The sequence below is a fragment of the Miniopterus natalensis genome, chromosome 3 (genome assembly GCF_054644295.1).
Source record: "Miniopterus natalensis isolate mMinNat1 chromosome 3, mMinNat1.hap1, whole genome shotgun sequence".
Classification (NCBI taxonomy): domain Eukaryota; kingdom Metazoa; phylum Chordata; class Mammalia; order Chiroptera; family Miniopteridae; genus Miniopterus; species Miniopterus natalensis.
The window spans coordinates 54,612,800-54,756,978 of record NC_142083.1 but is presented as its reverse complement, the minus strand read 5'-3'; the positions used below and the strand labels follow the sequence as shown (position 1 = coordinate 54,756,978).

The window sequence follows — 144,179 nt, the reverse complement described above, 5'->3', positions numbered from 1 at the left end:
ATACACACACACACACACACACACACACACTCTCACTTCTCACTCGTCCACTTCACTTCTGTGCCCTAACACTGATGCATACACACACACACACACACACACACACACACACCCTCTCTCTCTCTCTCTCTCTCTCTCTCTCTCTCTCTCTCTGAATAGATCTACTCATACAAAATTATTTGCTGCTCCCCAAGGCCACTACATTCTACCAAACCTTTGCTGACCAAAAGCACCCTTTCTTACTTTACTTGGTAAACTCTTAATCATCTAAAGATACTCAGCTCAAACACTAGTTCTGTGAGCCTTTTCTTAACTTTCTCATGTGGACAACAGTGCTTTTTCTCTATGCTCAGAGAACCTCATAAATATACTCTCATATAACAGTTACTCTGCTAAAATTTTTCCAGGGGCATTTTCATTACACTATGTTTTTCAAGAATAGTAACTGTGTTCTTTTCTAAAATCTTTTTTACTGTTTTGGGGTGTTTTAATAAGCACCCCATTAAGTGCTTATTAAATGCTTGTGAAAGGCATGAATGATAGATGGTAGAATTCAAGCTCCAATATCCAATCTCCTCCACTATTTAATAAAAGTCCGACTAATTCCAACTTCTCCATAGCTACCTAGGTAGGTATGGCCATACAATTAAGTCCTTATGATTAAGATGTGACTGGACAATTTTTGATATTACATAGTGCACACCCTAAAATGTATTCAAGGGTAGAAAAATGTCATCAAGATTATAGATTGTAACCAACTGATTAAATACATTTTTGTGAAAGAGGTGTCAAGTATTCTAATCTAGTTTAACTTCTTATCTGCAGAACATCTCTGAGTCAGTACTTAATATTGTTTGTAACAAAGCCTTCCCTGGTGTCATTAGAACTCTGTTTCCCCTCGGGAAATGATTGGCCAAAGGGACTTTCAGCTAATGAGGTTAACTTTTGTGGTTCATTGTTTGTGTATTACTAAACCACTTTTAGATATGTTGAATTTAAAAATATATTATTAAAATTACTTTTTACTTATTTCTTTCAGACTTTAAAAATGGATATTAAAATATTAAATTTAAGTTTGTGGCTCACTTTATATTAAACAATGCTGACCCAGAAATTATAGAAAAACTTAGGATGACTGAAGATTAAAATAAACTGATAATTTTAAAAGTGCATATTTTAAATATTTTATTTTGCAGGATAGGCAAAATCTTCTAGAGAACAGAAAATAATGCATATGAATTATGAATATGCACATACTGTTGAACAAATATATAATTGCATTCTTGTTGACAAAATGTGAGTTCTTTAAACAATCATTGCTTATGTAGGGTTAATTATTAGGTACTAATAGCTTCTTATTCTCCATACTTAATTTTTTATAAATCTAAGCAAGGAGCTGAGAGGAGCATACAGAGAGTTGGTTAGATTCTTTTTTTAAACTTATTATGTTCTTTACTCAAGTAAGTCTAAAAATATACAAATGTATGAACATTTTAGATATAATTGAAATAAAATTTTTATTTTATCTATTTCTAAAGGCTTTATGCTGTGAAATTTCTTATGGTGAGAATATATATTAAAAAAATTCTTCCTATTTATTTGGTATATCTTCACACCAAAGTTTATATCTGCAAACTCAGGATGGTGGTTGAAATGAAAGCTGCTCAAGGGTTCCAACCAAGTGCCATTCTTCTCGATGTGATTGTTTAATTTATGTCAATTTTTATTTTTAACTTAAATGTACTGATACTTGCCTAAAATGAATAGTAATGCGTTTGCATGTTTTCTTCTAAGTGAAAGCAAAAGTCTGGAGAATATAATGAGTTTAGTACACATTTTATCTTTCTAGTCACAGCTCAATAAATTTAGCCTATGTGTTGTCAGCATGGCATTTTTGAAAAAGAAAGGTAACTGTTAGGATATGAAAGCATGGGCTCAAACTCCAAAATAACTCAGCTTACTAAGTAAGTCTGAAAACAGTATACTTAGATGATTATTGAACCTTCGTTGTAAAAGTATTCACCTATTACAGATAAACAGAAATCTAACAACCATTAGACAACTTTTAAATCAATTCTCTGCACCATGACCTTTGGTGAATAGGTAACATATGAATCATGTGGTGTATTTTATTTAAGAATTTAACAATAGACTAGTAACACAGTCTATATACCCGAGATATTAACAGCTCCTGGCTTACTGTCAAATGCTTTGTTTTGTATTTGTTATTTTAAATGAAAAGCATGTGTATTTTGCAAGATTTTTTACTATATTTCAGTTTTTATAACTAAAGTTTTATATTTTTAGTCAATGATCACAGAGACTGTATTAAGAAAAATTTAATAATAAATTATTTAGATTTGTTTTACATCATAAAATATATGTCTAGACACTGATAAAAAATTACAAGAATAGCTTTTGCAAAGTTGTAATTACATTGCAAACAAATTACTTTTAGAATTTTAGGTGTTTTCACTGTGGGAAATTGAATAAAAAAGTAATACAGGAATCCTGCATTATTTTTTTAAATTGCATGTAAGCTTAAAATGATCTCAAAATAAAAAATTTAATTAAACTTAACAGTAATGAGAGAGCCCAGTAAGATAAAATACAAACTGAACAAAGAAAAACCAATAACTTATCCATCCCAGAAATAACCAATTAGAAAATAAAAGAGAGAAATATCTTTTATAATAGCATCGGCAACAGTAAAATGCTATGAAAGAAACATAATAAATAATGTTTAATATTAAGAACTTAAGGAGAATATAAAACTTTGCTGAAAGAATTAAAAGAAGACACAGATAGATAGATGTATGATAATCATGAAGACTGGAAGACTATTGTAAATAAATCAATTCTTTCCAAATTAAGTTATGAATTCAATATGATTACAATAAAAAAAATTCCAAAATGATAAACTGTTAGAAAAAAATTACAAGCTTCCTAAATACCAAAAGGTATACTGAGAGAAAGTAGAATAAAATGAGCTACATTCTGAAAAATATTTGTTATAAAAGACAAATGTACATATAAGTGAATATGTGAATCTATAAAATAATATGACAGAAGTAAGGTCAAAACATTGGTCATATCAATAAATATAAATTATGAAATTATCTCCAGGAAGAGGAGGTAACTATGAAACAGTTTGAGAACTGAGATTTTTGGCATGAGAGAAAGTATATCTAGATTCGAGGTCAATAAATCTAGAATTTAAACTGGAAGTATTGGTATGACCTACTGAGATTTATTTTTGTCGAAAAGATATTTTTAGCTCTTTCCACTGCAACCTTATAGAAATAATGACCCCAGCCCAGTAACAATAAATTTTTTGTGTGCACAGATTATGGTTTCTAAATACAGTTTTCCACCAGAATGAAACAGAATTCCTGGGAGAAATGGTAGATTCCAGGATGGTAGATTCTTGATTCCTGAGACAGGAAATATACAAATTGATTTTAATCTTCCTATTACTAGAAACCAAAAATGATATGAAAGAGTAAGCTGATCAAGTCTAAAGAACTAAAGAGATGATCTGAATAGGTTTCCACTGGTCAAAGAAGGCAGAGTAAAGAACTGAAACACATTAAATATATATTTATATATTATTGATTAATATGTTATTAGCTAATTAATATATTACTCAGCCATTCACCTACAGTGACAATTTTCTAGCCAGTTAGGAAATACCATTCAGTTTATCCCTCGTTTCTGTATCTTTTACAACACTTAAATTGTCCTTCTAATTTTAATTGAAGGTTACCATATCCATTTTAGTGAGAAGAGAAATATTTAATAATTGATTTCAGTAATCTGTAACCTGCAATTGTAATTCAGCCAGAATTAAACTGTTTCTCAAATAGGATCTTGTTATCTTTGTTTATCTTTCTCTCTTCAGTACACTCGAATTGTTTTTCCATGTAATTTTGTCGAATTCTGCAAGACAGGTACACAGAACTAGATGTCTTTGTGCATGAATATAATATTGAATATAAAATATAAAATAATGTGAATAATATAATACCCAAACAAGCACCCTCCAGGTGGTGCTAGAGCATTTTGCATGAGTATCAGCCTATTTAGGGACTATCACAGTAAAATGCCTGATAGATAGCTATTTACCTAAATTTTTTAACAATGAAGAGCGAATTAACTCAAGGGTATACCATTATTTAAAAGCTAATTTCAGCCTTTAATAACCATAAATAGATTGCCATAAGTCCGGCTAAATTCCCTAAAATTTCAGAACTCATAGAGTTTTCATTATTTTAGAAAAGTAACCTAGGTACATAAACTGAAATGTGATCAAGATTTCCCTAACTTGTGAAATAAACATAAGCATGTTGAGTGCCACAGAATTTCTGACATATCTGGGATATATCTATCCTTTGAAAATCCTAGCATCTTAAAAGTGAAGAGCTACCAAAACAGGGTAACTAACAACATTGTGCTATATTTTACAGGCTGATGTTGACCAAATGCAGACTTTTAACACAAATGCAATTTTTTGACTATGCATATAAAAACTTCTTTGGTGATCAAAGGCAAAAGGCTACATCTGAGGCCCTTTTGGACCGTGAAGCCCAGTGGTAGTTCTTAGCTTGTACTTCACCAGGAAGCTCAGGACCCAGGTTTCCTCTCTGTTTCTGCTGCTTACTTACAATATGCCAACGGGCAAGAGGCTCAGTCTCTTGCACTCAGGTGCTGTAGCAGTGAACTTAGAATAAAATACTTGACTTGCTTGAAAGGAGCTGAATCCTATCACCCCTTTCACTCAAAAAATGTATTATGTACAGTCCTTCTTCTACAAAGAGCCTTGGTTCGGGTCCGCTGGAGAGCTGGGTAACTGGCTGGACTCAGCTTAGTTTGTCCCCCGTCCTTCATTCTCACCGAGTGCCGCAGTCAGCCCTCGGCCTCTCCACCCTGTGGAAAGAGGACTGTGTTTTACACTCAGTGCCTCCTGAAAATCTTCAGGAAAATCTGACTCTTCAGTATGCTGTGTCTGAAGAAAGGGCCCTACACACTTACTATTTCCCCTCTGGTTTCCATCCAAATGTCTATGTGTGAGAAAAAGAGGTAGGTCATTCCAATGAGCAAATAATATATTTTAAAACCTGTTTTCTTAGAATAATTATTTTATGATTTAAAATAATAATCATCATAGCATAATACTATTTTAACAATATTATTTCATTGAAGTTTCAAGAAGAAAAGGCTAAAGTTACTTTATCACAGGGTATTGAGGCTTTCAAATGGGTTTTTTTGTTCGGTTGGTTTTTGGCTTTTTTTGCCTGTTAAGCCATTTATGAGCAACATAGTTAGGGAAGCAAAGTAACTGTCATATTTAAAGAGTTAATATTAAAACATGGCATCTAGAATAAAAGTAACTATATATCTAGAAATTAGTTAGAATAACTGATATTTTATAAAGAATTTTCAGCAACCATGACTTCATTAGCTGGAAGTCCCTTTGGCCAATCATTTCCTGAGGGGAAGCAGAGTTTCTAAGGACACCAGGAAAGCCTTTGTTACAAAAAATATTAAGTGCTGATTTAGAGGTGTTCTGCAGATAAGAAGTTAAACTAGATTAGAATATTTGATACCTCTTTTACATCAATATATTTAATCTGTTGGATACAATCTATGATCTTGATGACATTTTTCTACCCTAGAATACATTTTAGGGTGTGCACTGTATAATATCAAAACTTCGAAAAATACTTGTTTTGGCTACTTTCCATTTGCCAGAATATTAAGACACAGAGGAAAGTGTAGCAATTCTTGTTTCAAGTAACCCTAGAATGTCTATAACATGACAAAAATCAAGTTCTATCCCCAATGAAGGAGATATGACTTAAATATAGTGTTCTACCTCATAAAAATAGTTTAGATATTTTTAGTTGTTTTTTTATTCTTAATTCGTTTTTTAATGACTAGGAGAATTATATGCAATAAAATGTAATTGCCACAATGAATAAAGTTAAGGCTAAGTCTTTGGGCATATTCATAATAATTTCCTTAGAATAAATTTTAGAAGCAGAATTATGGATATTTTAATCAGTTAATACAAGTGGATGAAGCATGCATCTGAAAATTTAGTCATTTTATGTTTTCTCTCTGTTATATGAGATAACCATTTCCCTAGACAAAGGGTGGGCACTTTTTGGACATATTTATTTGTATCTGGATAATATATAAAAGAAAAACAATAGATTTTTTGTTATTAATAATATATTGCATATTGCAGGAAAGAGATGTCTTAAAAGTATGCAATGCATTCAGAGGATGTGATTTATGACTGTAAGGAATTTATATGAAGCTGAATGGGAGAAAAAAAATCACACATTTTAATAGATTTGCATTATATTACATCCATAGGCAGAGATAGTAGTACCCCTTGCTTTGTTTTATGTTGGTACACAAGTACCTTTTAATGGGTGAAATAAACTCTACTAAATATTGGAAGCATAAAATATTTAAAAATAGAGATTCTTGCTGCTTGCTTCAGAGCTATGAAAATGAAGAAACTTTTTCAGGGGTTGGTATCTGGTTCTATATGAGGGAAATAAACTGGATATGAGACTATAAATACTGGATTGTGTTAATGTGAGAGAATAGCAAAATTGGTATATTTAATTCTCAGCTATGAAGCTCTGTTGTAGACCGTGTTTTAGTTTTAGTTTTAGTTTGGTTTACTTTCCTAGACTATACTTAACTTTAATTATTCAGAGCTTAATGTTGATAAGCTAGAAAATCTTTCTTATTATCTTAATTTAATGTAAATCAGTACTTACCCCATTTTCCAATTCTTATTTCATTGAAATAAGCATGGGTATTGTGTGATGGGAGGCAGCAAAAAGAACATGGGGTTTGGAATGAGAAAGACTGAGGTTTAAATTTTGAACCTGGCATTTATTAACTGTGAATTTGGTCAATTTCATATGTAAAATAGCTCATTAATACCTATTATCTTGCCAAGATTTGTTTATAAATGAAAACAGGTAAAGATTATTAATTTTTGCAAAACTGACTATATTATTCAAGGTAGGCTAACTGATATAAATAGAAAATCCTAAAATTTCAGTGACTTAATTCAACTAAAACTTATTTCTCGCTTGTGTCACAGACTTAAATCACTGGGTTGGGGGACATCTTTTGGCTCTGCCATCCCCTAGTTCATCAGAGTTCTCTGCTGGCTGGGAGACAGAAACAGAGAACCAAGAGGGAGGATTCAGTGGGCCAGGTCTGGACTTTGCATAAATCACATCCATCCATATTTCATCAGCCAAATTTCAGTCATATGGTTACATAGACAAATAGGGTAGCTGTGTGCTCAATAAAAAGAAGAGCCAATTTTGGTGGCTCTCTAGCCATTCTTTGCTCACTTACCTAAGTAACCTAAGCCAAATGAACTGACCTAAGTAATCTATACCAAATAACTTAAACCAGTCTAGATTTTCACAAATATTGGTTTTTTTAACTAGATATTAGTAGCCTGTAAATCATAGTGATAGATGATACTACAGGTTGCCATCCCTGTTATTCTTACCTTTGTTTCCCTATATTGAATGTCATTTATCTAGCTATTTTAAAGATTTTTGTTACATAACTGGTTTTCAATAGTTTTATTATGATGTGCCCTGGTATTATTTTACTTGTTTTATTTTATTAAGGGTATGTTCAGCTTCTTGCATATATAGATTTATAGTTTTCATTAAATCTGTACATTTTGGGTCATCCCTGCTTCCTCTATTTTTAGGACTACAATTATATTTACATAGATTGTTTGCTATTACCCCATAGGTCACTGATACTCTGCTTTTTTCCAGAATTTTTTCCCTACGTTTTGGATAGTTTCTATTGCTATGTATTCTAGTTCACTTATCTTACTTCTGAAGTGTTTGAACTGCTATTAATCCTTTCCAGTTAAATTTTCATTTTAGGTATTAAACTTTTTATCTGCAGAACTCTATTTGGTTCTTTAAAATATTTTCTATTTATCTCCTCATTATGTTGATGTTTTTCTTTGAACACTTAAAGATAGTTATAATAGCTTTTTTAACATCTTTGCCTTCAAATTTCATCATTTGGTGTAACCTTCTGTTAACTAATTTTTCTCCTAGATTGGATTTACATTTTCCTGCTTCTTTGCATATCTAGTCATTTTTTGTTAGATGCAAGGCATTTTAAATTTTACATTGCTGAATGTCTAGATTTTGTTGTCTTCCTTTAAAGAAAGTTGAAGTTTGTTTTGCTAGATAGTCAATTTCATTACAGTTTAGTTTGATCTATTTGTGGCTTGGTTTTAAGCTTTCTTTGGATGGGTCTGGGGTGCCTTTGTCCTGGAATAATTTAGTCCCATCACCAAGAAACTGACCAACTAAATCTCTACTGAGTGTCCCAAAGACCTTATGTTCTAGGTAATTGAAGCTCAAACATCTCCCAATACTAAGTGAGCTTTGGAATAAGTCAACTCATAAATAGTCAGGTGCTCTTCTCCAGTCTTTGCAGCTCCTAGGTTTTCTGTGTAGCTCTTTCCTCTCTGGATTTCCACACTCACAGCTGTCTCAGTTGCTGAACTCTGGTGTCTGCTTCTTGAATAAGCAAGCGCCGTACTTTGAGCCTTCTTTCTGCTCCAGTGTTCAGGATGCTCCCCTGAGATGAAAGCTGGCCAGCTGTATGACTAACCTCACTTGTTCTCCATTTCTCAGAGGGCACATCTCTGTGTTGCCTGTAGTCCAGTGTCTGAAAAATCCTTTAATATATATTTATCTCATTTTCTAGTTGTTTGTGGTGGAAAGGTAATTAAGTTTCTGTTACTTCATCATGGCCAGAAGAATACATTTTAATTCAGTATTTTTGTGCCATTATCTGAAATAAATTACTTTTCTTTTTCTTTTTTTATTAAATGAATTGGTGTGACATTGGTTAATAAAATTATACAGGTTTCAAGTATACAATTCTGTGATATATCATCTGCCTATTGCATAGTGTGCCAACCACCCAAAGTCAAACCTTCCTCCATCACCATAAAGTTGACCCCCAACCCCCTTCCCTCTGGCAACAACCATACTGTTTCTGTGTCTATGAGTTTTTGTTTGATTTTTTTGTTTGTTCATTTGCTGCTTTCAGTTTTATATCCCATATATGAATGAAATCATGTTTCTTGACTTTTTCTGTGATTTATTTCACTTAGCATGATATTCTCAAGATCCACCCATGCTGTTGCAAATGGTGGTATTTCATCTTTTCTTATGGCTGAGTAGTATTTCATTGTATATATGTACCACATCTTTATTCAGTCATCTATCGCAGTTGTGTCCATGTTTTGGCCATTGTGAATAATGCTGTAATAAACATAAGGATGCGTATATCTTTGCAAATACATGTTTTCAAAATTTTCAGGCAGATACCCAGAAGAGGAGTTACTGGGTCATATGGTAACTCTATTCTTAATTTTTTGAGGACCCGCCATAGTGTTTCCATAGTGGTTATACCAGTTTATGATCTCACTAGCAGTGAATGAGGGTTCTTTTTCTCCACAACCTCTCCAGTACTGGTTATTACTTGCCACCCTAACAGGTGTGAGGTGGTATCTCATTATAGTTTTGATTTGCATTTCCCTAATAGCTAGTGAAGTTGAACTTCTTTACATACACCTGTTGGCCATTTGTATGTCTTCTTGGGAGAAGTGTCTGTTCAGGTCCTCTGCCCATTTTTTAATTGCATTGTTTGTTTGTTGGATGTTGAGTTCTTTATATATTTTGGATATTAACCTCTTATCAGAGCTTTGTTTGCAAATACCTTATCTCATTCGACTGGTTGCCTTTTTGTTTTGTTGGCAGTTTGTTTTGATATGCAGAAGCTTTTTACATTGATAGAGTCCCATTCATTTATTTTTGCCTTCATTTCCCTTACCTTAGGATTCATAAAATCCTAAGACCAAGGTCCATAAGTTTAGTACCTATATTTTCTTCTGTGTAATTTACTGTTTTAGGTCTTATATGTTAGGTCTTTGATCCATTTAGAGTTAATTTTTATATATGGGACAAACAGTAGCCTAGTTTTATTCTTTTGCATGAGGCTTTTCCATTTTCCCAGCACCATTTATTGAAGAGGCTGAATATAGATTTCTAAGGCTTACATTTTTTACATTTGTCTCTACAAGCAGTCAACATATTATGCTTCAGCTAATGGTCTCGTACATACTAAATGAAAATGCTGTATATGAGAGATCTGTCTGTTTACACCATTCTTTCTTATAACCCCCCTTCCCAGTATATTCTTAGTGTTCTTATTTTTTCCTAGTTAGTCTCTCATTCTTTTCCTCCTGCTTATTTTCTAAGAAATAAAGTCATGAATAATGAAGGCCTTTCCTTAAAAATACAATAACTATCAATTTGAGACAGACTTCTCATGGGTACTATGGTTACAAGTAATGATAAATACACTTTCAGCTTCTAGAATAGCAGTTTGCTCAATTCACACACTTACCCCAATAGCAATCATTGTGGCCAGTTGGTATTGATGCAATTCTAATCAATCATTAAAGGGATTGATAAAACCAAATCTATGTGCAGATGATTTTACTGCCTCCCTAATGCTTTTAGATACTCCTTCAGTTCCTAGATCATAATATATATTCTTTTAGAATATTATACAAATGACCAAGATTATTGGTGCTTTTTAGTTAGCTTGTATGTTAAAATGTTTAGCTTTATTTCTTTTTTTTATTGCTATGTGTGCATATGCAATGGAGCAGATAATTCCCCCCCCCCAAAATATATAAGTGAATTATTAAATGTTTTCCTTTAACGGCATTAATTCTTTAAAAGTATGCATTTCTATATCTTCTGGTTATGATATTTTGGTGGGCCTGAGGCAGATAAAGATTTCCTGGAATATGTTTATTTCTTTATGTTCCATCTACATCCCAAAGGATTTGAGGTATAAGAGTATGTTAAATACTGCTTTTTAAAAGCACCGAGCTTGTCATTGGTTTATTTTTTCTTTCTCATGAAAGGATACACGAACAAAACGCATTAATTCTACTAGTATTTACAGGTGTTTGCTGTGTGTTGGGACTGCTTCTACACTGGGAAGCTAGCAATGAATAAGAGAAGATTGTTATTCTCATGGTGCTCACATTCTATTGGGAGGAAATGGGAAAGGAGAAACACTCAAGCAAGCACAGGAACAAGTATGGCATTAAGGTAGCAATGAGGGCCTAATACAAAATCAAACAGGGTGACGTGTCACCGTAACTTCTTTAGGAGGTAAACACTGGTTGAGGGAGTGAAAATTAAGCTCGAATGACGATGACAAGAAGTCAGGTCTGTGGGGTTAGATGATGAAACAGCTCGTGCAAAGCCTCCAAGGCAGGTGTGTTCTGGGAACAATCCCCTCCCTTCCCCCAGGCAAAAAGAAGGAGAGACAGAAACATGGTTGGTGTGGCTGGGTGGAGCTCGAGACCCAGACCGCTGGGGAAGGCAGGCGCCGGGTCATGTGAGGCTTTGAAATCTATCTTCAAATGCCCTTCTGAACAATTGTACAATCGAGAAAACACTATTGTTAGGATATGTTAGTGCGAAGCTTTGTTCCATAAATGATTTATGGATACCATTTTCTCCTTACGGAGCATTTTTTTAGGTTGTTAATCTACATCCAATTTTGAATGTCTGGAAACTCGGTGGCCCAATGAACATCCTTACATATCCGTTTCTCAGTCACTTCTCGGCTCGTTTGCACCTGCCAACGACGGCGCGTGTCAGACAGCTGTGCACCTTTCTGACACTTGCTGCCTAATCGCCTTTCCCACAGGGGTGAAAGGTGTGTGATGAGTGACACCAGTTCTTTAACCTATATTCAGAGTTTGGCTCTTGTACTTTAAGTGCATAACTGGCTAGTTTCTATGCATATTACATATGCTCATTTGCAGTTTTAAGCTTCTAAGAACTAAAAAGTTTAGCCCTAATAACCCTTAATATTGCTGCCATAATGTTGAGAATAAAGATGCTTATTAATTGCAGCTGATGATGAAAAGCAGCGATGGTCAAAATTCCAACACATGTTACACCAGCTGTAAATTATTCTATATTAAGAAAGTGGGTTTTTTTCCCCAGAACAACTATGAATGGAGGAAATCGAACATATTTTTGTGCCCATCTCTTTGTGGCACAGCTTAGAAAAATATTTTTCTAGGTCGCTTCCATACTGTTTGATATATGTATTTCATAATTTGCAGCCATTTAGAACACTTTGAATGTAATTGGCTTAAATAGCTAATTTATGTTCATCCTAGACTATTCAAATATCATTCCAAAGGGTGACATTCTATTCCTGCATACATATTTCATAACCCCTGTTGTTATTACAAAAATAAGAAACTGTCACACACAGGCAGACCCATCTGAGCTATTTGCATCCACCATGTTATGAAGTCTGTGATAGTTTTTCTTCCTCTCAGCTGGCAACACAGATAAATTTGTACAGATAATAGAATAAATAAATAGATAAGTGATATTAGAATATTTGAAAGGAATATCACCTTCTAGATAAAACAATTAATGAGGCTTTCATAAAGTCCCCAGTACATCACTATTCAAGAATGGACAGTAATCCTAAAAATTGAATCTCTCATTCTCAGTTGCCAAAAGGTAAATATTGGCTCAAGAAAATGTAGTTAAAGTTTTACAAGAGCAATGTTTCTGAGAGGAAGTCAGTCTCCTCTTAAGTATTTCAACAAAAATGTAAAAGCTCACAGCCTGGCTCTGTCAAGATGCCTCATTTGTAAAACTTCTCTTCCTTCTCTTCACAGAAGGAAAAGTGCTTTCAAAATGATTACCTGTGAAGGATCCAAAAATGTCTCTGTGAAGATTTTTATTTAGCTTTTGAGATCACCACTCATAGCTGTGATTTGGCAAGTGTTTCTCTTTTCCAAATACTTCATCACGTTTCTAAGAACTTTGTTAACTTTCTCTAGTGTTAAGAGCAACTCTATGTGAGAACAATTGGCTGAGACTCTAGACATAGGTTTATCCAAGGAAGATAAAAGCAGTCAAAAATATTTGTTGATTTCCTATTGTTAGGCATGATCAGCAAGATAACATTCCTGCCCTCAAGTAGTTTATTATGTATTAATTCCAATCCCTCAATTGGAGAATTATGTATTTAAGAGAAAAATCCACCCCGCCGGGCATGGCTCAGCGGTTGAGCGTCGACGTAGGATCCAGGCGATCAGAGTTCAATTCCCAGTCAGGGCACATGCCCGGGTTGCGGGCTCGATCCTTAGTCGGGGCATGCAGAAGGCAGCCGATCAGTGACTCTCTCATCATTGATGTTTCTTTCTCTCTCCCTCTCTTTTCCTCTCTCTGAAATCAATAAAGATACATTTAAAAAAAAGAGAGAGAGAGAGAAGCATCCAATGCAGTCAATCTTGTAGGTGAGGAAAGGCTTCCAGAAGGAAAAGAATATTTAAGCTGAGATCTGAATGATGCATAGGGATTGACCAGAAAAGGACTGGGGAAGTTGAAGGGACCAGTGTCTCAGATTAGGAGACCAGCCTATGCAAAGGCCTGGAGTTGAGAGAACCTGGTCCATTCTGAGAAGTGAGAGTAGTTCAAAATGACTATATCATCAATTGCATTTTGTTAAGGATGTTGTCTTAGTCAGCTCAGGCTGCTATAACAAAATATAATAGGCTGGGTGGCTTAAATAGATATTTGTTTCCCACAGTTCTGGAAGATAGGAAATCTAAGATTAAGGTGCCAGCAAATTTGGCTTCTAGTGAGGACCTTCTTCCTGACTTTCGAATAGTCTCATTGTATCCTCTATGGCAGATAAAGGAAACTCTGATATCTGTTCCTTTTCTTCTAAGGGCATGAATTCCATCATAGGGGATTAACCTAAACCTATTAACCTCTCAAAGGCACCACCTCCAGAAATCATCGCATTGGGGGGTAGAATTGCAATAAGTGAATTTGGGGGGAAAACAAACATTCAGTCCACACCAAATGGGATTTTCCGTAGTGACATCAAAACATATTAATGTATTCGTTATTGTTACTTTATTTATTAATTGTTCTTAACAATAGTGTCAAATTCAAATACTTTGTTATTTTTAACTCAAAGACTATTGTTCAACAATAGTATATAAATGAGAAAAATTAGAGCTAGGTTTTAGCTTCTATACTTGGAAGAAACCATAGAAAATCCTAACAGAGGTACCTTCAAGAAAATATTAGAAAATTATCTATGGTTTGCCATTAAACTGATTTAGGCTTTATAAACTGATTGAAATCACAAATTCATTTTCTAAAGGCCTCAAACTTTCATGAGAAGATAACAATTAATAATTGGTATTCTATTTACATAGATGTTTGAAAGTTGTAATTATAGGGTTGATGGATCAATCAATCAATGTTATTTTTAATAAGGTCTCTCCCTTCTTCTGAGTAATTTTATCTTTCATTCCATATGTATGCCTAGATAAACACAAACACACACACACACTTATTTATTCCAGTTAGAAAATATGTGTTGAAATGTAAATGAAGTTATTTTCCTTCCAAATTCCAGCACCAGTCATATTCTTTGTTCTTTTACACCTTATAGTTCTTGGTGCTTCCCAGTCATGTACTACCTGTTGTCATCAAATCATGCCATTTCTTCTACCTAAATGCCTTTGAAAGCTAATGCATCCCCAAAGGCTTCCCTGGTGGAGCCCGCAGGAAGTGGTGTCTCAGTCTTTGACCTGTCCCTTACCTTCAGAATGTAATCTGCACACTTCTTTCATGGTGTTTTTTTCTCATGCTGTAAGTTTGTATATATTTGCTCTTAGATGAGAAGATTAGTTTCTCCTTTGTGTAATAAACAATGTATTACAGTATAAAATAGTACCCAATTAACATTTTATTATTATAATAATAGTAATAGCTATAAGGCAAATAATATTGAACTGATAATATTAGCTATATTTTAAATTTTAATTTCTCAATAGCTAATACATTCAGAGGGTTCAAAATTTATTAGCAGAAAGAGCTATATGAAGAAGACCCTTCCCCCTCATCCTTCCACTCAATTCCTGTCTAGATAGGTTTAAAATGTTATTAATTTTTAAGCTATTTTTGTAGAGAAATTTTCTGTATACAGGAGTTGGCAAAAGTTGTGAGTATGTGAAACACAGGGTTTATTCTTGTATTATTATTAATTATTTATTTGTACTACAACTGTAAGCCTACTTTTGCCCACCCCTTATATAAGTTAAAACATGTATAATTCCCCTATTTTCTCAGCACTTTGCTTTTCATTTTAACAACACATTTAGGAAAATTTTCCACATAACATCTAAATAATTATAACTAATGCTTATTTAGTGTTTACTATGTACCAGATTTTGTTCTCAGTGTTTTATATGTATTAACTTATTTAATTGTCACAATAACCCTAAAGAGTAAGTACTATTGTTATCCCCCCTTTACTAAAGAAAATAACTGAGGCACCAAGAATTTAAGTAAACTTCTCCAGATCACATGGCCGTGAAGCAGCACAACTGAGTATTAGAATCCGGACTGTCCGGCTCTGTGGTTCACGTTTCTATCCATTGTGCTGCACCGACACTTACAGAGCTTCCACATTCTTCACAGCAGAGGACTGAATTAAATGCTGAATATTTCCTACTTGCCTTTCAAATGCTCGTTAGATGCTAGGCACAGGGCTAGGCACACCAAATGACTGCAGGATGCACAATTCATGTGGGATTCCCCGAATGGATCACCCCTGGAGTTGTGTGATGCGGTTACCCTTGGGAGCACCTTTCAATAACTCACAATGAAATGAGGTTTGGATTGTAATTTCCCCAAGATTACATACAGTACTAGGAAATAGTAAACTTGGGAGTGAAACACTGATCTACCTGAAATCAAAACCTCATGCTCTTGTGTATCTGCTAGTTTATTAAAAAACAAACCAGTTTTTAAAAAAACAAATGGCTTTATTTAAAAAAGAAAAAGAAAACCTCATGCTCTTAACAACTACGCTAAACTGCCTCAATTGCTTTCAGACTTCAAATCCTTAGCAAAGAAAAATGGTGTCTTTTAGGCTGTAAGTGATACTGTAGAAGAAAATGCGGTGCCATCGCTGTGGGGTGTTCTTTAGAATGATCACATAGATTCTCCGCAAATACCTCTTTTCCTGTCCACCGCTCCCTCCCAAACTTGCTTTTTCTATTCCATTTCCATATTTCAGTCCTAAGAAGAGATATAGGAAGAGCTCACTTGGGTAAGTTCAGCTTAAGATAGGGATTCTGGTTGATTCAGTCAATTTGTTTTTCAGACCACACCCCACACTCAGAAAGGAAGAGCAAGAGCTATGATGACAAATTTCATTTATAATTTAAAAAAAAAATTTTTTTCCAGTCTGGTTCAGCTCTAATGGCCCTTGCAATTTTTGAGGTTAACTTTTCTTTGGGTTACATTTGAATGACTCACAATTCTGGAAATGGATGGAATTTTGGGAAGTGGCTGAGCAACCTTTTTAACTTCCCCTTCAACCTTTGAAAGCGAGTACTCTGGGGGGGAAATGAGCAGATGGTGCCTAGAGCAGTTGGCCAAATTTCTGTAACAATGCTATTACGTGACTCTGTGTCATCTGCTGGAGCATCTGTCAGGACATAGAGTTACGCTTCTGTGGGTCTCTCCTATGACAATTAATCACACCTCACCTCCATTTCTCACTGTTCATCATGTTGTCTTTTGCGAAACCTGGTGCCAGAAGATTTCAGTGACTGACATAATTCAAGAAAAATACTACAACAGTAGCATTATTGTAAGTGCCATGAGACAGAGACTTCACTAGAAGAGCGGCTGACATTTGTTCATTTCTGAAAGAAGACTATGTGGAGTTAATCACTTAAGCCCAAGGGAATTGTGATCTATGGTGACATCTGAGAAGAGAAAAAAACTAATATGCTATGAAAACTCCACACCATTCTCCTCCATCATTCTGATTTATTTCCAGTCAGCCTATATTCAAATTCAAATGTGCGTATATGGTGAAGAAATCCATCATTTATTCTTGTCATGTGTCATTATTACCACATGAAATGCCTGTGTCAGAGATCAAGTGTTTTTTTACAATAGTTTTTTTATATTGTAAATATAATAGTTTTTTAAATATTGGCTGGATCAATTGAGACAGTGATTTTAAATGCCTATGACTATGGTTTGGCCAAAATTATGGGAGAAAGGACAGGGACATGCACTAAGTTAGAGCCCTCATAGTCAACAATAAAACCAGTGATCATGATGTAGACATAGTCTGTTCAAGTAGCATATCGGAGGACTCTTCGAGGATAGAATGAATAATTCCACTCCATAAGTAAAAACCAGGTTATGTTTGTATCCTAGGGTTCTAACAATTCCTATGGTATTCCAGATACAGTCTCAATGACTCCAAGCTTTTTGGCCAAAGTCATGACATTTTAAATGTTTCTACTCAGCACTGGTCCACTCCAACGACAGCTGTATATGGATTAAGCTAAACCAATGAGCTCTCCCTCCTACATCAGAATTAGAAACTCATGTGCTGTCCCAGGGATGGGGCAAGGCAGAGGATTCAGTTTTATTTTTCTTCTTCTCTGTGCCAAATCGTGTGTGTGTTTTTAAATTGTTCTGTTTGCTTGAGAGGAATTTGGTTTTCTTGAGCTGATTTTGAAACAGGGAGGATATTTATGGGAAAAGAAAACAAGAACATAGACAGCCCATGGGAAATCTATGAACGTTCAGTAAGAAAGGTGAGACTCTGATATTTGATCCCAGACTGGTAGCTCCTTTTCTCCCTCCCAGCTCAACAAGTTGGAGAGTCCACTTCAGACTGCTGCAGCCAGAAACATAGGACCCCTTCTTGCCCCGGCACCTAGGCAGGGGTTTTTTCCCTGCTCAAGAAGGACATGAGTGCTTCCCATCCTGCCCCTAGCTACCTGCTGCTAACGCTAAGCTTCCGGAGATTGCTAAGGAGGGGTGGGACCCCCTTCTTCCACTCAGCCCCCACTCATGGAATGGAGGCTCTGCTTTGGGTGTAGCACTGAGAATACCGGGATCCTGACTGTATTTGCCTCTGCTCACGAGGGCGTGGTTTCCCACTAGGAGAGACAAGCTGAGAGGCATGTGGCTGCTGACCTCCTCTACTGAGTGTTCAGCTTCTAGAGTGGGGTGGTCATGCAGAGAGAAACCTGTCATTGTCACCACCACCAGCTCCAGAGCCCTGACTAACGGAGTTTGTCTGGGGGGAGAATCAGGCCATAAGAGAGCTTCTAATCTCTCCCCGAAGGAAGTGACTTTATTTGCAACAGCATGAAGTTCAAGTCTAAGCAATCTAAAGAATAGTAGAGTCTGTGGTGAAAGGTAATTGGGAGGAGATTCTTGGACTTAATGAAGATATAACTTAGATTCTTGGTTGACCAGTTTGCATGAGAGAACTAGAGAACTAGATAGCTGGGGAAGTCTTCCCTGCGTTAGAAGAATTATCAAACACTGACCACAGAATCTGTTTCTTCAAAGGAGCCACCATTTGATTGGACCAGTTTGTAGAACACTATAGGCATACCTTATTTTATCATGCGTTGCTTTATTGGGCTTTACAGATATTGTACTTTTTATAAATTGAAGACAAGATCTTCCACCAGCAAAAAGATTATGACTCTTTTTTATTGTAATACTCAGCTTTATTATGGTGGTCTGAAACCTAACCTGCAATGCCTCAAAGATATTGCCCTTATATGCTCAGAGAATTGTTGAAAATAATAGAGCAACCAGCTGGCAATTATGGAGTTTAACAACTGCATATGGTCAGTGAAAGAGAAAGACAGCGTTACCAATGCTATTGTCATCCCAGGGTGACTGTGGGCATTCCTCAAACTGTGACTTCTTGAAGAGCAACAGCAAAGGCTTAACTTTATGTTTGGAGGTGTGTGCATGGTGAACAGACTACACTAAAATAATTCAACCAGTCACTAAACAAATAAAAAAACAAATGGCAATAACAAGCCCTGGAAGGGGAGTAACCAGTACCCAGAGTTTCTGCACTATATTATCTAAAATTTTCAGTTTCTGAAAAATTTTACAAGGATGTAAAGAAACCAGAAAAAGGGAAAAACACAAACAAACAGAAACCATAGGAGTGTCCAGATATCAGATTTCACATATACTTTTCAGTCCCACAATTCCCATTTGGTGTTTTTTAAAATCATTTTTATCTCCTTCTTGATAATCTCTGTTTGAGAGAACCGTGTCATCATGCCTTCCTTTACTTCTGTAATCATGCTTTTCTCTAGTTCTGTGAACGTATTTGTAATGGCTGCTTTGAAGTCTTTCATGTGAATCGGATGTCTTTGGTGCTGTAGGCATTCTTCTCAAATATAGAGCCAAGAGGAAGACAGAGTACCCTAATTAGAACATGACCAGAAGGACTCATAGACATGCTAGTATCCTGTTACTTTATAGCTATGGGCCTACTTCATAATCCAGTTTTATTTCTCTATGGAGTTGAAGACTACAGGTCTATTATAATTCCCTATGCCAAATTCACTCAAAAATATTTTCATGTTCTGTACATTATTGAAGCTTTTCTGCCAACCCCTCTTCTTGGCTACTTCATAGTCTACAAATTCAGAATTTTCTCACTACATGAATTAAATATGAGATTTCACTGACTATATTTTAAAAAGTGCCAACAAGCATGATTTTTTTTTCAGATATACTGGATGTTATTCCTCTAGGAAACTTAAGTCTGGTTACTTCAAATGAAATACAGATGGAGATTTCTATAAAATATATCTAAAGATGAAATTTATTTTATTTATAAATATTAGGCTAAAATACTAAAGTTAGAACTAAATATATTTATTATGTAACTCCCAAGTAGATGATATTTTTATCTGACTTAAAAGAAATATATATTTTATATATGTATGTATATGTCTCAGAATGCTCTTCTGTCTCATAAAAAATACTAATTTAATTTCTCATATTTAACACTAAAATAATTTTCACAGCATACAATTATGAAAGAATAGTATGTGGTGATACATGATTTGTAAAGATCACCAGGTTGTCCTATTATGTTGTTTCCCAGTTTGCATGTGGACTGCTCATTATAAAACAAACATCATCCCTATCAAATTAGTATGTTTGAGCCTCTAAAATAAATACACTTTTATTAGGGTGCATCAATGCACATCTTTAAAATATGGTAGTGAAGAGAAACAAAAGATTTGCATATTGACAGACTTTTAGAAAATCTGCCAAAGTTCTTCAAGTATTTATAATCATAATTGCTTTCTCATAGGCAATATATATATTTTTAATTAAAGTTTCTGGGTTTTTTTTCACTAAACAAGCAACTGAAATACATGGTACAAAAATAAGTGGTAAGATTATTGTAAAATGAAGTGAACAGAATAAATATCTAATTTAATTTTCCATCTATGAGAATTTCACAATAAAATCGTAGTTTACTTCGTAGTATACATGCGCTTGCTGGATCTATTATCCTCACACAAGGCAGCTGAACTCGTTACCAAATAGTTGTTTGGGTGAAGATTTTTTTTTTTAATGCTTCAAAATTTGTTTTTGCTTTACAGTACGGTATAAAGGGGGAAAGAATTCAGAAAGTATTTTCTAAAGTAGATAAATGATAAAAATGTTAGCGCTGTGCCGTGCACTTCAGTTTTGTACAGCAAGTTGTTCAAACGGCCATCTTATTTTGGTGAGTTAGCAAAAAACATTACATGAATTTATTTGAAGATGTAAGCATATTTACACACTTAGGTTTGAAAATTCTAGTGTTCTTTCCCCCATGACAGTCAAGACTAGGACTTACCTATAAGCAAGAGGTTTTGACATGCTCCGTTGTTTGCTTTTATGCATATGCCAATTAAATGCAGCCTTGAAAAAAAGATTCCTATTTCTTTTCAAGTACATAGATTTCAAGCTACTATGGGCTTTAATAATCTGTTCACTTAATAAAGGGAAATTATCACTTATCATACTGGAAATGTAAGTGGCTGCCAGAAGAGTAAAGTTAAACCTAAGCAGTGTAGTTTCTGGGAAATCCTAGAATGATCGCTATTCTGGTCTGAGCTGTAACTTCCTATTGTTTGACCTTGAATTGCAATTTCCTTTAGTATATACAACATGTTGCCATCGCAGCCTATTTATACATCAACCCTTCTTTATGTTCCCATTTAAGCTTCAAAACAGCCCTGTGTTGACATTGTATCTGATTTGCAGATGAGCTTAGCGGTGGGGCTGCAGCAAGAAGCCAGGTCTTCAAACTGGCGGTTCAGCTCAGTACTGCGGCTTCCCTGTGGACTTAAATTCTACTAATTTAAAGGGACTACTAGGAAATTTTACCACAGGTAAATGGGATTTCATAACCACACTTATACCCCTGCAGGCCACTGTTGTCCTTAAGGTCAACATGGACCACTGTGCACTGGCCAGCCAGGCTACTTGAATGTAGCCCAGTCATGTTTACTCATGTAAATGCCGCTGGCTTCTTCCTAGGCTGGAACAATTTCAGTTTCAGTATTAAGGGAGGTCTTCAACTTTTTATAGCACTGCTGAAGATGTGATTAGCAGCTGTGATGATATTCTTCAGTGGCAAGTTAATTGAATATTAAAATATTCAATATTAAGAAATAAAACCCAATAATAATTAAACAAAGGATTTGAATAGTAAAGTCAGCATTTGTAAGTGTATATTCAATGAATTTTTACAAATGCTGATAATCTTATAATCACTACTACAAATAAGATATGGAATGCTTAATTTTCTGCAAAAGATTTACCATCACTGCTTTGCAGTGAATCCCTTCTCCGGATTCCCAGTCCTTGGCAACTACTGATTCCTTTTCAAGAATATCATATGAATGGAATCAGAGTATGTAGCTTTGTTGTGTCTGAATTCTCTCACTCAGCTTCTCATACTTAAAAGAGTCATATATAGTGTTACATGTTATCAGTAGTTCATTAGTTTTATTGCTAAGTACTGTTTCATTGGGTGAGTGTACCATAGTTTATTCATCCATTCACCAGTTGATAGGTTGTTTTCAGTTTTGGTGAATATAAATGAAGCTGCTATGAACATTTATATGCTTACTTTTGTGATGACACGTGTTTTCATTTATCTTGAATAAACGGAAGGGTGTGAGGTTGCTGGGTGGTACTATAAAGAACTCTCACAACTCCACATTAAGAAAACAATCCAGTAAACATTGGGCAAAAGATGTGAGTAAGCATTTTAGTAAAGAAGATACACAAAAACGAGCACATAAAATAAGCACATGTAAAGATGTTCAACTTCACGCTCCACCTGGGAGGATCAGTTGGTTGGAGGGCTGTCCTCTACACCAAAAAAGGTTGCGGTAGCGGGTTCGATTTCTGGTCAGGGCAGATGCCTAGTTTGAGGTTTCAGTCCCTAGACAAGGCATGTACAGGAGGCAACCAGTCGATGTTTCTCTCTCACATTAATGTTTCTTCCTCTCTCTCTCAAATCAATAAATATACCCTTGGGTGAGTATAAAAAAAAGGTGTTCAACCTCATTGGTCATTAAGGAAATGCAAATTGAAACTATGATGAGATAGATACCACTGTAGAGCCGCTAGAGTGACTGAAATAAGAGTGGCTGAGTACAGAACAACTGAAACTTTCATATGTTGCTGGAGGGAATGCCAAATGGTATAGATACTTCGAAAAGTAGTTTGACCGTTTCTTATAAAATTAAACATACACTCTCCCAATTTTCCTACAATTAGTTTAAGCAAACGGCTCCACCTAGTGTATATATGGAAAAAATGCCTATAAAATCTAGATTTATATTTGATTTATAAGAATTGCAGCATGTCCATTTTCATCCTATTTTTATTTAGACATTCATATTTTATTTTGAATTTTATTTCTGTGTGGTAGTTTATGAGCTTAAGGTAAAAGAAAAATGCCAAAGAATAATCAAATGTATAAAATAAAATCTTTCCACATACTATTTTCTTCTTTTAAAAAAATATTACGGAAGTATATTTTTTATTGTGGTAAAATATACATAACAGAAAATTTACCATTTTGGCCATTTTTAAGTATATAGTTCAGCATCATTAAGTACATTCACATTGTTGTACAACCATCACCACCATCCATCTCCAGAACTTGTCACTGTAACATTAAACATTAACTCCCCAGTCCCTGGTTACCTCTATTCTACTTTCTCTTTCTATGAATCTGAAGAATGATATTTTTTCCAGATTTATTGAGATATAATTGACATATAATACTATGTAATTTAAGGTATACAATGTATTGATTTATACACTTACAGATTGCAAAATAATTACCACCATAGCATTAGCTAACACCTTCATCACATCACATAACCATTTCTTTCTTGTGCCACACATTATTTTTTTAATAGAAGAAAGAATTAGGGAGGAAAATGTTATACAATTTTGGGTCCCAGACATAGAATTAAAAAATACACCCCCGCCCAAAAAAAAACTTGTTTTCTAAAGGAAAACTGTTAAGTTGAAATAAAATACTAAGAAAACAAGAAACTCCTATGCTTCTAAACAAAAACAATTCATTTTTTACGTGAGTAGCAATATTAGTACATAAAACAAATATATGGGGAGATGATTATGAAGTTCTCTGATTTTACTGATCATACATTCATTTTTTTTCATTTATCCTTCAAATTTTAGTTCAGAATTTAATATGTGCCAGACACAACACTAGGCCCAGCAGATGCAAAGATAAACATAAGGCATAGTGTTTACTTCTAGAAGTTCATGTTTTCTAGAACTGTTAGTAAAATAAAAACAACAAAAATAAAAACAACAAATTTAAATAAAAATAAAAACAACAAAAATAAAAACAACAAATTTAAAATCATGAAAGATAAAATCACATTGTACAAACAGTGGTGTAATTGTAGATACACTGATTCTCAAAAATACTGACTATAAAAGCTAAATGCAAATCAAGTATTAAAAATGTATTTTTTTAAAAAAATATTTTAAAAGGCTTCAAAATTTTCTAAACTAGCAATGTTAAGAACTAGAAATAAATTATTTCAAGTGCTTTTTAAAATTCATCTAATAAAAACCTCTTCAATTCAATGAACAGAGAATGTTTTCCTAAATGGCCAGATACATTCAATTACACATATAAGACAGAAATATTTGGGTAGTAGAAAACATCAGGGAGTTTGTTCATTTGGAATGCTTTTTTAAATGTTTGTGCTATGAAAAGTACATTTTAGACTGTATTTTCTTTAAAAAAAACCCCAATACATTTATTATTCTATATTCTATATCAGAAGATTTAAAAAATATTTAATAGGTTTTATAATTTGGATTAAATACTTTCCAGGAGAAACTGGACACAAAATTCCCCCATATAAATACTGGACTTCAGAGAGAAAATCATTAATATAAGTCTTTGGAATGCCATTCTAGGGTTTGGACATGCTCTCATCAGTGGCCAGCTGTTCTATTGTTTTTCTAAGACTTGCTGCAACCAGGAACTGTTTATATTCTCAATTTAGAATGGTTATCCCACATGGTTGGAAAGCTTCATGTTTCTCATGTGTCCGAGCAGCATGGGTGCCAAGATCATGATGTCATTCCCACTGTGGCTATGAGAATTCAAGGGCTAAATTGTTTCTCATCTTATTTAAAAATGTGTTGTTTAAATTATTGAATATATTGCCTATGCTTAATTTTACAGACTATACCAAGTACCTAGAACATATTAAAATTTTTAACTTTATTAATTTATTGAATATTTCTTTTCTATAGTATGTCTCTTTACAAACTGCTCAGTGCAGTTTGATTCAACTTTTAGAAATAGCTAAATAAAAGAATGCAATTCTAAGCTTTTAAGAGAATAATTTCTATAATAATAGAAGAAGGTTTCCATGTATACTAAGCATGGTTAGCTGTAAGTTACAGAATATTTTAACCATAAACCTTTACCCTATTGTATATCATAATTTGTGTCTATTTTGTGGTGAAAATTCTGTATGAAAACAATAAATGGCTTCTAGTAGGCTGTAGATGCATGCATCCTATGTGGCTACATTGGTTATCTCTGTTCTTAAGAACTGTTGCTTACACAGGGCTATATCCTGTTTCAACTCTTCTAGTAGAAAGGAGTTTGTACCCTAATGAATTTATGTTTTACAAATTTCCTCCCCCAAAGGAAGTTGATGTATGTTTCATTACAATACCCTTACAACATTCTGGTAATGTAAGAGGTAAAACTTGCTTTCTGCAACTTAAAATGAGGAAACTCATGTCTGTTGAAGGTAAGTGGTTTAACAGAAGTCATTCAAAGGGCCAGGTCTGACTCTCTTAACCTCCAGTCCGTTCCACTCACTCAGACTGCATTTGTCACACAACACAGATCCATAGCAATCTCTGTTTTGCTTCCTTAAGCTCAGAGTTTCTAATTATTTAAATTCTACAAGTCAATGTGGAATAAAGATGATGCTGTTCAAGAGACTGAGTTTTCTGCACCTGTTTTATAGTGTAGCGTTTTGGAGGTAATCAGCATTCTCCTAAAGCTTTATGTTTAAATTTATCTTGACACATACAATTTTTCCTTTTATCTATGTCTGCTTGGTCATCAAAATTATCATCTGCGTTTTCCTGCCAGTGACAGAAGAAGGGCATCATCCTAAATGGGGCAATTCTAGACTTAATACATATGCAGTCATTTTATGGGGGTTCTTGGTCTAGTTACTAAAAGGGCCTTTTAATAATTTCTCTCCCATTTTTAAAATATGATTATAATGAATAACTGAATGAACACTACTTCAGAACTATTTAAATATTATATATACAATATTGTGATTAAACTTGGTCTACTGTATTGCAGAATTTAAAATACAGGCATACCTTGGATATAGTATCGTATGTTCAGTTTCAGACTACTACAGTAAAGCAAATATCGCAGTAAAGTGAGTTGCGTGAAATTTTTGGTTTCCCAGTACATATAAAATTTATGTTTGCACTTTAGTCTATTAAGTATACAATAACATAATGTCTAAAATTGTACTTACCTTAATTTAAAAATACTTCATTGCTAAAAAAATGCTAGCCATCATCTGAGACTTCAGTGAGCAGTAATCTTTTTGTTGGTAGGTTTTGCCGACATAACATCGGAGACCACTGATCACAGATCACCATAACAAATATAATAATGAAAATGTTTGAAATATTGCGAGAACTACCAAAATGTGACACAGAGACACGAAGTGAACAAGTACTGTTGAAAAACGATGCCTATAGACTTTCTCGACATAAGGTTACCACTAATCTTCAATTTGTAAAAAACACAATATCCACAAAACGCAATAAAACAAAGCACAGTAATAAGGAATTATGTCTGTAACTTTGGACTTTTTCCCTCACTGTTATTTGGCGTGGATATTGGTACTGACCAAATAGTGTTTCATGAAACATAAAGTCTTTGTGCCAAAATTCAACAAGTGTTTATGGGGCACCGATGCATTTAAGCTATTAATCCTAAGAGTGTGGGTGAAGCGCTAAGATTATTAAGCAATTTGAATTACTTTATCCAGATACATGTAGTTCTGATTTGATTATTTTTAAGCAAAATTGTCAATCAGTTGAAACAACAACCAATTAGTTCAAACCTACAATCAGGAAATCTCTGTCTCTTTTAAAAATGAATTAATGATTTGGCTGACAATTGGCAGGTTATTTTCAAGAAAGTAGCTAAGTTGGGTCTTGTGTGTAAGCGCAGCCTCAATGGTCAGAACACAAATTCTCATATATTCAGTTAAATCAGATTTGTAGAGGCACAAAGTTTTCTTCTCCTTTATGTTATCTCTTTCTATCAGCCACTGTTTATCTTTCCTACATGGATTGTGGATTTTAGTTTTTCAGCAACCTAGCAACAATTGCCTGAATTTATAGACCATGCATCTGTGCAAAGAATTCAGGTTCTAGGTGGTGTGTGCTATCCTAAAAATACAGAGACAAGTGGAAGATATGGAAGTCATATCATATTGTAATTTCAGAAATATCTGGTTAAATTTTCCAAGGGGTATCTTAATTTAAGGGATATTAAAAATATACATTTGTTGTGGTTTTATTTTTGCTTTCTCCTGTGATATTCTGGGAAGTTTTTTCTTCTGTTCCTCCCTAACTCATGATACCTATTTCAGCTTTATCTCTTCTTTTTATGCCAGTAAGTCAGGCCAAATTAAATATGTCATTGAATTCAAAAGGTTTAGTCTGTGTATCTCACTGCAATTTCTTACATGTTCTTTTGCACTTCATACAGACTTATGTTTTGCTTTTTGCAGGGGGAAAAAAGCTACCTCAAAATTTATTCCCTTGAGGCACAATTTGCAGTATAATGAAAATTATAAAATGCAAGAGGACTTGGTAAAATCTCATATAATTCTCTTCTCAGTCCTAGTGAAGAACAGTAACCATTCCTTAAATTCACTTTGCTCCTCTCAGCATACCTGTGACAGGTTAAAGAGGAAATATGCTAATCTTTAAGTTCCACAGTTTGCCCAAATAATTCACTATAAGGTACAATATATTTTAGTTTAAGACATATATACTATCTAATATAACTCATAGTGGCAGCTCAGTAAACATTCTTTTTTTTTCTTCTAAATTTATCTTTATTGTTGAAAGTCTTACAAATGTCCCCCTTTTCCCTTGATGATCCCCTCCCCCTGCACCCCTCCCCCCAGGCCTTCACCCCATTATTGTCTGTGTCCATGGGTTATGCATATATGCATATAAATTCTTATGTTAATCTCTCCCCATCCACGCACCCCTGCCTTCCCTCTGAGATTTGTCAGTCTGTTCCATGCTTCTGTGTCTCTGGATCTACTTTGTTCATCAGTTTGTTTTGTTTATTATATTCTACATATGAGTAAGATCATGTGACACTTGTCTTTCTCTGACTGGCTTATTTTACTTAGCATAATACTCTCCAGGCCCCGCTATGCAGTCTCAAAGGGTAAGGGATCCTTCATTTTTACAATTGCATAGTATTATATTGTGTAAATGTCCAAGAAGATGCTTGATAAGATTTCAGTGTTCTTGAAGTTGTAGAGACTTATTTTGTGTCCTAATATGTGGTCTATCTTTGAGAATGCCCCATGTGCACTTGAGGAGAATGCCTATTCTGCGGCTTTGGAGTGGAATGTTCTGTAAATGTCAATTAAATCTATCTGAACTAGTGTGTCATTTAGAGTCACTATTTCCTTGTGGAGTTTTTGTCTGGAAGATCTATTCAGTAAAGTCAGTGGGGTGTTAAAATCCCCTACTATTACTGTATTGCTGTCTCTCCTTTAAAGTCCTCCAGAAATTTTGTGTGTTTTTTTCCAGGCCTTGTGAGTCTTTTGTTCTGAGGTGGGTCTCTTGTAGACAGCATATATTTGGGTCTTATTTTCTTATCCATTCAGCTACTCTATGTCTTTTGATTGGGACAGTTAGTCCATTTATATTTAAGGACATTATTGATAGGTACTTATCTATTGCCATTTTGTTTCTTTATGCGTATGTTTCTCATTCTCTCTACTTCAAGTTCTTATTATAGCAGTCCCTTTAACATTTTTTGCAATGCTGGTTTGATGGCTGTAAATTCCTTTAACTTTTTTTTTTGTCTGGAAAGCTCTTTATTTCACCATCTATTTTGCTGAATGGAGTGGTCTTGGTTTCAGATCCTTGTTTTGCATTACCTTGAATACTTCATGCCATTCCCTTCTGGCCTGTAGAGTTTATGATGAGAAGTCAGCTGACAGCCTTCCTTTGTAGGTAACAGCTTGCTTTTCTTTTGCTGCCTTTAAGATTCTCTCTTTGTCTTGAATTTTTGGCATTTTAATTATGATGTGTCTGGGCGTGGGCTTCTTTGGGTTCTTGCTTGGGACTCTCTGTGCCTCCTGAACGTGTGTTACTTTTTCCTTGACCAGGTTAGGGAAGTTTTCTGGCATTATTTCTTCAAACAGGTTCTCTAAACCTTGCTTAGTTTCAACCTCTTCTGGCATTCCTATGATGTGAATATTGTTACGTTTCATGTTGTCCCACAGCTCCCGTAAACTGTCCTCCTGTTTTTTTATTTTATTTTATTTTTGAGTCTCTGATTGAGTGATTTTTTTTTTCTACCCCGTCTTCTAATGTGCTGATTTGATTCTCAGTTTCTGCTAATCTGTTCATTCCTCCAATGATTTTTAAAATTTTACTGTGTCATTCCTAATTTCCTTCATAGTTTCTATATCTTTTTTCATGCTGTGGAGCATCTTTACAATCAGTATTATGAACTCTATATCTGATAGATTGCTTATCTCCATTTCATTTAGCTCTTCTTCTGAGGGATTCTTTTTTCCTTTCATTTGGGGCTTTTTTGTCTTTCCACTTTGACTGCCTGTTTGGATTTGTTTCTGTGTATTAGGTAGATCTGCTAGGACTCCCAGTCTTTTGGATGGTCTCTGGTGCAGGTCAGTGTTAGACCTTTGTGACTGGCCTTGAGTACAGTACCCTGTTTGAAGTTTTTCACACTCCACAGCTTCTGGTTCCCTCTGCTGGGGCTGGGTGTGTTTGGACAGGACCAAGATGTGCACCAAGGTCTGCTTTTCCAAGCCCTGGGTCCAGAAGCAAATCAGGCAAAGACTCAAAGCATCCAGAGGCTGTTATTCAGTCTTTTAATGAGCCTCAGGCTGTAGAAACTCCACAGGGTGGGGTGGCTGATTGTTATTGGTCTCCCAAGGAGCCTCAGGCTGTAGAAACTCCACAGGGTGGGGAGAGTGGGTTTATAGCAGGGTGTGGCAACTGCTTCCCCCTCCAAGGCACAAGCTGCTTCGAAGGTAAATGTCTGCCAAAGAAAGATGTCCTACTTGAAAGGAGCTAAGCAGCAGAAGAAGTACTCAAGAATTAAGTTTTTAAGCAAAACAGAACAAAAAACCTTCATAGACAGACAACAGTATGATCATAACCAGAGGGAAATGAGGGTTGAGGGAGGCAGGAGAGGGTAAAGGGGGGATAAATAGTGATAGAAAGAGACATGACTTAGTGTAGTGAACACACAATACAATATGATGTATTACAGAATTGTACACCTGAAACCTATATAATTTTATTAACTAATGTAACCCTAATAAATTCAGTTTAAAAAAAAGAAAAAAAAGGATTTAGTTTTTGTCTCACATCACAAAGGTTTGGGTAAGAGAAAGGTGGATAAAATGTAATGATAAAGAATGTAGCAGAGGATTCAGTACAACAACAAAAACTAAGGTAGCAACTGGTTACTTTAAACAGAACAAAATAGGGCACACTAAGGACAAAATTGAGAACAATGGGAAACTAGTTAAACATCAAGGATAATATACATACTTTATAATTAACAAAAGTAAAAACATAAACTATGTTCCTAAAACTTTTCCAAGATAGCTATGCCACAATATTAGAAGCATGTGAATTCTATAAATACTAAAAAGAGTTAAAAAAAAAAAAAAAGGGATTTACTGATGAAGCTAAAATATAATTGATGACTTTGCTGGAGAATTTGGTATCTATACCACATTTAAGGAAACAAATTGTATTAGGAATCACTAATCACTATGTTCTAAGGGATAAAAGCACAAGTCAAACGAGCTAAAGAAAATAAATACACAAGGATTCACTGGCACCCATTGCTGGAATTGAAGAGATATGTCTCAGGTATAAGAGATTTAAAGAATCTAATCAGAATTCCTTCTGTCTGCATTCCTGCATCTACTTTTGTGTTGGTTTCATTGTAGAGACAGGTTCTTTTCCTAAGGGAAGAAGATTGCTGTTAGTTCAGATTTACATCCAGCTAGGTAGAACCTGCCTGGGAAAAGTTTTAATATCTCTAGATCAGTTTCAATGAAGATTCTTCCTACTTGAGTCCTGTGATCAGCCCTGGGCCAGCTGGGTCATGTGGCCACTCTGAAGAGGGGAAGGAGTGCTAGGTGGAATAGCCCAAAGCAGAACACATGAGAGAAAACTTTGTAGTTACCACAGAAAAAAATACTAGACAGACAAATCAACAAAGATTCCCTACTGTAGTGATATTTTAAATTGGGAATAGTGAAATGGATCATTTATGAGCATTGATTTTTTTTTTTTTTTTTTAAATCAAGTGAGGTCACTTTATTGGCAAAACACCATAGAAGTGTATTTTATAATTATAGGTAAAATAGATAGTACAGCCTATTTATTAATGCTTCTCATGTTCATGTTTAATCTTTACATTTTATGTAGTTAAAAAAATAAAATCTATCTCAATGTAACTGATTACGTTTACAAATCTTATAGGCAAATGGCGCTGAAGGGAGATTATGATAATTTCAATTAATTGACTTGAGTGGCAGAAGCGTATAAATAAAGTTTATACATAACAGAAGTTTAATAATTCTGATTGTAGGTGCAATATACTCGTGTTCACTGTAGAAAACAAAATGCTGACATGAAACTGATGATAGTCGTCAGGGTGCACAAAATGAAGGTAATTCCTCAGAGCAGCAAGTCTCTTAAAATTTATATGTTGCTAACTTAAATCAATAATTATTAAATAAAATTATTTTTTTAAAATGGATTCCTAAAGCCTATAGTTTTATCTGTTCATAGATAGATTTGACATGTCTTATGAAAAACACTGAGTATACCTTTTCACAGAAGATTTGATATCTCAGTCATATACAACATATGGAATTATCAGTTCATGTTCTTGACATTCCCAGTAGCAACTACCAATCCTCCACTATTGCAAAGAGTGTTTTCTAGCAGTGTTACCTAGAAGTCAATAATTATAAAATATTCAGGGCCATCTTTGTATAAAGTTTGCTGATGTTAATTTAAAATATATTTACATTACTGAACTGGAAGGAAATACTCACATTTACTAGAACTTTAAAAATAGCATTCCAAAATATAACTTATTCTAAAAGTCTAGGAAGAGCATTCTCCCCCGCTCTGCCATGTGAATAACTAATTTTAATTTAAAATTAATTTGTGAGCTAAGAGAAAGTGATAGAAAGGAAAGTTCTTTTTCTTTTTATTCTCCTCAGTCCATGAAAAAAAAAAAAAAGAAACTTGAAAATGAAAGTGAACACTGACAGCAGCATAATCCCATATTTTAAGCTTCTCATTTAACATACATAAAACAAAAACTATGTAGAATTTCACATTTATAATTTAAAAATATATATATATTTCCTAACAGAGAAACTCCTCAAAGTGTTAAATAATAAAATAAAATTATCTTGTTTTGGTAATGCTGCTAGATCCATCTAACTTAATATTGTAAATATATTTCTTAAATATTCACGATTAAGCTATTCGACTATCAGTTATTTTTCCCCAATAACTTCATGAGATTGTACCAAATTATTGTTCTTGTTCCTTTGGAGCTACAAAAAGAGGAAAATTAAAATGAAAATGCTACATTATATTTTCAATCATGAAATTGGTAATGTAGATGAGTTCTAAAAACTTTTAAGATTATATAAAACATAATTAGATTATTTATCAACTCACTGTGATGTATTCCTAATCAATATGTTAAATCAAGTTATATCATGAGAATATTTTTTTATTGTGTGAATATTTTATTTTATTCATTCAACAAATATTTATTGGACACCTATTGTGTGGTAGATACTATCCAGACCCTGGGACTACAGTCACGAGAGTCTATTCTTTTGGATCTTACTTTTCAAGATGACAGATAAATCAATAAATAAGAGACTTTCAAATGCTATGCAGACAATAAGATTGAGTGAGAGACAATGTGCATTCATGTTTGAACCTCATGCCCTAGGCTTAGGAAATGAGGTTACTTTAGATAGGATGGGTAGAGAAGGCCTTTCTGCAGCATTAACATGGTCAGGTATCACTTAATTTTCATTAATATTTTGGCAAGTACTTAGTTTACAAACTATGACTAATCCTGCTTAGACCATCCTATTTCTGACTCATGGTTCTCAAGCCCTATAAGATTTTTTCCCCTAACTCCCTACTTTTGATGTGCAGTCTTCCTTCTGCAAGTGATAAACCTTCCTGTGCTGAGCACAGGTGATCCTTGGCTAATAGGAACTGACAAAAGGTAATTCATATATTATTTAAACAATTCCAGATCCTGTATCATCTTTCTTCTGAAAGTGGAAATAAAATAGGTTGAAAGAGATTAGAATATGCAAAAGAACTTCCTTCTGTTATCCGGCCCCCTGAAGGACAGCAAAGATATACTTTTTCATTTCAGTTTTCTGAAACAATAGCCAAGTACACATGGTAGCAAAACTACTGAATTACCAGCATGCATTTGTGATGTTCCAAGATTTCACAGGACTTACATTTAAACTAGAATAATTATACCATTAATATCTCATATCACAGGCCCTCTATTTTCCAAATTAAGAACTCTTAGAATCAGTTAATATGCATTAGATTATTATAGAGATGTAGGAATTTCATCTTTTAGAATATATTCTATTGCTTTGAGAAACCCCAATGTTTGAAACTAAGTATCTTCCCTTTATCATGACCTTTTGTATTTAGGAGACTTATTCCCTAGTATCCAATTTCTTCTGAGGAATACAAACTGACTGCATTAGGTGGCATTCTACATAGGTAGAATGCTTGTTGGTGAGCAACGCAGAGTTGCAAGCAGTTCTAGCTCATGCAGTGAAGCCATGTGCATCTCTGTGACGCCCCTCTGGGACAAGGCTGAGTTACTAGCAGGTGTGTTACACGGAGCAGCAAAGAGGGCTACAGCTCTGTGGAGTGTATAGCTCCTCAAATCCACTTTGAGAGTAAGGCTGAGTCACCCAGAATATTATTTTTCATAGAGAAACAATATAAAGCTATGTGAAATGTTTATTTGGGGTAAGAAGCTTTAGGATAGTGCTTATCAACCCTGGCTGCATGTTAGAAATTTCTGAGGAGCTTTAAAAATTCCTGATGCCCAGATCACACCCTACACTGATGAAATCAGTATCTCTAAGCAGGAGACCCAGGTGTCAGTAGTTTTTTAAAGCTGCCTAAATGATTATAGTGTGTGGCCATAATTGAGTAGTAGTATGTCACTTTTTAAATTTATTTTTTATTTTTTTAATCCTCACACAAGGATATTTTTCCCATTGCTTTTCAGAGACAGTGGAAGGGGGAGAGAGGGGGGGGGAGGGAGGGAGAGAGAGAGAGAGATAAACATTGATGTGAGAGAGACACATTGATTGGTTGCCTCAGGTGTGTGTCCAACCAGAGCCCAGGATCCAGCCTGCAACTAAGGTATGTGCCCTTGGCTGGAATCGAACACAGGACCCTTCAGTTTGTGGGCCGATGCTCTAACCACTGAGCAAAACCAGTCAGGGCCAGTAGTATGTCACTTAGAAAAATAATATAATATTCCAGAATGGGCAAAACAAACAAAAAGAAACCCAAAGAAACAGATAAGCAGCATCTCTCAGAATGTTTTGTTAGCAAGGCTATTTCTGAGCCTTGGTGCTAAATTACACTAACACATTGGAAACCATCCTGGTAGTCAAGATTGTATTTCATGCCCTGCCAGCTCTACATTTGCCTTTGTTTTTCAACGCCAGAAATACTTGGTTAATTTGGAGCTTGAAATTTTGTAACATTTCTAATATATGAAATATCTGCATTGATTAAGCATATTGAATAGTCAGTACTTAATAAAGAACAGAATTTCTGATTAATTTGACAGAATTTTCAGCTTGGATTATTAGAATGCTCTTCTAGTGGTTATCACTAGGATATCTTTCATTAGAACTTGTGTTGTCTTTAACCAACTAATAATTTAGTGATATTTATAATTATCATTTGGCTAATAACTAGGGATTTGTGTGTGTGTGTGTGTGTGTGTGTGTGTGTTTTAGACTTGTTGAATTCTGGCTAGCTGTGTGTCCTTAGTAAATTAGGCACTTCTCTTGCCTCTTATCCTTTGTATCTGTGAAATTGGGTTGACAATGTGTGGCTAATTCATGGAGTATAGGATTAAACAACAAAGCACATGGAAAGTGCTCTGCACAGTGCCTGACAAATAAGTACTCGATAATAGCTAATATTATTTAATTTTAGTAATATGCATATTGATATAATCAGGAGTAACTAAATGCTCTAGTATCAATATATCAAGGAAAGGGATGAATATTTATTACATATTTTGAATAACTAGAATATATCAGGCCTTGGACAGGAGGCTTGTATAGATTTCTCATTTCATCGTGTTTGTGTGAAATAGAGCTTGTCATCCAGTGTTATAAATGGTAACACCGATAGGACAGCAGGGGAGATTAACAATGCACGCTAACTTCATTCCGGTGAGCACCGTTATTGATATTTAGCAATGACCTTGAGAATGAATCCCCACAAGCCCTTGCTCTTATGTTCATTTAAACAGTGTAAAATAGTCAGTATTGTTTTGCGTGGAATATTTCTTATGGCTCTCTTGGTAATTGTTTAACCTTGGAGCATGGGACAAAAGTCCAGCAAGTGTGGGAATATCCCCATGAGTAGCATTAAGGTTTGTTGTTGTTATTGTCTTCCTGTGGAAAATAGAATAGGAAGTGACGTGGAGATGTTCATGGCAATGGCAATCGTAGTAGACATTGCTGGACCCTTTTTCTTATTTTCCCAGAGAGCAAGATGGTGAAGATGAATTATAGAGACTTTGTTTTTATTTATCATCATTAAAGGGACGAAAAACAAGTTTTATTATTTATAATGGATCCTAAGTTGCTTTCAGTGATCAATAAAAGTCAGCTACTTAATTTTAAATTAAAATGTTATAACATAAACTCTTTGAAACATATATAATACTATATATAAAACATACCTAATGATATGTGTGCTCACCCCTTCCTTTCCTGGCTCACTTTCACTGTTCCTTTATGTTTACTTTTTTTCCAGCCATAGAAAAATATTGGAAAATTTCCAGATGTGCTCTCCTTCTATACTGTGGTATATTTCTGTATGGGCTGCTCGTTCTTCCTGCAATGTCAATATTGTCTGCCACATACACTCTTGGTTCTAAGAAAATCTACCCAGTCCACAGCCCCACAGCCTTGCACTGATCTAACTTCTATTCTTATTCTGTCCCCTACTGCTCCTGAAATAGCTTTTTAGACTAGGAAGGATGCATGTCTCAATTAATACAGCAACCTCATAGCACTGTTATCTTTAAACTACATTTGAGGAAACCCACTGAAACATGGTATAGAACTGATAAGCGATGGGGTGAAGATACAAATTCGGGTAGATTAATGTCTAAATCTATGTTTTTAATCACTATAGTATATTACCTCTAATTCAAAGATTTTTATTAAATGAATGGCCTAATGATTACTGAGAACCAACCCTAATACTATGCCGTGAGTGACTGAAAAAAAAGTTTAAATTACAAAGAACCCCAAATAGATATTAGTTCACTTAAAAAGGAGACAGAGAAGCCAAATCTTTCATATTTTATGGATGTAATGCTAATTAGTCAAAACCTTTAGAATAATGTGAAGGTATTTTTGTAGAGCAAGATACATGTTTCTGGGAGAAATTTTTGATCTACTAAAACCATAGCATTTGATTTAGACACACACCCCCCCACACACACCTACACACACCTCTCTAGTATGTGCTGTCAATTCAATATATACATTTAATATTTAATTTTTTTCTTGAGGCAAGAGTCAAATGTATGGTAACCTACATACATTTATCTTGCCTTTCACTAAATGTCACTTACTGTTTGTCCCTGGACATTTCAGGAACAATGCTGCCTGACAGTGCTATTGAAACAGTGTCTGCTTTGGTTGGAAATGCAGCTGTTTTTAGTGAGGTGTGACACATAGCTCTCTGAAATCTGGTGAGATGTGGCTACTTCTGCCTGAATAACACTGACTTTCAAAACAAACACTTGAAATGGATTGGATAATAATAGATTCTAGAGAATGGAAGTAAAGAGGGATGATGGGTTAATGCAAACAACAAAACAAAAACCCCTAAAACTCTTAAAATAAATCATAGTCTGCAGAAGCAGAATTTCTGTTTAAAAGGTAATGAGCTTTGGACTCCAAATAGCAGAATAGTCACCATATTCCATATCCAGGAAAACCTTTCTCTATGTTCATTTAAAAACTATCTTTATGAAATTCCAACTTACTCTCATTTAAAAGATCATTATTCGTCCTCACTTGTTGGCTGCTCCCTAGATAAAGCTAGAGGCTCCTCTTTTATCTGAGCTCTACAATTGCCTGGTGCCTCTTCCACTGCCACTTAAACACATATTCACTATCAAGACCTTCATGGCCTTCCCTTCATTCTTTAAATGAATCGCTCTCTGTTTTTGACTCCTCATAATATTATGTACTTTGAGATAAATTGCAAATAAGTAGTTGCAAAACAATAATTTTATTCTCCCTTAAAATTAGGTCTTTTTCCATTATCTTCTTAATATCCAGTCTTAATATCAGGATTTTAGAATCATACTTATAAGCCCTTAACTTACTAAAACATCTCAATATTTAAGGTCTCTTCAATCTGTTCACTTCACATAGATAGATATGTAGAAATGAGAGGGATGCATAGTGAATTGTCTTCCAACATTCAGGGCTCTTTTTCCACTAAGTTATCCAATGAATCCCTCATTATTTTGGCTAATTCACTCCACTGCAAAGATATCCTAGCATGGGCTTTCTGCATTGTGCTCACACACGTATTCCTGCGTCAGTGCACTTGCACGCCTTTTGCCATAATATCATGGATTTTCCCAGAGGATCTTAACAACAGGTGATCCCAAGGATCCTGTTAAGGACAGGATCTTGTTGCCTCCTCCCCATTCATGTATTGAAGTCCTAAAGCCCTGGCACCTCAGAATATGCCCTTATTTGGAAATAGAGTTGCTGCAGATGTAATTAGTTAAGATGAAGTCAGACTGCAGTAGGTTGGGCCTCTAATCCAATGTGACTGGGGCCTTTATAAATATGGAAAATTTGGACACAGACATGCACAAAGGGAACAGCATGTGAAAATGAAGGCAGAGATCGGGCTGAGGCTTCAACAGCCAAAGAATGCCAAAGGTTGCCATCACACCAGCAGAAGTTAGGGGAGTGCCACAGGATAGATCCTCTCTCATAACCTTCAGAAGGAACTAACTGCTGACACCTTGATCTTGAACTTCTAGTCTCCAGAATTGTGAGCCACTCAGTTTGTGGCAGAAAACTAATATAGACTCACACAGACTTTTGGAAACCTGATCCTAATGTGCAGTGACATTTGATGGGAATCTTAAAGCCATTCTCCAACCTGAGCTAATATCAACCCCCACGATTTAGGTGCCACCATGGGTGAATCTTCAAACTCAGTAAAGATTATACCTAGAACTCAACAGCAAGAAAGAATATCACTAATCTCAAATGCCATTTTTAATGCTAGGATTTTACTGCTGAAGCAACTCTTCACACTCGAACTATTAATATTACTGATATGCCTCTCTTGAACTCTAGACCAAGTTTCCTTTGCTCTCAGCAATTGTAAAACTCTGTCACAATTTTGCCTACACCTTCCTTTGGTCTATAGCACAGTTCTTAAACCTTGCCTTGTCCTAGCATCATCCCTATCTCAATAGTGAGAGATACAGCCTGGGTTCTAGTGATCTGCACATGAAAACAAATGCACATAGTAGAGAACTGACAAGGTGAGAGACTAGAGCTAACCTTTTCCTTCACAAAAGAACAAAGATTACTAATGCATGCGTTCATGTATGATGTACCCTGTGTGTCCAAGTTAAATAACTTGAACAAGAAGTTCCCTGCTTCTAGAATAGTAACAGCACCTTACATATACTGAGTTCCAATTTTTTGTATTATGTACTCCACTAGATACTTTGCTATGATTTCTAGTTGACTCTAATAATGACCACCATTCTCATCATTTACTGAGCACCTACAGTGTGTTTGCACTGTAGTAGGTTTTAATATACTTAATTTTAATTCATACCCAGTACAAAGTCAGGCATTATTCCCTACAATTTATAGATAAGGAAACTGAGTTTCAGAGACATTAAATGTTTATATTGGCAGAGTAGAATTTTTTTTTAGTCATCCTCCAAGTATATGTTTTTATTTATTTTTTATTTTTTTAGACAGAATGGGGGGGAGAGAGAGAGAAGGAGAGAGGGAGAGAGAAACAACAATGTGAGAGAGAAATATTGATCAGTGGTATCCCGTAAACACCCCTACTGGGGATGGAACAAAAATCTAGGTATGTGCTCTGACTGGGAATCAAATCCACAACCTTTTGGTGTACTGGAGGACATTCTAACCAACTGAGCCACAGCCAGAGCCAGAGTAGAAATTTTGACTGAAGAGATTAATGCTCTGACAAAATTATAAACGTAAAAAGACCAAAAGGAAAAAAAGAAGAAATTCAATAAATAATAGAAGTCTCTATTTGCAAAGTCTCTGTAGTCAAAGAGATTTGTTACCCTATGGAACACACTACTGACCAATAGTATCTCAAATCTGAAAGTAACAAATAGGACAGAGTCTCTCTATATACAACATACTAAACTTTTAACAACACTGTTTTCCCACTTAAGGCTCAATATGTCATATTTTGTTCTCTCCCTTCATATATATATGGCCCCTCACTCTCCAAACATGAGCGTGTCCTGGGAAGGTAGTACCCGTGACACCTTCTGTTCTGTGGCTCACACCATTACTGTACACCTACCCCCATTATTTCAGACAAGTAGGTCTTAGGTCTTCGCTGAAACTCTGAGAACTGATTTCTAGCCCCCAAATTGCAAAAGCCTGTTGAATTAATATAGAAATGCAATAGTGTGGCTAAATCTACTATCCTTGAGACTGTGGAAAATGGAGTTTCCTGAAGCTGGTAAGATTACTATTACTTACAGTAAGATGATTTCCCCAGAGACGCTGTTTTGCTATGGAATACCCTAGATTTTTAGCACAATTCCAAGCAAGATTCTGGATTCTTTCTACCAACAGCCTCTTATAAATTCATGAATCAAAACACAGATTCAGAAATTAACGGAGGCATGAATCTGAAGATCACAATTTCAAAGCCAGCTTATTTTTTATTGTCATGCAGGAAAAACAATTACTCTCAATGGGAACTTAGTTTAATTTACTACTCAATATTCAATTCTAAAGATTATTGAAACTTTGAAGGTATTATTTCTGAAGTAGTTTATTAAAATATTTGTTGGGAGATTGTTAAGAAAAATCAATAAGAGCTAATACTAATGTAAGTAAAATGGTCATTCCTTATTTGAGAGAAACACATGGTAAGAAGCTGATGCATCCCTTGCTGAAGAGTGCTTCGATTAGTCAATGGATTCTATCAAAGCAGGGGGATTGGGGGAGGTGCAGTTTCTTCCAAGCACTCAAACCAAGACATCTATAAGTCAAACCTTTCTCTTACCAAGATGGTCTTCTTAAAGCTTAATTATACCACATTATGATCCCAATGGAGTCTTTGTTGCTTTCCTCAGTCTCACGGAAGATGCTTTTCTAAGAAGGAGTTGGAGATGAAGTCAAAATCAGAAGCAAGCTATACATATACATGTATTTATACATGTGTATTGTATATATCGCCAGGGTCCTGACAGGAAAACAGAAACCAGAGACCACTCTACAAGTCTGTTGTTTATTTTAAAGAAGTGAATGCCAGGAACTGGTTAAATAGGTGATGGGAAGGCTGAGAAACAACAGGACAATGAGACACCCCAGAGATTAGCAAGGGCAGGAAGCTGCTCCACTCCTATGGCTGGAGGGAAAGGAGAGGGCAGTGTTTCTGAAGCTCATGGGCTGGTATTAAAAGGCAGATCCTGTAATCATGGGGAAGATGCAGCTTTTGACAGAGAAACTGCCTAGGTAGATGGAGAAGAAAAGAAATAGCCTGGTTTCTCCCTTCTTCTCTCCTCCCGCTGAGCAAATCTATCCGGGAACAGACGATTAAAAAGCCAGGAAACCGCAGCCTGCAGGGCCAGCCCCGTGGAGAGGAGAGCAGAAGAGCAGAAGGGGGGGGAAGGAGGGAGAAAGGAAACGGGCCAGTACTGGTACATTATTTAGTGGGACACATAATAGGTCAAAAAGGTTAATTTTCTGTTTCTTCAAATTTTCAATTTCATTGGCCTTTAGATTCTTTATCTTGCTCCTAGGAGATGTAAAGAAGTGTTTTTATTATTTGTTCCAGGACTTTGAATCAGGTCAGAAACTTTCTAAGAATACAAAGGGCTGTTCTGTGTTTCTTGAGATTACCTGTATTTGAAGATAGTTAACCTAGTCAAGCTAAATAAATGGTCACTCTCTCAACTCCTGAATTTTACTGTAATACTTTTTTCAGTATTTCTCTTTTGCTTGGCCTCCCAAAGATATTCTTTTCTGTTTATGACTCATTTCTAAACCCCTCAGAGAAAGAAACCTTTTACTATTGATGCCACTCCCTCTAATTCAGTTGCTGTTCTGTTTCCCACATGCACATGGAAAATACTGGGTTTTGTGGTAATACTAATTACATTCCCTTTTTGCCTTTTAGCTCTGCACACATTTAAAAAGTAGATACAGAAGTGAGGTAAGGAGCAAGTATCAGTTGTACTGCCCACAAAGCTAGATTGGAAAGCACAACAGAAACTTGGAGGTGAAATTTGCTCTTTACTTCCCACTGAATTGAACTTACGTGCTGTCATAGGTAGAGTGAACAGATAACTGCAGGCCAGGGTCCTATATGCTAAGTGTCCTTTCCCACTTTCACAGTTTGATAAATCAGTCTGTCTTCTTGGAGGACATTCAAATAATGGGGTGGAGGGAGTGACCAGAAGTATTCCCCAATATTCTTTTCTGGGGAATATAGGAGAAGACCTCTTTGTAAAAATGAGAGAGGAAAGATAATAGGTATTCCCACCAATCAAATTACTTCCTACATAAAATGTCAATCAATGTGCTAAAATTTAATTGTAGGCTAGGTTAGCCCAGTTAGTTATCAATTTGTATACAATCAATCCCTGCCTTAAAATTTTGCAAATCTGGTATTCCTTATTAAAACAAATTTAAAATCCTGATTAAAAGAGTTAAATTTTTTTTTAAATTTTCTTTAAAGCTTTACAAATATATTATGCACTGTTATAAAAGTTAGCACAATATAAGAAAAATATACTGTTGCACACTGAATATAATCAGCAACTCCAATTCAACTCTCACAGAATACCGGAAGCATGATTAGGACCATTAAAGCATTTTGTGGTTGAAAATCTTGAAAATATTTTCCTGAAAGGAAAGGTATGTAGCATTATAACAGCATATGAAGTCTATTTTATGTCTAAATCCATTTCTTTTAAATTTAATATTTAAAAAAAATGAAAGTATATGCCCACTAGATGGCAGCAAAACAACTATTTTAACACAGTACCTCTGATAAAGGGGTGAGGAAAGGAAATCCCTGAGGGCAGTTGTCAGGGGGAGCTAGGAATATAGACAGAGACCACCTGCAAAATGCAATGGCAAATCAGATAAACCTTACCAACCAAATTATGATTACAGACAATCTATATTGGTCTCCTAAAGTAAAATTCTTTTAACACCAATTCCTTTGGACCTATATGTTCTGAGATAATACCACAAATTGATCCCACAGTAACTGTCCAGTCTTATGAGTTCCAAAAATACAATAATTGACTGTGACAGAGACCAGGCTAAGTTACAAATTCTTATCAATGTTTGCCAAGACCACCCCATGATTAACTCTAGCACACCAACTCTTTTCAGTACCCTCTCCTAAATCCCTTCTTTGGTATTTATCCTCTCTTTGCAGTTACACTTGTAGAGTTGTTCCTGGTGGTATCTGCTAATGAGTTTTAATACATCAATGAGACATGCTATTTTCAAACTTATTGAGAAATTATTTTCACAATTGCTTATAACATTGAAATAGATTTATTTCAGGTAATGTAAGTCAAATATTATCAACAGTGTATCAGATATACATACTTACAAAAACTCTAACCTTGACCAAACTTTAGATAAGCTCCTCTGAGCCCTCTTTTCAACTAGTCTAAGCCAGTCTTAGCAAAGAACCCTAGTAGGTCTTCATCATCCCCTGCCCTTGATATTTGATCACTCTCAGTATCTGGTCAAGTTCTTCATCCCCACCTTTGATGTATAAGTCCTTGGCCTGTCTTTAGCAAGAATCCTGTTAGCAAGAATTACTCTACTCTTGATGTCTCCTCTTAGTAATTTCCCATCCACTAACACCCTCAACCTGCTCTTTGGCTATAAACCCCATTTATCTTTGTTGTATTTGGAATGAAGTACAATTTCTGGCTCCTATTGCAATAGTTTTGAATAAAGTCTTCTTTAGCATTTGAACAATAGTGAGAAAAATTTCTTTTTCATAATACATGCTTGTTTTTTAATTTTTTACTTGTTTTTAAAACTTTACCATGTAATCTAACAATTATTCTGAATGACTTTAAGCCCAAATTTATTTTTAAAGTGTGCATTATCTCTAACAAGAATACATTTCTAAAGTTTTTCTTCACCATCTTTCTTTTCATTCATCTGCATATTGCTTCATTTATAGACCACCTGAATGATCTTCCAGTATCTCCAACTCCAATACACTCAATCATCTTGCACACTGAATTCCTAAGCTTCCCTACCTAACTAGTAAATATAACTCTGTGTTTATTTCAACATCACACATTATTATTCAAAATACCTCATTTAGGTGCCCCCTATTTCTGCAAAGATGTCAATTAGGAAGTCATTCCTGGGCATCTACACATTGTTTATCTTTTATTCCAGCTCCTTCTCTTTCAGAGTAGTTTGTTATCTGTAAAACTACTTCAAGAAGCCTTAAAACTCATTGTGACAGCTTTTGGCTTTCTTTCTAAGTGTCTTAAACTTTATCTCTATTGTACCTTAGAGCAAACATTGACTTAGGCTGTTATGCTTCTTGCAAACATTATTACTTATTCACAATCTACCAGTTCTTTAAGGATAATCTTACGTTGCCCTCTTTCCATAGCCTTTGTGAGAACATCTGCTAATATATTTTCCCCCTCAATTTATTCAACTTCTACCCATCAGTTGAGGGCCTAACTTGTAGAGGGCTATACATAGTAGGTACTTTTTAATATGAAGGTTTATGATTCTAGTAAGTTGATAAATAATAATCTTTTCTGAGTATATACCATGTGCCAGTAACTGTGCTAGACACTTTTATTATATTAGTTCTAATCTTCACATTAATCTTTCAAATAGTTTATTATTATCCTCATTTTACAAATAAAGAATGTGTAAAAGAGTTATCCAAGATCACATAATAAATAAGCAGAAGAGCTGGACCCAAAGTCTATGTTTTATTCACTATACATGATGCTTCTTTCATGTTCTCCCAGTTTTTTTCTTCTCTGGGTTTTAAAATTATTTAGCATTTCATTTATCCAGTGGTTAGACTTCTAATCTCAATAAAATTAAGAGACTCGTGGGAAGCCAAAAGGTAAAGTTAAATAGAAAGCCTGTAATCATTGAAAAAGTAGTACTTATAGCACCCACACTTTAAATATTTTTAGCAGTAGATTGCAGTCATTTTAGCCTAGAACCTGCAGGTATTATTTTTTGTGTGGAATATGTAATGCTTGACTACGTAATTACAGGAGGCAGCGTATTAGAAACTGTAGCAAAAGTAACTACTCTCAATCAGTGAGGAAGCAAGAAAAGTTTACCAGGGCAGGTAAGCAAACAAGGGCCGTTTGCTAAAGGCACAGGGTTCTATATCCCTTAATTATTGAGGTCATCCCCATATTAAACTACGTTAATTTGTACGATCATGCTGTTTATCTGCTTTATTGACTCATTTGTTAAAGAGAGTTACATGAATTACTCTCCATAAGTTACTTTAGTTCTTCCTACATACATGTTTAGCTGAAATTGATATTATGTGGAGAGTATTTAACAGCACCTCTTGCACATTTATTGTTTAATTCAAGCTGGTCTCTCAATATTTATAAAGCTCTTTGAATTTATAAAAGTATCGATATTAAAGTCATTTTGCATGTTTTCTAGAAGTTTATAAGTGACTATTACATAAAGTTTGAATGTAGGCATTGAAATATAGCTACCGACTAAATCACTTCCTGATAAATTTGATCTGTCTTTCAGGAAAATACATATTAAGATGCTCAGTTCAGTATTATAAGGGCAAAAATTGAAAACAAGTGGATATACCAATATGGAAGTGGTTAAATAAATTACAGTTAATTCATACAATGGAATTCAATACAGACATTGTTTCTTCATATAAAGAGAGCCAACATGGATTACTGAGTGTGATGTTAACTAAAGTTAAATGTGCAAGGCAAACAAAGATCCACTATTCCTTCTTAAATATTTAGACTACAACTATTGTAGCTGGATGGCAACACCCTGTATTATATAATAAAAACCCTGTGGTTAGACATTTCTCCACTTGAATAAATGCTAATATTTAAAAAGACACAACTAAGTCATTGAGCTTGGCTTTAAAAAAGCAAATTTATTATAAAATGAAAAAAAAACATAATTTATAGTAAAATATAAAAGATATAGAACACCAGGGATTCAGTTATGTAATTAATAGCTGTTATTAATTCCGTGATTTAACAAATTTTGGCCCCCAAATACCTTATACATTTAACTTTTTAGAACTGAAAGAGACATCTATAATTAACTGCATTCTCCTTTAAGGCAGCCACCAACCACATGTGGTTATTGAGCACTTGAAATGCAAACAGTCCAAATTGAAATGTGTTGTAAATGTAAAATACACTCTAAATGCTGAAGATTACATAATAATAAAAAATGCTAAATATTTCATTGAAAAGGAATGATTTAAAAAGCATTGATTACATGTTGAAATGATAATATTTTAGACATATTGGGTTAAATAAAATATATTATCAAGTTCATTTTACCTGTTTCCTTTTATTTTTTATGGTTGGTACTATAAAATTTTAAATTACATATATGCTAACATTTTATTTCTACAGGACAACCCTGCTCTATAACTTTTGTTCCTTAGAGACTTTAAAACTTCAAAGGTCTCTGTTCTGGCTCAAACTAAAAGAAGTTAGTAAGGGACCACTTATTACTTTTTTTTGACTCTCCTTTGGACTTAAGAAAAATTTTGTGATCAGAACAACAACCATCATAAAGCCATATTTACATGGGCAGAACTTCCCCTAGGAGAATGAGCATTTTCCCCCTGGGGATGCAGTTATGTTAATAAACAACACTGCATGTGTGGCTGCCCTGACCTTCCAGCTCATGCTCTCTCCCCGACTGTAAAGGACTTAGTTTATGACTGTCATCTGCTGCTTCCAGTAGTGATTCCCAAACTTTCTTTTTTAAGGGGATAATTTTTTCTCCATGTATGTTTTAAACATCATTGGATATTTAAAATATGACTACATGGCCATGTAGTTGTCTCCTTGCATAAAGAATTACTCAAATAATCTTGGAAGCAAGACAAAGGTCAGTAGGGAACAAATCAGAATCAAAAGAGGGAAGATCATCGCTCAGTTTCCTTGGTAAGGCACTAGTGCTACCCAAGAAAGCCATGCAGTTCAGAATCTAGAAACGTGCAGATATTAAGAGGGTAAAATGTTATTATAACTTTGAAGTATAATATTTATGGCTAAAAATAGTTCTTATAAACTCTTTTGTTCATAGAATGTTCTTTTTTTCTCTGCATAGTTTTCCCAGGGTAAACTAATCCAAGGACAATATTTCTCTGGTTTTAGTTTCACCTCAGTAATGTGCTCAGATATGCTTCTTTAAAAATTTCCCAAACTATTACTAGTACTTTCCATGGGTTGTTGTCTTTGGTTTCTCAGACATCATGTAGCATCTACCTTTTAATTGAATGATTGATTAAAGTTAGTTGATAATCAGTATTAATTGAATTCTTAAAAATGCTAAGCACTATGCCCTCAGTTTGGTGAAGTTTGGTACGTATGCACATATATATATATGTATATACACACACACACAAGCAATTTCCTTTGCTTTAAAGGAAATTAGTATGGTCAAAGAGAAATGGTAGCATGAAGTCATAGGAGAGTCACAATGAATTAAATATAGCTGGAACATGAAGACCAGGGACTTTACCACGATAAACTCAGCCAAAGGCAGCAGTCAGACTGTGAAGAGCCTTGCAGATTTAATTCTAAAAATCACAGGCTTCCAAACAGTTATTGAACTATGAGATCCTTTATTCAAATAAAATATTACATAGTGTCTTAGTGAGTAGAACAGGTAAATAGACTGCAATACTGGAAATTCTCTATCACTGAATCAGAGAATGCCCAGGGAGTTGAGAAGATGAAGAAATTAAGGATGACTACTACCATGACTTCTAACCAACACTGAGTGGATGTTGGTGCCATTCACAGAGTCAAGTCATACAAAAAGATTGTCCTTTTATTCTTCTCTAGCTCTAGAGTTATTGTTGACTGCCAACGTGCCATAAAAGTATTTTGAAGCTACAAATCCTCTAACACTATTAAGTGACATATGGTCTGCTTCCAAATATGAAGTCCTATCTGGCTCAAACTTAGGTTGGGGTATAACACTGCTCTTATTCTTGTATCCACATCATGCTCCAAGAAGCAACACCAAATGGGAATAGTATTTTCCTCTCTTTGATATTATACTGTTATAGAGCTATTATAGAGCTTCCCAGGGCCTTAAAGAAGAGTTTCATGAAGAAGCTCCTTTAGCATTTGCTTGCATTCCTCTCACTAGGACACAGTGCTATATGGTGTGGGTGAGGGAGAAGAGGCCAGGGCATAATCTGAGTAATAGATCTACCCTCTTTTTCAGAATCATCCCTGCTCTCTGACCCTGAGTCATTTTCCTTGGATGGATTAGCATGAATATTTTCCAGGAATCTCCTTTATTGCTTGAATGAAAAGATAACTTAGTGGGACCTAAATGGGAGCTTCCCAGATACACTCAGAACACAGAGAATATAACAGACTGAAGCTGATACATATGTGACAGCTGAATACTGTGAAATAGTTGAACTTAGAAACAACTTTCATTTTCAATATTACATGGTAGAATGAGGATGAGCCTTGAAATTTGACCAGGTTTTTCAACCTTGGCACTACTGACTCTTTGGGCTGGATAATTCTTTATTGTGGGTGCTGGTCCTGTGCATTGAAGGATATTTGGCAGCATCCTATTCCTCACCCAGAGTTGTGACAAACAAAAATGTCTCTAGACATTGCCAAATGACCACTGGGAGACAAAACTGCCCTTGGTCAAGAATCCCTGAATTGGACCAAACACAGAATTCCCACCTCCCTCCTTATCAGTGTATTTAATTCCAGGCAAGGGGCTTAACTTCCCTGGGCCAGTGTATCTGAAACACTGAGTAAAATGTTAAATATTGAGTATGATGATTGATGGAGAGTAAGCACACAACAAATTGCAATTTTCTTTTTCACTTCCTCCTTTTTTTCAATTTTGAATATCTAATGAGTTATCTTAGATTCTAGAAATGGAGACATATACTAACAAAACCGTTTACCTTCTAGGATCTTAGTGTGGTAAATAATTAACTCTATTTTAAACTAGAAGTAAATGCAAGCAGTAAGCATTAGAAAAGAACTGTGGCTATTTTGTTGACATATTTTTTTAATTTTTAAATTTAAATTACTTAAATGTTTTATTTTACAATGTGCTTTATTTTAAATAAGAAATTATATATTTTGTAGTTTTAATTCATTTTCATTTATATTGTTATCTTCATAACAACCACATGAAATAGGGTAGGGAGAATCTCCATTTTATAAATAAGGATTCCTGAGTTTAGAGAGTTTAAGTGACTTGTCAAAGACATTAGGTTAATAAATAAACACCACCTGGCTGGTGGTGCTCAGCGGTTGGAGGGTCAGCCTGCACACCTAAGGGCTGTGGGTTTGATTCCTGGTCAAGGGCATGTACCTGGGTTGCAGGATCGTTCCCTGGCTTGTACTGGAGACAACCAATCAATGTGTCTCTCTTACATCGATGCTTCTCTCTCTCCCCTCCCCCCCTTCCACTCTTTCTAAAAATCAATGGAAAAAATATCCTCAAGTGAGGATTAACTAACTAACTAAATAAACAAACAAATAAATAAAAAGAGAGGAGAATCTTGAGCTAGGTCTTTGATTCCAAATATGGTACGCTTTGTATTTATAATAACTACTTTCTACTAGATTAAATATATTACTGGAATATAATGCTGCATATTTAGCTGAAGCACATATTATCTTTATTTAAAGATTTTGACATTTATTTACTATTATGTAATCCAGTTCAAGATTCAAAGGGGATGAAGAACAGACTGGTTTGATTTTTAAATGTTTCTTTTAGCTTGTTTTAAAATTTATAAAAGTTACACTTAATTTATTATGTAATAAATGTTATGAAAAAAATTATACAGAAACACGAAATAGGCTTTTGCCCAAATGTACAATTCTCTGTACTAACTCATGAACAGGTTTCCTTTTTTTAAAAACCTGTGTCTGTAAGCCAAGACTCTACAATAAAAATATGTTCTTAATCATAGGGAAAGAGCTTCCACATCACTAGTTAAAAATCCTTCTTTCTCAAGAGAAACCAGTTTTGCTTGCATGGTAACTACTGTTAATGTTCTATTTGAGTAGCCCTAGCTGGTGGTATTTATTTTTATAATTTATCATTGAGAAATAAAGTGAACAAATAAAAAGGAGTTACTGTGGTCAAGCTGCTAAATTTTTAACTTCAAGTGAGTTGAGGCATAAGGAAATTATTATCCTTATTTTAACTGGCTCTGGGAACTTAAACTTTGAAACTTTTCAGTCTTATGTCAGTACTTGGATGCATAGCAGTGTGTTGTGTGTTAATGCCTGGACATAGATCAGACCTTCAGTTAACCATCTGAATGACCTCAAGAAGAAAATGTTCCATTGTCTAGGCCACCAGACATCTGGTGACTACTATCTTGAACCACCAATCCAGGGACTGTGAATGCAGAACTGATTCTTCTCAAGAATGTACTTTTTACTATAAAACTCTCAGACTTTGCCTTTTCCTTTAGAACACTCCTGATACTGCTTAGGTGTGTTTCTAGTTTGCAAACACTAAGACCCTTGAACAAACATTTGTAATTTATTTCTTGTCAAAGCCTCCTGGCTCTTTTTGACACACTTGAAATCACAGAACAGTTTTTGGAATCAAATACCAGCAAATGATCAGATACTACATGAAAAAAAGTAGAAGTACAAAAAATATCTTAATTTATAACTGTACTCGTACAACTTTGAAAAAGTTATGAAGGATGGAAAATAAAATGGCGTTTATTCTCAAAATAAGGAAAGATGAGAAAGGTCTAACTCGTTAACCTCAAAACTCATGGAACCAAAAATAAGATTTTTTGGTTTAAATTTTAATTTAACTGAAGAATTCCCTTTTGTGACTAGCCTGTGATCTATGCTACTACTTTTGTTAGCAAGAGAAAGGAGAAAGCTCCTTAGCCAAAAATCTACTTGTGAATCTTGATATTATAAAGATCAGTTTGATATCTCTTAAAGTAATCTGCACAGCCACTGAACTCATCTTGAGCTTCTAGAGCTGAATGGCTGGAGTGCCCTCCAAAGATTATTATTGTCAAATGAAAAATGATCCAGAAAAGGCAGAAGGAAAAAGAAAGGGAAGGAAAGAGGAAGGGCAACTTGGCAGGATATTGGAATCACTGGCGGGGGTGTGTGGAAGGGGGGGGGAGATAGATATCTGTAATACTTTCAACAATAAAGATAAATTTAAAAAATCATGATTCTTGGATCTCACAAACCAGAGATTCTGAATTAATTCGCCTGGCATATGACCTGGTATTGAGATTTTTATAAGCATCAAAAGTATTTTTAATATGAAGTCCAGGTTATGTATTTCTGGTTTTGCTGGTGAGTTAAAGGAGTCTGTAGAATTGTTGGAAATTTACTGAGGCTTATGAGGTCCCAACCAATTATGAGCCAACAAAATATTGGGTATATCATTCATATTCATTAGTAAATATCTCTCCAAATACATGCAATGGATCAAGAAAGGATGAAACCAAGAGCCAAACTGGTAGTCAGTATTTCACCAGTAATGTTTGTCAATGAGCTCCCATTTATGGTTTGCTTTATACAGCTTCTCAGTTACTAACCATCTCTAAACTAACATTGGGCAGTTATTATTACTTTCAGAGGAAAGAGGTAAAGGAAAGAAGAGAATGCAGTACTGAACGAAATTTGAGGAGTAGGAGAATTAACTTTAAACTGCTCAAAAGATTGAATATTAAAATGAATCTGATAACTTCTTAACACAAATTGCGGTTTATTAAACATCTATTCTGCCACCTGCACTGTGCTAGAAGCCTTTCTTGCCATCATTGAACTTGCATTATTCCCATAATACTTTAGGACCTAAGTTTGTCACCACAGCTGTCATTTGCACTAATAATGTATCAAAAAGTATTTGAAGTGTTTCTCCAACACATTAAGTTCCTTTTCAGCACCTTACAGTTATTCACTTATTTCCACTAGATGTTTAATAAAAGTCTATCATGAACTTTTACCTGTCATGAACAACACTGACAAAAACTTTGAGAGAGGAAGTTAAAAATTAATAATATTTTAATAAAATATGCAAAGAAAATACTAATGAATTTTTTAAAATGCTGTCTAAAAATACTAATTTAGTTGTCATAACCTAAAACCTAAAGGGAACTATGTCTAGAATGCATACTGTGTTGCAGTAGTTTCAAGTCTGCAGAACATCAATTACTTTGTTAAATCACTTGGTAAAGAAATCCTTAGGAGAATGAAAAACATTCTAGGCCTGTGTTTTTCATTTCATGTTATTATTATGGTATATGTGTGTATGCGTTTCAATCATACACATACATAAAAGTGCACAGATACAAACATATACATTATGGGTGTATATGTGTGTACTGAGTCACAGTGTAAATATTTTTTTATTGTAGGTGTGATTTAAAAATTTTAATATACTGGACTAGGGAAAATTGTATGCTCTCCTAGCTCCACAGTTTTCTGCAAGAACAGAATTTTATTGTGTTATTAAAGTGAAATCTTTACAGGTAAACAGTTTCATTCTGCATTCAATTATCCCTATAATTTGGAAATATTAGTAATATAACGGTGAGAGCTCTTGGATTTATTTTCTTAAGCAGTATTATGGACACATGTAGGAACAGTAATATCTTGTTTTGGTTTAAAAAAACTTTTTAAATTCCTCACCTGGGAACATGTTTTTAGTGATTTTTATTTGAGAGACAGAGAGAGAGATGTGAGAGAGAAACACTGACCAGTTGCTTCTCGAACACGCCCTGCAGCCTAGGTATGTGCCCTGACTGGCAATCGAACCACAACGTTTTGGTGTAAGGGACAACACGCCAACCCTCTCTCTCTCCTTCTCCCGCTCTCTCTCTCTGCAGTTGCTATACTGTTTTTTTCTCTCTTCTGTTATTCTCCCCAAGTTTCATTGAGATATAATTGACTCATAACATTGTATTAGTTTTATGTGTACAACAATATATAGCAAAATGATTACAGTAAGTTTAGTCTCGACATCAATCACCTTACATAGTTACACATTTTTTTTCTTGTGATGAGAACCTTTAAGATGACTGTTTTATCTCCCTGGAGGGGGCTCTCTGGGATCCCCTTTATAAGGGCACTAATCCCTTTCAGGAGGCTCCACCCTCATGACCTATTCAGCCCCCAAAGGCCCAACCTTCAAATACCATTATATTGGGGTTTAGGATTTCAATATATGACATTGTGGGGAGGACACAGACATTTAGTATGAAGCAAACTGTCGTTACAATATCGGATAAAAGTGGCCAAATTAGATGTCCTTGTTTTGTTTCTGAACGTAGGGAGGGGGGCATTCAGTCATTCCTCATTTTAAACATGATAAGGAAGTTTTTCACTTTTCAGCTTTCCGTTTATCAATTTGCACATGTTCCCTTTTGTTTTTAACTTCTTGGGTTTTTTTAATCATAAAAAGGTAAGTAAGTATTTCAAATACTTTTTCTGCATCTATTAGAATGATCGTGTGGATTTTGTCTTTTATTAATACAGTATTTTACAAAAATTGATCTTCAGATGTTAAACCAAACTTGCATTCCTGGGATAAATCCCACTCGGTCATAAAATATAATTCTTTTTATATGTTGTTCGATTTGGTTTGCTGGTATTTTGTTGAGGATTTTTCATAGTTCTTGACCCATTTTTGAAAAGATGTTCTGCTCGATAAAGAATTCTCGTCCTGGCTGGAGCTGTTCCTTCCGTCTTTTCCTTTCCCCGCGGCGCGGCCTGCGCAATTCTGATGTGTGCAAGTTCTCTACCAGTTATGGTCCTCTTCTCTCTGACTTCCTTCAAACTCTTCCATTTAGCTTTGACTTTTAGTAGCCTATGTTATATTTAGGTGTTTTTCTTTGTATGTATCTTGCTTGGGGTTTTCTGGGATTACTGCTGATGCGGTTCTACATACTTCGTTAGCCGTATAAAACTCGTGACCATTATGACCTCAATTCCCGCCGCCGCCCCCTCTCTGTACCCCAGTTACACATACATTAGACCGTTTAATACGTTATATATAACAGGTCTTCCGATTTCTCCTCCCCCTTCCACAGTGTTTAGGTCGTTCCTGGAGAGATTATCCAGTTAGAAAAACACGACGCCAGGGTAGGGCCGGGCCGGGGCGGCCCGCGGCCCGCGGCTGCCCGTTTCCGTCGCTCCGCTCGCGAGGAGACGCCGCGGGTCAGGCCGCGCCCCCGCGCCAGCCGCTCTCGCCCCGCGGCGCCAGCTTCTGCGCCCGCCGCCCACGTGGAAGCGAGGCGGGAGCAGCCCGGAAGTCCCCCCCCCCCCCCCCCCCCCCCGGCAACCGCCAACTTCCGCCGGCGACGTCGGCCTCTAGCCCCGAAGAAAGTTCCCTCTGGAGACTTGGATGCGGGCGCCGATTCCCTGATGTCGGGCCAGCTGCGCCGGTCAGCCAGAGCCGGCCGCACGGGCGGCGCTGCCTCCAAGAAGCAGCGGCCGCGCAGCCCGCAGGCGCCCTCCGAGCGGAAGCCGCGCCTCAGCCTCCGCAGCCGGCCGTCCGCCATCGCCGAGGCCCCGGTGGAAGTGGAGGCCCAGGCCGCGAAGGCCCTGCCGGAAGACAGCCCTGCGCCCACGAAGCGCCGCAGGCCCGGGAAAAGTACCTGGTTTATGAAGCTTATTCCACCGAGCCTGGTCAGGCTACACCAGTTAAAAAAAAAGAGAAGAAACAAGGCTACGACCATAGTGCCCATCACCAACAAGCCGGAAGAACAGCCTGAAAATCTGCAGGGGCTCTGCAGTTTGGGCTGCACTTCCTGCCAGCGTTTTAATAACATCCGATGCTTCATGATTTTCTACTGCATCCTGCTGGTCGCTCAGGGTGAGCCTGAGGGCGTGGTGTGGGGGCGAGGGAAGCGGGGGCCGCCAGGGCTTGTCCAGGCGGGGTAGGCCCGAGAGGCGCCCGGTGGGCCCGGCTGAGGCCGCTGCCCTCCCGAGCGCTGGCAGGGTGTGACCGGGATCAAAGCTGGCTAAATGGGCGGCCGCCTCGGGTTTGGGCTCCTGTCATCAAGCACCGTATCGACACGGTTACCCCTCACAGTGCGGTTGACAGGGGCCTGGCCTCCACATAGCCAGCCGGAGACAGCAGTGTTGAGTACATTACTGTTGTCTGGTCAACAACCCCTGAGAAGCTCAGGGTTGAATACCTTGGGAGATTAAATAAAGTGGAAAACAGTATCTGGGACCCCCTAAGTTGTTTCTGCTTCTGCCAACAATTTTGCGACGCGCTGGCCAAGCCACTTCCTGCTTGGATCTTGTTTCCTTGCGTGTGAACCGAGGAGACAGGGTAGGGCCTCAAACAAGCTACGTAAGAGAACCCCAGTGCGAAGATGTTTACCTTAGCGCGCGCGGTTTGAAGAAGAACGTGGGCTTGAAGGCCTGTGGGGGCCATGCGTTCCTTACTTGGCCAAGGCTCTCACCACTCCCTTTACACCTAGATTCTTTACTAGCCTGTATACACTGTCAGCATGGGAGTCTGCCAAACATGGTATCTTTTTTGCTCTAAAATGCTATGTCGAAATAAGTGCGATTTAAAAAGTCTAAATGTGATTAGGATCACAAGAGGAACAAAGAGTCATCCGTTTATTTTTCTTGAAATCATCAAAGAAGTTTCCCTGAGGAAGAGGCATCTGAAATACGCCTTAATAACTAGGTACAGTTCTGATAGCTGGGGATGTAGTTAAGGAATATTTATTGAATAGGGAAATGAATGAATAAGTGGAGTGTTTTGATAAATAAACACTTAGATGCAGGAAAACTTTGTTTCAGAATGGTGAGTGACAGATTTGGCTGGTTGATGGTTTTACCAAAGCACCAAAAAGGGTAATTATTTTCTTTATTGTCCGTTCCCCCCCCTCTCCACACACACAAGGAACTAATATAGTGACTGAGGCAGAAAAGACAATAAATATGTATGGAATACATAAATAAATAAAAAAGAAGGAAAATACAAATTGTGGCCACATTATGATGGTCTTTAAATACCCAAGTGAGAACTTTAAAAGGATACTAGAAAGTGTTTACTTCCTACTAGTGTACTGGATGATGAATGAGGTACTTTGCAGGCTTTTTCTCACTTAATATAACCTCTTTATTATGTGGATAATGAGGAGCCATTGAAGGTTTTTGAACAAGTGATTGACAGTGAATGTTTAACTCTACTACTTATTAACTGACTTCATACAGGTCATTAGCTCAGCTTAGGTATTATTTTGAGTTTTCCATTCATAAAAGTGGTGTATCTCTTCACTTACGTATTTATCAGTTGATATATTTATTGTTACATTTTAAACAATTTTGAAATAATTTCAAACATAGGGAAATGGTGCAAAGGCAGCGGAAAATTCCTGAGTCCCTTTCACTCAGATTCTCTAGTTGTTTACGTTTACCACATGTGTTGTTCCTTCACCTTTTCTTTCCCTATACATACAGGTTTTTTCAGACATGGTGCCCCATTACTGCTAAATACTCCAGTGTGCATCTTCCCAAAATGAGGACACTTTCCTATACAATCACCATTCACTCTCCCAGTCAGGACTGTGTCAGTGTACACTACCTCAAACTATGAATTGATGGCCCTACTCAGATGTTGTCAATTATCCCTGTAGTGTCTCCTTTTCCTTTTTGGTCCAAAATTCTATCCAGGAATGCATATTGCATTTAGTTGTCCTATTTTAGACTTCTTCTTTAATCTGCAACGCTTCCATATCCCCCTGCCCCCTTCCATATCTTATGGCCATGCAAGTCTTAAAGTATATGGATTTTTCATTCCTTGTGTTGAACTTCAACCTGGGTATGCTTGATGTTTCTTTATGACCAGACTCAGGCCATGCGTGCCTGCCTGCCTGCCCCTCTCCCTCCCTTTCTCCCTTCAATTTGTGGTTTGTCTTTCCATTTTCTTACCTGATCTTTTTTGATGAAAAAGGGTTTCAGTTTTGTTGAAGTCCAATTTGCTAATTTTTAAGTGGTTTATTCTTTTGTTTCTATAAAAAATTTTAAAAAAAGTATTGCCTAAATCAGTACCATGAAGATTTTCTGCCTTTTTGTCTTCTAGAAGTTTTGTAGTTTAGCTCTTATGTTTAGGCCTCTGATCCATTTTGAATGATTTTTTTGTGTGTATGCAAAGGGTCAAAATTTATTTTTTTTTCCATAGAGAACCTTTGTTCCTACATTATTGAAAAGACTTTTTTATCCCATTGAATTATTTTGGCACTTTTGTTGAAATTCTGACTTTTTCTGAGTCTATTTGTAGCCTTTGTATCCTGTTCTATTAACCTAACATGTCTATACTTATGCAAATATTATATTGCAGTGGTTACTGTCTCTTTATTATATGTATTGAAATCAGGTGTTCTGTCTTTGTTCTTTGTAAAAGTTGTTTTGGCTAGTCTAGATACTTTGTCCTTTCCACATTAATTTTAGAACTAATTTATTGATTTCTATAAAAACGTACTGGAATTTTAATTGGGATTTCTTTGATTCTACAGATTTGGAGAAAATCGGCATCTTAACAATATTGTTTTCATGCCTAATCATGGAATATCTCTATTTATTTAGGTCTTGTATCCTGCAACTATGATAAATTAACTTATTAGTTATTGGGGTCTTTGGCAGATTCCTTAGGATTTTTTACATACATGATCATTTCATCTGTGAATCAGGACAGTTTTACTTCTTTCTTTCCAATCTGTGTGCTTTTTTTCTTTTTTTCTTTTACACTGGTTAAGATGTTGAATAGAAATTTGAAAAAAGCAGTTCACTTATTTTTTCTGATTTTAGGTAGAAATCATTTAGACTTTTACAATTAAATATGTTAACTGTAGGTTTTTTGTAGATGCCCTTTATAAGTTTAAGAATGTTGCATTTTATTCTTAGTTGGTTAAGAATTTTTATTATGAATTGGTATTGAATTTTATCAAGTGGGGTTTTTTTCCTTGTATTTCCTGAGACTGTTACATGATTTTCCTTATTTATTTTATTAATATTACATATTGCATTCTTTTATTTTTGGATATTTAACCAAACTTGCATTCCTAGGGTAAACCCTTATTACTTATTATCTTTTGTATATGTTGCTGGATTCCATTTGCCAAAATTTTGTTGTACCTTCTTCAACAAGGTCTGATTTTAGCCCTTGAGTGCTCTATCTCAGCCCTAGGGGAAGTGGCTGTTCCTTATACTAGCTATTTCTATATTCTTTAGCATTTCTTTACTTCTTATTAGCTAATTCTTTGTTACTGTAATCCTCTGTTATAGCTAATAATTCTTTATAGCAAACTGTCCTTGTTCAAACTTCTCTCTCCTGATTGGATCTAGACTATTATGGAATTGGTATCAGGGATAGTCCCAGAAGATATAGGTTTGGTTTTAGTATGCCTTTAATGTTGAGTGAAGTACTGAGCTCTTTGTCAATGGGAAATGGACAATAATTCTTGGCATGCAGTGGCATCATAATTCATCAAGTTATCAACCGTGTTTGATTGGGAGGAAGTGTCAATTGAAGCATGTGTCTTGAAAGCCCAAGTGGCAGCTGCACCTTTAGTAGTAATATTGACTGTAAGGACCCTGGTGCTGGCTGGAATATTTTCAGTGTCCTTAAGCACTTATGAAGAGAAATGGCAAACTCAGGTCTCAACTTCCAGCTCAGGTCATGGTCTGAGAATTCAAAAACTCCCATCAAAGCCCTACAGTAAGCTCTCTATTTATTTAACAGTAGCTGATATTTCTGGGAATGAAACAAAATTTAAATGTATGGGTTGAGTTATAATGACAGTTGAATTCACAATCTCATCAAGTTTGCCCTGTTTCTTCCCCTCTTATATATCCAAGAAGAGTTGTTAATTTTTTCGGTCTGTTCAGTTTGTTACTTGTTAGGGCAGAGTGGTGACTTCTAAGCTCCTTACATGCAGAGCTGGAACAGTGTTTTTGGGTGGACATATGTTTTTGTTTCTCTGGGATTTGTATCTAGGAGTGGAATTGCTGGGTCATATGGTAACTATTATTAACTTCATAATTATGTTGTAGAATTTTCATATACAGGGTGGGGCAAAAGTAGATTTACAGTTGTAAGTATGTGAAACAGAATTTATTCTTGTGTTATTATTTATTCATTATTGTATTATTTTCCATATGAACAACTGTAAACCTATTTGTGCCCCACTCTGTATGTACTTTATCAGTTAGAGGAAGTTGCTGTCTACTTCTGGTTCACTGAATATTTTTATTATGAAAGTGTATTGGATTTTGTCAAATTTTTTCTGCATTTGGATATTCATGCGGTTTTTGTCCTTTATTATCTTAAGACAGTGAATTACATTGATTTATGTTCTTACATTGAAATGAAATTAAGGAGGCCCATGGCTTTGACATTTAACTTTGGCAAAACATTTAAAGTAATAATAAATAAAGACAACTTATTTGAAGAGTTTTGTAAAGTATTTGTCAAAGAAAGATTCTTTGAATGATTTTGGCTGAAATATTTCAGTACAAAAACAGAACTGAAAAAATGATTTAGTAGTGTTTTCTTAGCTATATATTTGTAGAAAGTGTTTTCTCAATTAAAATGTTATAATCTATAGTGAAAGGTAATTTGGAGGTCTTAACAGACTTCAAATTTATTAACTGTTATGTTGGAGGTCCCTAAGACCTTGCTTAGACTGAATGGTTCATTAGAAGGACTGAGGAATCAGAGAAAGATGTTATACTCTTATGATTTCTTAGAGTGAGTGGATAAGATTAAAATCAGCAAAGGGAAAAGACATGTGGGATAAATTCTAAAAGAAACCAGGCCCAAGCTTCCACGTGTCCTTTCCCAGTGGGGACATATGGACATGCTTAATGCTTCCAACAGATAACACTTGCAAAGATTTGCCAACCAAGGAGGATCACATGAGCCTTGGTGTCCAAGATTTTTGGGGGGAGGGTCGATCATGTAGGCATGTAGCGTCTGTGTGACTGACTTCAGCTTTTCAGATTCCATCCCCCCCACACACACACCAAAAAAGGTATTCACCATAAATACATTGTTAACATAAGCTAATCAAACTGATACAGCATAGCCAAAGATCTCAGGCATACAACAACAGATGTTCACCTTAAATCACTTTGTTAGTATAAACTATCTGATTCAATTGGTACTGTGTGGCCCAAGGCTTCAGGCATATGCAAGTGCTCTAATCAGGCATAATATTCAAGGACTCAGAGTCATCTCCCAGGAGACAAGCAAAGGTCAGTCTTGAAGACAGGTTTTTTTCAGCAACCAAGGCTTGCTGAGTCAACCCTTTGCTGCAAAGCTATAAAAAGAAACTTTAAAGAATTACAACTAATTTAATGAGAACAGTTAGAAATCAGATCATATTAAAATATATATTCAGAAAAATATTAATAACATTTTATTAGAGATAAGTAGGGCTAAGAAATTGGTTAAAGAATGAATCAAAAATAACATTCCTTTTTAAAATGTTATGAAATATAAATATAAAGATGTTTGAAAAGATTTTGACTGAACTTTTAGCATCACCAAGGTAATAAAACTAATTTGTCTATAAAGCATTAAAATCATATAATTTTTGACATAGTACTGTTGGCAGTGGTCAAGAGGGTCTCTGGCAAGAGATAGCCCCTGACCAGAGACAGTACTCTGCACCCCCAGTTGTTGTCTTGCTTGTAGGAATGAATTCAAACAAGAGACCACAAATAGCAGCAAAAACAGATGAGGATTTATTTGTCGGAAAAAAATACACTCAGAACCGGAGTGGGCGACTCTGTTGGCTGAAACCAAACCAAGTACCCCGATATTTGGAAGTTCAGAGGATTTATACCCCTAGGCTTGAAGACCCTTAGGCAAGGAGCAAGTCATCCTCTCCCTCACGTCTCAGAAAAATACATCTTCAAACTAAAAGACTCCTTCACCCAGGCATTAGGCCACCGGTTAGATCACATCCTGGAGGAGGTCTAAATCCTTGCTCCTCACATAGGGGTCTGCTGCCTCCATTTTTTTTGGTTTGTCATCTCTCACACATACTCCCTCTATGCCCCAGCTACCTCTCCCAGCCTCACGTCTACCTAGCTGCCTTCTCTAACAGTACTTTATACCCAACGTTGAACCAGGAAAAAATAAACCATCCCTCAAAGATGGGAATCTGCAATTCATTATATGACTAATTGGACTTGAAAGCAACAAAAACAACAGTATCCTTGACTGTGGAAAATGGTACACTGGAAGTCCATGGCATGTAGTGACAAAAAGAGTTATTTAAAATGTTGCCTGAGATAAATTTCTTATTGAAGGCAAGGCTTTGGAAGACCAACAGCTTCTGCAATTGACATCTGCGGTGGAACTTCAGACTACAGAGATTCTGGGGTTGACTGACTGCTTCTGACTGCACTGGAAAGTTTACAGAAAGAAACTGAGTTTAGGGCATAATTAGAAAATGTGTGAGCTTCTCTGATGGTTGTAAGAGAATCTTATCACTTTTAGTGACATACTGCATATTTTGAATAGTACCAACCCTAATTCATGGTTGTAGAATTATAACACAAATTGATTTCACAGATTCACTAAATCACTTATGTGAGAGTTGGGGCATTGATTGGAGAAGAGTGGACCATGAGAATTGGGTGGAATTCAGTAAATCTGAGAACCATCAACCCTGAAATCCCAAATTTCCTTTCCCAGTAGGAGCAACTTTTCCTCCTATGGCTGAGAAAAAGCAATTCCTTGCTTGAAGACACTGAATTTTCCTCACCCTACTTAAGGGAATGCTGATTGCCCTCATAACCCTCCCTCCCCCTTTATGGCTGCCAGACTCATAACTAGAATGAGATCCCAGGCTTCCCAGAATGATTAACATAAAGTCTGCCCTGGGAGATAATTTCTTATACACTAAAAATTTGCTTGCCACTTCAGGCAAATTGTTTTGGAGTGTGCAGGGCTACCTCTTCTAAAATGAAGGAAAGCCCAACCGGGTGTGGCTCAGCGGTTGAGTGTCGACCTAGGATCCAAGCGATCGGGGTTTGATTCCTGGTCAGGGCACATGCCCGGGTTGCAGGCTCGATCCCAGTCGGAGGCCTGCAGGAGGCAGGCGATCAGTGACTTATCATTGATGTTTCTATCTCTCTATCCCTCTCCCTTTCTCTCTCTGAAATCAATAAAGATATGTTTTTTTAAAAAATTTTAAAAATAAAATAAAATGAAGGAAAAATTTCTTCATTTATACCACTTACTACTAAGAAAGAAACATAATCTTATGTGCCTGTGGTTTTTGAAGGTGGAAGTATGCTATGGTAACATTATACCGTAATGGTATACCATTATACCATTTCAGCGACTCCCACTTAGGGGAGTCCCTGAAAAACAGAGGAAAGAAATCCTCCCAATGGGCAGAATGTTAGGCAGTAAAATTTGATTGTATTTCCTAGATACCATGCTCCCATTGGCTAATAGGTTGACCGTTTGGTGACTAGGAGGGCTGGGTAAGTGGTATGTGTATCTTAATGGACAGTTATCCTGTGCAAATATTCATCAAAGTAATCCATTGCAGAGGAAGCTCTCAATAGTGAGGTAGATAAATAACCACCCTGTGAATATTAGCCAGCCTCTTTTCCCAGCCACTGTATGTCTTGTTCAGTGGGTTCATGTTTATATTGTCAATTGCATCAAGGATAGAGGTTATACAAGAGCTGAACGCATGGATTTATCTTCACAAGAACTGATCGGCTTATTGCACTACTGAGTGAGTGTCTTGCCACCCAGGAAGAGTCAATACAATCCAGGAAATGGCTCCATTTCTTAGTGAAATCAACCAGCTACCTGGAGGCAAGTTGATTACATCATCTCCTTCTATTATGGAGTGGGCAATAATTTCTTCTCACTGAAATAGATACTTGTTTTGCATATGGGTTCTTTTATCACCATGGTTCTTCCAAAACAACTATACTTGGACTTAATGAATGCCTTATACACCATCATGATCATCTTATTTATTGCTTTTAATGAAGGAATTAATTTTATAGCAAAAGAAGTATAGAGAATCCATGTTCATAGAATTCACTGATCTTACTACATATGTCAATAACCAGAAACTCTTAGCTTTATAGATAATTATAATGTCCTACTGAAGACTCAGATAGGGCTCCAGCAAGGAGACAGCAATCAAAAAGTTTGGGGTGCTGTCCTACAGGGTAAAATGTCTGCTTTGAAATAACCTATATATGTTATATGAGATTGAGAGGTAGAAAAGGAAGTGAATAGGAAAGGAGTTTATTAATGTCAACTGTGCCTCATAACCATTTAGAGAAATAAAAACTGTAGCAACTATGCATTTTTCTCTTTCTTGTTTCTTTCATGTGTAATTTGTGTGTGTGTTTTCAAATTTTTTATTTTTTTGCATTCTCTTTCCCTTACTATTTTATAAAAGAGTATTGTGGATGATAACTTTACAACGTCACCTCTAGGTTGCAGAATATTTCTGAATTAGAAGGGGAATTAATACCCCAGCCCCAGAGATGGACACTTATTGACAGGACTTTTATTACCTTGGCCATTATCCTTCTGGGCCACATGTAAAATGAGGGTTGAAAAAAATTCTTCTCTTTGATGCAGCAAAGTTTTTATATGTTGTTTCTTGCTGCTCTCAGTCTGTTAAATTGTGGTTCTAAGTCAGATTTATGGTGTCTCTTGCAATACAACTCCCTCACAACTTTAGTTAGGCCTATGATATGTTTTGTTTATCATAGGCCTAAATTGCTTAATTATATCTTTTATACCTTTTTATACCATTTATACCTTTGCAATTTAGTTTTATGTTAAAGAAAACCCATTCATGTTTGCGATTAAACTAGAAGAAGGATTAACGCTACCTTGATATGGATATGGTGGCTGGTTGGACTATGTGTCTTCGATGTGTCTCCCTTTTTTGGGAAAGAGTAAGAAAGTCTTTGTAAGAATAATTGAAACATGATAGGAAGAAGCATGATGATGTTCCTATTAATTTGGTATGGGAGTTTAAATGTGGGGAAAGGGTGAAAATGTATCATGAGCAATCTAAAGGGTGAACTTTGCAAGTTGTTTGTTGGGCATAAACTCGATTGTTCCTTTTCTGGATCCATTCCTGTTTGTAAGGAGACTGGCAGCCTGTAAACTACTTTTCCCAGATTTCCTTGTCAGCTGGCTTCACCTACGTGTTACCAGTAAGAAGCTGTGGCGGTAGATTTGAAAAAGGAACAAAGGGAAGCCCATTTTTTGTTTTCTTTTCCGTGTTTCTGATGATATTTTTGGCAGCAGCAGCAATCCTGGGGTTGTGAAGGCTCCAGGATTTATGATCAGTTATCAGTGCAGCTCCAGCAGCAGCAACAGTGGTGCTTCAGCAGCACAGTTCTCATAGGTTCTGGTCTGGCAGCTGGGAGATTGTCAGCTAGCTTTCAGCATTAGCAGAAGTATTGGTACTGGCTTCCTGCGAAAGAGGTGGTGAGTGCAGGTCTAAAGGCAGCAGCAGCGGTAGCGGTTGCAGCCCCCTGCAGCTGCCTATGCTCCAGCAACTTTGGTAGCGTAGATTCCATGAATTTTTATTAGTAACTATTTTCTCTTTCCAATCCAACAAATGTGTTAGTTTGTAACAACCTCTGTGGCCGTTTCTTTTTGTTTCAAACCTTTAGTGTGATTATTTTTTCCCCAGTTGGGTGCTGAGTGATGGGGAGGGGCACATATGATACCATTTATTTAATGTTCAAGAACATGACAAACAATACTCTGTATTGTTCAAAGATGTATACACATTGTCAAAAAAAGTGTTGAGAAGGCTAGGAAATGGTCAACTTCAAGTATAGGATACTGGTTATGGAAGGAGAAAGAATAATGCGTTTGGGGAGTACATGTTGGACCAACTATTTTGATAATGTTTTATTTTCTGTTCTGGATGTTAGATATTATATTGTTATTTATTCATTTTAGAATTGAAATATAGTACATCAAAATAAATATTACTCAGTACTGAGTAAGAAATAGTACTGAGATGATTAAAAATCATATTCTTCAGCAAATTACACATGAATATAGTATTTAAAAATCACTACAATAATTCCATTGGCAAATATTTCACAGAGATTAAAGCCTATTAATGTTTTAGAACAGGAATCATGCGCTTATAAATCTTAAACATTCAGAATAAGATGAAATAAACTTAAATCACTGTAAATTAAGTTTTGCTTTGTAATGATTACAATGGTGGCTTGTTTTGTCTCTTAAAATGCATATTATTGCTTTCTTTTTTCTTTTATGTTTTAGGTATTGTGTTTGGTCTTGTAGATCTGAGCATTGACATGTTTCAGAAGGGCAATCGCCTGAGAACCATTGAGACAGTGGTGGTGTCATCAAGTTACGATATTTCATCTTGCCTGGTAGTAGTGTTTATATCATACTATGGAGGGAGAGGAAATGTTCTAAGATGGATTATGTTTTCCTCCCTTTTAATAGGATTAGGATCACTTTTATTTGCTTATCCATACTTCAGTGGTGAAAATTATCAATTGAACATAGATACTGAAGGTAAGATTTAAATGATACTGTCATATATCAAATCATTATTAATTTAAATCATTGCCTCTAGGAACTTAAAATAAACTGTGATACTTGTCTGTTCATCTGTATCTATTTATATGATCAAGTTTATTAAGCTAATTAATTGTAGCTACCTAGTAATATATGTTCATTCTCTCATCTCATGATCATTTATCCTTTCATATAAGAGATGGACCTAGGAAGAAGAAAGAATATCTTGTGATAATTATTTTGTGAAATTGTTTTTCTTTTATCAATTTTTATATGTTTCTTGAAAACTTTAGTAATTCCTTCCACAATATGCTTTAATTAATCCATTTATTTTTACTTCAAAGCACATGCACACAAATACAAACATAAAAAACTTATGCAAAAAAAGAAATGTCAGACATTTTCTAGCTATTCCTACTACTTCAAAATGGGAGCTGCTCTTTGGCATAGGATTTTGAATCTAAAACGATCGGTGGCTTCTTTGCTTTCTTCATTTTCTAAAATTTATTCCACAATCTTTTTGCTACTCCCAGTAGATAAAGACTACTTGAAGTTTCATAGCACTATTTCTGACGCTATTCATAACTTTCTTGTGAATAGGCTTATAAAAGTGTTGGAATGCATTCACCCATTTTGGGAACTTTAAACTGGGATGGAAAAAGGCATGAGGATGTCTCTAGACATGATGGAAAAAGGCGTGAGGATGTCTCTTTGTGTATGTGTGTATGTGTATATATGAGTTTATGATGTTTTAAAAATGTATGTTTATAATATATATTTACAATATAAATAAAAAGAATTCATATTAAATACAATAAATTACATAATATATTAATATAATTAATAGACATACTATAAAGTTCGTATGTTAAATAATATACTGATATGCATCATATCAATATATCAACTATATACTATGCACGTATACTTATATTGCTAATATTTGTAGAATATAAATATTTCAAATAAATATATTTATTAATTTGTAGAATATACATATAATATACTTATTATATTTGTAGAGTGGACAGCTAATTGAACTAGAAGACGGATTATGGAAAGAAGGGAAAAACACATGAAAACGAAAAACATATCGTTCCTATCCTTCCCTTTGCCCTGTCCTGGTCAGAGAGGGTGAGAAGTTGGGAAGCACTGTTGAGACATATTTACAATACTACTTGATTAGCACTTAATAGGAGTCATGGGAGTAGAAATAGTACAATCTTTCTTCCTTTGTGTCTTCTTTTTTTCTCTCTAAAAAAACCAGTTTTATTATTTTCAAAAGTACTGTGCAGAGCACATTGTTACAGTAAAAATACTAGCATTTATATGTATAATAATTAATGGACAAAACCAACATTTTCTTTTCTTTTTATTATTATTATTATTATTATTATTTTTTGTTTGTTTGTTTGTTTAAAATATTATAGATGTCCCTTTTTCTCCCCAATGACTCATTCCACCCCTTCCCATCCCCCTCCCCAGTCCCTCTCCCCACCATTGTCCTTGTCTTCGTTGGGTTGTGCATATATGCATATAAATTTTTTGTTTAATCTCTCCCCCTCCACCCACCCGCCCTCCTCCATCCCTCAGAGATTCAAGTCAGTCTGATCTGTGCTTCCATGTCGTTGAATCTATTCTGTTCATCCGTTTATTAAGTTCTTTAGATTCCACATATAAGCGAGATGATGTGATATTTGTCTTTCTTTGCCTGGCTCTTTGTGTCTTCTTTATATCATCTTTATTCTACATATTTTATTTTCAGCTTGTGATTAGGAACATGCAGTTCACCTAACAACGCCTATTTAGTGTTGACCCTCCGCTTATATTAGAGAAGCAGAATAAAGTAAACAGTCTTTGCAGTAAAGTGCTCATTTCATACACTTATCTATATAGATGTATTACTTACTTTGTTTATATGTTTATCTCTTACAAAACCCATTTTCTACTCTATGTTCATACCTCAGTTTGTGTGTGTGTGTGTGTGTGTGTGTGTGTGTGTGTGTAAAATTTCTATGTTCTCTTTGGAACAGTCTATTTACCACCACCTTCCACTCCCTTTCTCTGCTTCCTCCATCCCATCACATTTTTCCATACTCATGACAAGTTGATCTTCAGGCCCTATGCCTCAGCCAGCAAGTAGATAACTATACTCCACCAAATCCGTTAGCAGTTAAAACTGAATTTTCTCCACTAGTTTGTGAAAACATTTGTATCACACTCTGATCTTTAGTTTCTAGATCTTTACATTTGATTGATCACCCAGCATACCCATGGTTGCCGTGAGCTGTCACTTTACTGAGAACTCCCTAAATATCTATTATTCCACTCTCTGTTTATACCCACTAATTCTTCCTACTTGAATACTCATATAATTAAAAACAGCAGTTCTTCTGTTGGAAACTTCAGTGTACTGACATGTATTTTCTTCCTTTATCAGACTCCTTTTATCACTTTCTTTCATTTGTAGTTTATTTTATGTTCCTTAATATGAAATATTAGAGTATTTCAAACTTGCTCTAATCATAATTCTAAGATCCCTGTCCTATTGCCCTTTTTTGTTCCTGGCCAGAAAATTTTTGATCCAACTATATATCTTTCCTGGGCTGATGATGAGTGTTTTAGAGAAAAATCACACAAGATTAGTCCCACAGTTAATTTGTTACTGTCAACCTCAGTTATGCTCTTTAAATGGATCTTTTCCCCTGATACTTCTTTTTTTTTTTTTTCCCAGTCTACTCTCTTCCATAATTCACAACAAGGACTTTAGACTTTCTTCTTGTTTTAGTTTGAGATGCTATAACAAAAATATTATAGATTGAGTGGCTTAAACAATATAAATTTATTTCTCACAGCTCTGTAGGCTGGGAGATCAAGATCCAGGTGCCAGCCAATTTAGTTCCCGATAAGGACCCTCTTCTTGGTTATGTCCTCATATTGCTGTAGAGCAGAGAGAAAAAGAGAGAGCAAGCTCTCTAGTGTCTCTTGTTATAAAGAAACTAATCCCATTCATGAGGACTCTACTTTCATGACTTAATTACCTCCCAAAGGCCCCATCTTCAAATATCAATTACATTGGGAATTTGGGTTTCAGCATATGAATTTTTTTAGGGGATGCAAATACTCACTTAACTCATCTTCTGTTTTGGATAGAAAATACATGCTGTAAGAGAAAATTGCCTTAATTTCTTACCATAGGAAGCATAATTCCACCCATATTTTCATGTTCACATTCTTTACTTCTTTCTTCCTGTTAAAATGGAAGAGCTCTCCTCCTGCTAAACATCTTGTTCTCTCTTGTCTACTTGGGAACTTAATTCCAATGGTGATCTCCTCCCCCCTTCTACAAATTCTTCTTCTTTTTTGGTCCTACTCATTGGTATCTAAATGTGCTCAAGTAATTCCTATTCTTAAAAAAACAAAAACAACCATAGGTATAATTTACAGCCCTCTTTCAATCACTTTGCAAAACCTCCTCATTTTCATTGACACATTTAAAAAATATTTTAATTAATTTTTAGAGAGAGGGGAAGAGAGAAAAAACATTGATGTGAGAGCGAAACATCTCTCAGCTGCCTCCTTCACATCCCCCAATGGGGACTGAGCCAGTAACCCAGACAAGCACCTTGATTGGAAAATCAAACCAGCAACCTTTTGGTGCACATGACCATGCCCAACCAACTGAGCTACACTGGTCAGGGCTTCATTGACAAGTTATTTTTGAAAGACATGTCCATGCTTTCTGACTTTATCTCATATTCGTTTTTCAGTCCACTTTAACATGGCTTTCACCTTAAACGCTGCCATGAAATTATTTTCACCAAGCCATCAACATAATTCATGTTATTTAATATAATTAAACCTTTTTACTTGTTATAGTTCTTGAATTATCACTAGTGATTGTAGTACTGACTGTTCCCTTCTTCTTGAAATTATAGTCCAAACAAAGGATTTTTTAAAATGAAGAAGGGTGCCAAAATATTAGTTTTATCCTATTGATGGAAAACAATTGTTTTCATATATTGAACAGCAGGAATATCAGGCCCATGATCCCTAGGAAAAAGAAAACAAACACGGTGATTTTCTAGGAGAAGGCAAGAAGAGTAGGAGACTAGGGACATATTTTATTATCAGGAGGGTGAAGGACCTCCTTGAGTTTAATAATCATGAATTCAAAGTGAGATTTGCATGGTTGTGTGTTTTTCTGTGGCCACCTTCAGCTTTAAAGTTGTAGGTGTAGAGTAAGGAAATGTATTTAATTGACTAGGGTTGCAATTTTATTGAGGGATTGCGTGATATAAAAGAAAGCAAGGGATTTAAAAGTGTTACGATGACAATGAGAGAAGTAAGGATATAAAGTGGACATTGGGATAGCGAAAAGGAGCAGGCTCAATGGATATATAGGTTCTGGTGGGTTTTAGGGTTTGTTGGAATTGGGTTACTAGAGTGAGGCAGAAAGGTAAAGATATTTGTAAGATGCTTGAAATTGCAATGAAAGAAGGTTTGTATTTCATTGTTTTTGAAAGTTTAAATTGAGTAGCTAAGGTAAGTAGAGTACAAGTACCTGGGAAGAAAGCAGTTCAAGGAACTAAGAGGCCAGAGTGTTGGAAATATCACATTAATACTGATATGTCTATATAAAATTGAATCATCAGTAGTTTGAATCACAATTCTAGAGACCTTCTATTTAACATGGAATCAAATTTTCCATATGAATACAGAACCAGCTGAAATTTGCCATTAGTGTACTATTTTGCAACCTACACATTAACCAGTTTTTCACAATAATATTTTCAGAGCATTTGTTAAATTCCAATAAAAAGTACATGACCAGAATGATCTAATAGCATTGTTTGGGTCTACCAAGCTAATTACAAATGCAAGTCCAACAAACATTCATTTGCTATTGTTTTGCAATTGTGTGAATAAAAAAAGCTTAAGAAATAGACTGTCCCCTAAAGAAATTTAAAAAGATTATTATATAATGACTAACAAAAAGTTAGTATTATACAAAAAGTTTATTGTATAATACATTGATTTTCAGCCTTTTTCATTTCATGGCACACATAAACTAATTACTAAAATTCTGTGGCACTCCAAAAATATATTTTTTGCTGATCTAACAAAAAATAGGTATAATTTTGATTCATTCATACTGGACAGCTATTGTGTTGACTGTTGTTGTTTTTTTATTTGACAATCTAGGGGAAAAGAGGTCAGTGCCCCTGACTAAATAGTCAGGTATTGCATGTTTTAAATATTCTTATGGCTCACCAGTGTGCCTCTTGCCGCACACCAGTTGAAAATTGCTGGTATAATGCCTTGTCCTTATGAACCTATATTCTAGAAGTTGGTGGGTATAAAATGGGAAATTATTTAATCAGAGTGACACAAAGTTAATGTGAAGATTGCTGAAGAAGTGGATATAGAACTAAGCTCAGAAGGTGATCTCTAATAATTCAGGTAATCTAAAACATTAGAAATACTTTTATCGTGGGTCAGAGACAGAGTTACCAGATGCCAAATTTATGATATGTATTTTTACCTATGCAAACAAGTGTGTATATATACATATAGTCATACATACACATTTATATTTGGTTTATAATATTTGCATCTTTTTCAGTATTCCCACAAACTTTCTTTTATTGCATTTTTCTGAGAACACGATGATTGATTGTAGAACTACTATGTTCAATGTAAATGAAATCTTAACTAAGAGTATAATGGTGGGAATAGCTTGTAAAAGGTAAAATATTTCATAAAAGATACTGTATATTTGTTAAGTTTTGGCTCATTTAACAAAAAATTTAATGATCTTTTCAAAAGATATTTGCAAAGAAATGAAGATTGTCAAAACTTGCAAGAAATCCTTATCATTCCAATCAAAATATGTACCTTTCTTCATCCTTGGGCAGTCTGTGCAGGGAATAGCAGGAATGCCTCTTTATACCCTTGGAGTAATCTTTCTAGATGACAACCTTGCCACACACTCAACTGGTATTTATCTAGGTAAGTTTTTTTGCCTCTAATATGATTTACCCATTCTGGAATTTTTGTTGAGATTCTGTATTTTGGTGTGCGTATCTAAACTGATATACAAGTGCTAATTATTAGCTATTGTAATGACATTGTAATAAATGGAAACTGGTAGCCTAACTTCAAAATCACATTGAGCCACTTAATTCTGAAGAGCTGCTTGAGTTTTGGAATTGTAGACAAGTCATCTGAAGGCCACCCTAAAAGATACAGAGCAATAGGAAAAATACTCTTATGTATATATAGATGTATATATGTACTCATGTGTATATGTAAATACTCTTGTGTATGTGTATATGTATACACAGTATGTATGTCATATCAAATTATATAGGCTGCAGTTCATTTCCCTAGGAAAAAAATCTCAAAATTGCCAGATTGAATTTCTTGAGTAGTTGTATGTTTAAACTTTGGGAATGTGTGTGGGAAGTTGCTGCCATCATGTCCATAAGGGAATAGAAACTTTGTTTTATGCCTCTTCAGTACTAGATTCAGTGTGGTACTAAAATAGTTATCTTGTATTACGTTCTTTATACACATGCACTCAGTCTTTTTGTGGGGCTCTGATATTTTGAAGTTAGTGAAAACATTCTCACAACCTTTCAGGGAGAGAAGTGGTATGCTATTTAATTGACCACAGTGTAGTATCCTCATTTTACAGTGTTTTATGCTGATGTATCTTGCAATAAGTAATCCTGGGGTACATCTCAGAATCATCTGTACTTCCTTATGTTGCAATAGGTTCTAGTCCTTGTAGATCACCTATTTGTACAGGGTTATTTAACTATCGTTTTGGGGGGGAAATTAAATTTGTTTTTCTATACTTACTATGAAGGTGACTTAAAAGAAAAGAGCATTTTGCATCAAAATTATTTTTCCATCAGAGATAAGGAAAGTCATGCCAATAAACTAAAATAGATGATATTCATACATGTTTGCTTTCAGAAAAGAAATTTTGCAGTGATTTATTAATCTTAACTGAGGGTGAAAACAAATATGTTTGTTTTACTTTTAGTTCTACTGAATAGCAATTAAAACACACTGCACTGCAGAGAGAAACTTTATTGCCACCCTGGCAGCTAGATGAAAGATGCAAAGGTGACGATAATGTATCATTATAAAGTATAATCCTTTTTTAGTACCACAAATTAAAGTGAAATAAGGTATATTGAATTTATATTAAATATAAATATATTTATGTATATTACATTAATATATAGATTAAGTAAGGTACAGTGAATTATATAATTAAATTATCTGAGTTTCTGTATTCTATGCATTGGATAATATGTATGATGGTTAATTTATGTGTAAGTTTGGCTTACTTATGGCAACCAGTTGTTTGGTCAAACACCAGTCTAGATGTTTCTGTGATATTTTTTAGATGTGACTAACATTTACAATCAGTAGACTCTGAGTAAAGCAGATTACCCTGTATAATGTGGGTGAGCCATATCCAATCAGTTGAAACTGTTTAGAATAAAGATTGAGGTTTCCCAAAGAAGAAGTAAGTCTTTCTCCAAATTGCAACATAGAAACTCTGCCTGAGTTTTTCCAGCCTGCTGTCCTATCCTGCCCTGCCCTGTGGATTTCAGACTTATTTATAGACTCATGGCTGTAACATTAACTCTTACCTGGATTTCCAAACTGCCAACCTGTCATACAAATTTGGACTTTGCCAGGCTCCATAGTTGTATAAGTCAACTCCTTAAAAATCTCTCTTGCTCTCTAAATATCTTATTTGTAACAGTGTTAACAATAAAAAAATAAAGAAAAAAAATGGAAAAAAACTTTTGATCAGAGATACTGAACAGAAAAGATGGGGCAGGAGCTGGCAGGAGGGGGGTAAACAAAGGAGGGGAAGATGGGGGACATCTGTAATACTCTTAACAACAAAAATAAAAATAAAAAACACAGGGAATAGTCGCCTGTGAATACAAATAGTTCAGAAATCACTTAACACACACAAAATCCTTATTTATTCTGTTTCTCTGGAGAACCCTGACTAATAAAGTATACTATGAAGCTTTCAGAAGGAATCCATTTTAGTGAAGTGACGTAACTTTTATTATCTTGTGACAAAGCTGGCTTATATAGTAGTTTGATATTCAGTATTCATTTTATAGGCTTTATGGAATTTTCAGTAACAATTGGATATGCTCTGGGTTATACGATCGGAGCACCCCTAATTAAGTCCCTTGAGAACAATAATTCTGATAATAGGTAAGCTATTTTCTTTCCTTTTTTGTCTATATTGTATAAAATATTTATTCAATAGACACTCTAGCTTATAAATATACACATTTAATTTTTAACAACCATATTTTTAGAAAAATATGTGTAAATGTAACTGATATTCACATGTACGTATATGTAAATACATCTAAAATGTACATTTTTACCATTACTGCTTGAAATATAATTTGAAAAACACCATTTATAATGACAACCTTACTAGTAATTCTGCATATAGTGTTTTTAAAAATTGTGGTAAAAATCATCAGTTTATCATCCTAACCATTTTTAAGTATACAGTAGTGTTAACTATATGCACGCTGTAGTGAAACAGATCTCTAGAACTTTTTTATATTGTTAAACTGAAACTGTATATCCAGTGCACAACAACTTCCCTTTTTCCCTTCTCCCTAGCCCCTAGCAATCACCATGCTACTTTCTGTTTCTAAGAGCTTGACTAATTTAGATACCTCATATATGGAATCGTGCAATATTTGTCTTTTTGTGACTGATTTATTTTCACTTAGCATACTGTCCTTAAGGTGTATCCATATTGTAGCATATGACACTATTTTCTTCTTTTAAAGGCTAAATAATATTCCGTTGTATGTATATACCATATTTTATCCATTCTTCTGTCAATGGACATTTAGTTTACTTTCAACTTGTGACTGTTGTGAATTCTGTAATTTACATGAGTGTGCAAATATCTCTTTGATATTCTCTGTTCAATCCTTTTGAAATTAGATTCCAGATTTAATTTAATTTAGAATTAGAAGTTAGATTTCTTTTTTAAATCCTCACCTGAGGATATGCTTATTGGCGGGGGGAGAGAAGAGAGAGAGAGAAGAAACATCAATTGGTTGTCTCTGGAACATGCCCCAATCGGACCAACCCTGCTGCAACCTAGGTATGTGCCCTGACCGCAGATCGAATCCAGACCTTTCAGTGTACCAGACAGCACTCCAACCAACTGAGCCACACTGGCCAGGACAGAAATGTGATTTTTTTTGAGGAACTTCAATACTGTTATCCAGAGTGACTGCACCATTTTACAGTCCCACCAATAATGCACAAAGTTTCCAATTTCTCAGCATCTTTGCCAACACTTGCTATTTTCTGTTTTTTGTTTGTTTGGTTTTTGTTTTCTTTGTTTGTTTTGTAACAGCCATCCTAACAGGTGTAAATTGATATTTTATTGTGGTTTTTAATTTCATTTCCCTGATGATTAGTGATGTGCATCTTTTCATATACTTGTTGGCCATCTGTATGTTTTCTTTGGAGAAATGTCTAATCAAGGTTTTATTGCCCATTTTAAAATCAGATTTTGTTGTTGAATTTAAAGAGTTTTAAAAATATATTCTGGATATTAGCCACTTATCAGATACATAATTTGCAAATATTTTCTTCCATTCCACAGTTTCCCTTTTCACTCTCTTGATTGTTTCCTTTGCTGTGTAGTTTTCATTTTATTTTATTTTTCTGCATCAATTGATGTGATTGTGCGATTTTTATCTTTCATTTTGTTAATATGGTGTGTCACGTTGATTGACTGTGGACGTTGAACCATTCTTGCATTTTGGAATAAGTTCCACTTTATCATGGTGTATGATCTTTTTAATGTTTTGTTTAATTAGGCCTGCTAATATTTTGCTGAGGTTTCTGCATCTATGTTCATCAGGAATATTTGCCTGTAATTTTCTGTTATTGCCTGGTTTTGGTTGTATGTTTAAATGTAACTTCCAATTTCAGTTTATTTTTGCATATAATATGAGGCATGGGCCTAGATTCTATTTTTCTCTCAAAGGGATATCTTATTGTAGTAATGCCATTTGGATCATTTCATTTTTTAAAATTTATTTTTTACTGATATTAAATACCATCTTTATCATAAATTAAATTTTTCAATGTGTGAGTTTTTTTCTTCTCTCTTGTCTGTCTAATCCATTTTCTGATCTATTTCTCTATTTAATACCAATACTACAATGTTTTAATATCTAAGTAAATAAAATAACTAAGTTAACTAAATATAACTACTAAGTATAGCTGGTTATATTTAATAACTACAGCTTTATTGGGTAATTTGCTATTTGGATGAATAAGTCCCTACTCATTACTATTCATTAAAAATGAGGGGCTGTTTTTACAAAAGTAATTCCAGATAATCTCAGGTTATAATCAAAGCATTTTGATTTGAAATATTTGAATTTATGTGTCAAATTGGGAATAATTGTTATCTTTCCATGCAAGAATATGGCATATTGCTCTATTTTCTCTGCATTTCTTTTATGTTCTTCACTAAAGCTTTATGATTTTATTTATTGAAGATATCCTATTAAACTTATTCCTACTGATTTCATGTATTTTGTTAGTGTTGTGCATGGAATTCTTGTATTATTACATTTACTAATCATTTATTTATAGTAGGAAGAAATATTGATTTAAGTTTGTCATATATATGTTACTGTATTAAATTCTTTGCTTATACTTTATAGTTTTTTAAGTTTATTTTCCTTAATTTTTAGGTACTCAATTATTTACACAAATGTAATAATCATATCATGTGTAATATAATGCATATATTTAAAATATATAGCTGGGTTCAAAAGTGAAAAAAAGAAAATTCTGAAAATTATAAACAGTGAGGAAATTTGTACTCCTAGTGGCAATCTGGAGTCAAAACTTTGTAGGCATAGCATATACCTACTGGATAATGGAAATCAAGGTTTCTACCCAGTGTCATTGCACTTTGGAATTGATATCCCTGAATAATGTAGCAAGGGATAAGGAGTTGGCCCGTCACTAAAACTGATATTCTCCACATGCTATGAGAGAAAAGGCCTGTAAGCAAGCTACTCATCAGGTGTTAGCAGTAGAGCCACCTGTGAAAAACCAGCACCTCCCAAACTCCTTCCTGTGGATGTGGGCATTTTCCCATAATGGATAGTTGGACGAGGTCTTAAATGTGTGTGAAACTGAAGACAATGGCAGCTGTGTAGTAATCAACTTCTCTGAATCTCCTCCCTAAATGATACAAAATCACTTCACAGCTATGAAAATTCTCCACAAAATCATAGCCTCAGTATTATTAAAGACAAAGAATGCTGAAATTGTAAAATAAGAGGGAGTTAAAAAGAAAAAATTAAAAAATCCCACCACAGGGTCCTTCACATTCCCATCCCACTCTGTCCATTGTGAGGCGCTGTGGTTTACAAAGGTGAAGCAAGAAAAATGACAGGGAAGAGAGAAGACAATGGTTAACAAAGGTTCCTAAGGATGATTAGTAACATCACTAGAAGGGTAACTCCTTTGAGTCTGAGAGTTCAGAGAAGGGACTATAAGAAAGAGATTTCATAATAACTGTGATTTAAAGGATTGATTGTGCAACTTAAAGGGGAGGTTTTCGCTAAAGGGCTAGGTGCATGATTTAAAGGTAAAGGATGGTTTTAAAGGAGAGTTGTGATTTAATGGGATAGTCTTCCAAGTGCATTGCTTCTATTGAAAAAAGTTTAAAAAAATCAAAGAATTACTCTTTACCATCTGAGTGGATGGGGAGAAGAAGGAAAGGGAAAAATTTGGCATCCTTCAGGACAAAAGGGAACTACAGAATTGGAGGACTCATTCACTCACTCTCAGCAGACAAATTAACAGAAACGGACAAATTAACAGAAAATGTTTCATTTCTCTCTCTTTTTTCTATCTCTGTTAGATTATGGTTTTGTTTCTAATAAAATATACAAACTTGAAATCTTTCACTTTTCTCTATTAAAGTGTTGGAGTCAGTGATGATAATGAACGCTGGTTCCAGACTTGGTGGATTCGTTTTATTTTTGTCTCAATTTTGGCATGGTCTACATTAATACCATTGTCATGCTTTACAAAGAGTTTACAAGGTGACTATAATGATATAATTCATTAAGTTAAAGGACAGTAGGCTCCTCATCCCACCCTCACTCCCCATTCTCAGAATATACTTGAATTACATTTCTCTCTGTTACAGAGATACAGAGATATATGATAGTATTATCTGAACAAATGAAGCCTCATGTGACCAGATACTATTTTATATATGTACCAGACTTTCATTAGTACATATTTTTGCTTCTTGTCATTTATTTTTAAAAATGCTTTAAATCTAGAGTTAATACATTTTCTTAAAGAAAGAAGCATATTTATATCCATTTACCTAGCATTATTTAATACATGTACTACCTCATAGAATTGTTGTAAGATAAAATAACTGTCAACATTCTTTTAAAAACACTAACAAGTACATGTAACATCAGAGAAATCAAATATTCTCTTTATGGTAGTACATTTCATTGGCACAAAATATTAACATTAAAGACTACTCTTGTATATTTTAGGACTGTATTGTCAAATATTGTAGTACCTTGCATATGTGGCTGTTTAAATTTTAAACTAAATTAAATTAGAAATCCATTTACTTATTCATAGGAGCTACATTTCAAGTATTTAATAGCTAAGCTGTTGTACAGTGCAGACATGGAAAATTTCATTATAACAATGTTCTATAGGATGGGAATGTTAGAAAAATGTACCTTTTACTTAATTAGATTGACTTTAGCTTGTTCAAAAATAGCTCACTTGGCATTCCAAGACAAACTAAGTTTATTAGGATGTGTGTGTGTGTTTATACATGCATTTTAGTTATTTTAACACGTCATAAGATTCTTTTGCTTGTTAACATATAGGTACAGCAAGGATAAAATCTGGAAAACACAAAAAGCCTCATTTGTTGGACAGAAAGTATAAAGATCAGGAATTTGAAACTAGTAGCAAAGATTTATCTGCTTCTATTTGGGTAAAGTATTTTACATGAACAAGCCAATTAAGTTGACTTGTACAATTTTCTAATAGTGGATTTAAGAAAATAACCATAAAGTGTTCAACTTAAATCTGAGTAGGACTTTTGAAGTCTTAATTAACCTATTCATTTTATGGATAGTGGAAAATAGGACCCAGCTTGCCTAAGAAGCATTGCCAAGAACTTGGCTAGTGTCAGAGACTGATACCAAGTATTTCCCTTCTTCTATTTCTTTTATATTATTTTGTGTTTATTTTTCCCCCTGCTGAAATACAGGTATTAACATTATATGTCTTTTCATTATGTTAAATGACTTAGAATGAGAACTCTAGAAGTAACAAATATTCTCAAAGCATATATTATTGAAAATATCTCAATATCAAATGGAGAACACTGTTTCTTTAGGTGAGAAACAAGTCATACAATACAGACACAATGGAGCTAAAAACACCCAACCTCTAAACAATGATTCTACATCCAATTTGTTTTCTCTTCTGTTCACCACTTCATGACTGTGCTTGCTTTGTTGAGCTGTCATAAAAACTTTTTCATGTTCAGTGCCCCTTGCTTAGGGAATGGTAAATCTGGAAGGGGATGCGGAACCAGAAATATTGCTCTGATGAATTTTGGAAAGTATTAAACTACTACAGAAAGAAAGTGTAAGTCTCTTATATTATAGTGGGAGTGTAAACTGATACATTCTGGAGAAAAAATCTGGAGATAATGGAATGAAGTATACCAAATTCCAGTGCCCTAGAAAATTCCTTCTTGGGTATATACTTCCAAACACTTTCTCCTAGGTCCTAAGGGTTCATGCACAGGGATGTTTAACGTAACTTCATTTGTGACAATAGGATGTTGAAGTCAGCCTAAGCATTTAACCCTATGGGAGTGGATAAATATGGTGGAATTATACTATGTAAAGTTAAGTAGCATTCAGAAGACAAATTAGATGCATATACGGAATATGTTAGATTTTTAAAATAGTGTTTGGGGTGGAAAAAGAAATTTTAAGTTAATTTTAAAAATATGCAAACATAAAACACCAGTAAATATTTCCAATATACATATATATATATATACAGGAAATGCAGAAATTAGTTTGAAAGTTAATATTTTAATGTAATTTATAGTCATGTTAATTATTCTGTATAGTGTAATAGTATAATAGGTAATAGTAAACCATCCCTATACTTCCTAGTAAGGTTTCTGAATAAGTTCAAAAAATACACTAAAATGCAGAATTTATTTTATTTTTTTAAATTAAATTTATTGGGGTAATGTTGGTTAATAGGAACATATAGGTTTCAAGTGTACATTTCTATGATACATGATCTGTATATTGCATTGTGTGCCCACCACCCAAAGTCAAATCATCTTCCATCACCATATATTTGGCCCCCTTTACCCTTTACTGTCCTACCCCCAACTTCACTCTGGTAACCACCACACTGTTGTCTGTGTCTGTGAGTCAGTTTTATATCCCACGTATGAGTGAAATCATATGGTTTTTAGCTTTTTCTGACTGACTTATTTTGCTTAGCATAATTTTCTCAAGGTTCATTCATGTTGTCACAAATGGTAGTATTTCACCTTTTCTTATGGCTGAGTAGTATTCCATAGTACACCTGTACCGCATCTTGTTTATCCAGTCATCTATCGAAGGACCCTTTGATTGTTTCCATGTCTTGGCTCCTGTGAATAGTGCTGCAGTGAACATAGGGGTGCATATATCTTTGAGAATAAATGTTTTCAAGTTTTTTGGGTAGATGCCAAGAGGAAGGATTGCTGGGTCATATGGTAACTCTATTCTTAATTTTTTTGAGGAACTGCCATCCTGTTTTCCATAGTGATTCTACCAGTTTACATTCCCACCAGCAATAAATGAGGGTTCCCTTTTCTCTACAACCTTGCCAACACTTGTTATTACTTGTCTCGTTGATAATAGCCATTCTAACAGGTGTGAGGTGGTATCACATTATAGTTTTGACTTGCATTTTCCTAATAGCTAGTGAAATTGAGTATCTTTTCATATATCTGTTGGTCATTTGTATGAATCCATGGGAAATGTTTCTGTTTAGGTCCTCTGCTCATTTTTAAATTTTTAAATTATTTTTTTATACTTTATTGTTGAAAGTATTACAACTGTCCCCTCCCCCCCATTGATCTCCTCCACCCTGCACCCCCCCAGGCCTTTACCACACTATCGCCTGTGTCCATGGATTATATATGCATATAAGTTCTTAGGTTATTCTGTCCCCATCCTGCCCTAACCCCTGCCTTCCCTCTGAGATTCGTCAGTCTGTTCCATGCTTCTATGACTCTGGATCTATTTGTTCATCGGTTTATTTTGTTTATTAGATTCCACATATGAGTAAGATCATGTGATACTTGTCTTTTCCTGACTGGCTTATTTTGCTTAGCATAATACTCTCCAGGGCCCACCATGCTGTCTCAAAGGGTGAGGGAATCATTTTTTACAGCTGCATAGTATTCCAACATGTAAATATCCAAGAAGATGCTTGATATTATTTAAATCTTCTTGAACTTGTAGAGACTTGTTTTGTGTGTTAACATGTGGTCTATCTTTGAGAATGTCCCATGTGCACTTGAGGAGAATGTATATTCTGCAGCTTTGACTCTGCCTATTTTTTAATTGGATAAAATGCAGAAATTAAATGACTCCACTCTTTAGTATGTGGAATTCCCAGGAGTAAAATATTATAGAATCTTGACTGCAATCCTAGTGATTTTCCTTTAGTACTGCTTATTTTTTCTTTGTCTATAGTTGCTAAGGAAAAAAAAAAACTAAAGGGAAATTCTAAATACCTGGTTAATGATGTCTATTTTTTCTTAATCTTTCTGCCAGACCCATAAATAAAAATTACAGGTGGTATGAAGATCAAATTACAAATAAAAATGGCTCAGTGGTTCAAACACTGCATGTCTTTCATAGTATGTGTATATTGGTGAATTGTAAATTTCTGTTTGGATTTATATATGTATATATATTTTTCAGTTTACATTGGGAAAGATTAAATTTTGGTGGATTGGTTATTAACATATGAGTGGGGATATTTGCTCTTCTTTAGCTAACAAAATAAAATAATCCATATGTAACATTTCTATTTCAGATTCTGATGAAGACTCCAATGTTTGTATGCCTAGCTCTGACTAAAGCTTCAGAATCTTTACTTACAATTGGAGCTTCTGAATTTTTGCCTAAATATACGGAAAATCAGTTTATATTAACATCTAGTGAGGCAACTATAGTTTCAGGTAACTTTTCTTCTCATTGTATTCATTTTGAAATTTTTATATAAACTTTTTTTATATGTACTTATAAAATATTTCAAAAAGGAGAAAGTAGAGGAATAATAGTATTTTCTCAGACTTTAAATACCTAAATACCATTTGCTCACATTTTAAAAATGAGCACTTTGCCATCATTCCATTAATATTTTTTAACACATAAAACCTTGTAAGACTTCTGCACCCCTCCCTTATCCCATCTCTTTTCCTCCCTCCCCATAGGTAACCACTCTTCTAAAGTTAGAGTACATCCTTTTGACACCTTTGTGTATTTTTAATGCTTATTTCCCTATCCATACAGAATCTATTTCTAAAATTCATGTATCATTTTAGACATATTTTTCTCTTACTTTCATCTCAAAGTATGTTCATCAGATCCATGCTGATCTCTTATCTATTCAATGCATTTACTGTGCAATAGGATTCTGTTTTATGAACATACCACTGTTTATTTACATATTGTCATACTAATGGACATGAAGTTGCCTCCACCTTTTTTTCTCTTTCAAACAATACACTAACAGTAGGCTTGCGCATGGCTCCTTGTGCCCATTTGTAAAAGTTGACCCAGGTTTAAGAAACATGTGGGCCAAATAAAATGCAAACATTAAGATGTGCAAAAACATTTACTATCACCCCATTATTGATTAGATTTTATGATAGAGGGCTTATCATTGTCAGACAGCAAATAGTACAAAATCCAAAAACGTGACCCAGTTTCAAGGGCTATAATGACACATTTTCCCATGAGTATACCACATTTTTCACAGGCATGATTGATCTAATCAACAGAGATTGGGACTAAATCCACTCAACTTGTTTCATATAGTATTTAATTAAGGATGATATTAACAGGACTTCAAGCAACAGGATAAGGCTACCTGCAATATTGTCCTTAATCATACTGGCAAGGTCCTATACCCAGCCGGCTAAATAAATCCCTTGGCCCTCAGTGTCTACCTTAGAAAGCAAGATGACTTTCTCTGTAAGTTTCTGTATTGACCTTTCCACTTAGCCTGATTAATCCAGGTCTAACAGAATTTATTAGCTATTGCATATATTCTACATTCGCCTACAAGAATGAAGTTTTGGGCAATTCTGTCATCCATAAATAACAATGCTGATCAGTGACAGGCTAACCAGAGTGCTTTCCAGGGATGAGGTGGTGTCATTGATTAATTCAGCTAAAATCAGGGACAAATTTTGTAACGTTTTCTAATTGGATTACTCTTATTGTAGAGATAACTGCCCTAAGGATGCATGTAAATAATGTGTCATCAATCTCTCCCTAAAGCTTCCCTAGGTAACCAAGAGGAACTTTGTTTAAGAGAGATTTCCATAGTCTTCTGAGGGCTGTATGATCTATTAGAGGTGTTTCTTTAAACACTTGAAAATCTCTTATGAACATGCCTGTGGCTTAAATATTACCATTTCCAGTTGACAAATGAGACTTCTCAAATAGTTAGTTATGAGTTTGAGTTGGTCCATCCCAAAATAAGAATATCAAATCCTCCATTGGTCAGGGCTTTGGTTTTGACAGGAGGCCGGAGGTAAACCAAGAGTTGCTTTTCTTTTTCTTTTTTTTAATATATCTTTATTGATTTCAGGGAAAGGAAGAGAGAGATAGAAACATCAATGATGAGAGAGTCGTCATTGATTGGCTGCCTCCTGCACTCCCCCAACTGGGGATCAAGCCCTCAACCCTGAGCGTATGCCCTGACCGGGAACCGAACCTTGATCTGGATCCTAGGTCAATGCTAAACCACTGAGCCATGCCAGCTGGGCAAGAGTTGCTTTTCAAATGTAGCTGTTTCAGGAAGTCAACAATCCTATAGCCCAAAGGGATACTTTCAAGTGGAGGGTGCCTCCCTTTTCCAAAAGCTCCAGCACACAAAATCATCAGTCATGGAGACTTTTAGCTCAAACGGGTCATTAGGTTTGTATTACCTCAAAGTAGGGAGTGTGCCACAGCTTGCTTTTTAGCAGATTATACTCCCTGTGAGTTATCTGATACAAAAGACCAAGTAGAATGCCCAGGTGAGTCATCTATGTCTCTAATACTCAGAGTCCAAAGTGATGCTAGGCTGCCTTTTCGTTGAGGGCAAGGGATTCAACTATTTTTCCTTAACTCCCAGAAGGATTGGGTATTGTGAATCTGTCTTCTCAATTTTTTTGGACTTTATTAGTTACACTTGCTGATGAAGGTGTGATAACACCAAAGTCATAGCCATTGAGTCTGAAGCTCTGACCCTCCAGACAACTGAATTTCATCTATCTGTAAAACCTTTTTGCATCAGAGAGTAGTGGTAGTCACAATAAATGTTGACCTACCCCCTGTAGTAAATGATAGAGGAGTTTAGGTACCCCTGAATACTGCAAATGCATATTTCTGGTCTTGCGGCATGAATGAGAATTGGTCTTTGTCTTTGGGTGCAAATGGGATAGAAAAGAAGGATTTGGCAATGACCAGGACAGCATATCAAGTACCATCAGCCTATGCCATAAATTTCATTGCAGCCCGAAGACAGTGCACTCCATTCCATCATCAACCAAACAAATCAGCTAGACTTCTAATTATTCACCAGTTTGTGTGAATTTATAGAGGCTATAAATTTCCCTCCTTTCACACTCAGTGTAGTTGTACATCTCTGTAACTGTTGTCTGAAATCCAGAGTAATCCTTTGTCCAACCAGCATATATCTTAGTACTAGTTGTTACCATGGGCAAATCAGAGGCTGATGGTCAGAATTGTAAGGAAGTCCTTTTGCCTAGAGGAGGCACCTTCTTTAAGTCTACTTCAGCATGCAGCCACCTTTCCAATTCTTCATAATTAATAGGCAATAATCAACATGTTCACTACTGATTCCCAGTATTTCATTCAAGTCCTGTTACTTGATCTATGAGGCTGTCATTCTTCACCCTGCATAAAGCCATGTCTCGGTCAGCATTTCACCTTTGTCACCATAAGTGCTAAGATCCGTGAAGGGCTTGAATTTTACTGTATTTGAAAGCTAACAAGTTAGTTTAACATAATTTCATGGATGCTAGCAGAAGACATAAAATTCCTTGGTCAGAGATGAAGGAAAGTGTGTGACTCTCAGCAATAGCAGTAGCTAGAGTGTGTGTGTGTGTGTGTGTGTGTGTGTGTGAGAGAGAGAGAGAGAGAGAGAGAGAGAGAGAGAGAGAGAGAGAGAGAGAGAGAGAGAGAGAGTTTTCTGAGATCCAGTCCCATAGAATGATGTGAAGGAGAGCCAGTGATATCTGCACACACAATGGTTTGCATTACAGGAGTGGATTGCATTACATTCCCTGAATTTGGGGAACCCAAATATTTTATAATGGATACTAATCATACTTGCCTTTTGATCCAGAGGGAGATGTTATTTTTATTATATTTGACAGCACGTATCTTTGCATAGTTCCAGAGGGGACACTATCTCTGTCTTCCAAAACCAGAAGCAAACCTGACCCTGCTCTAGAGGAGGACACTATCTCTGTTATCCAAGGCTGTTCACTGTACAAAGATCCTTGAAAAGATAGAACAAAGAGTAGTTAGTGCTTCTGCTTGCAGGATATACAGCATCAGAGGTAATGGAGAATTGTTGCCCAATAGAGTAGAATTATGTGAATATAAATAAAGATTGTCAGGTTGAGGGGGGAAATCTGCTATGTTACCTACAAGAGGCATTCCTTAAATATGAAGACATGAAAAGGTTGAAAGTCAAAGAACTGAAAAAGCTGTACTATATGAATATTAACCAAAACAAAATTTGGTGTAACTATAGTAATTTTAATTGTAGTATTCTTCAAAGTAAGAGGCATTATTTAATATAAAGAGAGATCATTTATAATATCAGAAGAGTCAACCAATGATGTAGGTAATATAGTTATACATGTGTATGGCCTTAACAACATAGCTTTAAAATATATAAAACAAAAAATTGAGTTAATTAGATATTAGTGATATTAAGTCAATTAGATATCCTTATGAAAAATAAATAAATCACGACCTCTACCTCACTACATAGACAAATACAAATTCTAGATGGATTGTACATGGATTGTACATTTAAATGTGAATGATAAAATAATAAAGCTTTTTAGAATAAGGCATAGCAAAAGTGGTTTGTGGCCTTAGAGAAGACAAAATATTTTTTAAATAGGACATAAATCACATAACCATAAAGAAAAATAAGTGGTTTTACATTAAGAATTTCAGCTCATCACATGTCAGCACAAATAGTGAAAATGGAAGCAAGACAATCTTTTTTAAGAAATACAATGTACAAAGAAAGGATTTGTGCTCAAATATGTAAAAATATTTGACAATAATAAAAAGGCAAATAATCCAATAAAATGAACAAAATACTTGAATAGACATTCTATAAAAGATTATATCAGTTGGCCAATATTCATATGAAATATGCTCACCTTCAGTGGTTTTCAGAGAAATGCCACAATGTAATATTATTATTACCCATTCACCAGAATGGCTAAAATGAAAGAGAGAGGTGTTGGCATTGATGCAGAGCTATTGGCATTTCTTCTACTATGGGTGAGAAGGTAAATTGGTTTACCATTTTATAAATCTGTTTGGCAGTATCATAAAAATCTGAATATACATATTCCTTGACCCAGAAATTTCACTCCTATTTACATACCCAACATAAGTTCCTCTCTTAAGAATGTGCCCAAAAGAAATGCAAATGTTTACAAAAGGACATATACATGAATTTTTCAAATAGCTGCACAATTCACAATATCACAGTGAACAAATAAGTTGTGGTACATGCATATACATTGCTATTCAGCAAGGAGAAGACATGGTCTATTGTTATATACAAATACATGGGTGAATTTTTCAAACATCATGCCGATCAAAAGAAGCTATAATGTATGCATACTTTGTGGTCCATATTTTACAAAATTCTGCAAGTGCATGAAGGAGCCTCTGGGTCTTCTGGTAATGTTCGATTTTTGATCTAGGTGGTGGTTACATATGTTAGGTTCACTTTGAAAACTCATCAATATGTACAGTTGTGATTTGTGTACTTTTCTCTACACCAATAAAATATTTACATAAAAAGTTGATTGGGCCCTGGCAGGGCAGCTCAGTTGTTTGAAGCGTCGTCCCTTACACCAAAAAAGTTACAGGTTTGATCTGGGTTCGGGGGCTTGTATGGGAGGCAACCAAATGATGTTTCTTACATCAATCTCTCTTTCTCTCTCTCTCAAATCAACAAGCATTCAATAAACATATCTCAGGTGAGGATTAAAAAAAAAAAAGTTTATTGGAAGTTCTGTGCATTGCAGTTGAATTTTCAACTGTTTTGTTTCCTTTTAGGGTGGTGTTTCAAGGACCCAGCTATTTAATTGCTGGACTCCCAGTATCCAGTATTTTTTTATTGCCTAGGGCAGCAATTTTCAACTTTTTTCATCTCATGGCACATACAAACTAACTACTAAGATTCTGTGGCACTCCAAAAAATATATATTTTTTACCTGTCTGACCAAAAAAGGTATAATTTAAAGGTATAATTTTGATTCATTCACATCGGACAACTATTGTGCTGGCTGTTGTCATTTTTTTATTTGCCAATATAAGGGAAAAGAGGTCAGTGCTTTTGTCTAAATAGTCAGGTATTGCATGTTTTAAAAATTCTTGCAGCACACTAGTATGCCACAGCGCACAGGTTGAAAATCGCTGGCCTACAGCAACAAGCCTCACAGCCAATATTTTCTTACCTAAGTTGGGTTCTCAGTTTTCTGCTTGCAGATGTGCTTGGTTTTCCCAAATCTACAGTTGTCAAGTTCAAACTGAATAGGTCTAGGGTCCTCTTCTTAGTCAGTCATATGGCATGTAGATGGGAATAGGAATTTAGAGGATCGAACGTCTTATGTAGACTGCCATTCACCCTCTTGTTTTTAACTCTTCTTCGCTCTTGTTTTGGTTGGTACCTACTCTCCTTAATGTCTGTGATTCTGAAGTAAAATGTGGTTTACTTCTGGACTTCCTTACCTGCAGGCTTATTGCCTACCCTCTGAAGTCTCCTGATTCAGTTCCAATTCTCACAATTTTCTTGATAAATATTCCCTTGCTTTGTACTTTTTTGCTTTCTAATAAATGAGTTTGTCCATAATTGCCTAGCTTTTAACAAACATTTATATAATGTTTACTCTGTGACTAGATACTGTTCTAAGCACTTAAATATTAACTCATTTAATTCTAACAACCTTATGATGGAGGTATCATTGTTTACAGATTTTCTTTGGTAGCATCGCATACATTCAGATACAATTTTATTATTGTTCAGTGCTAAGTATTCTTAATTTTTATCATCACATTTTTATTTAATCCATGTATTAAATAGAAGAGATTTTTAGTTGCTAAACATATGCTTTTGTTTCTCTTTTAAAATAACTGTTCAAATCAATATTTTCGATATCTTTAATAGTGTTATAAGTAAGTCTATTTTGAGAAACCTAAGTTAAAATACTGTTTTGCTTATGGATTTTTAAATTTTTTGAAATCTTGGCAGTTTTTACATAATTTATTTTATATATTGTCATGGTCTATTTTCATGATACATATTTTTTCACTATTTTATTTTCAAACTTTGTTTTTTTTTAAATACCCAATTTGATAATGTCTTTTTAATAGTTTAATTTTATTTATTTAGTATTATTCTGAGTTCTCATTTATTTAAGTAATTTTTAACTTATTTGTACTTTTTTATTTATTGCCCTTCTATTTTTCTTCTTTTTTCCCTTACTATCCTGTCTTATCTCAATGGACTTACTTATTATTCATTTTATCTCCCTCGTTTGCTTAGGAGATTTTAACTACCCACTGACAGTGCACTACCACTACTTTTTAGGAGCATGTGTATGAACATTTATATGTGTTTGGTCTAGGATATTAATTTTATCATTTTAAAAACTAGCTATAACTACGATTCTTTTGCAAGTAACATGCTCTCTGGCAGTTTTATAATTTTTGCTCTAGTCTTGTTATAAATTTCCCTAGCTTATTTCATTATGTGCAAAATTGATTTAATTATTTTTTACTCTTCAGTAGTTGAAGTGTACTTTTATTCCCAGGACTAATATTTCTTTAATTATGGAAAATTCTCGTTCTCAGTTACAAATTTTCAAATATTGTTTTTCTGGTATACCTCTCATGATATTTCTCACGACTGCTGTAAAACATTTTGTGGTGCTTCACATATTTTCACTGTCTTCTAAAACAAACTTTATTTTTTGAATTGTTTTATATTTACAGAAAAAATTAAAGATAGTAAAGAGTTTCTATATATATATATATATATATATACACCTAGTTTCCCTTTTGATAATGTCTTGTGGTAGTATGGTAGATTGGTTAGAATTAATGAAGCAACTATTAATACACTATTACTAACTAAAGTCAACATTTTGTTTAGATTTCCTTAGCTTTCATATAATATCCTTTTTCTTTTCCAGGATCTCACTCAGAATAACACATTATATTTAGTTCTCAAGTCTCCTTAGGGTCTTCTTGGTTATAACAGCTTCTCTGTCTTCTCTTGTTTTTGATGACCTTGTCAGTTTCTTGGAATGTTCCTCAATTGGAAGTAGTCTAATGCTTTTCTCATGATTAGGCAGGAGTTATGAGTTTTGAAAGGAAGGCCACAGAGGTAATGTGTCACGATTTTTATCAGTCATATCAGGGGTACACACTATCTCCATAGCTTACTACTTTTGAATTTGACCTTCCTCATCTTGCTGAGGTCCTGTCTATCAAATTTCTCCACTGTACTAATTGTCTTTTAACTGCTTATTTTAGTTATTCACCTTTTGCTCTTTTTTTTTTTTAAGTTAGATACTGGATGAATAACACAATTCATTCTTTCAGTTTATTAATTCACTCTCTAGTCTGGGATTTGAGTTTTTATTTTAAAAATTAGATTTTTAAATATCCAGGGTTCTTGCTTGTTCTTTTTTTAATCCACCTGCTCTTATTTTTCATTACTTTCTCTTACGATTTTATTTATTCTTCATTTTTATGGAAGTTATACTGTCATTAAGCTTTTTGAGCATTCTAAAATAATTTACATCCGTCGGACAATTCTATTATATAAATTTAATCTGGTGTTAATAGGATCTTTTTGTTCTGTTTTTACCTTATATTTCTCTTCCTATTTTCCTATTTAAATCTACCATGTCCATATATTTGGTGCAGAGGAGATTACCTCAATATATGACATTACTGTGCTATCTTCATCTGATGATTTTCTAACTATATTTCTTCTCTTCCCCTTTCCCATTTTCCTTCTTGTGCTTTCCTCTTTCTAAGCCCTTAGGCTTCATGGAAAAGAAAACTACATCTCCTAATGGCTATCTTGGAGTCCCACTTTGTTATGAGATTATTGATATTGCACATACATTCACAGAAGCAATGGAGCCTTGGTTTAATTCTTGGTAACAAATCTGTTTGTGAACTCCTGTCACTGTGGGCATATCTCTTGCTATAAGCCATAAGTCCAGGCAGCTATGCAGGAATAGCTCTTAATAGGACAGTTCTCATCTTCTATTTTGCATGGATTAAGCTTGGGTTTATCTTAGATGTCATTATTACATGGGAGCAAAATTTACCAGCTCTGTCCTAAAGTCCGTTAGGCCTATAGCTTCAGCCCCACTCATAAATTTGTATTAATTTTATGGTTCAGTTTTGTTGAGATGTTTATCAATCCTTCACATTTTTTCTCTGTCTTTTTATTTAAATCTGTTTTTGCTATATGTTTAGAGCAGAGGGGATTGCATCAACGTATGAATTTTCTGTACTGTCTTTAGTTGATTATTTTTAATTGTGTTTTCTCTTCTTCCTTTTTTCTTTTAGGACTTATTTTAATTCCAGGAGGTGCACTTGGCCAGCTTCTGGGAGGTGCCATTGTTTCCAAGTTACATATGTCTTATAAAGGCCTTATGAGATTTATAATGGTTACATCTGCTATATCACTTGTACTGGTTGTGTTTGCAGTTTTTGTACGCTGTAAACCAATACCGTTTGCTGGGATCAATGAAAATTATAATGGGTAAATATAATTTTATCTATTAGATATTTACCTCCAAACCCAACAATGTATTTTTTAGTCAATAAATGATTATCTATCCAGTGACCTTTATATTTTTATCATTCTTGGAATTATTGAACATATAAAAGAAATATAGAGCATAGTTTTACCTTTTTTATTAAGGACAGAAATGTAATAATGATAGCTTGTTAAATGATTATTTACTCATTTATAAAATACTAAAGAAAAAACACATTGAAATTATTCAGAACCTACAAGTAGAATTCGGTATTAAAGTGGCTAGCTACTTGGAGACAGTACTGTCTGTACAAAGTGAGTCTTACTTTGTGTTCCTGAATTGGTATGTCTGCCGCCTTAAAGACATCAAAGAATGAAACTGAAGTACATTTGAAAGTATGCATGAGTAACGTCTCCTTGACGCTAAACATGCAAAAATTCAAAGAAATGGGCAGAGATTGACATTAAATGCAGGGGAACAGAATTGGAATTGGAAACCAAAGAACTGAGCAAGTAAAACAAAATAAGACTTCCACTTCCAGCTACAATGGAGTAGCTTATGGCAGACCAATGCTCCCACTGAGAATAACTAGAAAAGCTGAATAAAGTTTTAAAAGATTTATTTAAAACTACTTAGACAATGAGGAATTTAAAAGCCAAAATCCTGAGAAAGGCAAACCTTGGAGAGAGGGAACAACCTTCCGCAGTTTTTCCCCTCTGAGGGTATTTGCTGATTTTGGACATTGGTAAGAAACTGAGAGTTTGGACAGAGGATCTGGGCAAAAATGCATCTAGTAATATGACTAGAAATCAGCACACATTTTTGACAGACCTATGAGTCTAAAGAGACAAAAATTAGAGCATGGGGCAGGGCAGAATTATCAGAGAGAAGAGAGAGGTAGACAAATGAGATAACACTCTGTTGGGTTTTCATTCAATACATTTGCTGAATTAGGAAGCTAAGAGGCTGACATCAAGAAGAATCTTGTAAAAAGCAGAGAAAATTTTCAGCAGTATTATGATGCTCTTTACATAAGAGAGTAATGTGCTGGGAGGTTAGAATGTGCCAGGGGGAGGAACTTTGGTAAACACATGTTCTCAGTATATTTGAAAGGCTAAGACCTAGGAATGAGGGCCTTTCTAAAGTACTATAGCCTAGTCAGGAGTTAATTTGCTCTCTAATTGGATTGATGTGAGCAGCCAGCACTCTACCCAGCAGCATAAAGAGATACTCAACACTCTGAACAAAAGATGATATACAGAGCTGTAAATTGTCTTAGGCAAAAATTTGCATTAAAAAAATTACCAGGCAGGTCAGGGACATGGCCAAAAACTATGAGAGAAAACAGATGGTAGAATAGACCCACAGGGTATCCAGATACTGAATAATAACAGTTTGACTGTGTGGGAACACTATATGTTTTTTTCAAAAAATATGCCCTCAACCCTCTGTGTCCCTGGGTTTCACATCCACTGATTCTCAACCATAAACAGAAAATAGTATTTTTGATCCACGGTTAGGAATCCACATATACAGAGGGTCAACTTAAGTTATGTAGATTTTCAATTGTGTGTGGGTCAGAGTCCCTAACCACCCCCACCCTGTGTTGTTCAAGGGTCAACTATGTGTGTGTGTGTATATGTGTGTGTATATATTAGGTATGTATATAGTTGAGCCATATGTATCTACCTATATCTATCTATTATACTGCTGCCTTTTTCTGTATGGTCTGTAAGCTATGAATAGTTTTTATATTAGTAAGGGTTGTGAAAAACAATAAAGAATAGGGCTTCTACTTTGTACTATTTAAGGGCTCTTACATCTAGGTGCCCCCACCAGGTTCTCACAAGAAGAAAAATCCTCTTGTGTTTTAGGCAGGAGGAGAGGGAAAGTAACCATTTTGCAATATGCCCCAGAGAAGTCTGCTCTATGTAGCAAAAGCCTGCCCTCTAGGGAAACTACCAGAGTTTCCCCTACCCAACTTTAGACAAATGAATCCTTCTCTAAACTTTCTTTCCTGTCTCAAACAAAGAGCATTAAAGATAAATGAAGGTAAAATATATTTTATTATTCTTATTTTTAATTGGTGGGATAACTCTGTTAAAAAATGATAATGGCAATAAGGTATTCAGTGATTACAGCTTATGGATAGTGAAAAGAGTGACAACAGTTTTATGAAATCAAGAGAGGAATTGGGAATGCTTTAGGATACCAGCACTACCCATAAACTGGCATAGTGTTATTTGAAAATAGACTTAAATTACTTGTAAATGTATGTTGGGAATTATAGAGAAACCATTCAAAAAATTTTCAGTTACTGCAGTACCATTTGTTGAAAAGATTATCCTCATTCTCTTTCAGGAAAATTCTGAGAGGCAGGCTATTTTTGCCTGCAGCCTCTGTTCTGAACTCTGGGGGTGGGGCATGGGGGTATAGCAACAGTAAGTCCTGTAGAACTCATTAGGAGTTTATAGTTTCTTTGTTTATAGTCTCATGGGTCTCCTGGACACAAGCCCCATTGGCTTTCAGAGGCTGTTGTTTAGGGGGCCCATTCCTCATGTGTGAGTCTTGAAAGTTGGTGTGCTAATGTGAGTTTCAAATGCTTTGCTCCTCAGGAAGATGTTGGGAGTTGGGAGCTCCTTCCCAATTTTATGGCACTGCGCTTGGGGTGAGCTTTATGGTGAGAGTGTGTCTCAACTTTTTCTATCCATTTCAGTGTGGGTGATGTGGATATTTTCTTATTTGGCCAATGTGCAGGAGTCAGTTAGTTAGTTCCTGAAGAGGGAATTTCTCCATGTGTAGCTGTAGATTTAGTTTGGCCATGGGAGGAGGTGAGTTCAGGAGGCTTCCTGTGTCACCTTTTGGATCAGAATGCAGATAGTCTTTTCAACAAATGGTGCTGCACTAACTGAAAATTTACATGCAAAAAAAGGGGGGCAGGGCATGGGAAGAAGGAATCTAGACATAGAACTTACACCTTTTACAAAAAAGTAACTCAAGCCCGGCCGGGTGTGGCTCAGTGGTTGAGCGTCGACCTAGGATCCAGGCGATCAGGGTTCGATTTCCGGTCAGGGCACATGCCCGGGTTGTGGGCTAGGTAGCCGATCAATGACTCTCTCATCATTGATGTTTCTATCTCTCTCTCCCTCTCCTTTCTTCTCTCTGAAATCAATAAAGATATATTTAAAAAAAAAAAAAAGTAACTCAAAATGGACCATAGACCTAAATGTAAAACACAAAACTGTAAAACTTCTAGACAGTAACGTAGGATAAAATCTAGGTAACCTTGAAGTTAGTGATGACATTTTAAATACAACACCAAATGAAGATGCATGAAAGAAAAAGAAATATGTTGGCTTTATTAAAATTAATACCTTTCTCTGTGAAAGACAGAGTTAATAGAATTAAAAGAGAAGCCATGAACTGAGAGAATAATACATATCTGATAGAAGACATATCTAAAATATTCAAAGAACATTTAAAACTTGTTAATCTTAAATCTTAACTTGTTTTCAAATAAACAACCCAATTAAAAATCACCAAAAGGTCTGAACAGACACCTCACTAAAGAAGATATACAGATGGTGCTAAGCATATGAAAATATGCCCAGTGTCACGTGACATTAGGGAATTTCATAATTGTATTCATAATTGCTCAAAACTGGAAACAGCCAACATACCCTTTAATGGGTAAATGGATAAACTGTAGTATATTCATACATGGAATATTATACAATGATAAAAAGAAATGAGCTATCAAGCCACAAAAAGACATGGAGGAACCTTAAGTGTATATTGCTAAGTGAAAGAAGGCAGTATGATAGGCTACATAATATATGAGTCCAACCATATGACATTCTGGAAAAGGAAAAGTATTGGTTCATCAATTATACAAAAATGTACCACACTAAAGCAATGTATTTATAATAGGTGAAACTGTGTAGGAGGAGAAGTATATGGTAACTCTCTATATGCTTAATTATTCTGTAAACCGAAAACTGTTCTAAAAAATAAAGTCTAATCAGAAAAGGATGAAGAATATACAACAGAAAGCACGTGGTTTGTAAAGCCTAAAATATTTGCTATCTGGCCCATTTCAGAAACTATTCACTGATCCCTAGTGGAAACCTACTTACCTGAAGGCAGCTATTTCAGATTGGATAAATAATTAAACTCCAGCCAAATTTAGTCTGCATGAAATCTACATCAAATAATGGCATATACAGTTTAAAAATTATGAGAAAAGGTATACAAATACTAAACAAAAGAAAGCTAGAAGGAATATATTAATATCAGACGTCAGCACCGAGAAAATCTCAGGGATAAAGAGACATTGCAAAATGACAAATTGGTCCATTTACCAAGAAGCACAAACCATTCTACTCAGGTTTGCAGCTAACAACAGTACCTCAAGATATAATACGGAAAAACTAGTGCAACTGGAAGGAAAAGAAGACAAATCCAGAAATATATTTGGAAAGTTAACCACTACCTTCTGAAGGGAGAATAAAGAAATACTGAGTAACAGAAGCAACCAACTTGAATTAATTTGTCTCTTGGAGCTCTCCAGTCAACAACAGCAGAATGGATATTCTCTTTGAGTACAAATGAGATATTAAGCAAAATAGACCATATTTCGGACCATAAAACAAACATGGAAAGTTTAAAAGAACTGAAACTATGCAGAGTGTGTTTTCTGCCACAGTGGAATCAAACTTTAATCAGTAACAGAAAGATAATGGGAAAATCTCCAAACAAGTGGAAACTAAGTAACATGATTCTAAATCCATGGGTCAAAGAGGAAGTCAAGACAAATTGAAAGAAAATACATGGATCTGAATGAAAATGAAAATACCACATATCACAATTGCAGGATACAACTAAAACAGTCTTTAGGGAGAAATTTTATAGTACTAACTAAAAAGATACAATAGAAATTAAGAAAAGTCTCAAATCTATAATCTAAACTCCCACCTCAAGAATTTAGAAATGGAAGAGCAATATAAGCCCAAAGGAAGCAAATAATAAAGATGCAACTAAATATTAATGAAATTAACCAAAGAATGTATATGCATATATGCATAACCCTTGGACACAGACAATAGTGTGGTGAAGGCCTGGGGTGGGGGCAGGTACAGAGTAGAAGGGGTCAATGGGGAAAAAAAGACACAGGTACTACTTTCAACAATAAAGATTAATTAAAAAAATATATATCTAATTTTCAAAAATTCTTTGAGAAAATTGAAACAGAATCGATACTTTCCAATGCATTCTATGAGACTTGGATTTTCCTGCTATCAAGCCAGAGAAACGTAGGAAAAAGAAAGCATACACCTATATCTCTCATGAGCATAGATTCAAAAATTCTTAACAAAATCGTAGTAAATTAAACCCGATAATGTATTAAAAGGGAAATAAAGTATGATCAAGCAAGATTTATCACAGAGATGCAAGGCTGGTTTAATATTTGAAAATCAATATAATCCACCATATCAACAAACTAAGAATGCAAAAGACATATATAATGTGAATAGATGCCAAAAGAGCACTCTGATATTCTAGGAAACTAGAAATGGAGGGAATCTATGAAAATATTATGTACTGAATGTTTGTGTTTCGTCCTCCCACCAAATTCATGTATAAAGCCCTAATCCCCAATATAATAGTATTAGGAGGTGGAGCCTTTAGGAGATAATTAGGTCTAGATGAGGTCATGTGGGTGGACCCTCCCCTCCCCACAATGGGATTAGTGACTCTGGAGATGAAGAAGAAGAAACCAAAGCCTCTCCACTATGTGAGGGTACATGGAGAAGGTGGTGGTCTTCAATCCAGGAAGAAAGCGCATACCAGACACCAAAGCTGCCTGCACCTTGAGCTTGGACGTAGCTTCCATAACTGTAAGAAATAATTTCTGTTGTTTAAGCCACCCAGTTGATTATATTTTGTTATAGCAGGCTGAGCAGACTAAGACAATGATGAACCACTGAGTGACCAGGAATACAATTAAGATGTTTGCTTTGAAGACTTCTGTATTAAATTGAACTGGAGACTAGCCATTACTGTAAGAAAAATAAAGGCATCCAGATAGGAAAAGTAGAAGTAAACCTGTGTTTATTTGAAGGCAACACAGTTGTCTATCTAGAAAAAACACACACACTATAACCAATAAAATGAGTTTAGCAAGTTTGTAGAATGCAAGATCAATATACAAAAATCTATGGTAGTTCTATTTACTACCTACAAATTAGCAGACATTAATATTAAAAATACTGTTAACAATAGTATCAAGAAAAAATAAATATTGTAGAAGAAAAGACCAATATACAGGAATCTATGGTATTTCTGTGTACTACTTACAGACAACTGGAAATTTATATTAAAAATTTCATTAGCATTCGTATCAGAAAAAGAAATAATTAAGGATAAATATGATAAAAGATGCAGAACACCATTAGTCATTAGGGAAATTCATATTAAAGACCAAAATATGAAACTACTATATCCCTATTAGAATGTCTAAAATTAAAAAGACTGATCATACCAGGTGTTGATGAGAAATGTGGAAAGCAACGGAAACTATTTTTAATTTATTTTTAATTTATGCAACTGAAACTCTCATACACTGCTGATGGGAATGTAAAAATAACATACTGTGGAAAACTGAGGGTTTCTTAAAAGGTTAAATGAACACCTACCATATCATCCAAACATTCTACTCCTTAATATTTATTCAAGAGATATGGAAGCATATGACCATGCAAAGACCACATGAAGATCAGCCGCATGAAAGAAGCCTGACAAAGAAAGTGAACATAATGTATTGTTCCATTTCACAAAATGCTATGAAATTCAAAGTAATGATAGTGACAGAAAGTAGATCAGCAGGTGCCAGGGGGTGGAGGAATTACAAAGGAGCATGAGAAAACTTATGGGGGTATTGATTGATTGTTAACATGATTGTGATGATGGTTTCACAAGTGTATACATATATTTAAAATTTTCATATTGTAAGCTTTAAACATTACAGTTTATTGTATGTCAGTTATACCTTAATAAAGCTGTTAAAAAGAAATTAAATATTTTTATGGATCTCGTTGATATCTTGATGTGTACATTAATAAATATACTACCATGGCATTATAATTACATTCAATCTCTTTTTTTACAGAACAGGGCAGTTGGGAAACCTGACAGCTCCTTGCAATTCTTATTGTAGTTGCTCATCTTCATTTTATTCACCTATATGTGGAAGAAATGATATTGGATATTTTTCTCCTTGCTTTGCAGGCTGTACCTATTTTAAAACATTTAAAAGGCAGAAGGTAATTATTTTTAATTATGCTTCTGCCTCTTCAGTAAGAGGTTGAACTTGTGGATGATGTTTACATTCTAGCAGCAATGCAAATAACTTAAAGTTGAACATATGTTATCTCTGTTCTTGGATATTTACACAAATCAGGCCTCATTTTAAAATGCCCCTACTTGCTCATCTTTGGGGCCATTACTATCAGAATTCCTTTCCTTGAGTCTTTTACCAACCACCAGGCAAATTTTTTTTGTCATGTAGAGCAGTTGACCACTCAGCTACTTGTCTCCAGGTAAATTTTCTTATGTTCTAAGTTGCATAAATGAGCTTTTATCTAAATAATGGACTGTAACTTCAATGTCTCCCTTTTAAGTGGCACAGAAGTAGGGACTCAGGTTAGTTTTGTAAAAGAGAGAGAGCAACAAAGACATATATTTCCTGACCGATAGACATTATAGCACCTCCCTTATTAGGCAGTAAAGTCCTTCATTAGCTATGTACCTACATAGCAATATTCTTTTCCCTGTTACACATCATTTCATTACAGTGTATTAGCGTACTTGACCAACTTTTAGTTCCTCGTAGTAATCTTTCAGTGGGTTATGATTTAATCACAGATCTTCAGTTTTGTATTGACTATTAATATAAAAAGTTTGCATACCCTTTAAAGTCTTTATTATATGTTAGATTATATGTTTTTACTCTTTAAAATATGTTACTGTGGAAAACATTAAATGTAATAGAAAAGTATAATGAACTCCTATACGCCAATTAACCATCTTCACCAATTTATTAACTTACAGAAAATCAACTTTATACTCCTACTTACTTCCTCTTCTCCATTTTTGTTTGAAATAAGTAAATGATTTGAAATAAGTAAATACTCATGCTGTCACCATAGCATAAAACACAACTTTTGGGGGGGAATTCTTTTTAGGGATTTTGTTTCTATTTCTTAAAAATCTTTATAATTTTCTTGTATTTCTCTAGGAAATAATTAATTCATAATGAATAGCAGTGACAGAAATAACCAACAAAATAGTCAAACTGTATGGTAACCTTTGATACTAAGTAAAAATTGAAAGAAGAATTAAATATTTTTTGAGAAATTTTATAAGAGTTTATTTGAGCCAAACTGATACATTCTGGGGAGCAAGATCTCAAATGGTCCCAGAATAAAATATTTTTGACAAAAATTAGATCTCTTAAAAATTACTCAGGATAGTTAGCACAGAAGTAGGGACTCAGGCTTTAAAAATTGTTAGCTCTGAAGGAAAACTGACAGTAGCAGAAGCTATGATTAGTACAGTGTGATATGGATGCCACTGATTAATGGATAAAATATGCATTAATTTCAAATGGGAAAGAATTGATAGCAATAAAAATCATTTTTAACAAAATGAAAATTAAATAAAAGAAACATCATATACAAAAATGATCAAATGGTGTTAATGAAATTCCCTCTGTAAAGTATTTTTCAATGAAAATAGGTCAATTTTGAGATAATTCTGATTAAATGTTCATTTTCAAAACATGATCAAGATCAACATGAGTTAGAATTGGATGCTCTCTAATTACGCTCATGCAAAAGTTTGCAAGAGGAGTGGTGGAGATACTATACCTCTGAATATTTCTAAATTCCTATAGAAAATCACAGCTTTACTAAAACTGAAAATAGATACATCCTCTTCATATTGATAATATTCCTGAGCAGTTTTGCCTCTTTGAGACCCATATGTATTCTTCTTATCTATGCCACCAAAGATCTTCAAATTTCCTTGTAGATATAAAAGAAATCTTGGGTTTTTCTTCTTCATCTTCTCATTGGGACTCGTTCTTTTCAGCCGCCGATACAGCTTTCATTATAAAACAACTGGAAGCGGGGACTTCTAAAGGCTATTCTAGTCCAACAGGAGCCTCATTCTAATTATCTGTAGAGAGGGAGGTCAATCTCATCCAAAGCATTTAGCATCACAGGAAGCCAGGCTTCAGGGTCTCTTGCCGTTGAATCATCCTTAGAATATTTTAACTTCCTTTACTTACCTCCCACCTTTGTGTTATTTTTGTCATATATTTTATTTCTTCATATATTTTATAAGACACATGCTATTATTGTTATTTTGTACAGTCAGTATGCACTTATAATTACCCATTTTCTTGCTTTCATATGAGATCATTTCTTTCTTTCTGAGGAACCGTATTTCACCTTTTTTTTTTTTTTAAAAAAAAAAACACCTGTTTTCTCTGGGTATGGAATTCTATATTGGCATTTGAAAGATGCCATTATAATGTCTATGTCTCTGGCTGCTTTTAGAGTTTTCTCTTTGTTTTTTATTTACAGCAGTTTTACTTTAATGTGTGTAGATATGGTTTTCATTATATTTATTTTGCTTGGGTTTCATAGAACATCTTTAGTTTGTGGATTTATGGCTATCAGTTGGAAAATTCTCAGCTATTATTTCTCCCTCACTCTCTCTTCTTTTTTGGGAGGGCATGTATTAGTTTACTATTGCTATATAACAAATTACCACTGCCTTTTGTCTTTAAGTAATACACATTTATTAGCTCATAGTTCTAAATTCAGAAGTCCAGATACGGCATGACAAGCTCCTCTGCTCAGAGTCTCACAGGCTGAAATCAAGCTGTTGGCTGAGTGTGTTCCTTTCTGGAGGCTCTGGGAAAATCTACTTACCAGATTGGCCAATTCAGTTTCTTTGCACTGTAAAAAATGAGGCCTCCCTTTACCTGATAGCTGTGCGCTAGGTCCAGTTTTAGCTCTTTGAGTCCCATATTCTTTGCAACATGACTACCTCCATCTTCAGGGCTAGTAACAGAGAATCTCCCTTATCACATGCTTTGAATCTCTGACTTCAGGAAAAGCTCAGTACCTTTTAAGGCTTACCTAATTAGATGAGGTTTACCCTCTCTTTTTAAAAATAAACTATGCCATATAATGTAACTTAGATGCGTAAAATCCATCAATTCACAGTCCTAGGTAGATGCAGGTTTATATAATAAGGGGGCGGGAACCTTAGATGCCATCTTAGAATTTTGCATACTGTAGGCTACAAATAGACCTTTCCACTGTGTCCAATACTCTTGTTCTTTTTCTCGGTTTTCCATCTCTTTTCATCTGTTTGTTTAAATGTAGATACTTTCTGTTGACCTGCCTTATTCTCTATTCTCTATTCGGTAGTGTCTGCTTTTAAAACTGAGGTTCTAAGCTTACTCATTGTATTTTTCAGTTCTAACATTTATGTTTTTGTAGAATCCAAATCCTGTTAAATTTCACATCATTTAAGATACTTTATCCACTTTACCCTCCATTTTTTGAAAAATATTAATCATGATTAAAGTTCTGTTAACTCCACTATCTAGATCAACTGAGTCTACTTATATTTGTTCTTCTCTTAATTTTAAGCTGATTATTTTCTGTTAGCTTATTTCCTGTTCACTCTGCTTCAGCCACATTTTCCTCCTTGCTCTTCTTTGAACTGATCAAGCATGTTTTTGTTTCCAACCTGGAATGCAGTTTTTTCAGATAACCAGATGGCTCCTTCCCTTCCCTTCCCTTCTTCAAATCTCTGCTCAGCTTTCACTGAGTCATTGACGTAGTCATTGATCATAAGTTCACCCTTATAAACCCTGTATTTCTATTGTATTGTTTAGTGTGTTTTCACAACACCTCGTATGATGTTTAGTACATAGACACTAAAACAAATACAATGGAATGAATAAATTGCAGTTTGAATATTTGGTTATTTCTATTTTATTTTATTTTTTTTGCCTATTCAGTAACTACCTAGTAACTCCCACAAACAAACAGATGATTTGGGGACCATCATTTTATGGATCACTCAGATTCAAGCCATCTTTGTTTCTTCTTATACCTTCACTAGTAACCTAATTCCATATTTCTGTTGAATTTATGATAAATTTTTAAACTTGGAATCTTTTCAATAGATTAATAAATTGCCAACTGACCTCTGTATCTTCAAACTATTTAGTTCTTCTTAGAAAATATCACTTATTCATCTTTCTTGAATGATCAACCCCACAACAACCACCTCAGGTTTTCATTGGCTCCCATTTAGGGCTATATTGTGAGTTTCATTGATCCTAGACACTTTGCTTTTATAAGCAAAAAAAAAAAAAAATTAATGTACAAGTGCATTAGTATGAAGACAAATACGATCTAGACTGGATTCATTATTATTATGTCCATTTATTTTAATTTTAAAAGACAGCCCTAGCCGGTTTGGCTCAGTGGTTAGAGCGTTGGCCCACAGACTGAAGGGTCTCAGACTGAAGGTTCGATCCTGGTCAAGGGCACATATCTGAGTTGCTTATAGGCTTGATCCCTGGCCTGGCCAGGGTGTGTGAGGGAGGCAACCAATCAGTGTATCTCTCTCACACTGATGTTTCTCTCTCTCTGTCTCTCTTCCCCCCTTCCATTCTCTCTAAAAAAATCAATGGACAAAATATCCTCAGGTGAGGATTAACAAGACAAAACAAAAAAGACACTAGAATTACATTTGTATGTGACCTTAATGTATTTGGGGCCATAAACAATGCCTACTCTGCTGAATAAATAATAGCCCTGCCATCATTACATACAAAATAAAGTCTTACCTTTGCAGTATAGTCCCAAAACTTTCCACAGTTGGGTAACTGTTCATATTTCAACTCTTAGCTAAAGTTCAATTTTATTTATTACATTATCCTTAATTGCCCTCAATTTATATAGCTCTCCAAAAATTATTTGTGCAATTAGATGTAAATATTTTCGGTGGAATTTCTTAAATTAATAGAATTTTTTCTAAGTAACTAATTACACACACACACAGAAACACCTGAGTCTTTGTTAAGTAAAATAGCTTGGACTTATTAATGTTTCATTTGTAAATGATGATTGGCAGGTTTAATGTAAGGGCATTTACTGATGAAATTGACTAGTTTCCATGTAGTTATTGATTTAGTTTTATTTTACAGTAATAAATTTTTGCTTTATGACTATAGTTCTAAAAAATCATTTTCTATCTTAATTTTTATAGACATATTTCAATTGTTCTTGCATTGATGAAGGATTAACAACTTCAGATAATCAAGGTGATTTTATTGATGCCAGACTTGGGATATGTCAAGCAAAATGCTATAAATTACCTGTGTTCATTGTTTTTATCTTTTCTACGATTACATTTGCTGCTTTTTCTGCTGTACCAATCACCCTGACCATCCTTCGGTATGTATATTATTATTTATAATAATTGTCTTTCAGTATATAAAAAGTCAATTTTAGGAAGATTTTACAGTATTGTATTAAATGACTTAATCTTTTGTTTCACGGTAGGAAATGCTAGAGGAGAAATTGTTACATTGTCAAAATTCATGTGTATGTTTAATTCTCTTTTAACTAATTTATTTGCATAAAACCTATCGATATCACATTTAGTTAAAATTAAATTAAAGTTTACAACATGGAAAATTCATATTTAGGCAAATTGTTACATTGTCCAAATTTGTCTAATTCTTTAATTTATTTGCATAGTCTATAGATATCACATTTAGTTTAGCTTTAACTTAAAACTAAATTTAAATACTTGGAAAATTAATAAATATAGGAAAATCTTAATTATAACACAGATCAAATTATGTTATAGGTATGTATTGAATATTCACTTCTATATTAGCCAATTTAACTATTAAAAAAAACATCATTACCATAAAGGAACACAATTTTTAGAATTTTGCTATATAAGTTTAATATTATTCTAAATTAAAGCAACATTTATTATTATTCTATTGTTTTTCCTGAATATGTAAAGTAGACTTGATATTTTTATCACAGTAGCAGAATAATTGGTCATTGTTTCAAATTATTTTTTCCCGGGGGCTAACATAAAAATTTAAGTCATGAGGAGCAATTTTTTTGTCCCCTAAGAAAGCAGACTAGAGAACATGAATAAATATATGCAGAAATAAAATCTGATTGGGCACATGTAGTCTCTGCCTTCAGTGAACTTGAAATTAAACAATTTTTTTTTTTGATTTATTGATTTAAGAGAGAGAGAGAGGAAGGGGTAGAAAGAGAGAGAGATTGATTTGTTGTTCCACTTATTTATGCATTTATTGGTTGATTCTTATATGTGCCCTGACCCATGATCGAACATATCAGATAGAGCATATCAGAACAATGCTCTAATCAGCTGAGCTTCTGGGCCAGGGCAGTGAGCTTGCAATTTAGATGGGAGGCAAAACTTGGACATTATCAACATAGGAAGCAGCTTTTGTATTTATTAATATGTGTCTGGCACTAAAACTATAAGGATCCACAAGACATGGACCTTGACCCTAAGTTGCTTAGAGTTTAACATGGGGAGAAAAACACTTAAAAAGAAGTAGATTAAATACTTGGAGGTGCTTTGATTAAAGCCGTACAAACTGACCCAGAACACAGTGAAGAAAATGGTTCAGAAATGCTTACAGAAGGCATGGCACTTGATTTAAGATATGAAGATAAGTGATTTCTCATAATCTAAGTGGACTTGGGGATGAGTTTTCAACAGGAAAAGTGAGCAATGAAAGTAGAGACAAAATACATAAAATATGTGGGCAAGGAGTTTTATTATGACAGGAATAGCATAATGGTGAATGGGACAAGGAGATTTGAGCTTCCTAAGGACCTAATAATGGGTGGCTTTCTTTGCTGTGTTAATATGAATGATGTTATCCTGTGTACACCTGGAAGTCATTGACAACAAAAAACTTCAGAAGTAAAAGTGATCAAATAGTCATTTTATATTTATTTATTTATTCATTTTTCAAACATGCATTTTAGATAGAGTTCTTTGAAAATAGTGTAGAAGATAATGCTGAGAGCGAAAACTGGAATAGAAAGGAAAATACTTAGGGCATCATTTTAGCATTTAGTAGTGGTTTTTAGAGATAGAGATGATAGAACATATTTGAGAAATATTTAGTTAAGGTAAAAGGGCAAGGTTATTACTTTGATATTCCTGGTACAAAATATGGAGGAATTAATGATTATGTCCAGATTCCTAGTCTGGGGAACTAAATTAATGATACCCCACTAACAGAGAAAATAAATTTAAGGAGAAAAGAAAACTCAGGTTGGAGACAATCAGGACAATGTTGAACATGCCTTTTTAAAAGTTCATGTGAAACATCCAAGGAAATAGTCCCAGCTGTGAAATAAGAAAGATGATAGAGATAATAGTAATAGTCCAGAAGTTTCATTCTGAACCTTCTCAATTCTGAACCTGGCAAATATACAGAGCAATAAGGAGACTAACACACACATGTGTGCACACACACACACGCATATGCCCTATTATGAGACATAAAAAAATGACGAAGTTGAAATTGCATATAAGTATTGCCTAAATTGAAGCAGACTGGAACCCATCTTGTAATTTCACAAAGATATTACAAAGAATAACAGGAAACGTGGAGAGGGTTTCAGGATTGACAGATTTCAGATATTTTCATCATGTATTTCTGCTCAGAAGAAGAGTACCTTGCCTTTAGATGGAAGTTCTAGGAGCAGGACCTAGGTAGGTAAGTCCAGGCAGAATATTTCTGGGCTCTATGAAAGACAGATCTCTCTTTGGCTTATTGATGGCCATCTCCCCCTGAGTTTTCACATTGTCTTTTCTCTGTACATGTCTATGTGGATATTTCCTCTCCCCAAAAGGACACCAGTCATATTGGATTAGGGCCCACCCAATTGACCTCATTTTAATTTAATTACCCCTGTAAAATTCTCTCTCCAGAACTGCAGCATTCTGGGTACAGGGGGTTTGGATTTTAGCATATACATTTTAGAGTGGATACAATTCAGCTCAGAGCAATAACAAACCACCCCAAATTTAATGTCTTCACAACAATTTATTCTTATCTTTCATAGTCCTGTGAGTTGACTGTGCTCAATGGTGTAGTTCTTGTTTGAGCTTTTTGATGAGCTTGTGGTCAGTTGACACATGACACTTGGGTCATCTGACAGTATGGCTGGGCTGGATTTCCAAGATGGCTGATAATTTAGGCACATTTTTGCTGGTAGACTAGTTGGGGCTATTGATTGGCCATAAGTGGCCTCTTTCTGTGACTTGTAATTCAGCTAACAAAGGCTAACAATTTCAAAAGGGTACAGCTCAAGTATTAGTGTTCCAAAAGACTCAGGCATAAGCTACAAGGCATAAGCTGTAAAGCTTCATTTAACCTAGGCTGGAAGTCCAAGAATGTCACTTTTCTGCACTCTATTTGTTAAAAAAGGTCATTATGTTTTAAGAGGAGGGTGATTAGATTCCACGTCTTCATGTAAGGAGCAATGTGCATGTATAGGGGGAACAAAGGAATTAATTACAGACATCTTGGGTGATTATCTACGACCATATCTTTCACTGGTTTGGGAAAATTCTTAACTATTCTTTCTGTAAATATTGCTTCTGCTCCATTCTTTCTCTACTCTCATTTGGGATAGCAAATATACATATCATAAATCTTTTATTGTGTCCATGTGTCTGTTAGGCTCTTTCTCTTTCTGTTTTCATTTCTTATTGTTCTCTGTGCTTCAGACTGAGGTTACTTTATTTATCGTGTTAATCGAATCTTCGCCTGCTTTTCCAGTTACTTATACTCTAGTTTACTAGTTCTGTCTTCTCTGTATCTAATTACTTATTAAAATCACCTATTGAGTTCTTAATTGGTGTACTTTTCAGTTATAGAATTTCATTTTATTTTTAGTAGATTCTAGTTCTATGATAATATTCTCTATCATGTGTTTTCTTGGACATTAATCTCCCAAATTTAAAATATCTCTCAGATATCTAGTACCTGAATATTCTGTAGGACTATGTATATTGTATTTTTTTTTTTCTTGACTCTGTCTTTTATAATTCCTGTAATAATGTAAGTATAAACAAGAAAATAATTAAAATGGTAACCTAAAGGTAACCTAAAGGGGTGGGGTAGAAATGAGGGTAGATGAGGGCAGGGGTTTAAACAAATCTTTCCAGCATGTTCTCTTTATATTACTTTGCTTTCCAAAGCATGCAATTATACTACAAATTTAACAAATAAACTTTGATTTTTTTAAAAAGTACAAGGAAAGTCAAAGCTAAAGACATGTAAAATCATTATCAAATAAGTGGTAATTAAAGTTATGGATGTGAGGTAGGATGGAGTAATTAGTAACAGGCCAATGCTCCTACAGAGGATAATTAGAAAAGCTGGGTTAAATGATAAAAATCATATGTTTAAGGCAGAAAGCAGAGGAGTAGAGGGATTAAAATCCCAGAGAGAGTGGAAGCTTTTAGAGGTAAATTGGGATCTAAAGCTGTCCCTGAAATTCTTGCCAGTTCTTAATGAGGGGTAGATGCTGACAGTCTGAACTAGGTCCAATTATTAGATATTTGGTCTTGCTAAATGCCCACAGAGACAGTTGGTCTACACCATAAGGTCCTGGCTATTTGGTCCTGTCCAAAACATCCATGGAGATATTTGGTTCATAGGTAGTATAAACCCTGCTCTTCTGCAAGATTCGAAACCAGATCCATCTACCTCACCCTAGGCTGCCAAGGCAAGAACAGTGATTATTGGAAATATAGTCATAATGCAGTTATTAGAGCAAAAAACATGATAGTATTTTAATGTATAAATCCTGTAGAGCAAAAGTAGAAACATTATGGGCTGTTGAACACAGGTATATTTTCTAAGCATGGATGTTTTTGGCAGGACCAAATATCAAAGACCATTTGGTGTGGACCAAATATGATTATGGACAATTTGGACAGGACCAAATGTCCTGCAAGGTTCAGGTAGAAGGTCTCTACTGGGGGACAAACAAACTGGCAGAGTTTTTGCTGATCACATGAAGCTAAGAATGACAACATTCTTTTTCCTCTGGAGAAATTTTCTGAAATACATGAAGCTGTGTGAGGCTTAAGTCTAAACAGAAAAGGATCATGATTTATCTGTATCTCTTCATCAATGTGATTATTAGGAAAAATGTTCTTCCATTCTTTCCTTCCATCCTTCATTATTTTAACACGTTTGTGTCTTTTCAACTGTGATAGTCCCCATGGATTCAAACAAGAAGATGGATGAGCACTTTTAAGGGGGAAAAAATGTAATAAAAGTGACCAGGTTCCTACTGCCTTGATGGATGTTTGAGGGTGGCATGAGAGACAGCACCAACAAAAAAAATGTAGTTTCATTAATAAGTATTTAATTGTAATATTACAACACACTGCAAAGAAAATACAGAAAAATACAATGAGAAAATTATAGAATGATTTAACTTAGCTGGGAATTCAGAGAGGATATCCTGAAGAAAGGACACATTGAGCCCTAAAGAATGGGGGATGAGTATTTCACACAGTGGAGGAAAACATAAGCAAAGATTCTGAAGCTTTATAAAACCTTTTTATTAGTAATACAGTGTTGTTGCCCACCTCCACCCACCCCCACCTCCACCTCCCTTGGCCTTCGCCACACTATTGTCTTTGTCCATGGGGTATGTATATATGTTCTTTTGCTAATCCCTCACTTTCTTTATCTAGTTACCCCACCCCATCTCCTCTGGCACCCATCAGTTTGTTCCATGTACCCATGCTTCTGGTTCCATTTTGTTTGTCAGTGCATTTTGTCCATTCCACATATTAGTGAGATCATATGGTATTTGTCTTTCTCTGACTGGCTTATTTCACTTAGCATAATACCCTCCAGGTCCATCCATGCTGTCGCAAAGGGTAGAGTTCCTTCTTTTTGACAGCCACATAGTATTCCATTGTATCAATCAGGGGTGGGGAACCTTTTTCCTGCCAAGGGCCATTTGGATATTTATAACATCATTCGAGGGCCATACAAAATTATTAACTTAAAAATTAGCTATGAAAAAAGCTCCTTGGTTCATTGAATTTTGAGTCCCACCTGCAGTTGCCTTGGCAGTACCAGACATTCCCTACCCCTAGTATAAATGTCCCACAGCTTTTTTATCCACTCATCTGCTCATTGGGCACTTGGGCTGTTTCCAGATCTTGGTTATTGTAAATACTGCTATGAACATAGGGGTGCATATATTCTTTATGTTTGGTTTTTTGAGATTCTTAGGATACATTCCCATTTAAATAAAATAGATTTTTATTATTATTATTTTTCAATCCTCACCCAAGGCCATGCCTAGAGAAGAAGGGAGGGAAGAAGGGAGGGAGGGAGGAAGGGAGGGAGAGAGATACATTGATGTGAGAGAGAAACATCAATTGGTTGCCTTCCATATATGCACCAACTGGGGATCAAACCTGAAAGCCAGGCATGTGCCCTGACCAGGAGTCAAACTGACAACATTTTGGTGCACAGGATGATGCTCAACCAACTGAAAAATAAAAGTCAACTTTTATTTTTGCATGTCATGAACAAGGAGGGTTATAAAGGCAAAAGTTGTGAGGTATCATGGAATGAAACTGATGAAATTAGATGACCCTTGTAAAATTTTTTTGTAATGCTAGATTTTATCCTAAGAACAATAGCGGTAAAATAATCAGAGTTTCACCTTTAAAAATTTTACTGTGCCTCTATATGGAAAGTGCAATGAAAAGGTAAGGATGCTGGGAGGTATAAAAGGTAAATTAGGAAATCATTTTATTGTATTTTTTTAAGGCAAAAGATATAGGCTTGGAATAAGCTGGTGGAATTAGAGATGTAGATATCAGAGAAAGAAATATGAAAAAAAAATTGTTTTTAAATATCTGATTATTGATTGCAGTGAAAGGGAAAAAGGATGGTGTCAAGGATGCCTCTTTCCAGGTTTTGGGCTGGAAAACTGTGTGGATGATGGTTCCACTTCTTGTGATAGGGAGCACTAGGGAAGAACACCTCTGGGGCAAGGAAGGAACTTAACTCTACAACTGATGTCTTATATGAAAGATATGGACTCAAAATGTAAATTTTGAAGTTGTAAGAGACAGTAGGAACTGCTTTTTACGTTTTGGGAGAGTACTAACAAAATTTTTGTTTACTCCTTGAAATTCTTAAATCATCCCATCATAAACTTACTTGTTAGAATAGTGAAAAGCATTCACTTTGTTATTAAAACATAGTTGTTTTTCATTAAAATTTTGGGGTTTTTTTCATATACATATCCATTATTTATTATTGTGTATTCATTTAACTGATTTGGGAGAATCCTGGGAATCATTAATAATTTCATCTTGTTTTGTATATCATCAGTTAGAAAGAGGGTTATAATCAAACCAAAGATACATAAACACTTCTTAACGATTATACTTAAGAGTTATGGTCTGCTCTATAGGTGCTTCAGAGAGCTCCAATATCATATATATATAAAAAACTACTTATGCTAAGTGAAGCAGAACACTCAATTATAGTTATGCATATGACCATTTCTACTTTATACCAAAAACTTTATACTAAAGTGTGGTTCTAAAATGTGAAACTTTACTTCTTTTACCTCTCTTTAATGAATCTGCTCATAATAAAATTATAAATTTTTTTATTTAAAAATTATCATTTGAGAATTGGTTTATTTTTATTTTACTAGTAGTAAACATTTGAGGAAAGAATATATACATATTTTCCAGGTTGATGTAGGTGGAATTATCTTACTTTTTGCAAAATAGTAACAAAATGTTGTATGTATGGTACATTTTAATAAATTGAGTAAATTGAGTAATTTTGGATGAAAATATTGGTCATGCTAGCTTGTTGTTCAAGTTCTAGAACAAGTAAACAAAAGGTGAGCCTAGAGTTTATTTAAGATAGCAATATAAAATGCAGTTCTTGCCTGGCCAGTGTGGTTCAGTGGTTGAGCATCAACTCGTGAACCAAGTCATGGTTTGATTCCTGGTCAGAGCACATGTCCCCGGGTTGATCCCCAGTAGGGGATGTGCAGGAAGCAGCCTATCAATGACTCTCCCTTATTGTTGATGTTTCTCTCTCTCTCCCTCTCCCTTCTTCTCTCTGAAATAAAAACATATTTTTAAAAATGTAGTTCTTATTTTTTTACTTTCTGAAATGTTGACTATTTTTATTGTATTTTCCATTTAGTGTTTAAACTACAATATGTAATATTATGCATTATTTTTCTTTTTTAAAAAATAGTTTGATCAGTGGGAACTACCGAGATCTTCATTGCTTTTGTTTGGGAAAGTTATTTTTCATTTATTTTAGTTCTTGACTAGTGAGTGTAACAGTGAGAGGTCCAATAGGAAGTAGATGACACCCTTAAATTAGGATTACCCAAGTAAGGTTGAAGGTGGCCATTTAAAAGATGGGCAGGGTTTAAGGAATCCCAAGGTATAATACAGTACCTCTGGTCTGTTTCCACTCCAGCCAGGCCAAAAGGGAAATGGCAAGGAAAGAGGGAGACCTATATGGGGGGGACTTCATTGCTAGGGACCCAGTCAATCCGAAGTAACTGCAGGGATGGAGCCTGGGAATGAACATCTTGACCTCATCTTCCTTCCTCACTCTGGAGTGTCCCATTGGCAGAACCCAATCAGAAACCAAAAGACAAGAGAGCCTATTGATGTAGTCCATTTAGGTCAGTCTCCCAGAGCAGACAGAAGGTAGAGGAAGGTAGGGAAAGGCAGAGAGTGGATCTCACAGGGCAAAAAGAGGACTCTAAAACAATGGGTACGTACCACAGAATGATGAAACGGAAGTGGGAAAGCTAGTGCTATGATTTTTTTTTTTTAGGAGGCTGGGGCAGAGGGTTTGGGCAATAACTGCTTCTTACTTATAAAGAACTTTACTTTGGAATTGGTGGGCAAGGGGCAGGATGTGGAGAAATGGGAGGAGCTGTAGTTCTTTAATTCAAGCAGATTAAACTCTATTCACTGGACAAAGATTCTTAATCTAATTTATGCACAGGAAAAAAATTAACCTCATACCTAGAAAACACTCTCTATAGCTAATAATAATGATGTTTTAATTATATCGTTGCTATTTGCTTGCAGGATTGTACCTGACAAACAACGTTCTCTGGCCTTGGGTATAACCTTTGTGATTTTGAGAATATTTGGTATGGACTTTTAGCAATTTTTATTGCATTGAAATGTTCATATTTTGATGTATGTATGTGTTTACATGTACATTTATAATTTCAAATAAGTAACAATGGTAAACTGAAACAAAACAAATGAATGAGAGACCTGATTTGTAGAATGTAGGAGACAACAGTTAATGTAAAAAGATAATACCTAATGTAAAGCCCATCCTGTCAAATAAAATATACATTGACATTATATTCAATTAGAAGAGATAATCTCTTTGATCTGAAGTGTGTTCATCAAGTTCATACAAGTGGTTTGGTAAGCTGAAATAAAACATAAGCATAGCAATTATACATTGCTTCATATTTGGGAAGTCAGTAACCTAGACTAGTGCTTTTAAACATTTCATTACCAAAGTCACTGAATGCAGTGTTTTTAAGGATTTCTATCCAAAGAACAAATTTGTTTTGCTGAGGGTAATGCACTCTGTACTCCAGGCTTTTTTAAATTAGCAAAAGCTAACTTTCAAATCCACATTATAACTATATTAGGACCCCGGATTCAAGAAGTTGATTGAAAACATTGGTGGGGTAAGGAAACAGGATTGGACTGGATTGAAGACTGAAAGACATGATAAATGGAGTCAAGAATGTAGAAAAATTTAAGTGTGGCTCTGACGTAGATCAGAGAAATCATTCTATAGCTACATCAGTAGGCAGAGTTAAAATTAGCTTTAATTGGGAAAAAATAGAGGATTTTTTTTTGGTGAACAACGATCCACTAGATAAGGACAGATTTGTGATGGAAGAGGGAACATAACAAACAGCAACTGTGTAGACAGTTTTCCACAACAGAAAGGAACCCTGTGAAACTGATGCATTTTTGAATGGGAGCAAGTAAAAACAGAAATTTTAAATACAGACCGTCTCTAGACAGGGCTTTGCCTTCAAGAATTTTAAGCAGAGGATATATATTACAGTGGTACCTCAGTTTTCAAACATCTCTGATGATGAGCTTTTTGGGTTACGAACGCTGTAAACTTGGGAGCAAATGCTTTGGGTTTCCAACACACCTCGGGAGTCGGACCTGCCACGTGGCTTCTGCTGAGGGCAAGATCCTGGGGCCCAGCTGTCAGCTGTTGATCCCTCGGTTTTCCAACATTTCAGAACTTGAACAGTCTTTGGGAACAGAGCATATTTGAAAACCAAGGGACCACTATATCTGATTTACATTTAAAAGATAACTCTGGTGCTGGAGGGAGAAGTACTTAATAGACTATAATGTGGAGGAAAGCTTTTACTAAAATCTAAGTCATAGTTGCATTAAATTGGATTCTGGGGGTTGTATTAGAGACAGAGAGAAATCAACACATCCAATATATGTTTGGAGTTAGTGTGAAAGATTTATCTTGGATTGGAAAATATCATGGGAAATAGAAAAAATGCGTAGTAGGCCTAGGATTTTTCACCTTGAGCCACTATAAACAGAGTGTCAGCACTCACTGAGCTAGGGATATCTGGTGTTGGATAGCGGTTCTTAAAAATCAATAATTAGTATCTCTGTTTGAAATACTTTCTCTTAAAATTTTCATTCAAAAATTAACAATAGTTTTGAGATGTCAACTAAATAACAATATGCACCCCATTCTGAAAAGATGCAAATCTACCAATTTTTTATACTTAGAGGAATAATGAATTTTCAAAAACACATTGTTTGTAGTTATTAACAATACTATCTATAAGTAAATTCTTAGACTATTTTATTTAAAAAATTTTTATGTATTGATTTTAGAGAAAGAGAGGGAGAGAGAGAGGAGAGAGATGGAGACATTGATTTGTTCTTCCACTTATTTATGCATTTATTGGTGGTTTCTTGTATGTGTCCTGGCCAGAGATCATGCCCACAACCTTGGAGTATCGGGATGAGGCTCTAACCAAGTGAGTTTCCCAGCCAGGGCCAGTTCTTAGATAACTTAAAATGATATGTTTACAGTGATGATAACTAAATATATATGTTTAATTTTAGGATAAAAATTATTCTGATACCAACCTATAGTGTTTCCATGGAGAATTTACAATTACTGCATTTTTTATAGGGAGTATACCTGGCCCGATAGTTTTTAAAATGGCAGTTGAAAGTTCTTGTACATATTGGGATGGTGGACGCTGTGGACACAAAAGAAATTGTCGGCTCTATAATGCAACAAAAATGTCCTACCTGTTTCTAGGAATATGTAAGTGATATCAATTGAAGAAATGTAGAGAGGTAAAATTGTTTTAAAACCTTATGGTTATTTCTAGCAAAGTACAGTAATAAACAATGAACAAATGGATACTTTGATGATTAAAGAAGCCTTATATTATCATATAGGAAATATTTTGGAAACTAAAGTACTATAGAATTTATGTAAATATTTGAGTCACTATGTTAAATACACAATTGTTTTATGTTATTCCTGAGTAAAGGGTGATAATTATCAGAATTTCAATTTGGGAAGTAATTTTGCCTGTATGTACAACCAACTTGTTTGACCTTGTGACTTTCCATTTCCACAGTAAAAGATTGGATGATTAAAAATACTTATTTGCACCACTCAAGAGTATCAACATACTCTTACCCCACTTAAATGTAAATTTCATATTGTCTCATGCTCAATGATATAACAGTGCTTGGCACAAAGCAAGCATTCAGTATTTATTGAAAATAATAGATATGGGGAATTGAGATGCTATGGTGGTGTGAGCTATGGTCGAAATGTTGGGTAAGTCTAGATTTGTTTGTATTACTTTGGAAAATTCACTAGATCTTCCATTGTTCTAGTGTATTTGTCACTAAACGGATGATTTGGATTACATAATTTCTGAGGTCTTAATCATCATTAATATTGAATGATTTCATTGTATAGATGCTATTGGTGTGATAAATATTTTAAAGTGCTTATATGTTTTGTGATTTTACTAAGTGGGTTCAGTAATTCAAAGAACCACATAATGATAGGCTATAATATTTAACAGTAACAAGTACCTGTTTGATAAACAGTATACAGCAATGCCTTCTAATTCAGAAATTAATTATCCAGCAAATTTAATCAACACTTAACCTGAATAAAGTAAAATTTAAGGAAAATATCAAAAAGTCAAAAGTGACATTTAAGAAGTCAAAATAAATTTTTCAGAGATAATTCAACAAAACTATTAAGGAAGTCCTCTTAAAATACTGCCAAGCCTTTTAATTTTCATTTTAGATAAAACTGTAACATGCTTAACTATTTTCAAACACAGTACATAATTGAGAAAGTTGATAAACTACTAGAGATCCTGCTAAGGAGCTACTAAAAGGAGATAACAATAATAAAGAACACAGGAAATTACAGGAAGAGAAGGAAAACACAGGAAACTGTAACAGGAATACACATTTGTGGCAATTTTGTGTAAACTAGAACATTTTAAAGGGTATTCCATGAGTCTTTGAATCAGAAAAACTTGGAATGCTTGCTAAAAATATAAGTTCTGAGACCCTGAATTAGATTTAGAAGTAGGGATTAGAGGTAGACATGTGCATTTTTAATAAAGCACCTCAGGTGATTTTAACCACAGTAAATTTGGAAGACAAGTAAGAGATTCTAGAGCTACACTGTACAGTATGGTACATCTTAACCACATACAGCTAAATTTAAATAAAATAGAATTAAATGCAATTAAAAATTCAGTTTCACAGTAACAATAGCTAAATTTCATGTGCTTAAAGGTCACATTTGACTGCTCTATTGGCCATTACAGATGTAGAACACTGCCATTGTCACAAGAAGTTCTAGGCACACTACTGCTACAGAGCAAAGCATATTCAAAAGGGATCAATGAATCCTAGGAGCCCACACTGAAATTTAGTATATTTTTGAAATTCTAAAATTCTGTTTTTACATTTTATTCCCCCCAAATTTTCCCCTGCAAAGGAAGGCTGTGACATTCATCATCTCAAATGTTTTATCACTCAAAAAGTTGGTAAAATTTTTATTATATTAATCCATCAGTTCTCTTTGGCAGCAAGAAAATTCTGCTAACTCATTACATACTTTTTACTTCAAATGAAGATTCCATCAGCTCTTTCTTTAATTGCGCTAGAGAGATGATATATAAGTCTTTTGCAAATATTTCCTATTTCTCCATGTTCAACACTTCATCAGATTTGTTTATTTTTTTGGTAGAATTTTTATTGAAATGTATATTTTATATATGTATACTGTATATATATATTCAGTAAAGAGCACATATTATAAATATATAACTCAACACATTTTTAGAAAATGAACATACCTTAATTAGCATTCATATCAAGAAATACAATATATTAGAATTAATAAGTGAATTTAGTAAGGTTTCTTAATATACAATCAATATACAAATATCAGTTGTGTTTCTACATACCAGGCACAACCAAATACAAAAATAATTCAGTAAATACAGTAACCTAAAAAATGAAGTACCAAGAAAAAACATCTATTGAAAATGGTAGAAAATCTCTATACTGATAATTACAAATTTTATTTAAGAGACATTAAAATGTAAATAAGTGAAAAAATGTATATGTTAACAGATAGGAAGATTTGGAAATGCTACTCTTCCTAAATTATAGCATTGAGTGATCACAAACAAAATCCCATAAGGTATTTTTTTTAATTGATAAGGGAATTGGAATTCATATGAAAGCCAAAGAGCCAAGAATTATCAAGAGAATCTTGAAGACAAAACAAAATTGAAGGCTATATACTATCAGATATCAAAACCTATTATCAAGCTATAATAATTAATACAGTAGGGTACTGATGCAAGTGTCATCACATTGACCAATAGAACAGAATAGAGAGTCCAGAAACAAACCCATATTTGCACACACAACTAATTTATGGCAAATCAGAAAGGAGACACTACAATGATGAGATAATCTTTAAATAAAGGGTAATGGCTCATTTTATATATGCATATCTAAAAAAATGTATCTTGATCCCTACCTCAAATCATATACAAAAATCAATTCGAAATTCATTGTAGATCTAAATGTAAATGATATAACAATAAAGCCTTTTGAGAAAAATAGGAGACTATCTCCATGGCCTTAAAGTAGGAAGAGATTTCATAAATGGGGTATGAAAAGCACTAGCTATAAAAGAAAAATCAGACCATATTAAAACTAAGAAATCTTGATCAAAAGAAATAATTAAGAGATAGAAAAGAGAGCTGTGGTGAGGAAGACAGTGAAAAAAGTAAAGAAGGTGAAAAAGAATTAATGTCCAAAATATATAAAGAACTCCCAGAAACAAGTAATAAGCAAAGGAGAGATAACAAGTTCAAGTACTTCTAAATAATACTTGACTATATATTAACTTTCTGGAACTTGACATCTGAAAATGAATTTTAAAACCCTACACAATCAGTTAACATTTCTAAAATATTTGTTTGTATTTGGAAAAGGATGAGTATTTCCAGACGAGTAAAGCTGTATGCAGTGATTTAAACAGGTGCCAGTTCTCATTGATAGTTAAGTTTTGAAAGTAGAAATGCATTTTTCTGTTTTTGAATTAATACATTCTGTGAAATAATAGCAAATCTTGCATTTTCCTTGGGCTCCATGCATAAGAAATCTAAAAGGTTTTCTAAACATTTCAAAAATCTCCTTTAAATAACTTGATATGTTTATGACATTAATTACATTCTACAATTGGGGAAAGCGATGCCTTTAGAGATAAAATATACTTACCTTTTCTCTGGTGAATGACATTCATTCCAGACACATTTTTGCTTCAAATAAATTGACACATCTGATGATTGTATTTTTTTTTAATTTAGGTTTTTTTTCCAAGTTATTCACAATCATCGTCACTGCTGTTGCATTTAGCCTATCCAAATATTTAGTAAAGGAAAATAGTGATACCTTCTCTGTAGCCATGAAGAATCCAAAATTAAAACAAAAAGAAAAGAAAAGAACTGTTTTATAACTGGATCACCATTGTGTAAGAATTATACATTGTTAGTCCATTAGTGGAATATTATATTAATAAATTTTAAAATAATTATAATATGATTACATGTTTAATAAAGGAATGTGATTCTATGATCCTATGTTTTATTATATTTTTAGTACAAATATAATAACACAGTCTTTGTGTTTTGAATTTTTAAAGGATATTCTAATATACACAATTAATACTTTCAATAGAGTGATAATACTTTGGAGAAAAAGATGAAGTGGAAGTAGGAAAATGCTCAAGTTAATTCTGATTGCAATGATGTTTTACGTATTAGTTATTGGCTTTTGGTTATACTGAATTACTTAGGTTTCAGATGTTTTATTTTTTTGCTTTTCATTTGCATTGTGATGTTTATTTCTTAATAATTTCTCAAAATAAAATAAAATTTTCCAGTCCAGTTTATATAATAAAAATTTAAATTAAGGTTATATTTATTCTCCAAAAGAAAACTACCTTAAACTTTTAAAAATTAACATTTTCCTTATCTTTATTTGATCATGGAGAGATTTTCTTAGAAAATTTTCATGGTCAATTGGCCAGTTTGAAATACATATTTTCCATGGTTCTTTAATTTTAGTAGACATAAAATTCAGTATGATCCATTATACCTCTCCATTTTTACCTTGACTTGAATTTTATTGATGAAGACTACCTGAAACCTGACTTGATATCCATTTTTGTGCCTTTATATTTCATTATGTGATTAAGAATAATTATTTCAAGTGAAGAAATATTCAAATTTGGATGTAGAAAATGTGTCAACCATTTGTGGAATTTTTCTTAAGCTTAAATGTGTGTCAATAAAAAGTTTTTGTTATAATTACTTCATGTATCTTTCTGTGTACGTCCATCCAAATTATATAGCAATTTTCCAAATATTGTAATAAAAATCAGATTGTGATAAAACAGTAACTTCTCTACACGGTTTTTATTCTCTTGAGAGAAGGAACAACTGACAAATTTCTCCTCTGCTATTCACATTAGTCAGTGACTCTCTGTGTAAGGGCAGACATTACCCTATTCACAGCCATATATGGCAGAAAGAAATGTGAGTGAGGCAGGGAGTATTCATATCATATATGTTTCTTCCTTAACGTCAACATGCATTTATGAAAATCTATAAACTAGTCTTCATGTGAAACTCTGCTTAACTGCTTGACTCTTCTCTGTTTGAACCAGCAGGATTGCAGAATATGAGGATCAGAGTGTGAAAACAGGAGTTTCTCCTTCAAAGAGTCTACAAAATGTGTTGCTGTGCCCTGCATTCAAAAAGAAAAATCATATATAATGTTTACCTGAGAAGTATACATATATTTATGGAAATATTTCTTTTCATAATAAAGTACTTTCTTGTGAAACATTTCTAATATGTTTTTAATGTATATAGGATTTTAAACATTAGTTTACAATATAGATATTTCTAGGAGAATTAAAGTTTAATAGTTTTAGGTTATTTATATACTTTCTTAACATTCTACTATCTAAAAATAGTATTTGAAAATTTATATAACTGGGAAATAAGGTAAAACAACATTCAGATCTGTTTTGAAGGTGCTTGTAATGTGTGTTATATATAAATACATATTATCTGTATGTGTATTTTTTTTAGAAAACAGACTGCAAAGGTATAATAAAAACTAATATTTGGGGAGTAGCATTAAGACTTTAAATTCGAATATGTCTTTCTGCTACAACAGAACACATAACAGTTTGTGTATCACAAGCTCGTTCACAGAGGATTGGTAAATAAAGAAAAGATGTAAGCAAAATTCAGACTTTACACTCAACACCAGTTTAGTGGCTTTTGAAACAATCGGGAAGTTTTATCACTACTAAAGAGAAGACCTTAGCAATAAATTAAATCTGAAGGCAAAACAACTAAAAATCCTTCCTTTTGGAGCCAGTCTTGAATGATTTAATGCTGTCAAGAATCTTCATCCTTTCTATAACACTAATGTATACAGTGAAGTCTCAAGTGCCGATGGAGAAGCTGCAAGTATTTCTAAATACATGTATCAGATTTTAATTTGTAATGAAATATCACCATTGAGAATTCATGCCCCCAGGGAGCTACATGTCAAAGGAGGAAGGTGAGCTTCAGCATTTAAACCTAAAATTGGTTGTGGTGCTGGGTGAAAATACTAGTGGGAATTTAGCTGTGCTAAGACTTATTAAGACTGACTGTTTTTGTTAGGACAGGTTACAAAGTTGCATAGTTTTTTGAGTGGTTTACCTCTACAATATATTCTTCCTAAACCTAGTTATTTCTGATGCTTGATTTTGCCTAAAAGGACATTTTAAAGGAATGGATACATATTATAGCAGAAATGCTTATGTTTTAGAATTGATGAATTTATTTGTGCTCTTCAAATAGTGTTTTCTCCAAGGTTGTAGAATAATTACTTTGAAAATTCTAGTTCCTCAAGCTTTTCCTTCTCTGGATTCTTATTTATATTGGATTGAAGATTGCCTGCTTTAAATTAAACATGCTATCTTTCTTATGTAGAATAGAAAAGTATCAAATTTGGATTTATTAATGGTATATTTCTCTTTTCAGCACTAGGAGTGTACTCTAATTCCCCCCGGTTTTATGAAGATATAATTGACATACAGCACTGTATAGGTTTAAGGTGTATAGCATAGTAACTTAACCTACATATATTGTGAAATGACAATTTTAGTTAACATACATCATTTCATATAGATTAAAAAAAGAAAAAAGAAAATCAATGTGTATTTCCTTGTGATGAGAGAACTCAGGATCTCATCTCTTAACTTTCAGATATATCACACAGCAGTGTTAACTACAGTCATCATGTTGTACATCACACCCCCAGTGCTCACTTGCCTTATAACAGGAAGTTTGTCTATTTGAGCACTTTCATCCAGTTCCCCCACCCTCCAATCCCTGCCTCTGGTAACCACAAATCTGATCTCTTTTTCTGTGAGTTTGGGTTTAATATTTGTTTGTTTTTTTGTTTTGTTTTCTTTGTTTTAGATGCCACATATAAGTGAGATCATACAGTATTTGTCTTTCTCTGTGTGACTTATTTCAGTTAGCATAATACCCTCTACGTCCATTCATATTATTGAAAATGGCAGAATTTCCTTCTTTTTTATGGCTATAATATTCCATTATATATACACACACACACACACACACACACACACACACACAGACTCCCTTCCTTTATATATATATATATATATACACATATATATACACACATATATATATATACAAACTCCCTTCCACATGTGTGTGTGTGTATCATAACTTTTTTGTCCAGTAATTGGATACTTCAGTTGTTTCCATGTCTTGACTATTTTAAATAATGATGCTGTGAACATGGGAGTACAGATCTCTTTGTTATAGTGTATTCGTTTCTTTCAGATATATTCCCAGAGACAGAATTGCTGGATCACATGGGAGTTCTGTTTGTAATTTTTTGAGCAACCTCTATACTGGTTTCCATAGCGGCTATACCAATTTACAATTCCACCAACAGTCACATCCTTGCCAGTATTTGTTATCTCTTGTCTTTTTGATGATCACCATTTAATTTTACACGAGGTGATAATTTCATTGTGGTTTTGATTTGCATTTCCCTAATGATGAGTGATGAGGATCTTTTCATGTACTTATTGGCCATTTGAATATCTTCTTTGGAAAAATGTCTATTAAGATCCTCTGCCCATTTTTTAATCAGATTTTTTTTTCTTGCTACTGAGTTACATAAGTTCCTTAACCCCTTATCAAGTATATGATTTACAAATATTTTTCCCATTCGATAGGTTTTATTTTTATTTTGTTGATCATTTCCTTTGTTGTGCAGAAGCTTTTTAGTTTGAGGTAGTCCCACTTTATTTTTCATATTGTTGCATGTGTTTTAGGTGCCATATCAAAAATATCATTGCCAAGACCCATGTCAAGGAGATTTGTCCTGTTTTCTGCTAAGAGTTTAATAATTTCTGGTCTTACATTTAAATTTTTACTCCATTTCGAGTTAATTTTTGTTAGTTGTGTAAGATAGGGGTCTAGTTTCATTCTTTTACATGTAAATATCCCATTTTCCCAACAACCTTTATTAAAGAGACTGTCTTTTCTCCATTGGGTATTGTTGGCTTCCTTGTCAGATATTAGTTGTCTGTATGTGCATGTTTGGTGTAGTTTTTTTCTGGACTCTTGTTTGTGTTCCATCACTCGATGTGTCTGTTTTTATATCAGTACCATATTGTTTTTATTTACTGCAGCTTTAAGATGTAGCTTGAAATCAAGAAGTGTGGTTCCTCCCGCTTTGTTCTTTCTCAGGATTGCTTGGGCTATTCGGGATCCTTTGTGGTTCCATATACATTTTAGGATTTTTTTCTGTGTTTCTGTGAAAAAAAATGCCACTGGAATCTTGATAGGTATTGCATTGAGTCTATAGATGGATTGGGGTACTATGGGCATTTTAACAATATTAATTCTTCCAATGCATGAACATGAGAAACCTTTCCATTTATTTGTGTCTTCATTGATTTCTTTCATTAGTGTCTTCTAGTTTTCTGTGTAGAGATCTTTCAATTCCTTGGTTAAATTTATTCCTAAGTATTTTATTGTTTTTGATGCTGTTGCAAATGGGATCTAGTCTAATGTTTAACCCATCTATTGAAATTCTCAGTTCAGTTATTGTATTTTTCAGTTCTGCAATTATTGTCTGGTACTTCATTATATTTTGTCTTTTTAAAAATTATTGATTTTTTAATGGATTTTTTTCCTGACCTCAGTGTGTATCTTTACGATCATTATTTTGAAGTCTTTATCCATCACATCATTCATCTACATTTCATTAAGATCCATTTCTAGACTTTTATATTATTCTTTTGTTTGGAACATATTTCTCTTTTTCTTCATTTTTAAAAAAAATTTTTCTGTGTGTTCGTTTCTGAGCATTAGATAAAACAGCCACTTCTCATTCTTAACAGAGTGTTCTTATGAAGGTAATGTACCTTTTCCTTCAGCTCCACCCAAGCTCTTGGTTATCTTGCAAATGTTTGTGATTGTCCAAGCTACCCTCTTTATTCTTTTTTTTTTTTAAACTAATCCTTACCCAAGGATATGTTTTTATTGATTTCAGGGAGAGAGAGAGAAACATTGATGTGAGAGATACATTGATTGGTTGCCTCCTGTACATACCCCAACTGGGGATTGAACCTACAACCTTTGTATGTGCCCTGACCAGGAATCAAAACTGAGAACTTTTGTTGTGTGGGACAACACATCAACCAACTTAGCCAGACCAGCTAGGGCCTTAATGGCTCTCAGTAGTTGAGAGTATGCCAAGACCAATTGTATGTGTATATATTTTTGTTTTCCCAATCTGTAGGATTTGCTCAGCTAGTTTCTGGATTTCTTTCAGAGGAAATGTCTCCATGTGTAGCTGTATATTTTGTTGTATCTGTGGGAGAATGTGGTTCAGGAGCCTCCTATGTCACCATCATCTTTCATGTTTCATCTATATTTCATATTGTCATTCTCTCTTAGTTCACCCGCTCACCCAGGGGTGCAGGGAGAGAGCTGTGGTGTTTGTAGGGGAAGGAGAATATGGAAGTTGATTCCATATTTCTACTCCATATTTTTAAATTTCTATTTTAGAATCTATTCCATATAGTTTAAATGAAATTTTTTGAAAGTTTTCTTGGTTATTTACATAGGAATTATTTGTTTTCTATCAAGTACCATATCAGCACAAGCTACATGTAGACCTAATGATAATGATTTAACAGAAGTTCTGGGCTTGGAGCTGGATGGAGTAATTAGATGAGACTTTGGGGTTGTTTCTATATGTAGAGGACATGAGTTTTCTTGATGTAGTTTTGACATTTTTAATGTGTATGTGTAGGGAGAAGTTTGTGAGTGATCGCTGGGAGTCAGTAGCAGACACTATTGATTGCCTAGTCATCAGATAGCCTTTTACACAATCCTTACTTCCTTGGTGTCCTAATTTTTTTTTTTTTTTGGTCTACCCGTATATCAGGGCCAAGTGATGAATGATGGCACTTAAGTGATCTTAACATGGAGCACAAGGAAATCTGAGCTGCGCTTGGGGTAAACTTTACCATATGTGTCTCTGCACTACTCATAGTTTCTCAGCATCCTACCATAAGCTTCTATTACTTCCTATCTTAGGTGTTTCTTTCAGCCTGTGAGTAAGGGAAGGCCAGAAGTTTCAAAGAATTAATTAATGCCTCCAGGAGTTGCTCTCAGCCTTAAGGGAGCTGGAGAATAAACGACATATTTCTTCCTCCTCAGGCAAGACAACTCTGAGGCATGTTTCACCTGGCCGCCCAGAGTGGTAAGCTGTGCACCAGTGCACCATCTATTGGCTTCTTTGCACCATTCCCTATCTGACTTCATGCCTCCTCTGGTGCCCTACTAATCACTTCCCAAATAAACCACTTACACTCAAATCCTTGCCCCAGGTTGTGCGTCTGGGGAATGCAGCCTCAGAGAAGTATGATAAAGTCTTGTATTTTTAGTGTTTGTCTATTTCTTCTTGTGTAATTTCTGTAACCTCGTGTAATTTCTGCTTTACAAAAGCACTTACTGTGTTTCTGGTTGTATAAATGTTAATAACTCTGTAGTCCTTTAATGCTATTTGTTCTGATATTAAAATTGTGTAACCCCTTTCTTTTTAGTTGTACTTTCTTGTCTATCTATGCTTATTACTTTGAAGTTTTCTGAATATTTTTTATTGAAATATGTTTCTTAAATAAAGCATAGTATTGCTTTGTGCTTTGTCCCTTAATCTGCCTGCACATGCAGTGAGAAGACAGAAGTAGCTTATATCTCCAATATAAAATGATTTTAGGAGTACAGTATAAGAGGAAAGAAGGAATTATGAACAAACTTGGCTGATTAAAAATGTAGTAGTAGTAATATTAATAAAAATTATGTATAGGGTATCCCCAAAATGTATATACACACTTTGTACTATGTATACACACACTTTGAATAATTATGAAGGCAGTGTTTATTACAATATATTTCATTTTCAAAATTGAGCTATCAGCTGTTAAAGTGTGTATACATTTTTTGGGACCCTGTATAATAACATTGATACAAGTGCAAGACAACTTTTTCTATCACATAATATTCTTTGCTTTATGTTCTCTTTTGTCTTACAATATCTTATATAGCCTTAGTTTTTAAAAATATACCTGGGATAACTTATCCCATATTTTAATTTTAACTTTTCCTGTGTCTTTATATTTTAATTACATTTTTCTATCTAATGTGATATTATCTATATTTTAAATGGCAATAAGCCATATACTCTGACATAATTATTAACAGTTTTTAATAATTTCTACTATCTTGCTTTTGCTTTTTATTTCTCCTGAATTTCTATTCTTTTTTATCTTAAAGTAAAATGCTGGCTTAGGTTTTACCAGCACTGTGTATAGTGTATGGACACATTGGAGATCACATGCCCAAAACTCTATAAGGTAACCCCCACCTCCCTGCAAACAGTTGCCCCTTGGCCACCCCTAGGGCCTAAGAGTGTGCATACTAGTGGTGTGATATGACCTCCAGCTAATGGATTTAAGGAAAAGGAAGAGGCCCATGTGGGTTGAGGAAGTAGGCTTAGGGCTACCAAATTAGGAAACTTTCAAGTTCTTGGAACTCCTGCTGTATTCAGTTGGCCTCAGGGACTCTTCACCCAGTGGGAAGGGGAGAAGCTGGAGTAAAGCCAGAGTCAGTGAAGCCTCTTAAAGCACAGACCCCAAGACAAGGTTACTTCCTGTCTTGGTTTAGGGCAATACTGAATATATTAATACTGAATACATAAATATTAAAACTTCAAAAATTCAGCCAGCAAAAGGCAAACCCCCAATAGAAAAATAATGGGCATTTTATAGAGGAGGAAACACAACTGCCCAATAATCATATGAAAAGATGTTGACCTAATTAAGTAAGCATGAAAACAAAAATTGAGAAAAACACCATTTCACACTCATTAGAATTGCAAAAATTAAAAAAGCATGACAGTATTTCTTGTCGAGGATCTGGCTAAACGGGCTCTCTCAGACTGCTGGCAGAAGTGTAAAATGGTTCAAGCATTGTGGATAGCCATTTAGTTTTATCTTCTAAATTGAAAGTGTATAAATTTCATTTCTGGGAATATATGTCTTAGAAAATTCTTACATTTGACCAGGAAGAGGCATGCTCGAAATGTTTATAGAAACCTTGGTCTGTATTAGGAAACAATATAAGTATTAATAAGATAAGATATAAATACACATGTCATATTTTTGTAATGGAAACCATACTACTCTGAAAGTGTGTAAAATTGAGCTATGGCTATAGAAATAAATACATCTCACAAAAAAGTTTTGAACAAAAAATGCCAAATTGCAGGTTGAATATATAAATATAACTTGTAATATTATATTATTAATGGGTATATACATCTGTAATATAATTATAAAGTTTAAGGGAATGAAACATTAATTGTAACAACAAAGCCAACATGCTACATTGCATACATCCATTGGAGGAGAAAAACTCTCTTCCCAAGTTTGAAAAAAAAAAACCAAACACATACACATACATGCCCTGGCCTCAGTCAAGTAGGACAACTTTTGGTTACATGCCTACCCCTGGAACAATAATAGTTGCAATGGTAATAATAACCGATTGACTTATACTTGAGCTCCTAAATTAATACCAAGGAGGATATAATTGGTATAATTGGATGCTTTAATCAGGTCTTAGCCTTGGAGCTGAAGATGCCATCAGCTTCCCCTAGCTCCCATGGGCAGTTTGGGAGAGGCATATATCATGCACACATATAATTCTTTAAGAAGGAGAAATTTGTAGGAGTTAAAATGTTAGAGTGATGTGGACTACAGTAGTACACTGAGAATTAGGGTAGAATGTGGATGTCGAGGGATAACGGGCAAGACGGAGACGGGAGGAAAAAAGGGAGGGGGAGAGAGAATGGGAGAGAAATTAAACTTGGTACCCTTGGAGCTGGCTTGTATGTTTTGATACAGAGTGTTACCATTTATTAATATGTGGAACATACGACAAATAGAAGATCTAGGAGATATGAATTTAGTTTTGGACATATTAATTTTGAGGTAGCCAAATGACTTTTGGCATTGAAAATACAGACATGAAGCTCAGTTGGAGTCATAACAGGATCGTCTGTATAAAAACAATTATTTGACCTGTGGTAAAAGATAAATTTGCCCAAGAAGTGAAAGCCTACTACAGACTAGGAATTTTGAAGAACATAACATATAACATGGATAGAGGAAGAGACTAAGAAAAAGAAATCAATGTAATAAAAGGTAAGGTAAAAGAATATGAAGACAATGCGGGTATTCAAAATTGTCACATGTTGCTGAGAGGTCCAGCCAAGGAGGCAGTGAAAATGTCTGTTGAAAGAGTTTGTTGAAAACTAGGATGAGAGAAATTTCAGAGGAATTGTAGGATCAGAAGCCAAAAGCTAGTAGATTAAGAAATGTGTTGGAGGCGAGCAATTGAACACATCAAATGGAAACAACTTCTGTCAGTATAGCTGTGGACAGAAGACAGAGCCAGTGGTTGGCTGGAGTCCTGTTGAGGGCGGCAGATGTGATGGTGGTTGCTATCTGCACTATGATGTGTAGCTTGAGCACGTTCAAAGGCTGGTGAGGAGCACGTAGGAAGAGACTGTGGCCCAAGAGCAGGAATATAATTAATAGGCTAGATTACTCAGAAAGGGATAGGATGCATTCCAAAGCACAGGAGAAAAGATTAGCCGAGTAAAGGGAAAGGCCTTCTTCCTTGGCAACAGAGGGCACAAAGGAAAGGACGGGCGCAACTGCAGGTGATGTTACAGATTTGGTGGCTGGAACTTGAGAAAATTCCTCAAGCTCCACAGTCTTCTGTGCATCTCCTTCTAGTCCTTACAATCATTTCCGCATGACCTAACCTTCCTAACCTATGTTCTATAATCAGCATGATACCTCTCTCACTGATCTCTTGGCCTTTTATTCTTCCAACCCACTCTCCTCTCTTCTGTGAAAGGAGTCTTTTTAAAGTGCCAGTCTGATCATGTCACACAATGAGTTGCAATTGCTTACCTGCCTGGCTCTTTTCTAGGGTAGAGCCTTTAAAAATGACAGATTGTGTTGTTCATGACTCTGTTCTTTTTTATGTAACAGACTTTCAAAACACAGTTGAGCAAAGGAATGGCTAGCCACTTTATCTTGAATGCCATTGGAACCAAAGTCTGGTGGTTTTGTTTTGTTTTTTTTAGAGATTCTCAGCTGATAGATTGCTGAATACAAGTATAAAATCTGTGGAGGCTAGAAGTCCAAAGTCTAGGTATCAGCAGGGCCATGCTGCCTCGAAAGGCTATAGGGAAGAACTCTTCCTTTCCTCCTCCTGGCGACAGACCAGGACTTCTAGCCTCCAGAAGAATAAATATATGTCGTTTTAAGTCACACAGTTTGGTATTTTGTTATGCCAGCCCTAGGAAACTAATACTACATATAACTGTATATAATGTGTAATATAGTATTGTACATAATATATAGTGTCACATATATAAAGTATTATATTATATATACTACATATACAACATTCAAACAATAAACTGTCCTAATTTGATTATTTTTAGAACACAAATGCACTCATCACCTGCCTTTGTTGCCTTTATATTTTTATTTCCTTTATGACTTTTTTTCCTTTTTCATTTCAATGTTGTTGTTTGAGCAGAAGAAAGATTCTAAATGACAATCTGTTTAAATTACTACAAATAATAATGAGGAAACAACAATGACTAAATAGGTGGTAGAAAAGATTTGTTGCCACCAACTGTGGGCTTCATGTAAGAAATTTCACAGGAGAAAAGTCTCTATGCTCAACGATTTTAGGAGTAGCACAAAGAAATAAAAACCATGGAATGTTCCAATTCTAAAAGTGCTGCACTACTGACAAAAAATAAGCTTACAAGGGAATTTGTTTTCAAAATATTAAAAAAAAACTCCTTTTACTCTTTTTTTAAAATATATCTTTATTGATTTCAGAGAGAGGAAAGGAGAGGGAGAGAGAGAGAAACATCAACGATGAGAGAGCCATTGATCAAGCCCGCGACCCGGGCATGTGCCCTGACCGGGAATCGAACCCCGATCGCCTGGATCCCAGGTCGACGCTCAACCACTGAGCCACGCCCGGCCGGGCTCCTTTTACTCTTTATTGAAATTGGAGATAAAAAACAAGTTACCATTTCTGTAAACATATTTTATCACCTTAAAGTCAGTAAAAATAGCCCGGCCGGGCATGGCTCAGCAGTTGAGCATCAACCTAGGATCCAGGAGATCGCAGTTCGATTCCCGGTCAGGGCACATGCCCAGGTTGCGGGCTCGGTCCCCAGTCGAGGCGTGCAGGAGGCAGCCGGTCAATGACTCTCTCATCATTGATGTTTCTATCTCTCTCTCTCCCTCTCCTTTCCTCTCTCTGAAATCAATAAAGATATAAAAAATAAAAATAAAACAATAAAACTCGGAGTAGATATATTAGACAGTAATGAGTTATCTAAAGTGGTTATTGTCATATGCTGTTTTTAACATGTAATTCTGCTTTGTGTAGGCAAGGCCAGACCCAGGGATTCCCAGTATTTTTTTTAGGAAAAATAGCTTTATGTTTATTTCAGCTCAGAGAGAAGGAGGAGATAAGGGGAGTTAGGTATAAATGCAAGTGGTTACTTTCTTGTGCAAAAGCAGGAGACTATGGCAGTCATTTCTGACCCATACATTTCTCCATGAATAAACCACAGGTAATTTTGTTTATTGGGAGGTGGTAGGTGGGGCAGAAGAGGAAAGGCAAAGGTTATACCCTTAGATCTGTCTAGTCTAAATTGTTGGTCATTTACCCTTAGGAAAGACAATGGATAGAATTGCTTTATCTCTTACTAATGTGTTGGCTTTACCCTTGTTCCTTGTTTGCAGGTGTGTATCTGACAAATAGCACTTCAGCCCTGAATATAAAATTTTTATTTATTTTATTATTGGGTATGGTTGTTTAGCAACTCTATTTTTTAACACATTATTTTTTAACTGAGAAACATTTGATATCAATAAGATGTAAATTCAAAAATATGTGTGCTGCCTGGCTGGAATGGCTCAGTGGTTGAGCGTCGACCTATGATTGAAGAGATCTAAGTTCGATTCCTGGTCAGGGCACGTGCCTGGGGTTGTGGGCTGGGTTGTGGGCTCAATCCTCAGTGGGGGGCGTGCAGGAGGCAGCCGATTGATGATGCTTTCATCACTGATGTTTCTATCTCTCTCTCTCCCTCTCCCTTCCTCTCTCTGAAATCAATAAAGATATATTTAAAAGAAAAAAATATATATGTGTGTGCTTAGGAAATAGCTTTTTAGAATTTATAAAGATAAAATGTAAAGTTTTCCTACATTGTAATGAAAATCTATCCTAAAATAATTTATAAATGTAAATTATGGACTAGATGTGTATTTGATAAGAGGAAGTGTTCTTATTAACTGCTTACGTGAGCAGGGCTTTCAATAGTCCCCTTACTAGAACATTTAAATACTAACTTACAATGATAGTTCCAAACCATTAAGGAACAAGGCTGTGTTAAATTTTTCTCTTCCCCCCTTGTGGTCTGTTAATGTGAAAGATTTTTGCCCAACAAAGAGACTGCATTTATTTTAAAAAGTCTTACATAGTTTTTTGAGAGATCAATATGTTGTTTTTATTAGTCTTTTTTTGCCCAGCCTAAAGATTCTAAAGTTTATAGAGAGAGCCAAAAGACTAAGAAGAGCCAAGGAAATATTGAAAGAAAAGAGTTGGAGGACTGAAGCTACCAGACTCACGACTTAATATAAAGCTACAGTAATCAAGACAGTGTGGTATTGGACCAGAATCGAGAGCATAGAACTAGAGCTACATATGTAGTCAACTGATCTTTGACAAATTAGTGCTTACAACTAATGGTGCTGGAACAACTGGATATTCACATGAAAAAACAACAACAGTGAATCTAGACATAGACTTTATACCCTTCACAAAACTTGACTATAAATGAATCTTAGGCCTAAATGTAAAATGCAGAACTACAAAACTCATAGAAGATAAGATAGGAGAAAACCTAGATAACCTTGGACATGGTGATTACTTTTTAGATTAAACATGGAAAGCATAGTCTGTGAAAGAAATAATTAATAAACTGGATTTAATTAAAATTAAAAGCTTCTGCTGTGCAAAAGATGAGAAGACAAGCCACAAATTGGAAGAAAATATTTGTAAAAGACACATCTGATAAAGGATTGCTATCTAAAATACAAGGCTTGGCAAAAGTAGGTTTACAGTTGTGAGTACATGAAACAGAGTTTATTCTTGTGCTATTTATTAATTACTGTATTATTTTCTATACAAACAACTCTAAACCTACTCTTGCCCCACCCTATATAAAGAAACTCTTAAAATTCAAACAATAAGAAAACATCCTGGTTTTAAAATGAGCCAAAAATCTTAACAGATATGTTACCTAAGAAGGTATACAGATGGCAAATAAGAAAAGATGCTCCACATCATATGTCATCAGAAAAATGCAAAGTAAAGCAACAATGAGACACCACTACACACCTACTAGAATGGTAAAAATTTGGAACCCTGACAACAGCTAATCCTGGTGAGAATGTGAAACGACAGGAACTCTCACTCATTGCTGCTGGAGATGCTAAATGGTGCAGCCATTCTGGAAGACAGCTTCATGGTTTCTTACAAAACTAATGATACTCTTACCATAAAGTCCAGCAATCACACTCTTTGGTAGTTACTGAAAGGAACCAAAAATGTATATCCATACAAAAACCTGCACATGGATGTTTAGAGCAGATTTATTCATAATTGCTAAAACTTGGAAGCAAATGATGTCCTTCATAGACAATGGATAAATAAACTGGTCCATCTAGACAATGGAATATTATTTAGCACTAAAAAGAAATGAGCTATCATCCCATAAAAAGACATGGAGGAAACTTAAATGCGTATTACTGAAAAAAATGTAATCTGAAAAGACTACATGCTGTATGATTCTAACTATATAACATTCTGGGAAAGGCAAAACTATGGAGACAGTAAAAAGATCAGTAGTTGTCAGGTGTTAAGGGGAAGAAGAGAGGCACAGGCAGAGAACAGATAATTCTCAGGGCAATGAAACTATACTATAATGGTGGATACATGTCATTGGAAGTTTGTCCAAAACCATGGAATGTACAACATCAAGGGTGAAACCTAAAGTAAGTGACTGATTTCCCAATGCAGTTTCATCAGTGGTAACAAAATGTACCATTCTGGGGGATGGGGGTGGGGAGGTGTTGATAATTGCGTAGGACTGGGAACAGGGTTTACATGGGAAATTTCTGTTATCTCCTCTCATTTTTGCTGTGAACCTAAAACACAGCTCTAAAACAGAAAATCTATTATTTAAAAACTTGTCCCATCAGACCTTTTATCATGTAATTACTCAGTTTCCCATCTTTTCTTCCTGATATAACTCCTACAGCATTGCTCGATACTTTTCTGTTAATTTCTTGGTAGATATAGCAAGTTATGGGTGCAGTTTTGTCATTCTAAATAAATGTTGGGCTCCTTAGGGAAGAGATTCTATTTTATTCCTCTGAATATTCTTTCTTCCAAGTTCATATATATCTTGATCTCTGTGTGGTTGTAAATAAAATATAAGTATATTCTGCAGAATAAAGTTCAACACTTAGTTTTCCTTTCACTTTGCACCCAAATTTCTACAATTTTTCTTTGATTCAGCAATGCTGACATTGTTCTATATTTTGACTAGTGTACTTCTTAATACTTTTTTATTCTAAAAGCATTAGAAGCAACAGGGAGCATTTTTTAAAAAGGAGAAATAAATTATAGGAGTACCTAGGAAAACAGGATTTACTTGTTCCGGAAACTGGTACTTAAATGGGCATGCAATGTATTACTGAATTCATTTTTCTTCTTCCTTTTCTCTAACACTAAAAGGAAAACATATTGTGTCACTTTGTTTCCACGAACTGATAAAAGGAAATTTGTCAGTTCTTATTATTTTTTAAATTTGAATTTTATATAAAAGTCATTGGATTACATAACATGCATTATCTTTAATATCAGGTAGGCCAAAGCTGCACAATTTTTTTTTTTTTAAATCCTATTTGGTAAGCAGAACATGGCCCCTAAAAACGTCCACGTCCTAGTCTCTGGAGCCTGTGAATGTTATGCTATGTGGCAAAGGAGAATTAAGTTTGCAAGTGAAATTAAGATTCTCATCAGCTGACCTTAAAATAGAGAGTTTATTCTGGATTATCCAAATTAAACATAATCACAAAGATCCTGAAATGTGGAAGACGGAAGCAGAAGAGTCAGTGTCAGAATGATGTGATGTGAGAAAGACTCAACGGCCCATTTCTTGCTTTGAAGATTGAAGGAAGAGGGCAACAAACCAAGGAATGCCAAATGCCGACATCTTGATTTTAATTTTAGATTTCTGACCATCACAACTATAAGGTAGTGCATTTGTGTTATTTTTAAGTCACTAGTATGTGGTAATTTGTTATAGCAGCAATAAGAAACTAATACATCTATCATATTAGTCCTCAAATACTTCTAAGAATGACATTGTCCCAGAGATAATATTCATCAAATAGTCTATTCCCTCTCCTCACTTTAATTGTCCAGTCCCTTTGAAGTTAGATTTACTCCTCCTGGTCGCTGAAGTGTGAGCAGAGTGAAATGGATCACTTTCAGATCAGATTCTTTTCTTCTGCTGTGTCTGTATGTTTTAGATGGTATAACTGCAAGATGGTAGCTAGCTCCTCAGTCAATCTGGACCCCTGAGTGACTATGGAGAGCATAGCAAACACTCTCAAATCCTCACTGAATGTTGAGCTAGAAATAAATATTTCTGGGCTTCTGGCTTGAAGATAGAGCTTACAGAATTTAGAAGACTTTATGGCTGACATTGCACTTAGACTGTCACACCTCGTCTACACTTTTAACACACAATATTTACGATTCTAAATTGTACTCTATGGCTAGTGCCTGACACAAAGACTGTATTTTACCGAAAAGATCCACGCAATCTTTACAAACAATGGTCAGTAGCAGGATAAGATGCAGTTAAACAAGTTAAGAGGTTGTCTTATTTTTGCTTAGAGGTAACCCCACCTCCTCATGAAAGTGCCTGGGGCAGAGTCTAGAGTAATGGCTGTCAAGAAGCCAACATTTTCCTCAAAGAGCTTCGAGCCTCTTGTATGCCTGAACAAATACTTCTTTGGCAGCTACCTGCCAAAGAACTAAACGGTATGATGTTATCTTAACCTAGTGGTTTTTGAAGGCAAGCTGTTGCCATTTGACTTAGTCAATTATAGAACTTTAGTGTGAATCTTTTATATAAATGAACCAAAGTTGGTCCCTAGGTTTTTTATTTCTCATAGCGGCCTCCGAGATCTGTTAGCTCAAAAAACCGCTGGTGCCAAACTAAAATTTTTACACATCCAATTGTTTTCAACATAGACCAAACAAACAGGCTTTTTGTCGTTTTGAGTTGCCTCCTTTGCACGTCGTAGGAAACTGTGCCCAACAATGCTAACTATAGATAAAATAAATCCTGTAGCTATCAAAGACCCCAAACTACTGCTGACCTTGCAGAGCTCTCTGACCCAGACTCCCTGCTCAGCTACCGTGTGACATCACCTGGACATTTAATTCCCTCTCAGTCTCCTCTCCCCTGGAGTTCCCTGCCCTCCTCCCCTTCAGGACATTGCTTCTCATCTCCTCCCTTTTGCAATAGCCTCTGGCTGATATCGAGCTGTGCAAACTTGTAAAAGTGTTTCCCAAATAAAGCTCATCTGTGCTACTGTCACCTCGTGGTCATACCCTTCTCCTTGATCAGCCCTGAAATCCCTTGAACACATTACAGAATCTTATAGGACATCTGATTTTATCTATCATTGCTGGGCTCACCAAATGTTGATTACCAAAAGTACTTCCAAGTAGCTGAGAGAACACATTAAGTGGGATTACTTATTATCCTTTTGGATCATGGTGAAAAACCCCCCAAACTCCATAGTTTTACTTTGACGTAGTTACATAGTAAGGGGTATTTTTTTCTTACATTTATTTGGCAGTAGGATCAGATGTTTTGTAAAACTTTATTCTGGTTTAGAACAATTTCATTAAGAAATACAACCACTATTTTAAGAGACTTTATGAGCACATTATAATGCAGTGATTAAAACCATAGACTTTGTGTTTGGGAGATGAGTGTTTGAATGTTCTGTCAATTATGTAACTTTGGGCAGTTATCTCCTTTAAGCTACTTTTCTCATTGGAAAAATAGGAATGATAATTGCATAGAAACATGGGTCTTTATTATCTATTACTACCTAACAAATTAATCCAAAACTTAGTGGCTTAAATCAACATATATCATCCAGTTTCTGTGGGTCAGGAATCCGGGTGCAGCTTACCTGGGATTCATGCCTCCACGTCTCACAGGGCTGGAATCAATGTGTCATCTGTGGCTGCAGTCATCTCAAGGCTTACATAGAAAAGAGTCGGCTTTTAAGCTCAATCATATGATAGTTGTGTGGTTGCTGGTAGGATTTGTTTTCTCAAGGGATTTGGATCAAGGGCCCGAGTGGCTGACTTTTGACCAGAGGCTACTCTCAGGTCCTTGCCTGTGGGCCTTTCCATGTGGGCTCGCGTCGCGGAGCTTGCTTCATCAGCACAGCAAGCAAGAAGACCCAGAGAGTAATGCAAACAAGATGGAACTCCCATTCTTCTATAGCCTAGTCTCAGGACTGACATCTCAACACTTTAAAAAAAAACTAACCTACAACTTTATTTAGAATTCACGTTTCCCACCCCTGCTCTTCTCTTCCAGGATGTGACACCCAGGAGGTCACATTGCATTTAGTTGTGCCTCCGTAGTCTCCTTGATCGGTAATCATTTCTCAGTATTTCCTTGTGTTTCATGATCCTGAGATTTTTCACAACTGGTGGTTATTTTGTAGAACGCCCCTCCATTAGGTTTGCTTTGATATTTTCTCATGATTATATGGAGATTTTGCATTATAAGAAGAACAACACAGAAATGATTTGCCCTTTCCATTGCATCATATTATGGGACATGGTGTCAAAGTACACTGCCCGTGTTGTTAACCTTGATAATCTGGTCAAGGTTGTATATGCCAGGTTTCACTTCAGCAAAGTCAGTTTTGTTGTTGTTTTTAAATCACCCTCCCCCACCATGTTTGACGTATCCTGTTTGATAGAGACGAGTCAGGAGGTCCAGCCAGTACACACAGGGAAGGAGAGGCCAAAATGGTATCCATGAGGGGGTGCTCACTGGAGCCATTTCCGAAGCTGCCCATCGCAGTATGAAAGGTAAGGATACAATGGTAAGTGAGGAAAGATGTGGCGCAATACAGCACAATACAGTAATACACGTAAGGGACTTGGCACGTTGCTGCCAAAATAAATGGTGGCTATCATTATGATTACTACAAAGATAACTATATTGTGCCTTTCTTTCAAATAGATTTATTCAACAAATATTTATTAAACCCTTATCATGCTAGAACTGGGAATACAAAACCACTCCGGTTTAGAAGAAGTACAGTAATATACAGGTAAAGAAAATATTTGTGAATTGTGATAAGGAAAGTAATCAGGATAAGGTAACAGTGTGTGTGTGTGTGTGTGTGTGTGTGTAATGAATATTTCAAAAGCCTCCCTGAGATGACGGGTGCTGAGATTGAATGTTGAGAAAAAGTCAGCTTTACTAGATCCTAGAAAGTGATATTCTAGGCAGAGAGGATAGCAAGTTCAAGGGCCAGGAGGCAGAGAAGAGTATGTCATATGAAGAAAACAGGAGCCCTTTATGACTAAAGTATATTGAGCAAGAAGTGACGCGCTATGAGATAATGTTGGAGTGGTAGGTGGAGCTAAAATACATAGGACCTCATAGGCCATGGGAAGGACATAATTTTATTCAAAGTATGGTGGAAAGCACTGGAGGATTTATAAAGGGTAGCGACAAGACTTTACTTTTTCAAGTTTTGGTCTAAGTGCAAAATTACAGAAAACTTGCAAGAATAGTGCAAGGAAGCTGCATAGACCCTTCAGGTGAAGTGAAAATTATATGACAGTGTCAGTTTTGAATTAGTCTCTATGATCAAATATATTCTCTTCAGAACATCTAAAATGGTGTACACTCAGCCCTCCATATCCATAAGTTCTGCATCCACAGATTCAACCCGCCACTGATAAAAATATTCTGGGGGGAAAAAATCCCAGAAAGTTCCAAAAAGTAAAACTTGAATTTGTCACCCATAGCAGGCACAACCTGCTGCGGCCTATCTGCAAATATAGGTTATATGCAAATGCTACCCCATTTTTCATAAGGGACTTGAACTTCTGTGAAATTTGGTATCCAAGGGGGATCCTGGAACAAATAGCCTGGTGATATGGAGAGACAGCTATACTGGCCTTTACTTTTCTTGTGTTCAAAAATCAACATTTCTATACCTACTATGTAAGAACCAGGAACCATAACCATTATGTCACCTCTTTCTATATATTCATATAATACATGCAAAACTGTTTGGGGATTATTGAAATTATCTTTAGTGTTTAAGTTTGGGACAACCACAGGTTGGTACCTATTGCCTGGTGGGAAATTATTTTCCAGATCAGCCTCTACTGTCTGGAGTCATCAGTATCCTGTGGGCAATTTTATTTTACTGCTTGAATTTCACTTTAAGATTTTTGCCTTTACTCTTGACTTTTTTTTGGGGGGGGGGCAAGGAAATATAGGTATAAGTTTCTGAAACATGGCCATTATAAAAGAATGTGTAGTTGAATCCAAAACTTTGTCATTAACAATGATGCTTAAATATTATGACACATACATTATAGTAACTAATTAATGTCTATGCTTACAGTAGTTTCATGCTTATAGCATACCATACTTATTGTTTTATTACACTATTTTAGGCAGTAGCTCGAGTGGCATTCATGCAATATACCCTTTATATTCAGGTCCATTATTTGGGAAAGTATTTGTTTGTATACAGTTGTATGTGCCTTACTGTATTATGACTCATTCCACTCCATGAATGACCTCAAAACTAGGTAGTATCTTCATTCTTGTTTTATTTCCCACCCATATCCCAGAAATGAATCTTTCTCTCTTTGCTAACGTGTATTCTGAATGCCTTAGACATAAAAAGGAAACAAGAGTGGGGGTAAGCAGTACATCAGAAGTGTAAGAGCTTTATTGTCTATTCAGTCAAAAATGCTGAGAAAGGAAGATGGTCACAACAAGCAAACACCTTAGCCAGTGAGATCACGAATAGTTCCAGTTAGCTTAGAACACAGTCCATTTATTCTTTCTTTTATTTATTTATTTAAACATATCTTTATTGATTTCAGAGAGAGGAAGGGAGAGAGAGAGAGAGATAGAAACCTCAATGATGAGAGAGTCATTGATCGGCTGCCTCCTGCACGCCCCTGCCTGGGGATCCAGCCCCCAGCCCAGGCATGTGCCCTGACCGGGAATCGAACCTTGATCTCCTGGATCCCAGGTCAATGCTCAGCGGCTGAGCCACGCCCGGCCGGCTAGAACACAGTCCCTTTATTTGCCTGGCCAAGGCCTGGGGGAAACACAGGTTGCTGGCTATGGGAATAAGATCAGGAGAAGGAATGAAAGCGGTCCAGTGGAAGGACAACAGAATGCTAGTTATGGACCTGACACTAAATAGTTGTGTGATGAAACAAATTTAACTAAATTTATATTCTTGTCAGTATTTTAGGAAATTAATGGATGATTACAGAGTTTTAGTGTCACTGAATTTCACATTTGGAAAGGGCTTCGGTGATTGCAGACCCAAATCTGTATAGTTTGAATGCCTTCCACAATATTCTCAAGAGCCGACCAGCTAGCTCCTCTAGTGATAGAAAATTTATCTATGGAGGTAGTCTATCCCATTTTGTATGGCTCTAATTCAATGGGTCTAGAACTTTTCTGTCTTAGAACTAAACCCCAACCCCCCATTTTTAGCAAATGGTTCCAGCTGGAGGCAGAAGCAGGAGAGATGGGTTTCTTCATTCTCAGAGTCTTACTTCACAGAGAAGATACAAGCCGCAAGCCACTAGGGTGAGCTCACTCAACTGCCAAGCCCTTCTCACCCACAAACACATCTACATCTGCCCCGTGCTTCTCTGCCTGGCCACCCTGTGTTCCCTTCAGCCCTGGCTTCCGAGTCCTATGCTCAGGTGACATTCTCTCCATCTCCTCAGGAACCCTACCACATGGCTCTTTAAACTCTCACTTTGCATTGGCTTTTACCTTTCAGCATATAAATATGTTCAAGTTTTTCTCTTACCTTGTGTCCTTGACTACATTCACTCTCATCCTGTATTTTTCTTTTTCTTAAAACAGCTTTATTGAGATACAACTCACATACCATACAATTCACTCATTTTAAGTGTACAACTCAATGGTTTCTAGTATGGTAGGAGTTGTGCAACCTTAACCAAAATCAACTATGTTTCTTTCTTGACATAGCCAAATAGCTTACTAGAGGGGTGCAGGGGGTGTCTCCTATCTCATCTCCATTAACTCCTCAGTGTACCACATTCTGGCTTCTGCTTGTACCTCTGCTCAGCTTAGATCACCAATCATACTCTAATTGAGAGGCAGGTATTAAAAATCTCTGTGCATTTGTCTATTTTTCCCTGCAGTTTTTTTTCTTTCTTTTTTGTGCATTTTGACATCTTGTTTTTAAGTGCCTAATTGTTTAGGATGCTTAAGCCCTCTTGATGAATTTACCCCTTTATTATCAGGAAATAACCTTCTTTATCCCAGATAATATATATTTTTGCTGTGAAGTTTATTTGGACTGTTACTGTTATTAATGTAGCCACTACAGGTTTCTTTTGATTTGTGTAAGCACTAATCAAAATTTTCATTTTTTTACTTTTAGGTTATTATCATTTATATTTAAAGTATGTTTGTTGTAGGCAGTTATTTAATTGGTTCTTGCATTTTATATCAGATCTGATCATTTCCTTTTAATTGGAATGTTTACCATATTTTCACCTGTGATTATTTATAGAGTTAGATTTAAATCATCGCCTTATTACTTGCTTTCTTTTTGTCTTACCCATTTTTGTTCTGTTTATCTCCTTTTTCTGCATTCTTTTGTTCTTGTTTTTAGGAGCACCTTCTAAAAGCTTTCACAAGTTATAAAGTAGCAATGTAAGGGTTTGTTTGTTTTCCCTATGTCTACTGCCTTGAACTCTGTTCATTAAAGCTCTTACTTGTTTTTACAAGTAAATTATTTTGCTAATTAACAGTAGCCTGCTAGCTTCCTCAACCTCATACTAGACTTCTCCCAACTCCCAGTAAATTATGAAAAGATTACTATGGAAGAATATACAAAAGTTCCTCACTCACTATCACTTTGTTATTGGTCGATTTCCTGTTTCCAGCTGCGTTGAGATTTTATATATATATATAGATTTCAGAGAGAGGAAGGGAGAGGGAGAGAGAGATAGAAACATCAATGATGAGACAGTCATTGATCGGCTGCCTCCTGCACACCCCCTGCTGGGGATCAACCCTGAAACCCGGGCATGTGCCCTGACTGGGAATTGAACCTCGATCTCCTGGATCACAGGCTGATGCTCAATCACTGAGCCACACTGGCTGGGTTACATTGAGCTTTTGGGTGCATTTGACATTAATCTTCCTGGAAGCAGGCTGCGGAACAAATGATATCTTGATGTCCCTTAAGGTTCTATAAATCTAAATTTTAATAACCTTCACCATCTACTTCTGTTTGTTAAAAAAATGGGTAGGAATTAAATTGTGGGTTGATGGGACTATCAAGAGTTGTAGTGTATTTATTCAATAAAGATTACATTTTTGTCATGATCATAACATTGCGATTACATATGTCCTATAGAATCATAGCTTTTAAAAAATATATATATTGATTTCAGAGAAAGGAAAGGAGAGGGAGAGAGAGAGAGACATCAATGATGAGAGAGTCATTGATCGGCTGCCTCCTGCACGCCCCCAACTGGGGATCGAGCCCACAACCCGGGCATGTGCCCTGACAGGGAATCGAACCCCGATTGCCTGGATTCTAGGTCGATGCTCAACTGCTGAGCCACACCCGGCTGGGCGAATCATAGCATATTAATGACTGTTTCCAGGCATCAAAGTCAGATTTTGAGTGGAAAAGCAATATGTTTTATAATATCCTAATTACTAATTTACAGTAGAATAATTTTCCTCTAGTTTAAAGCATTTCTCAATATATATAAGTCCAACAATGTTTTCTTCACTATATCTAATGTTGTGATGTTTGTATCACAAGTATGCTTTTATGAGTTCATAATGTTTTGAATAAATTATAATAATTATCACATATTAATATGACATCAAGTGGTATTAATAAATTTTTAATGCTTAACTTGATACTGTATAGTATTTTACACTAATACTAGTTTATTTTTCATAACCTATTGGGTTAGTTTTCTTATGGGATTATTGTATTATATGTTTACTTGTTTTCTTTTTAAAAAATTATGACCAGCCTTGTTTATGAATGTACTTTCTTCATGATTTATGGTTAGTAAGACTAAAAAAGTATAGATGTAATTTTTTAATATAAATATGTGTTTTTATATAACTGCAATCAAAACATTATTTTAAATAATCTAGTTCAGCATTACATTTTTTCTTAAATATAATTTGTTATTTTTAATTATGCATTTTGTAGAGCATTTAAAATGGAAAAGAAAGGTTAAGAATACAAGATCGCTTAGATTGCTTCATTGCTTTTACTTAGTAATATGACATCAAGTGGTATTAATAAATTTTTAATGCTGGGATATTTTTTTCACAAGATGTATTTTAAATCATTTATTCATCCATCTATCCACCCACCCACCCATCCATCTATTTAAGAAATAGTTATTGCGTACCTACTACAACTATGAGTTCTGCCTACGGGGTTAGAGCAGTGAACAAGTTTGACAGTCTCTACTCTCAAGTAGTTTACACTCCTTGGAGACAGATCAACAACAAATAAACAAGAAAATATGTGTAGTAAAAAGTGGAAGATGAACATACAGTGATGCCATAGAGGGTGCTAGGTGGGTGGCCTAGGAAGGTCTCTGAGGAGGTAGCATGCAAACTGAGATAGGAGCACTGGGGATTAGCCAGAACAGAAGGGAAGAGTATTAAATACTGGCATTTTTAACTTACCTCAATAATATCTGCCCTTGTCCATCTTTGCATTCAGGCTCTCCCGAAGATCCCTCTAATTCTAATATTCTATGAGGCTCATAGTGTTATTTATACTGGTAAAGGATTCACATCCAATCTGCAGCTATAAGGGAACTTATACAATATTAAAAGCACACAGAAAGGAAAATGATCAAGTACTCAACATAGGTACATAAGTACGTTTCATCCTATACGTGTATATCTACATGGAAGGCCAAAATATAATGAGAAGATTGCTTTTAAGCATGGAATCAGAGCAAGAAGAGTCAATGAAATAACCTTGATAGCATCTGTCAGTAAGTCACTTTCCTTGGTTTATCCAGTGCCTGATCGGGAAGACTTAACTACTGTACATCCCAGAGACTGATATCCATAGGCAGGGGCATGTGCTCCTGTGTACATTGTTGGAGCTTTACTATAAAATTTGGATACTGTTCTTTCTCCCATTTTCCACCTTCAAAAATATAACAAAATTAATAACAATTTATTAATTACCTTCTGAAATTTAATGTCATATTTTAACTATGCTCACTAAATTTACCCTAGATTGAACAAAGAATTTAAAAAATAAGAACTTTCCATTTTCCACAGAATAATCAAGGACAAAACCTATCAGGTCTTTTTCATTTTGTTTGTTGTGTTTTGCTTTTCTGTCTTTGTTGCAAACCTGAACCTCCTTCCTTCTGTCATTGCAGCATAAAGGATGTAGGGGAACAGGAAAGTGGTGTTGATAACACTTTTAGTAAGAACAATTTGTCTCTAAAATGAAGCAATAGCACTTCTGCTAGCTTTGAACACAACTCTATAACACTCCAAGAATAGAGATTTCTCCTTAGACAGTATAGATTTAAGTGCATGATGATTGTGCTACTTTGACTTTGATAGTATGATTTAAACTTATTTAAAAAATTTTTTTAATTGAATTTATTGGGGTGACACTGGTTAAGAAATTATACAAGTTTCAAGTGCTCAAGTCTACAACACACCGTCTATACACTGTATTGTGTGTTCACCACCCCAAGTCAAGTCTCCCTCCATCACCATTTATCCCTCCTACACCCTCCTCCATCTCGTCCCACCCCTAAGATGTGACTATATTTAATTAAATCTCATGAAAGCAAAATTTACTTATTGGTTAAATTACTTCATATTTCATAGATAAAAGTGATTATATCTATTTATACCTTTAGACACCACTTTAAGTCCATTTCTGTCTAAACTTTTTTTGGTAGGAGGCCTAGGAGGATTACTAAACCTAACTGGGATATCTGAAAGCTCTGGGGTATTCAGAACAGAATTAGTCTTCAAACCTTATCAACATCTGGTAAATATGAGTCTTGATTTCTTACAATTTCTATGAAATAATTCTAATCAACAGAGATAGGCTGTAGTAATTAAAAGAGAAAATGCAAAGTTCAGGGAGATAACTGACTGAGAGAACTGACTTCATAACCCTGGCTGGTGTGGCTCAGTGGTTAGAGTGTCGGCCCTCGCACTGAAGGGTCACAAGTTTGATTCCCAGTCAAGGGCATGTACCTGGGTTGCAGGTTTGATCCCTGGCCCCAGTTGGGGCACGTGTGGGAGGCAACTGATCAATGTGTCTCTCTCACATCAATGTTTCTCTCTCTCGCCCTCTCCCTCCTTCCC

At 35.1% G+C, this 144,179-nt stretch overlaps 1 protein-coding gene across 1 annotated transcript; it reads left to right on the top strand.

The window, feature by feature from the left end:
- The first annotated feature begins 52,712 nt into the window (after positions 1-52,712).
- SLCO6A1 (solute carrier organic anion transporter family member 6A1) lies at positions 52,713-118,131 on the top strand. The gene is made up of 14 exons (XM_016221969.2): positions 52,713-52,721; positions 53,815-54,592; positions 65,054-65,314; positions 71,147-71,329; positions 73,483-73,579; positions 77,363-77,484; positions 78,307-78,416; positions 81,554-81,698; positions 90,610-90,805; positions 97,972-98,125; positions 103,164-103,351; positions 112,104-112,168; positions 114,235-114,372; positions 117,983-118,131. The coding sequence occupies exons 1-14, from the start codon at positions 52,713-52,715 to the stop codon at positions 118,129-118,131; spliced, it is 2,595 nt and encodes an 864-aa protein (XP_016077455.2).
- The last annotated feature ends 26,048 nt before the right edge of the window (positions 118,132-144,179 follow it).

Coding starts and splice junctions, on each gene's coding strand:
- SLCO6A1 (XM_016221969.2), top strand. Junction 71,330..73,482: donor CTCAACTGGTATTTATCTAG/GTAAGTTTTTTT, acceptor TTCATTTTATAG/GCTTTATGGAATTTTCAGTA. Junction 81,699..90,609: donor TGAGGCAACTATAGTTTCAG/GTAACTTTTCTT, acceptor TTTTTCTTTTAG/GACTTATTTTAATTCCAGGA.